Below are 121,896 nucleotides of genomic sequence, written 5' to 3'. Positions count from 1 at the left end.
GTTTGTCATAATCATTCATGTTACATCGTCATCCTATAATAAGTTTATACACCAAAAATATTAGTTCAAGATTAATAAATAAGTGAAAATGTCAGTGTTTCTTCTTCATGTTACAATTTACTGCATTATTAAATAATCCAACAATTTATGTATTGTCCTAATATACTTAAAATTTAATTGAATTATGTTAATTTATCAAAATACATTAAAATATTCATTCTAAGATGTAAGCTATGAAGCTGAGAATGTACACCTCCCACTTTGTGTATTAATGACCACACAGGATGTTATATAGAATAAAATCCCGTCATTGCCATCCCCTAAACTACAAATCCCAGAAATCCTTGCCGGGGACTAATCCTGTCATATGACCAGGCAGCAGGGGCAGGTGGTCTGGTCACATGATGTTGTTAGCCGAGGCTGAGGAGCAGCAACATCTGAGCTGAATCAAAGCCCACATCACTCCCTACATTGAAAAGGTAAAAGCTGGAGAAATCCCTCCTTTTCTCCCTGTGTTTTTCTGCCTTAGGTGACAGACGCTGCATCTCACAGAGGGATGTGAGGAAGAAGAGGAGGAGGGGAGGGGATGAGTTGGGAGGCAGGCAGGACGGGGGATGGGAGGCCATCAGGGGTGCCTCTCCGTGGCCTTCTAAGATGATTGTAATGTGTACATGTATGCTCTGTAAACACGTTGTGCATGAGGACTGTTTGTCCTTGAAAGGATCCCACGTTGTTGGAGATTTGCAGAAATAGGACAAAGAGAAGGAATGGCAATGTGAGGGTGTTCCAGTCTGTTCCTCTTTTAACATAAGAGCTGTGTTCTCCTTCTGGCAGCAAGCCACATGTGGACGATTATTCTATTGTTTTCATTTACACTCCAGTCTTATTACTATATTATTTTTTATTTTTAACTGTTTTTGCAAAGTAAGTTCAGTGCCCTTTTGTGATTTCCTACGTTTAACACTCATGTCGGCTGACTAATTGGTTCAAGAATGGCAGTTAAGTGAAGGCAGGGAGGATTTTTATTTCCATTTAGTTTGTGATTGATGTAATTTAATAACATTTTATACAGAAAGTGGACTCTTTCTCTTTCTCTGAGTTACTCATTCAGCAAATAACCATTTCTATATCCATTTACAATTAAGTGACACAAGTGTGACACGGCCCTGAAATGGAGCTGCTAGTAGGAGCTAAGCAGCCATTAGTAGCAACTATCACACACACTGTGCTGTGAGGTCACCGTCACAAGAAGCACATCCAAGGCCCTTTGAGAGAGTAGCTGTTTGCAGACACAACACTGGTACTCAAACTCTACTAAAAGCCGGTTTGTTTGCTTTTGGCTGAGGTGATCAGACCTCCACTGCTGGGCTTTGCACTGGCAGAAATAAGAGGCCCGGGCTCGTTGCTTAGCAGGTATTTGAGACTTTAAAATGAGTCAGCTTTGCTTCCTAGAATCCCGGGAAATGAAATAGTTAAATGACCAAAATACAGCAAACTACTGCAAGACAAAAAAATAAGCATAAAAAACAGATGATAGTTTTCTGAATGTGAAATAGGGCCCTGTGGTGTGTGTAGGTGCATCATGGAGATATGATTCACTGTATCACCATTTACATATTATATAACTTGAAAGTTAGAAAAGCAGATTGAATGTTTTTTCAAGTTTATTAATATAATCTGAGCTTTTATTATTCTATGGCATGTCTGAGATGAATTCTTCCTCTGTGGTGTATCAGCCAGAGGATATGTAACAGGATGCTGACTGGTGGGTGTTCTCTGCATGATTCATCGCTCATCTAGTGGATCTAAATAGTTCACTTTTCTTTCTTCTGCCTATTTGTTATTGTTTGTTATCTGCAATTTGTCATGATTATTCAGCAATGATTCAGTATATTGCAGAATGAGTTAATACATTTATATATGAGACCAACCCGGTTCTGGAGGGTAGGGACCTGTTATGGGGTCCCACTGTAGAGGCTTTTGCTACTGTTGTATATTGTTAAAAGGATCCCCATTCGCTGTGACCAAAGTGGGAGGAGCTAATCTTCCTGCAGTCCAACAAAAAGAAAAATCACTTAACGACAATAAACTAAAAGCAGTAAAACATTGTATCATTATAAACATCATCAGAACTATTTCAGAATAAGTTATTATAGTATTACATTATACAGTAAATATGTCCATTCCCTACTCACAATTTTAAGTGCATTCTCAGACAGTACTTGATAGAGACTTTATTATTCATTTTACGTATATTCAGAGGGCATTTATTCCGACGAATGACAGCACGATAAATAACTTCTCTTTAGAGCATTAGATTTTGGGTGTGGTAACATCATCTGGCCATCGTCAGCTGATCGAGTCAAATGAACCTGATCACACCGAACAATTTAGTTTGCAAAGAAAAGACAGTGTTTCTGTTTAATTTTGCCTTCTTTCCAGACAGTGGGAAAAACACCTTTCATTAAACATGAATTGAATATTTGACATAACAGACCGCAAACATAGTCAGCTGCCAGGCCAATTACTTTACTGTCCAGCATGTCAGTACCCACTGATCTGTATTCAGGCCGGGACCTCGACAACGTCCTTACTTCCCGCTCCTCCACACTATTAAACTGGAAAGTGCACCTCTTATCTAACATCACATTTTTTTATGAGCTTTAAATAATTAGAATCAGTATTGTCCATATTCTGCCGTAAGCCTAGTTTATGCTTCTGCGTTTTCAGAGCGACGCAAGGAAAAGGTGCGAAAAGACACGCAAGAGACAAGAGGAGGTCCCTTGCGTGTCCCTTGCATGTCCTTTGCGTGTCTTTTCACACCTCCTTACGTCGACCCATTTTTGTAGACTAGCGTCAAAAGCGACGCAGCCTCCTGCAGCACCCGGCTGTGATTGGTCTGCTGACTACGTCCTTTACGGAGTCTCACATCTCCGTTTTCACAGCCCGATAGCGCCATTATTAAAAGGAAGAATGTTTACGAGAGAACTGATCAGATTGAAGAGCTTTTGTGGGAAGAAATGCGTAAATATGAGCGCTTGTACAAGCCGTCATTGGCGGACTATGAGGACGCCGGATGGCCTCTGATTCATGGAGGGAGATCTCCACAAACGATCTCAATGCCACCATTTATTCTTTGCAAGTAATATTCTTTTTTCATCAATCTATTTAGTTTTGTAACATGATTTCTCAGTTGTACTTACATCTGTCCTCCACTAATCCAGACTTTACTAATGTAGATTTAGCTTCATCTCTTTCCTTCCTTCAGCCATGGAACTGGTCTCTCTTTCCATAAAAATATTGAAGGAGGCCTCAGGCTCCTCAGCAGCATACACATCTGTCCAGTCAATATCACTAACCTCTACCAAAAAACCTGTCTCACACTGATAAGTTGCCAGTCTCTTGGCTGTAGAGACACAACAAGTTGGTTTGGAGGCCACCAGGGGTCCGTTTCAAGAAGCGGGTTTAGTGAAAACTCAGTTAGTTAACCCTGAGGTAACTCTGGCTTGTCTGTTTCACAAAGGGAGGTAACTAAAGCTCAGGCTCAGTCACCATGGTAACTAAAGCTCAGGCTCAGTCACCATGGTAACTAAAGCTCAGGGTCAGTCACCATGGTAACTGAAGCTCAGGGTCAGTCACCATGGTAACTGAGCCTGTGAACATCACCTGGTCGGGAGCAGGTTTTCTTTCTCCTTTCACAGGCTCCTCCCTCTGGCTGGGCTGCTGTCAATCACACATCACAATCATTTCCTCATTTATTCATTCACTCTATCAGGCGGATTTTAGCGCAGTTTACACATACAGTGTGAACTAAATAAGATGTTACGTTCAAGACTGAAGAGTTTTTTCGAACATGACACGTCCTTTTCTGGACGATCTTGTTGATGAAGAAGCGTTTTTACTTCGCAGGGTGTTAAACACGTCGGGGAAGAATATTGAGGCCCAATTAGATATATTGTCATTTCCAGATGACTACTTGTTTAAACGGTATCGTTTTTCTTCACAGTCCATCAAATGTGTACATAACCTCACCCGTCCTCATAAGTAACGTCTCTCATCTTGGACATGCTCTCACATACGAGCACATTCTTTGTGTAGTGTATTCCTTTTTTGCAAACTGCATTTTCCTTTACAACATTATAATATTAATAAAGCCGTGAGTCGTGAGAAACGTCTTTTAAACCTTTTTGTTCCCTGGACACAAACCAGTGAAGCCATTAAAGAGGAGATCCACAGGATCCACCTGAATAAAATACATTATAGGTTCAATACGAGGGGTCGACATGGCGCAGGGGTAGAGAGGGTGCCCCGGGAACCACAAAGTTGGCGGTTTGAGCCCCGGTTGCTCCATGTCCCATATTGAAGTGTCCCTGAGCAAGACATCTAATCCCTAATTGCTCCCTGGGCAAAAATGTAAAGCAAGTCGCTTTGGATAAAAGTGTCAGCTAAATGACCCGTAATGTAGTGTAATGCCATTGTACCAGTTTTTACCAGCAATATTATTCTAAATAGGTTTCTTTCCTTTTTTCCCTCTTGAAAGGGTTTTCATTTTTTGGGAAGTTTTTCCTGTGCTGATGTGTGGGTTTCTGGACAGAGGATGTCGTATGTGTACAGACTGTAATGCCCACGGAAGCAAATTTGTAATTTGCGATTTTGGGCTATACAAAATAAAATGAATTGAATTGAATTAAATATGGGCATGGGTTGTAGTGCATTCTAACAGAATGTAAAACATGTTATTTTCCCACTGGGAATTAGTAAAACGTATGGATTCTGATTAGTGTGTACATTAAATGTTAACTGACAACACTATATTGGAACTTACAGCAATTTCCTCCCTCTCTGTCTTTTGCTGCAGTAGCGGTGTTGCTTTTCTCTCTAATTACAGGTTCATACTCGCCGTACGCTTGCATTAATATTTCCAGCTCAATAGGGGTGAATATATTGTTTGTGGTTGTTGCCATGGTAACTCGTATCATGGCTCCATTCATGCTGCCTTCTTACTGTGGTGGTGCACGCGCTCAACTCGGTTGATTGAACCAACTCTAAACCCAAAACTAAGAGTTTCCCACATCAGAGTAAATCAACTTAGCAAAATCTTCCACAACATACTGCAGACATTCAAATGGGCCATAAAAGACCCTTTGAAACAGAGACGCTTATCATCAAAGGGCCTGCTAGCCATAAAATAATTTAGGTCAGATCAGTCTATATGAGCTCAAGTTACTAGGATCCCTACCAACGAAGGCATTAGGAAACCTGCACTAGTAGCCAAGACCCCGGACGGTGTGGTGGTACTTGATGCAACTATAGTGGCCGACACCGGCATTGGAACAATGGAGGCAGCCGTCAACCAAAAAGTAAGCTATTATGACAAACATGACATTAGGAGATGGATTGGAGGACTCTGGAATGTGGAGCCAGAATGCATCAAATTTGGGGGTATGGTGCTAACTTGGAGAGGTGCACTACACCGAAAATCAAACCGCCTCCTTATGGCTCCATCAGGACCGCCAAAGCATTCTCTAGAATAACTGGATGCCGGAGGGATGCCGGATGAAGAGGAGACCAGGGCACCATCTTGGAAGGAAGCTCAGGGTACGAGCCCATCACTGGATTAATTAAGGGGGAGATAGTGTCAAAACCAGATGAACCGCAAGTCACATTCAGGGTCAACCTCCGCACCAAAACCTTTAAAGGAAAACTCTCACGACCGGACAATGGCCCTGAACCCAAATGCACAACTCCGGAGACCATGTTCAAAATCAAGGTTTATTAACAAAAAGGCGGCAAATGAAAATCACTCTTGGTAGAGGAAAAAACCCTAAGCTAAATCTAAGAACAAAAGGATTGAGAACTGTGAACAAACATCAGCCTCCGAAATTGCATCTTTGCTTTTCAATCATAATTTTTCACTTAATTTCGTATTTTTCCTGTAAAAATGATTTCCCCTGTGCAAAGAATGGTTTTACTTGTGTTTTTACAGATGATATTACTTTGTTTGTAGTTTTCTGTTCCAGTGGATTCATGTAGTGGTTTTTCAATTGGAGATCATATATAGAGGTCTAGTTACATTTTCTTAAAAAAGCCCCAAAATGTTGTATTTGCATGTATTGAACATAATATAAAAGGGAAATATATAGTTTGGTGAATGAGAAAATTCAAACGGTGCCAAATTCTTCCCCACGTTTTGACTTCGATGAGGTTTTAGCCTGGTCTCTCCATGTTTGTGTTGGATAAAACCGGCCTCGGCGGACTACATTAAACACTATGTCTTCATTCACCTATTCACACCAATGTATTCACTGATGACTGTAGCAGGCCCTGCCCATCAGTTACTAATATTACCTCCCACTTGTCCATCAGTTACTAACATTCACACACCGTGGTCAGAGCTATGGGAGCTATTTGGGTCATTTAAACTAGCCGAGGCGGTGATTGAACCAGCGATCCTTTGATTGAAGGACCTCCACTGATCCACAGTTCCTTTAATAAAGGGAACATCATTCATTGAATGACGTATGTATGAACTGAGGTCACCTAAGCACGGATCTATTTTTTGGACAATGATATTTCTAATAAGTGCAACAGATCTACATTGGACACAAAATATCTAGAAATATAGCCATTGAAATCCTAAAGCAAGTTCATGTTAGCTTTCAGACACTTCTCCCATGGCCTTGCCTCTAGCAGTAGCATGCTGTTTGTTATCTACTACACTAATGTCACAGGGTTTAATAAACATTGTAGCCTCTAGCGGGGCTTTACATCTTTATTCTTGCTTTTACAAAAAAAAGGGTTTTGTATTTGTTTTGGTCCTGCCTATCAGAAAATGAGCCTTGTAGCTCACCTAATAGCTTAAGTAGGTGACTTGAATGCTGGATGACAACTGGGACCCTTAAGCTAGGACATTTTTCCGGATTTAATTTGCGGATTCGAGGAGACAAGCGGCTTTGCAGTTTGTGATTACAAGGCCAGGCTCTGTGATGTGTGAATAATGGCTGGACAGAGGTTTAGACATCATTAGAATAATCAGTCCTGATGTGGCCAGACATGCACGGCGGTACATGGGAGGCCTGCCGATGGTTATACAATAATTAAGATCCTACTGGTGCAACGCAGACATGCTCTGATCCAGCCTCTGCTTGGGCCTTTTGTTTCAATACGGGTCTGCGTCTCGTTTCCTTCTAATATGCCAATTAGTCTTCATTTATATTTAGTTTTTTATTCATTAGACCTCCACGTTTTCTTGCATAAATTGTGATCTGTTCTGTCAGACATTTCTGCTTGAGAAACTTCATTTTAAAAAGACAGATTTTTCAGCTGATGTATAACAGTTTGCATCTCATTGTTGCTGGAGAGGTTTTATCGTATTCCGCTACTCATTTTGCTGTCCCCCGATTTGGAAACCCCATTGATCATATCAGATTGGTTAAGTAATTGATTGTTACTGGTTATTAACCTCCCAGAACTCTGGACCTGTTTGCCAGCCACTGAGAACAGCCTGTAATCAGTCACAAATGGCAGCCGCTAATGAAATTAGTTCCTGGTTCTGCCTCACAACTTTGTTTGTTCCACTAAGTATTGGCAAGGGCATAGGGATGCCATGGTTTACTCTCCCCAGAGAATGGAGTGATAGAGCATCATAATGCCAATAATGAGTAGCGTGGCTGGTATTGTCTCTTTGTAATTACTCATGTGTCTGACCAAAATATAAAAATAAGACGTGAATTCTTGCATATCATATTTACCTAAATGTGTTTACATCTTCTGTCCATCACAGCAATGGATCCTATTTGACTATATATATATATATATATATATATATATATATATATATATGACATTGTTTGAGTGTTACTTTAACATATTCACACCCCACGCAATGCACCTCTCAGGTATCTTTTTTTGGGGGGAGAACACCACATAAAAGGAACACTGATTAGTTAAACAAATGAGTCAATGCAACAATAGCAAACACTTTGGTCCAACAGTAATCACTGTTTGGAAGCCAGAGGATGACTCATCTTTAGTTCTGCCACCAAAATGCATCTGGTACGGTGGGGTTTTGGCATAACAGCAAATTATATTACTAATCTTAAACAATTCTTGTTATGTTGGAGTTCACAGAATGAAAACTGAGCTTACACATTTTTAACACTTAAAATATCTAAATAACCTGTGGTGCCATTAAATACATTTCCTTAATGATTATAAAATAATGTCCTCCTGGTAATAGGGTTGTCAGATCAGAAAACACACTTTCTCTGAATTGTTCCATTCAAACGTCTCTACCAAGCCCCTCTTTAGCCTCACAGACCTTTGGGACCTTAGAGTGGGTCCCCCCACACACCCAAAGGTCCTAACGAGGTGCTCACAGATACTGCTCATTAGCATGAAGCCCAATCTAACCGGTGGCCAAAGCTGCCTTTGTCATTGTATTCTTCATTCCTGCAAAGCTCTTTTACGTGTGTTTTACACCGTTTTGTCCACCTGCCCGTGTAACCAGGACGTGCACAGACATTTGGGGAGCAGGTGCTCAAACCAAAACAAATGGGAATCCATCGCCAAAATAGTTCAGGAAATTAAAAATATTAATAATAAAATCAATAAATAAAAAGGCACAGTAGGATATATTTCCCGTCCTTCTGCTTTTGGAGTCTCTCTTTATTGGCAATATGCTGCAAATTTAGTAAATGACATAAGTCAAAGTTGTGCATAATAATCAAGAATGACATAATCTCTCTAAAGCTGACGACACAGACATTCTTTTTACGGTTTTCTGACAGAGTTAAAGCATAAGCACTATTACACTGATAATATACCACAATATACCTCACTAGACTGTCATATAGCTCAACTTAACTTTCATTTCAATAATTTATTTAAACAAAACTACTGAACTTGTCGAATTTGTCTGCCTGTCTGTATAGGGTTAGGGTTAGGGCTAAAACATGACAAACGTCAGCAAACAGCTGGACAAGGCTTTGAAATATGGATTTCGTGAATTTGTCGGACCAGTTGCGATGTAATGTTTTCAGCGGCGCTAATGTTGTGGTTCATTTATCACCAAACAACTTTGGGGGTTTGCACAAACACCGCCATCACCTGTGTGTCTGATGCTGCAGACGTTTGGCGCTCAGCGCTGCACGAGCACCTGGAAGAGGAGAGAGGCGGGGCTTGTGAGCGCCATGGAGCATGTTGGTGCAAAAGTCTCACAAGAACTCAAACAAATGCTTCTGTTTGGGGGGAATTGATGACAGAGAGAGTCAGTCAGTCAGATAGTACAGAGGGTACAGAATTACCAGTGTGAGTTGGGCTAAGAGAATGATATCAAAAAGTGGCTTGAGAGGGCCTCACATGTGGTCATTTAGGCCTTCACGCTGGCGCAAAACATGTGTGTGGGCATGCGTGTGCGCATGCACAGAAGTCTGGCTACACAACTGGGATTGTGAAGCCATGGTGACAGTTGAGGGACTGTGAGAAAGCAATCTCCAGGAAGTCATAGCCGCGGGATGAAGCATATGTGGCACAAGGATGGCACCAGCAGGCTGCGTTGTGGATGTCCATTTGGCCATCTGTTGTGGTCCTGCAGGGCCAGGAAGCAGCCCCCCCCACACTCCCTAGGAACCACACAGAAAGGATGGCATTTTCAAATGCCAGGCCCCGGGAGGTTCCTCGGCACATCCCAGACCCGGAGCTTCAGACGCTCTCGGTGGAACTTCTAAAAAGCATCGCTGACTGGAGTGATGACTCTGTGTGGTGCATTGGTTTGTGTGCAGTGTGGGACAGCTGGAGTGGAAGCGGCCTCAGCATGCCTCCCTCATTGACCAAAGATCCTTACTCAGGCCAAGTACTCGACTGCTCCGTACAGAGAGCCCATTACTGTAGCAGCCTGCTCACTGGAGGCCCGAGGAGACCATTCCACTGCTGTTTAGGGCAACATCTGTACTGCCGTGGGCCATACTTCACCATAAATCATATGCAATGCTCAGATTTCTTGACATATCTATGTTTCGTGACATTTCAACATTTGAGCTTGGAGGGCCCAAACCCACAGTTCTCTATCTTACTGGGGATTATGATACAATGTTCAGAGTGAATATCGAAAAACCTTCTTGAGTAACTTTGGGACAATAGTTCTGTGTGGTTGAACACATGTTTTCACATGACAGTAGAGCCTCTGAGGCTACAATATGCAATGATTGTGCATGACTGAATTTAAATATTCTTTAACAAGGTATTAAGATATGATATTTTTTCAATTAAATGTTTTCATCTTATTATTTTGTGTAGTTTTTTCATGTGATAAATTGGTGCAAATAGTCAAATCAAACACTTTGCATTCATTTTCATGGGGCTCCACATAAAATTTGCACCATGGAAGGAAGCTGTAAAACCGTAGCATATTATGTCCACACGCGTGCCGCTGTGACATGACTCCGTGTCGCCTGCTTCTGTGAGTGAACGCTGTGAGTGAACACGTTTGCACAAATCTTTAACCCTCCTGCCGCATTCGTTTCTCCCCCCATTTACTTTAGTGCCCAGTTAAATCTGAAAAAAACATTCATTATCACAAAACTTACTTTCACACCTTTTTAAGCTGTAAACAATGTGGGACACTAGTAGTTTAATGAATAAGTGCTGTGGATGAAATGTATAGTTAAACACACCCTGTCCTGCATAACACCCTCATTGGACGCTGGTAAAAAGGGTTGGAAGCTGGACTCGATGTCATCCTATGGAGATGTGGCATATTGTGTTGGCCTTGGTGTCGCCCTCATCGTGTTTACAACTCTCGCTCTGCCTTCTCTGTCTCCGGAGGACGGACGTAAGAGCAAGTTTCACCCCCCGGGGTTTTGTTCCTCTGCTGCCACTTTCTCACCCTGTGTGGACTCGTCTGTCTCACTATAGTCAGGATCAAAGTTATCTTTCCATTCTGACACACCTTCCTCTACCTTCGGTTCCATATACAGAGCAGAATGACCGCAAGGCACAGATGAAGGTTCATCGAGGGGAAGAGTGAGAAGATATGAACGAGTGTTTGGTCTGGAAGGTGTGTTTCATATATGGGAATGGGCATACAAGCACTTTAAAAAAAATGTTTACAACTTTGTGTATGGTGACGTGAGTGTCACACAGGTGTGTGTGTGTGTGTGTGTGTGTGTGTAGGCGTGTTTGTGTTTCTGGATGTGTGTATGGGAATTCTTTCCATCTAAAGAAAGGACAAATAAAGCTTTTCCCATTTATTTCTTGTGGTGGTCACTGACCGGGACACCAGGGTTGTTACAAAGTTGACCAAACCACTCAACATTCAATGGAAGTGTGATCAGCAGTTTCATGTTCAAATGCGTAATGTGGAGGATATCACACGGCCTTGAGGCAGTCAGATGAAGAAAACAACTATTTTCTGAGCAGGGAATGAACCATAGCTGCCTGTTGTCAGAGCTTACATTATGCACATGAACGGGACGGCTGCTCTGTGCCCTTTAGAGCATGTTCGGACAACCTTTGTGCACTGCCGTCACACGTCGGTCACAGTTGATAACGCTGTCCTAACCCATCTATCCTCGTGGTTGAACGGCGCCCACACACCAATTTACCCTCCGGTGAACATCGTTCACTTTTTCAGCACTTTTGGCATCGTCTGCGGTGTTAGAACCGCTAGCTGATATTAAGAGCTGTGTGAAGGAAAAAGATATGCTCTGAACTCTTTAAAAGAAGGACTTTTCTTCATTTCAAGACTCTGATAAGATGCCCGTTGAGGAGCGAGAAGGCTTCACAGGCAGCAGCTGAATCAAGGGAATATTCATTTGTTAGGATTTAGAGATGACGTGCTTAACACAATCTGAGTGGATGTGATACGGAGGAAGGCCTCTGATGATGGAAGGAACCCTGGACACTGGATGTGGCCAGAAAGACATTTTGATTACAATGATTTGATGGATTATGGAATATTGTGGCAGTCAGAAGAGACACCTAGAGATGGAATCTGAGGCATCAAGTCTTTCTGAATGAATTGTAAATCAAGCTTTGTTGAAATATACCTTCACATTGTGTGTCTGACGTCTTTATGCTTACTTACTCAGCCTTAGACTCAATCCAACATGGGCCTTCTGGATATGTTGTTATTTGCGTTCTTTTCCTTTTCCATGAGTCTTACAATCAGCTGAGGTAGCTGTTGACTCAAAGACTTGAGAAATGACTGTAGGTGTGTGAGTGCTCGTCGTACAACCCTGAAGAAACAAAATGGCTCCTTTTGCTTTCAAATGTCACGTGAAGAAGGCCAGCTATGTATCCGGAACATGCTCTTTAGATGCAGAGGGAAGCGAATGCCAGACAGTTGTTACGCACAGATTAGGGGCAGCAGTTTGTAGAATAATGAACGGCGGCAGAAAGCAGATCCTGCTATTGACAATCTAATTGAACTGTAAGTGCAGAGAGGCGTCCTTTTAAAGAGATGAAGCGACGTAGGTGAAGCTTTAGCTCCTGGACTCAAGGTCACCTTTGTCTGTAGTGTTGCGGTAACGTTGGGTGTCACTGTGGCTGGTGTCTGTATCAGCAGTGTTCATAAGGGTCACGCTGAGCACACATGTCTCACTAATCTAGATACGCTCAGTTCTTTTCAGACACAACAGCTTATGGATCTTTCTTACGCATAAGTGTGTTGTCACCACTGGGAACATGACAGCGTTACTAAAAACAAGTTGGGCAGTGTGAAGGTGCCACAACATCAGTACAGGTTTGCAAGCGTGAAACATTTAATCAAAACTCAATAAAAAAAACAGATTTAAAGCAGTGGAGGCCAGTTCCACAAAATCTCTTCTTATTAATTGCGTCAGAGCAAGAAATGGAAAGTAGTGACCGTGTTCCTCTGTCATGTTCAGCTGAATGCGTCCGTGGTGATTTACATAAATGTTTGGTGTGGATCAATTCCATTGAAGGCTTTTGCACGTGTTCTGTTGGTGTTTCTACAGCTGCCACCACTACATGTTTCTAAGTCACCAGCTAACACTCAAAAAGGACCAGCTCAAACCTCGGGGTCCATGTGTGTGTTGCATGTTCTGTACATGACCACAGATGAGATGAGTAAAGCATATTGTGACTTGTAAGCTAAGGTTTTGAATCATGTCAATTTGTTTAAGTTACATTAGTGATCTTTGGTAGTTAAAACCCTTACGTACTGTAGCTCAACAGGCTACTGAGCTGTTATACAGACACCTGTATTACACTGAAGGAGAGGTACACAGTAGTATAGTTCAGTTCAGCTTTCACTGGTTTTAGTGTTTACGTGATGTTATTGCACGGTGCAATAAGAGAACAGAACAGTGTCTTCATTTAGTTAAGTTCACTCTGCACCAATTTGTTTTGTTTTATTAGCTGTGAATGTTTCAGAACTATTCTATATACACAATGAGTGACAGATTTTTGATGATACATTTTGACTAAATGCTTTAATTGTATATTTATTCATTCATTCCGCAACCATTTCTGTGCCTTTGATTTTTTAGTGTTTCCGTTGTTGGACTGCGGCACCAAAACCGGCACATTTTAGTTTTTTATTGTGCTGCAGCCGGTTTCTTGGAATCTTCCATCATATGGCACCGAGCAGGCTGAGAGGTGATGCACCTCTAAGGACGTGGCGTTGATCTTTTTTTTTTTTGATGACTAAAAGCAGAGGAGGGTGAAGGCAAAGAACATTGCTGTGTCATTTATAATTCCAAACAAAGGCTGTGGAAACAAAAATGTGAAGGTAGTTCAGACGTGGAGTCACTAGTCATTTACTACAGCCATACAATTCCAATGTGGTCAAAGAGGAAGGACTTGAGAGGAGGGATTAGACCCCCGACTCAATCTGCTGTCATTCAAAGCATTTCACATTCTCAGACTGTCACTACATGGGGGAAAAGCCTTGCTTTTTAATATGCCAGCATGAGATAGCGTTATCAAAAAAGAACAGCCCACTATGCCAGACAAGCGTGGATGGAAACCGTACAATGTCCGCAAGATGTGAGTGTATTAGTGTTTACAAGAGACAATGTTGTCTCGTTTACGAAGCTTTGCAGTGCTCATTCTGGTCACTTTCATGTTGTTGTTTTTTATTTAAAGAGGCACTTTGTTTCTAATACTTATCCACAAAGTTTGTGGCCAAGAAGTGATAGTAACAATTGCAGAATTTAGACTTAAGTTGACCAACATCCCTTATAACTGCATGGAAATGGCTACTGAATTATTAATAATCTGTCTCGCCACACTACAAGTGGTTGGCTGTATCTGTTTTAAACTCCCCTCTTGCTGTCATTTTTTAAAACGTCTGTTTTAGCACCACGTCACTTAAATCTGCCTCAGCTCTTCCTTGCTGGAGGTCGTCTCCGTCACCTCAAAGCAGAAGCCACTCAGCCTCATCTCCTCCGTTGAAGGTGTCTCTTAAGCTTATCAGTTCAGAGACGAAGCGGGCGTCTCCATGGTTTCCCAACCCAGTTAAAGAGGCTGTTCGACTGTGGTGGGGGATCGCATGAAGACCCTAACCCTCAACCGGTCGGGTGTCTACGCCCTTCCTGTCCCTAAGCTGTCAGAGCGCTGCACTTTTGTCTCTTAACTCATCATAGTCCTGAGCAGAGACCGCTGGATTAGCTCCACATTGCTGAATTCTGCTCACATTGAAGCTACAGGCTGCATCAAGTGATGTGACAAATAGTCGTATTGTTCTTTTATCGTGGCAGTAATGGAATCATAATGTACATAGATTCATTCACTAACACCCGGACTCAAAAATCCATATGCAATCACACCACAAATCCACGCAAAACCTCGCATTGGCATGTGTGAGGTAATAAAAGCCGAGCCCTGCGTTCCGTGTCCCTCCTCACACAGCTGTCAGTGTTTGCCTTCCTGAAGCCGAAGCTGTGACTGAGGACAAACACAGATAACACATTCTGTGTGTCCATCAAAAAAACAACTAATATAACGGTTGACTTTATTGCTGCCAATTCACACACACGCTATTGAAAAAGAGTCCATGGCACCCTCTTGTTTGTGCGATGACACAAAGTGCTTTGCAGGGTGAGGAGGATAAAGATAGTTTCAGGCTGCTACCTGCTGCACATTATTACTGTGTGTAACCATTAGCTAGCTTGGAGCGGCGCGGCCATATTTGTAATCACTAGGACTACATATTGGTGAGCTTTGGCATCTCAGCGGCAATACACAACATTACATACACCACAGCACGGAAACATTGGCTGCACATTCGTTCATGGAAGAAATAAATAATAGCAGCGGTCAGATGTCTGACTTGGCTCTTAGGAGGAGCCAAACAATGTAACGTCATTAGCTGGACACTTTACCATGGCAACCCATCTCCTAAACCCCCTAAAAACGTCCCTGCTGTCCTACATCCCGAGAACCCACGCTAATGGCTGGCTTTTGCTTTTGGAGCCGGTCGCAGCGTACCGGCAGCCTGTCAACTTCAACATCTTCGAGCAGACTGGGTGAACAAGTTTGTAGGTTGTGATGAAATTGTGACCTACTTGGATTTTAGCAGAATTTGGCTATACAATGGTTTACAATTAGATGCCATATAATTTTATATTTTCAGCAATATTTCAATGACCCCTTCAAACTTCCCTTGAGTCAGACAAAACAACCGATGAGCCTTGTTGAGCAGGGTTGCAGAGCAACGAGGCACTCAAATGGAAATAACGGAGAAGGAACCCTGAGGCTGTTTTTTGGCCTCTGCTCCGAAAATGTTCATCCATGATAAAAAGAGTAATGACTCTAACTACTTTGTCTGGACTTTTTTTCTGTGGGAATAAAGGGGAACCCCTGTGCGTGTTCTGATGTGTAAAAGTAAGTTTATATGTTACCAGGAAATAAATCAATCAATATAACACCAAAAAAAAAAGAATGGACAGTAAGAATGGAAAGAAAGTTTCATGTTAATAGGGTACAGAAAACTACTCTAGACGAGGCCTTTATGCAATGTCCGATTCTGGACTTAGCTTTTTTTTTCCCCTTTCAACTACTTTTTTTTAATCTGTTGTTGGAGTTTCTCAGAGTACAGTCGTTTAGCATCTCTCACCGCCTTGCTTAACTATTGACTCTGTGTACAAGTCTTTGTCCCCACTCCTAAATGCCTGATCCTTCTGCAGGCGTAGTGTTCTGAGTTATGCTGTGAACCAGGGTTTGTCGTTGTTGTAACTCCCCCTGGTGCATGATGGTACACAGCTGTCCTCACAGAAGCCGATGTAGGAAGTTACAGCCTCTGTGAACTCATCCAGACTGTCAGTAGCTGAAAACATCCCAGTCTGTGCAGTCAAAGCACGCCCGAAGATCCTCCAGCGCCTCACTGGTCCACTTCTTGAATTCCCTCACCACAGGTTTGCAGAGCTTTAGTTTCTGCCTGTATGCAGGAATCAGATGGACCATGACGTGGTCAGAGTGTCCCAGTGCAGCACGGGGGACGGCGTGATAAGCCCTGCTGACTGTGGTGTAACAGTGGTCAAGCGTGTTCTCCTCTCTGGTGGGGCATTTCATAAACTGTCTGTATTTAGGGAGTTCATGGGTGAGATTAGTTATTGTCTTCGGGGACTTTAACTGTGTTAAAGAGTCCGGGTTGGTCCGCTCCACACGCCGTATCTGGTCGGCGAGTGTCCGCTGTGCCTCGTGCACGTTTCCCACGGGCGGCATGTAAACACGACCAGGATGAATGAAGCAAACTCACGGGGGGAATAAAATGGTTTAAGTTGATGATGATGAAGATGAAGTTTCCAGATCAGCAGTACAGTGTTCTAGGATCACGGTTACAAAAACGAAGCACACCGAAGCACCGTGGCAGCCATCTTCGGCGCCATCTTGGACGAAGATGCTTGAGAGTAAGGATTGGCTGAAAAAACAAATCCCAACCCTTAAAACCTGCGCGGAAACCTCTGAAACTGCTTGTGGTGTGTATACAATGGCAGCTAACCCAAACCCACGGCAGCTGCATGGGGAAAAAAAGCCGGAATAATTTCATTATATTGTTCAAAGCGTAGGTAAGAGGCATTTATGATTCATATGCTTGGTGGTTATTTATGCTGTGGTTTTGACAAAGTTTGTCTCAATGAAATGATGATATCAGCGTCTTTCGTGTCACCTCGGCTAGCGCTTCAGTGTCTCTTTTTTTTGTAATCTATATAAGCACATTTTCTGGACTAATTTGCACATCATATTTTATAACCTGTTGGGTTGGTTGTGTTTGGAGTATTTTCGGACAATTGGATATTGTAGCCAAGACTCCAAAGTTTTGAACGATTTGAACCTTTTTTGTGACGCGTACAGGATATTACTTTTGGCTTGTTTTTTCGCTCGGTTTCCACGATTAACGAGGGATATTGGGTTCAACAGGTTTTAACTTTGCCATTGATACGGTATTTATAATATTGACCTTTTTCAGTAATTTCGTGAGATTAAGATTATTTTATTAGTCTACAATAGTTTCAATTTCATTCATTTGACAATTAAGCAGGTTTTTCTCCACTTAAACTTCCTTTTGTTTGTATAACATGGAGGGTTAGTGTTTGGCAGAGTAAACCGAGAACAGCATTTTGGGGTCTGACGAGGGGTGGTACACATATCGACCCCAGCAAGTTTGGCGCATCCTCGTGGCGTAACTTCTGTAACTTAAGGGCTTCCTTCCCTACGGCAGAAGACCGAACCTCTGCGAACCAAAGGGGGAAAGGGCCAGCACCCCTCTTCCCCTAATTCTAACTCACTTCAAGACAAAATAAAGTAAAGAAAACGACACTGGCTGCCACTGCGGCTAGTGGAGTTAGTATAGACAGCCGAAATGACAGTCCGCATCAGTGTGGGTTCTGCGAAATGAGCTTCCGAACTAAACGAGGACTCGGAGTCCACAGAAGTGCCAAGCACCCTGACTACTACCATAAGATGGAGGTGGCCCGAAGGGAGGGCCAAACGAAGAACATCCGTTGGTCCGAAGAGGAAGTCGAGCTTGTCGCAAGAGCCGAAATAGTCGAGGAAGGGGCCCGGTTTATAAACCAAGCGGTTCTGGCAAGGTTCCCGGGGCGAAGCATCGACCAAATCCGATATATTAGGAACACTGACCGCTACAAGAAGGCCCTAAAGAAAATAAAGGATGGTATCCTCAATCTCTCTGTTCTATCCCTGGGAGGAGGGTAGCAACACCCCGGGAGACCACGAGTCCGCAAACAACTGCAGGGAACTAATACGTCAATGGCCTCCAACCCGGTCCCCAAATATGCCGAGCTCCTAAAGCTTCTAACCGTCGGCAATAGCGACCAAATTGCATCTGAACTGCATCGCATCCTCTCATGCCCCCAGGGAACCGATCATACGCTGGCAGCCACGCATCAAAGCGCCCGAGCACAACGTCAACATCGGCAGAGGCAAACCAAGGGCAACCACTGGCCATAAAACCAAACGCCAGCTCAGGCGTATTTTTTACGCCAAAATGCAAGCCCTTTACAGGCGGAAGCAATCGGAAGCGGCTAACATGGCAATCAAGGGCAATTAGGATAAGAGCAACTTACCAAAGTTTGGCAAGGAGGAGATGATCTCCTACTGGACGGCAATACTCGAAGGCCCAAAAATCGAGGAGACGCCCGAACAGGCATCATCCAATCCTCCAGGAGGCAGTAGCGCCAGTGACAGTACTGGAGGCTACCACCCTACTAAAGGAGCTGCCTATGTCAGCTCCGGGGCCCGACAGACTACTCAACTCTGACCTAAAGTACAAAGATCCGCGGGACATTGCGACCTTCCTCAACGCCGTGCTCTACACAGGAGTGCCCTCATACACATTCCTGGAGAGCCGGACCATCCGGACATCGAAGAACGATAACTCAGCGAGCCCTGGGCGACCATTTTCGATAAACAACGCCTATTGCCGCCTATACCACCGGCTCTTGGCTAAAAGATTGGCGCAGTGCTTACCCATACATCACTCACAGAAAGCATTTAGGAAGGTGGACGGATCAGCAGCCAACCTAGCGATCCTACAGACTGTCATCCGTGTAGCGAAAAGGCAGGTCAAAGGCCTGTTCATTGCTTTCATACATATGAGGAAAGCCTTCGATAGTGTCGCCCATCAAACAATAAGGGTGGCACAGGAGGCCGGGATACCGCAGCACATATACGGTTACCTCGAAGCATACTACGCCCTCGGATCCAAACACTGGCCTTCGCGGACGACCTGGTCCTTTTTGCCTCAAGTAGGCAGGGCTTGCAAACAACATCTGACGAGACCATGCCTCGCTATAAGTGGCGTAGAAGTCCCGGGCATGCAGCCGACTCAATTGTACTAATACTTGGGAATCAAGGTCAGCGCAGCAGGAAAGGTGCGGACTCCGGAAGCTCGTATACAAGACATGTCTAACCTCCGGAGGGCCCCGCTCAAACCACAGCAACGCATGTTCATCATCAAACATCACCTGGTCCCGAAGATAGGCCATCAGCTGGTACTGTAGAGGGTCAGAGGGAAACTTCTCCTAGGAATCATCGCATCGTGCGCGGGGAACTGAGGGGAGCGCTGAGGCTCCCCAAGGATACGCCGCTGGGTTACATCTACGCCGATCCCGCGTCTCAGAGCGATGTGGATGGGCCGAGGCAAACAACGATGACATTCAAGCACTGATCCAGTTCTTGACCAGGAATGACCTGCTGTGCTTCCAGCACGAGCACATTAGGTACCAAAGCCAAGGAAAGGCCGTTCTGGAAGAAGAAACTGTTTGCCAGTAAGAACGGCGCGGGCCTAAGCAACATCGAGCGTGCCGAGAGCCAGCCAATGGGTCATGGAGGGATCCAGTTTGCTATCGGGAGCCAATTACATCAAGGCCGTGAAGATCTGGGGCAATCCATGGCATACCTGGGCAAGGGGATCCTGCGGACGACCCATGGAAACACCGATGTGCAACGCGGGATGCAATGCTAGGGAAACACTGGGCCACCAGATCCAAAGTTGCGCATGATGAGCGAGCTCACAACACTGTGAACGACTGGGTCTACCGTTGCCTCGTAAAGAGGAGAGCGAATACCAACAGGCGAAGGCTTCAGGAAGCCCGACCTATTAGCGAGCACTGCGAAAGGAGTGGTAGTTTGAGACTACCATTATCGCGGACTCCTGCATCACCACAATGGCGGCCACGTTCAGACAGAAGGTGGACTACTATGACAAGAAGGACATTAGGACCTAGATTGGTGGCCAGTGGAATGCGGACCTCAAAGCAATAAGATTAGGAGCGGTGGTCCTGACGTGGAGAGGCGCATTACACGGCCAAACAGATCGGTTGCTGGAGGAACTTTGCGTGTCCAAGGCGGACAGAAAGCTACTCGCAATTAAAACGCTTGAGGGCTCAATTCGATGTGCGGAAGCATTTGCAAGGCAAACAACCTGCAAGAAGGGCCCTACCCAGAGAAGGACCCCAAAGAACAACTAGGGAAGGAAAAACAGGACGCGAACCCCCACTTGAAGAATGAAGGGTGCGATAGTATCAAACCCCGATCGGAAAAAGACTGCCATCTCGTTTGTCAAAACCAAGGTCAACCTCCCTTTAAAAGAGGAAAGACTGGATCGCAATGATGTCTGAGTGATAACAAAAAAAATTGGCTGGTGTTGTGACACCTGCAGCATGTGTCAGTATTTTAGCTCTACCTGTCGTATACCTGTTGGATGAAAATCCCCCCGGGTGCCAGAGATACCAGAGGCAGTACAAAACCCTCCTGGCAGACATAGCTTTAGTCCACAGAGCACGTGAGATAGCTCAGAACTGGACGGCAGGTGCCACGGTATGGCAGAGTTTAGTTATGGAATAGAATGGGGTGATTTATCTCAATAATGACTCCTTTTTAGTGTGACAAGGCAATTTCACTGCCCATGGGGTCTTTTTTTTTCTTTCTCTCTCTCTGCGGGCTGAAGGTTGTTTTCAAAGGGAAGCAGTGCTGATGGAATGGCCTGCGATCCCAACGAAGGATGGGGGAGGGAGCTTTCGTAAACACACACATGAGCAATCCAAAGTCTGGCTGTGTCAGCTGAAGAGGTGCAATAAAGAGAGAGGATGAAGCAGAGCCGCTGGAGAGACAGACACTGGTTTTGAGTTGGTCTTTCTTTGCTTTCCTGAAGAGGTTGCTGTCGAGGGTTGAGCCTCAAACACGCTGCCTTTTGATTCTTTCTTTCCTTTGATCCTTTCACAAAACCAAATGTGGCTGTGTAGCTGTGTACCTCAGAAATATGCACATCAAAAAGCTTTCAATCAAGCCAGCAGTAACTATCTACACAACATCATCTCACTTTAATATGAAATTACAAGCCGGCATACGGCTTATATTGTTTTATAATAAATGTCACTTAGAGCGGCACTCAGAATCTGCCACTTCTCTCGGATCCCGCTGTTATTTATATGGCGAATGGTAATTTTGGAGTACACTGAAGAATATTTTTGATTATGGAGGGAAAAATGAGAAATCACAAAGACAGGGTAATTTTAGGAAAATTGGGACAAAGATTGCCATTGGTCTGTTGAATAACAGCAGTAGACGTGCCCAAACATGGGTGTGAGGCTGAATGGATTAAATAAAAGAATTGTCAAATTACGAACAGGTACTTTAAACTAGTTGTTTGATAAGAGTGGAAATAAACTGAAAAACCCAAAGAAATCTCAAACTTTTTATGTTTGTCTTTCCTGAAGAGGTGAAAACATCAGATATATGTTATATTTTCTGTCCAACCCTTTTTCTAACTGTGTTTCGTTACAGGTCATTTCTCAATGCAAATGCGTTCGTCCTACCAGACAGTTTTTTTTAGGTCAAACGTGTCAGTTCACCGTGTTTATTCAGCTTGTTTAAAGAGTTGTGGCAGCGAAAATTTCTACTGATACATACAGATTTGCATTAAAGTTAAATGAGAACCAATGCAGTACACTGTGGAAGATTGAATAATTCCAACAGACATTTTTGTGGCTCGGTAAAGGACTCATAGCTAACACGTTAACATGTCCATTAGCCTGATCAAATCACTCAATTGAATTGTGTGTGTGAGATAATTAAGCAGGGAGCTTCCATCAGTCTTTGATATCAGAATGAGGAGGCTGCTCAAAAGGAGCGTAGCTGATTAGTGTCAGCCCTGTCTTAAGGAACCAATGTTGCAGCATAAATGGTCACGCCTCACTGACTTTAGGTCAGTCTTTGGTTCTAAAATTGATATTCTTTGAGAAGTCGGTGCAGTATCCAGACATTCATTGATACACAGGTATGAGTCTGCCATGCCTTTTATTACAGTAAATGTTGCATATCTACCATCAGTGACCAATCTCTCTTTCATTTAAAGACAGCAAAGTATCTCAGAGTTCCTCCTGTTACGGCAACATGTATGGTGTTTCACTCTGTTATCTTCAAAGAAGCTATTAATTTAGTCTATTAGTAAGCTCACACTTTTACATTACATGTCATTTAGCTTACATGTCAAAAGCGACATACAATAAGTGCATTTCAACCATAAGGACACAAACTTACCACGTAAACTTTCTTTGGTTGGAAAAGTCCCGGTTTTGACTAATTTTGACTTAACTAATTTAAAACTAGTTGGACATTAACGGGTCTCTATTTCCTTCATAACTTTACTGCATGTCCGGATCTATATTCTACGACGGGGCTGCATACGATACCCGTTTTATAGAAGTCTTTGAGAACGTGACCCTATGGTCATTATTATTGGTTTCAAGCGATTGTTATGATCGGTCCCTTTGCAACAAGTAAAAGAGAAAAGTTGATCTCAAAGGAAGACAATTTAATAAAATATATTTGCACTCGAAGAGGCAACCCGTTATGTATTTTGTGTTATGAAGCAGTTTTGGTGGTGAAAGAGATTTATGTCGGCATTTTGTCACCAAACACTAGCTAAATATGCAAAATATAATTAAAAGGCAGATTACAATTGAAGCAGGAAATGTTTACAAAAGCTAAAGCAGCAGTAAAATCTGGCTTTATTATGTCTGAAGAAATCGCCCACAAAGTGCTTTCAGACGGTGCCTTTTTGAAGCAGTGCATGCTAAAAGTGAATAGGGTGTCACTTTATCCGGAAACACCATCGCAAACCAAATTTGGGTCAAACTTCATGAAGGAGAAAACGTTCAGTCAGAAAACAGTTAGCACCATACACATCTGATTACCTATCATTACCCATCAAGACGCTCTGTGTGGAAAGACACTGGAAAGGGATGAAATGACGGTCCACTTCATACGCGCCCGAGGCCTGACAACGTTTCCAGCCGTTCTACAGAGATGGATACAGAGCACAGTCCTTAAACTATTTTTTGAGATTAACAAAATTGTTAATTTCATGCAAAGTAAAGGAAACCTTTGCCTGTTGGTCCAACCTGGCTTTGAGATTTTGCTATGTTTGACATAAGCGAGCGTCTTGGCCAAATGAATCAGAGGCTGCAGGAATGCAAACATGTTCACATCATTCAAGCATAAACTTCCCTTATGGAAATCTCAACTGAATCAGGACAATCTCGCCCACTTTGTTTGTCAGAGCATCTCAGCCTCTGTGCTCGGTGGGCTACCAAAGTGAGCCACTTATTTTTTTGTTTTATTGGCGCTTCTCTGACTTCAGAACACAACACTCCAGCTTTGTCACCTTTGCCATCCCTCGACAGCAGAAATCAACTGTGTGCCGCGCCACCTTCAGATGGAGTTAATAGAGCTTCAATCAGATAGTGGCCTGAGAGCAAAGTTCCAGGATTGAGGACTTATGCCGTTTAATGCAGGGGTCTCAAACTCAAATCAGGTGCGGGCCAGATGCAGCCCACCTCGACCGAACGCGGGCCAGACCATTACGGTCGACAGGGGGGCTGGCGGCGCTGCCGGTCTGACTGGCAAATGGTACTATGTAGTTTTGATCAATTCAAAAACAGCAATGTATTGAAAATAAATAAGTGGCCGAAAAATATTTTGGGGTTCAATATTAGGTTTGACTCAGTTTTATTACTTTTTAAAAAATCAAAAATTTTATTTTCATTGTTCACTATTTTGCTATTCACTGTATCGTAGGAGCGTGATTAGCTACGTAGGACTTCCACAACAGGTACATAGTCCTTAAGTCTTCCATGGTTGATACTAAACCAGAGCACTCAGATATATACTAGCATATTTATCTAAGGAAATAGAATTAAACACCGTTCCTTCACCGCTTCAGAATATTGAAAATACCTTGTAATAGATTCATTACAGTGTAACTTGTAATTTTCAGTCACTGTAAAGTGACAGAAAATCAGCAATAGTAACCAATAGTTGTTTCAACCAGAAAATGGTTTCAGTCTGAACAATGAGAAAAATAATAATAATAATAAATAAAAGTTTTAAGTGGAAATGTCCTTCAACAGTCTTACGACTTGGTCCCGAGCAAAAGGAGAAACGGCAAAGTATCAAATCAAAGTCCAGGCAGAGTTCTCAGTCTCCGATTAACACGGTGATTCCTCTCCACTATCGCTCGCTGATCAATGACAGTCGGCTTACTTCACCTCAAGTCTTTCCTTTAGTTTGCACTCGGGCGCTCTGAAGCATCTCTGGGTGGCAGCGAACTGCCGACCTCGGCGGCACGGATCAAAGGACAGCGAGCACAAACCCACGTGGTTCCAACTCTTCCTCTGCGCCTCGCCAACGTCTTAACGGCTACACGCTCCAAAGGCAAGAAAAAGCCATCACTTGGTGTGGCTAGCTAGTATTAACTTCATTGTTCACGCTCCAATTCTACTGCCCTCACGTTCTTTACGTCCGTTTTTTTTTTTCCTTCATCTGTATTCCAACCTGCTGATTGGCTGCTGACACGTAAAGATAAAGAGGAAAACCATATATGTGTATTGCTACACAGTGAATATGTAGTCATCCTCTTTAGGATGTTAACCCACTTACACAGAATACCCATCTGAATACAGCTGGAAAGGTCAAATCATCATGTGAACATGTGTTTCACCCGCGGCAACAGACACACAGATGAAGCTCTAATCAACAAACTCCTCTCGGCTCTTGAGCATCTTTATCAAAGGTCAGAATACGATACTGGTCAAGCGGCCAACACTCTTCCCCCACCGTGAAAGACAAGCATTCAGACAAGCAGGGGAATGCGATTACACTCAGGAGTCTTTGTGCAGCCAATTGTTGTGGTGGAGCCAGTGAAGACTGGGATTATGGGCACGAAGGGGGGCAGAGGAGCGGCTGCCCAATACAGGGAGACGGACCCACTGGGCCACGAGAATGTTTAATCCGATTAATTTTTCGGGAGAAGGGAGATTTATTTCTTTTGGCAGGCCATAAACAATCTTCTCTCTGCTTAAATTCAAGCCCAGTGACGGCGCCTCATGTCCCCTCTGAAGTGCGGAAATGCCTCGCTTCTATCTGCTTACAAGATGCCCAATCACACGCACACACACACACACACACACACACACACACACACACACACACACACACACACACACACACACACACACACACACACACACACACAGCTTTGCCTTTCACTTCTTTGTAGATTATAAGTCCCTGTGGTTGTGAAAGTGATAGTCGGGGTCATTAGGGGGCGATTTAAAAAAATAGATACGCTGCTGTCCCATTACTCATGCACTCAATGGCATCATCCCTGGTGACGTCAGTGGAACTCTGTCCTGCGAGTCCCGACCCCGTCTCTGAAGCATCAGCCCCATATTTGTAGTGATTGCTTGTCCAGATGTGTTAGAGGAGGAACAGATACATCGTGGTAGATTTATTGTTCATAGTGCTTGAATTCGTGTTACTGATTATCAACCCTCAAGTTAGTGAGACTGAATACACAGTAGCACCGTTATCCACGGCTCATTCACTTCACAGCTCAGAAGGGAAATGAACCATGTTTTAAATGACAGCTTCAGCTTGGTTACTCCCTTTAGCTGCACTGTTTCCCCTACCATTATACCGAGGGGTCGCCCCTTAAACCTTCAATTCATTTGTACATGAGAAACTGGTCTCAATGTGTTTTCTATAGTATTCATTACATGTTGCGTCATAGAACCCTCAGCTTTTTAGCCATTATCCTTGTTTTTCCAAAAGTCCATCATGCGGCATAGACATTGGATAACTTTCCAAATGACAATCAAAATATTCCAAACATTCTTATTTTAAATTGCTTAAATAACACGTTATGTTATACCATAACACTAATATATGATTTGAATTGTGATCTTATGAATATAAACCCGTGTGTCTCATTAGTAACTCCTCTCCTAATAAACAAGTCTGTTAAAGCAGTTTTACAGCACACAAAAAAAAAAACATCAAAAATGATTTGGGAGATTTTTCCAGCACATGAAATGCAACTGTTGGCTGGAGACAGTCCGGGCTTGTGCGGAGCAAAAAGGCGCTTAGCCTGGCACATAGAATACTAAAATAAAAGAGTGGCCTGCACCCCTGTGTGACACAGCAGGACACAAAATGATAGAGAATGCAGGCCTGGCAGGGCGGATTGACTGGCTCCTCAGCAACTCTCTACCTCATTGGTTTCATTCAGTCGCCCACTCTTTTCACAGCTGCCCTTATCGGCAACACAAGGCTTAGCTTAGCCAGAGCTGGCAACCGAGCAGAAAAAAGCTTACACCCTGCACACAAATGTGGCGTTTATCACAAAAAGGCAAGAGCCGACCTGTGGCAGGGCTGTGTGTGTTGGGTTGGACTCATATGTATTTTTTCAAAGGTTGAGTTCAACTAGACAGAAAGGACCATTTCAGGTCATTACTTTAATATTCAACCATGTTGGGACTTCACCTCACCTGACCCCAATCAGACGTCGAAAAATCTCCCCTATATGTGAGAATTGTTTGAAACCACACCGGTGGAGTCTTATTGGATAAGGGACATTAGAGTTCAATAGGCTGTATACAGTGAATGCATTTTAGCAGCATTCTAGAGGCTGCTGAAAGAAACCCTTTGAATGCTGATGAGCCAAGATCCATATGGAAGTGTACAGCAATGACTATTTGATCAAACGATTATTTAAATCTTGAAAAATATTCCAAATGTAACCTACTGTAAAACACAATCCGATTCTGTGTCAGATTTGTTTTGCATGGTGTACATTATTCGCTTGGTGCAAGCCCTACTAAAACCTTGATTACCAGTCCTTCTCCTGTAATGCCATCTTTTAGGAATTGTTTCCAGAAAGACAGTGAAAAAAGTAGAAATAAAATGTATTTTGTTGTTTATTGAACTTATGTTTCCCTCCCATGGTGGCTGCAGCACACTTGTTACCAACCATCAGGCAGAATGTCGTATGGGTCCATTGATGGAGGCTCCTTTGGCAGTCGCAACCCTTTTGGAGGTCCGACGAGGCAGGGCTACCAGCCAGTAGGTAAGGAAACATTTCCACAATGACCTCCATGTAACACTTCACAACAATACAAAATTTTCGCTATACATTTGTGAGGTTGCATTTTCAAAAACCTATTTTTCCCATCACCTACAGTGCATTCTTTAGAGTGAAAGGTTTACGTTCACTGGTAAAAGACAAAGATTACTGTTGCTTTTGTTAACTGCCAGTATAGATTGTGCAAGTAGTATAGTTTAGTTTAACTTCATGCAGTACATTGAAACGTCTCAGTGCAGATTTAAAAAGCAGGTGTCTAATAATAGGTAATTGGTTTTCACTGATTTTTCGGGAAAAGCCTGGTCTCATACAAACATGGGATGTTCCCTGCTCCGTATGTATCAGACATAAGACAAAGAGGTGAGGGTGCTGGTGTTTGGTTGGTAAAGGTTTTAAGCCTGGATAGCTATTAGTGCTGTTCAGGAAAAGACACTTTACTAAGCTGGACACTATAAAACAGGAGGGAGGGAGAATGTAGGTTAGAATATTTTCGAAAATCAGTTCAGGTCTCTGTATGATTTTCAGTTCATCCAGGTCAGTGAAGTCAAGTATTTTTAATATTTGTTCACAAAGTTAATATTTGTCAACAAAGTGGCTTTATAAAAGCTTGTATGTTTTACACAAGTCACACTTACTTAAGCAAGTAATCAGGCAGGTGTTCCAGTCATTACAACACATATGTGATTCATAAAGAAATAAACATGTCAAGCAATCAGGACAGTGCATGAGAATAAAAACACATCATGGACTGTGGGGAAAGCAAAGTAAAAATCAGCTGAGCCAGTTATGAATTATCTTGCTCTTGCTATTTTATATACTTTTATGTGCATGTGTTTTCTCTTGTGTAAAGGTCACCGGTTTTAATGAGGGTTAAGCAGGGTTTCGTTAGCCTAGTATTGGTATGAGCAAGATACAGCCCCGGAGGAATAACCTGCAGTTTGTTGATGACATGGGTAGAATAGCCGTGCACGTGAAGTTCGAGATGAATAGATGCTAAGGACAATGAACAAATAATCCAAGTTATCGGTTTGGACAAAGAGCTTTGTACAACACAGAAATATCCATCTGCATTGATTAGAAACCGAAGAATTCTGCTGCATCCTTGCGCTCAAAAAGATGTGACGTCAGTACCTTGTGAGACACCTGCGGACGACCTCACCATAAAACAGTATGTCGACTAAATAATAGACTAGTCCAGCCTAGTTTAGAGCCAATCCTTTAAAGCAACATTAATTTAATTAAAACTACTCTCCCGTCCCCACACAGATACAACATGCCTTCTTTAAATGAAGCGTCGTTGCCTTTTGTTGCCACGTCCACATTCTTGTGGGATGGAGCCTTTACAGTCAAATCTCTTCGACTAGAATGAGGGCACAACCGTACAGGATGAATGGAAGAAACTTTACAGGTGTGTGGTTTGAGAACCAACTGAAGGCCGGGTTTTGGTCCGAGTAAGGCATTGAGAATAGGGGAGCAGGAAATTCACCATTCAGTTCATAACGGTGATGAAGATGAAGTATATTTTGCGATGGTGCTCTGTGTAAAAGGAAACGTTAAAAAGGCAGGACCAATCCCTTCACAATCTGTTATATTCCAGAGTCCCAGTAATCCAACTTTGTGCAAAGAGAATCCTGCAAAACCGATATTCACATCAGCCTCTGCTGCATGTTGTGTTAATGTTGGCATTCCATCATGCAAAATAAAGATGGCCAACATGGTAAATATTACAGCTGCTTAACGTCATTATTTTTTCCATTGTGAGTTTGTGTGCTAATGTTTGGCTCACAGTCTAAGACCCACAGAGCTGCTTGCTTAGCTTTAATCTGTTGAATATTTTTGAATGGAAGGTTGTGAAGGATTTTTAACATTGCTGACTTTGGTAACATCCATGATTTACCAAAGTTGCAAAATGTTCCCAACTAGCTACTCACACATATTTAGTGTTAACTAACACGTAAACTGGAATTGTTTTTCATCAAAGTAATTGCGCAGAGAATTCATGCAGCAATGTGTTTACGGCAATCACAACCTCAGCCAATTCATGAAGAAGCTCAAATTATAGAGCACAGCATGTTGTGCAATCTTCCGTTGCTGCAAGTGATGAGTTTTAGGAATAAGGCCTACGGTGCTTTATTTTACTTTTGTTTTTTTTCTGTCCAATGTTCCCTATTTGGGGAGTCAGCGGCCAAATGAATAGGCTCTTATCTGTCTGCTTTGTAGTGTGCAGTAATGTTTACATTCGTACCAACTATGTGCCGTCTAGATAGGCTCACTTTCTCTCTCCCAGGCTTCTCTTTAGATGGGAGCCCTCAGTCCCCACAATAGGGGGTCTTTGATCACAGTGACGCCTGGCTACATTATGAGGGATATGGATGTTGCTGGTGGTGGTGGTGTAGAGCAGCAGCCTGTCAGATTTGCCGTCTGTTGCTCAGGCTGATCTGAAGGGGAGCTCAGGGAATGATCAAAGCCCAGGTTAAGTCTCTAATAGAGCTGTCTTAGGCTAATCTCTCTCCTCCCTCTGCTGGCAAAGAGACTCTGAACCCTCCACTCGGAGAGGCAGTGTGTCACTTCCAGCACAGCCAGAGTGCCTCATTCAGGAAGACATGACAAAGCTGCTTTTACCGCCAAACAAATTGATGCTGCCTAATAGTAATAATAATAACTGTATAAAAATTAAAAGGCACAAAAAATCACTGTTTTATGCAAGACAGTTGACATGCAGTTGTCAGCTATTTTAGTTTTTGTACACAGTATATTGTAATGGATATAAGTTATAAGGATACTTTTGTTTTTAACACCCATTTTTAAAAAAAATGTCCCTCCAAGCATGTAAAACAGGCTTTATTGATATACCCAAATGCACAAATCCCACATTTGACTGTATGGAGATATACTGTATATTGATGACCTGAAAAGAAACTCAAATCTCAAATGAAGTTTCATTATTGAAAGTTGTGAGAATGTATGCATTTCTCATACTTTAACATTGTTAATGTCTAAGTGTCTAAGTGTCTCTGAGCAAGACACCTAACTTCTCCCTGGGCAAAAATGTAAAAACCCTGGGTTAAAAATGCAAAGTCGCTTTGGATAAAAGCGTCAGCTAAATGACCTGTAAGGTAATATAATGTAATTTGTTCATTCCAAAAATGGATAACATGTGGGATCCTTTGTCAACTGGGGGGGTTGTAGGTTGTTCAATTAGATGAATTTAAATTCTGTGATGACAGAATAGAAGCTAATCAGTAAGCACAGGTGTGTCTTGCTATTTGACATATAAAAGGATGCTCTATCTCTCGAGTCAAACAAACCGTTGCTATATAGATCTTCTTAAAGCAGCCAGTGCCAGGGACGACCAGGGACTACTGATGACACGGCCACCCTTTGGGAAGTCCAAACATACAGGCCCGTAGTGATTAAGCTTCATCGTTCACTGAAAGTCATGGTGGTGGTGGTGGTGTAGTTCATGTGGAGTGAGCACTGTCACTCGGTTTCAGAAATATCAATTTAAATGTATTATTTTTCAACAAACGGATTCTTGTTACTTGAGAGGGAGGGACGGGCCTGGACATGCGCTGACTGGAGCAGGAGGACCTCGAGTGCACTGCAGGATTTTAATCCATGACGGCGTAGTGTGTTACTAATGGTTCTCTTTGAGACGATGGTCCCAGCTCTCTTCAGGTCATTGACCAGGACCTGCCGTGTAGTTCTGGGCTGATCCCTCACCTTCCTCATGATCATTGATGCCCCACGAGGTGAGATCTTGCACGAAGCCCCAGACTGAGGGATATTGACAGTCATCTTGAACTTCTTCCATTTCCCAATGACTGCACCAACAGTTGTTGCCTTCTCACCAAGCTGCTTGCCTGTTGTTCTGTAGCCCATCCCAGCCTTGTGAAGGTCTACAAATTTATTCCTGATGTCCTTACACAGCTTTCTGGTCTGTTTCAGCGAGGACGGGGTGTCTTTCATACAGGTGCAGTTAATACAGGTAATTAGTGGAGAACAGGACGGCTTCCTAAGGACAAACTAACTGGTCTATGAGAGCCGGTATTCTTACTGGTTGGTAGGTGATCAAATACTTATTACTTGAAATACATCTTTTTTTAATGTCAAAAAATGATGCGATAAAATATTTTTACCACCACTGTTTTTTAGGGACACAGTGGTTTGAAAATGTTTTGTCTAAATGTTGGGAGATTATTGGCAAACACAGCCGTAAATGATGGAGAGTGGCGAGCAAAGCAAACTGCACGACCTATATACATACATACTGTAAAGAGGTAGCCAGGGTGGGCCAGTGCCATCTTACTAAAAACTAGGCGATGTTAGAAGGGTTAAAAGAAGTTGGAGTGTTATTCTTATAAAAACAGAAAACTAATTTTTTTAAACAACAAAAATCTCCATCACCAACATAAAGTGTCCCCTAGGAAAAAAAAAAGTTCCCTTAAACAAAAATCTGAATTCTTTAGCCAACTCAATCCAGGTTACAAGCTTTTCCAATTCTTTGCGTTATCCTTCTTCCTTCGCAGAGAGGCCCGTTCCCAGTCTGCTCTTCCAGCAATCCGTCCTTCGAGCTGCCCAGCCCTGCATCAATTAGGTGCCTTAAACGCCTGCAGCTGGGTGCGTGCTGAAACCTTCTGGGAATTGTGTCGTGGGCAATGGCGGCCATTCTGGGATTTGGCCACCAATCCTGTGCAGGAATATAGCAGCCATTTACTAACTGGCCCCTTTTGATACCACAATATATACATATATTAGGGCGTTAATCTATGCGATTAATCTGTCTGAGATTAATGCAATAAAATATTTTAACACAGTCAACAGACAGAATTGAACGCTCTTGGAGTTAGCAGGAGCACAGCTCAAACAAGAAACGAGAAACAGGTCCCGTTAAAGTTGTTCGGACACAGCTGAATAAATAAAAGGTGTTTGTTTCATAAAGATTTATGGCTCCTCCCTCAACTCACAGTTCAAGGAGCCCCACCTTGTTCACTCAAGCAGAAAGCAGAGCACCAAAACCTGACCCAAGGATGTGGCCATATTGTTAGCTCCCCATGTTGTGCTCTCCGGAGACAGTCCTGCTTAATAAGCTTGAAAGGAGTGGGAATGACAGGGATGATGAGCACTTGCTCCTCCCGCTCCATGCACAGCCGATGGCCAGTAAGTGGCCAAAGTGGGTCATGGCTGAGACAGCCACACATGGATTAATGGTGTGACTGAAACGCCATTGATCTCAAATCCATCCTCCGGTGACCCTGCATCCTTTTATGAGCACTTTTGTTGGCTTCACTTTGCCCTGGCAGATGGCAAAATACTACTTTTTTTAAAAGCAGAAACTAAACCGGTTGCTTCTCAGCAACCAGCACAAGGCCAGGGGAAAAACTCTTCACCCTAATGAGGGTCACAGGGAAAACAATCACTACAGAAACTGCCACAGAACAGACAAGGTAACGCAGACAAAACCACGACTTACCAACAGCGAAACTAGAGACAAGGGACACAAATGATTTAAATACTCTGGGAAGGTGCAGGTGATTGGACACAATCAGGGGCACGAGAAGCAGGAAACTAAAAAAATTTAACGTGAAATGATCTCACACCATGGTATTACAGGCTTTGATCAATAATATAATATATATATTAATATATAAATATAATATATATATTAATATATATATTAATATATATATATAATATATATATTATTATTATATAATACATATATATATATTATATAATATATATATATATTATATATAACATATAATATATAATATATGTATTATATAATATATATTATATAATACATATATTATATTATATAATATATATTATATATAATATATATAATATATATTATATATTATATAATACATATATTATATATTATATAATACATATATTATATATAATATATATTATATAATACATATATAATTAATAAATTGTTCTTTAGATCCTGCACATGGCAAGTAACGTTTAGGTTACCAACTGTGAAAAGAAATTGCAAGTAAAATTTTGTGTTTTGATGCCACTTTTCTCCTTAACACTTTCAATGGAGCAGAATTATTTTGTAATCTTGCCAAGTATAAGAAGACAACCAAGTTACGCAACAAAATTGTCTCTCAGTCTCATTTTAGTAAATGCCTAAGCTAAATCTAGTTGATGACTTAACTTTGTTTCCTCTTGTTTTCCAATTGTCTGTCTCCCAATGAGCAGAGCCAGGTAGAAATTAAGAGCAAGCTTTCATCAAAGAACAAAAACATTTGGTCAAATCATCGCTTATGAGAATTGTCTTTGTTCAGCGCAAAACCAAGCTCTTCGTGGTTGTTTTCCTGCATTGTCGGCGTTGGACGCCCAACAGAGCAGAACACCGTAAACAGCTGCATGTGGGGGTGATGCTGTGCACAACATGCAAGTTTGGTGGATGGGGGGGGGGTTTGGATGCCCCAAGGTGAATCTTTCATGAAATCGTGTGGTTCCTGATTTCTCCCAGCTTGATTCCCTTCTTGCCTAAAATAGCTGTTTTTTTCATGACTGTGTTTCTCCAATGTGCCATCACTGATGTATAGTTTAGAAACTTGATATACACTATAGTATATCAACAATGTGACAGTGTTTCAATAAATTGTATAAGCAGTGCTGTTCAGGACTGGATGCGTCACTTGAAGTCGCGTGTGTGATGTCTGACCAATCAAATGGAGGTTACAACATTACAAATGGATTTCTTTGACAAAATGCACTGTCGCAAACATATATGCTGATACACTGTGATTGGATTAACTCCGACAAGTAGAAACCAGTTTGTTTTTAATGTTAGGGTCCAGCTCAAACCAACCCTAACGCAGACCCAAGTTTCTTTAATAACGAAGATAGTTTACGGGAGAGGGGAAGGTCCGGTGGAGGTGACGAGGGAGTGCAGGAAGGTGACGTGAGCTGAGTCCTAAGCAGAGGAGGGAGAGGTTAGAGGGTACCAAAAACGCGTAGAGCGACCGAGATTCACTACCACTGGTCGAGGAATAATCTGACGATGAGTGGAGAGGAACCCAGGGCTCTTAAGCAGTGGTGATTGTCAGCAGGTGTGGAGGTGCGCCAGGTGTGGTGATGAAGGCTGCCGCCCAGTTACACACACACACCCAAGGGAGGAGACATTGGCGTATCTGGAGTCACGGTCACCGTGACCGTTAACATCCGATTTATAGAGTTTATTGATAGGTAATAATTAGTGTTGTAGTGACCTTTTCACCTCTTCCATGTTGGTGGCTGATTGAGAGTACTTTTTTTACCGACTGGCTTATAGCGGCTGGAAAATCAGGAAATGAGGAATGTCCAAAAATGAAGTTAAAGTTGAATTTAAATTGAGTTTATTCCAGCTCGTATGATTAAAGATTGCAAAAGAATGAAATCAAAAACAGAAGGCAGCAGCAACAAAGACCAGACGTTTAAGGCTGTGTGCCTCCAATCAGTGGCACCTGTCCTCCTCCTGGCCTGGCCTTTTATACCTCATCAGCACACTCCAAACCTGTAGAGGGCGGCAAAGCACACTGGCAAACACATGAGAATGGGCTTCTACAAGTGTCTTGCCTTTCATCTATTCAATTTGCTCATAATAAGTTTGTTTTTTTTTGTTTTTGAGAAAATTACTAATTGCAAATTGTACATGAACATTGCTTAGGACATAATAATTGAATTGACACAGTAATTCAAAACGAATTTCAGTCGTTTTTAAAACGAATTCAGACAGAAAAAAAAGATAAGATCATATAAGATGTAAAATACACATGGCTAATCTCAAACTGGCATGTAAAGGCCAGATGTCTAAGAGTGTAGAGCTTGATACACCTCTTGACACATTCGTCTCAATATCTTCCACCTTGTAGAAGTCCCCACTAACAGTTAAATAAGGTTCCAGAGTGCTGCCTCCATAACTCAGCAATATTGTCTGCTCCTGAAATTCCGTCAACAGTGCATGCCAAAGATGTTTTACACATGTTAAGAACTCTCACTTCCTTCCAGAAATCAACCACATTATTATTTTTAAACTCCTTGGCCATTTTACGAATAAATCAAATGGCATACTTCCATTAGTGAGTTTCTTGTACTCTAGTACAGACCCTTGTCTAAGTCTCCCTGCGATAGTCCATAATTTGAAAGCTTCACAGGCTTCAGCGCGGTACTCAGCTACATACTCGTTCCAACCACGTTTGATGTTATGGGTCTTATTGTTATGCTTGTCCTTCTTTGTGAGAGTTGACCAGTTTAGTTTTTCTGCGTTTACACTTATTCCATTGCTAGTTTGTTCTGAGAGATCTTCAACATTTATCGAAATAGAAAAAGGTATATGATCAGGTGTTGCTGACCCATAAAGAATGCCCATACATCCTAATGAGGCATGTGCATCAGCTGCACTTATACAACGGTCCAGCCATGATGTAGCCTGCTCTTCGCTTGTCAGTATCAAATGATTACCTTTACAGAACTGAGCAATGTGATTGGCAAATAATGAGCAGTTGTCTGAGATATCTGCATTCATATCCCCAATGACACATATACAAGAGGAAGTATTATCTTGAATATAGGAATCGATAAAGGCAAGTCTTTAGATATTCATCCTCATTGTGATGACATTTAGAATGATGAATTCCTTATCGTGAGTAAACTGTATTTCAATGCACCAGTCAACACCAAGCCTGACCGTCATTTATCGATGAGTCAAGCTTCTTATTCCATAAATAGCCACACCCCCTGGTATCCTACCTTAGCCTATTCCCGTGCCACGGTCAGTTGTAGACTCCCCAGCCCCGTGAAAGGTATCATTGAGAGTTTTTCCAAATCTTGCTTTGCTAAGAATGTCCCTTGTATACATAGTATCTCACAATTCTCTAAAAGGTTGTCAACCACCATGCGGCGAGCTTCATCCCCTGCATTCCGGCCCACACGCAGGCCACGGCAGTTGTCTGAAAACACGGCAAGTTAGTGCCCATAGCACCAGCAGGCACATTTATCCCCCCACAGCGAGGCCAGTGTTCGGCCCGATGGAAAGATTGTAGCCGACCCCTCTCACCCCGGACACCCCGGGCTCTTTGAGCCCCTTCCATCTGGCAGGAGGCTGAGGTCCATCAGGACCAAGACCTCCCGCCACACCTTCCCGTCAGCAGTCAACAGCGGCCCGGTCCCCCACTGACTGACTCTGACATCCCACCGGTCACTTTCTACACACTGCACACGCACATACACTTGTCACTTTCTGTTCGTTGGTGCACTTTATTTTTAACTTATCAAACTTGTATTCCTTTATTTTTAAACTAACCCATAGCCTTATATTACTCGCCCATAGGACTATATTTTATTTCTCTTGCACTATGTTGTCTTGTCGTCCATTGACGGGCAGCATTAAACCGACCAAAGACCAAGTTGGTGAGTGTCTTTGCTACCAGGTTCTCACTAGATCGAGATACTGAAATGTTTTCTGTGTACCTCAAGGAAAAACTAAAGGTCAATTGTCAAAAGATTGAGATTGTCCACAGCAGATTCAGCTCATTTAAAGTATCTGCTGAATGCAATGAGGTTGATGACACGTACACCGCAGAGCTGTGGCCAGACGGGACATTTGTCCACTTGCCATTATGAGCCACGCAGGGACGGAGTCATCAGGATCAGGATCAGGAAACATTTATTACCATATAATGTCAGACATACAAGGAATTTGTGCACAACAGCAGATAAGCAGAGGTCGCACAAACTTTGCAATTGTCCCTTTATACTGATGTTGCTATCAATGTGATTGCTTAATCCCCGGTGTCTAATTTCACATCTGTAAAGCACTTTAACGATGTGAATGTAATGTGTAAATAACTGTATCAAGCATCGCGAAAAAGCACCAACCCACAGGTTTGGAAGTGTTCCACCATACGCCCACCCAAAAACCAGTTGTCTTGGTTCCCCCTGAACCAAAACGTTTTCTAGCCACTGGCGATGTACAATTTAATGATAAGTATAGAAAACAGTTTGAGTGGCCGATGGCGCATCGCGGCCATCGTAGAACATGTTGTTATTTTGCTCGACAGGGTTTGAATCCATGGTGTGGCGATCTTTTAGTAAATGTATTTTCTTAAATTACGTTCTCCATACATGGCAGTGATGTAGTGCTCACTAATACAATCGTAATCGCTGCAATGGAATTTGTGATGCATTTGAACATTTTCAGCAATATGTTTGCCAATGTGTGACCGAGGCAAACGACATCTGCCAGTAGTCACGTAACACCGGGCCTCTCTTTCCGTCCAGGGGCAACAGTACGCGATTGCGACTGAGCAGCAGGGTTCTCCAGACAGGGCGTCAGCCGGCGGCTCTTGTTCACAACGTTACTTCATTCTGGGGAGCTTGACAAAGATGTTGTCACAGCGCTCTCCACTCCCAGAGCGCAGGAATAAGGGACGCTACAGCCACAGTTTATGTTGTTGATGTCTTTCTTTGGGCCTTTATGGAAAACGCACCGCTGTGTAGTCTGGAAAAGTTTAAACAAAAGTCTTTGAGGACTCAATCCACTCGGAGTCCAACGCGCTCACAGCCAGCAGGACGATCTGCAACAGATTCCTTTTTGAAAAGATATTTTCTGTCCTTCAGCTACAGTGTCAAAAGCGAGGTGAGGTTATCCTCACTCTGCTGTCAGTTGGAAAATTGGATACAAACCAGAAAATAATTAAAAAGTCCAAAATACCCACAAAACGTATGAAACATTGTTAGTATTATCTGATCTTCTACAAAGGACTTGGACATAGAATGCAGCTGTTTCAATTGTCTTATGTATTGGTAAAATACCGCTGAGAATGACAATCTAACCTCATTATCTCCATCCGTAATTGCCAGTTGTTGGTTTTCATTCCCTAACTCACTTGCCAAGTGACTAAACTGCAACTTTTTGGAAAGAGTCAAATCTGTCCGTGCTCACTGATGAGAGACGGCCGCTGACCTTAGGCATACTGAGATGGGAGCTCTTGATTAAGTCCCTCCTCAGATTTGAGAGTATAATTGAACGTGTTTCAGATAGGACATTTGTGTTACTGACAAGCCACTCCATGAGGGCATGATGGTAATTCCTCCCTGGCATTCATTACAGTTGGAAAAATCAGGGCTCTTGGTATTGATTATTCAATGCTGGGAGGAAGAAGAAAATCAACCACACGACTAAAGAGAAAATCATCTATAATCAAGCTCGCTGGGGTTGATCATGACAAACTGGAAATATGCTAAGTTAATTCCTGCCATACAGCTTTCTATCTCCTTTCTTCCAGAAACTTGGTTTTATTTTGACATATATGTTAAAAGTAGAAACGTGCTGAAAACTTCATCCCTACCATCCAGGTTATATTAAGCCAATAAAATATCCAGTGTATTCCAATGTTGAAAGTAAACTTCTACCTCTTTACGTCACTGCTCAGAGAAAAAAAAAATACAAGGCAATTATTTTCTTTTAATTCAAATCATCTCTTCCTGACCGAAACATCAAAAGAAAATCTCGCACTTAATTACTTTTGGCAAATTAGGAAGGCCCATGACCGGCCCATTGCAATCATAGTGTCGGTAGATCGCTTGCCATTGGAAAAACGATGGGACGGAAAACAATCCTTGCTTGCTTACTAATAAACACATTTCATTTCGTTTAAAAACAAACTTCAATCAGTGCAAGTCATCGCCATGACTCGGTCGATTGAAAAGTAGCTTGCAAGCCGAAAAGGTGTGGGCACACCTGCTCTAGGCTAACGAGTGCCGCTGCCACATGTAATATGCCAAGAAATATGAACCCTGAACAAATTTTGGTGTCTTCAACCTGCTTTTATGGACATAGTATTTGTGAGCACCTTTAAGACCTTGTTAGGGAGCTAGGTCACCTCCTGTCACTAAGTTAAACCAAGCAACTCTTGTGGTCGGCTTAAGCGAGGTAAGGTGCTAGACATTGAGTCGAAGAGACAGTGCAGGGTTTTTTGAAGCCTCAAGTGATGGCAGGTCTCCCCCTGATTGCAATAGTCCGATGACCCTTGAAAGGCATTTTGATAGGGTTCCTTAAGGTTTTTCTTGAGAGGATACAATCCTCATACTGGTGTTACTGACTGGGGGTCGTCGTGGCGCAGGGTTTAGAGAAGGTGTGCTGGGAAGCACAAGGTTGGTGGTTCGAGTCCAGGCTTTCCCATGTTCCATGTCGAAGTGTCCCTGAGCAAGACACCTAACCCCTAATTGCTCCCCAGGCAAAAATGTGAAAAAGCCATGTGTTTAAAGTGTAATGTAAGTCGCTTTGGATAAAAGCCTCTGCTAAATGACATGTAATGTAATGAAACAAACAGTAATACCTGCTCAACATCTGCATTTTAACACTGTCATTGTATTCCAGTATTGAGCTAAAAGTCCTGCAATGCCAATTATTGGTACAGAGAGACGCAGGAGTCTTATTCTTTTATGGTATCGTTTGTATTTCGTACACCGTTCAGAAGCATTTCCAAAATGTCTCAGCGGGGATATAATGTCGCTCAGAATCTGTGATGACTGTATCAAACACCCTGCTCAAACCACAGTGAGAAGTCCTTTGTCCTAGAGTGATTTTGTGAAGGGAGTGCCTATCAGTATAGCTTTGAAGTTGCATGCTGATATTCGCATGTTACAGAGTCAACATGGTAATGTGAGGGAAAGTGTGAAAAGATAAAAAGCTGCTAAAATGATTCAAATCATTTACCAAAAATTGGGCTGGTTGTGAAATAACCCTCTGTAGATTGCTCAATTGAACAACAGGCCAATGGAGTTTTGCGAAATGATCAAGTGCAGAATAAATGTTTTAAGCCATAATGTGACTATTATTTGTTACTCCCTCAGAAAAAAGGACTGGGCACACAGTTTTCACTCATTTGTCATACATTTAAAATGTATCCATAAGAGTATATATGGTTAAAATAAGATTTAAAGTGAGTAGATTTTAAGGAACACCTTTTGTGTTAAACCGTACTGTATTTCCAGTTAAGTCTCCATATATATATATATATACACAGTTAACCCATATATATACACATACGTATACATGCACACACACACACACACACACACACACACATATATACATACATATATACACACACACACACACACATACATACACACACACATACATACATACATACACACACACACACAAACATACATCAACAACACTCAACATTCTACACACAACAACCCATGAAAGAATGTGAAATCTTTTTCATTACATTAACAGCATCAAGGCTTCAGACAACATCACAAGGAAAAAACTGTCTTGGTGGTGCTAGTGTCGCACAGTCTTATAATGCTGGTCGACTGTCGTTTCCTAGACGATTTGTTGTATAGCTAGGTGAGTAGTTAAGTTGAGATGTACAGTTTTGATCTCACAGATCTTTCTCCAGGCCACACTTTGACTGTTGGTTTCTCTGCACGGTCCCGCTTTGTTTTGGCTTTCACAGTTTTTTTTTTGTGCCAATGTTTGATCCCTCTGTCCACTTTGGTGCATTTTCCAGCTCTGAATTTTGTATATACCCCTGCACTTTTGAACCGTGTCAGAAAAAATGCAGTAATTACGGTAATTTCAGGGTGCAGTGTTTGACAAAAGGGGGGGTGAGATGGCTTGTTCGTGCAGCTTGTGCGGGTTATAATGTTGATCTCAGCCAGCTGTAATGATTCCAGGCCATTACCCTGCCTGTCATTTGTAATGACATGGGACAATATGCTTATAAAAAAAGAAAAAACGCATTGCCCACATAACTTACACGATTAACTCCCATCCTGATGCCAGCTTTTGGTTTAGTGACATGACAATTTCCCCATCCACTCCATCATCCTCACTGCAGTTAAGTTCTGCATTTGAGGCTCCCGCAGCATTTGATGTCCATTAAATCTCCACATATATTCATCATGATAACAGTACACAGTAGTTTAATACAATCACTAGGCCTAAATCTATTTCTTTCTCCCATCACTTAATAAATATAACTTTGAGGTGTGATATATTTAAAATCTTTATCAACTTGACCAATTATTCACATTTTAAATAATTCAAAAGAAAGTAAAAGCAAGAAGTCACCATCACATAGATGTCAAGCCCAGACTTTTTCCACAATTTCCAAAAAATGATGCTGTGGCATTTGTTGAACTAAACATTCCCCCTAAATAATAAGAACCATTACCATCAGAAAACGAGGCCTATGTGAAAGCTGGAACTCCGAGACTACTTGAAAAGGAGAGTCTGTGTCCACGTCTAAGACTTTGATTCTGGTTGTTGGTTCTGAACAAGCTAAGCGATTAAATACTATGACAGTATATTTATGATTTCACCATCAAGTCTAAAGCTAAACTTTTCTATAGACTGTGGTTAGTTAAAACTTGCAGTCTCTCTACTGAACGTAAGGGGGCAGCTCCTCCATTTGCAAAAATAAGTGTGATTTTATGGAAGTCTATGGAAAAATAAGTATACTTATCATTTGATATATTACCTCAGCAAACATTATTACCATGAGTCCCTGGTCCTAATCTCTAATTTTAAGTCTTCTTAACAGCATTAAATGGTTGTATATCTGGTGCTGCAACGCCTCTCTACATTTTTTGCCTTTAACAACAACTTATATTTATATGGACAGAAAATAGAAAAAGGGTGTGCTCATGGATACAAAATGCGCAAATAACAGCCAGTATTTAAATTCATGCAGCTGTGCTACTATATATTTTACGTAACACTTTCCAGCTAAATATTTCAGAATAATAGCCACCTACTATGGATATGAGTAGAACTTAGTTTAGTTTTCTCTAAGCACTATTTAGTAAGAATACAGCAATACTCACAGCTCTTTCTGGCTGTGCTTGAGCTAACATGCTAAGATGCTTAGATTGACATGATTAAAATGTTAATGTTTAGTAAATCAAGTGCTACTAAAAGGGCGACTGTGGGGAGCACGGAGGGTTGATTGTTCGATCCCAGACTCTGCTAACCCGCATACTGATGTGTCCTTGGGCAAGACACTTAACCCAGCATGGCTCCTGTAGCTGTGACCAAAGGGTGTGAATGTTACTGATGTGTGTGAATGTTACTGATGTGTGTGGTAGCTCTTGTCATCAGTGTATGGATGGGTGTTAAAGTGCTTTGAGTGGTCGGAAGACTAGAAAAGCATTATACGGTGCATTTACCATTTTTTAAATTGGGAATGTTGTTATATGACAGGTGTCATATGCACAAGGCTACGCCACATTTGAAGTGGATGGGCAATCCCCTCAGTTTTTAAGGTAAACTATTGCCAATTCATCTAATAGTTGGAATATTTCAGACGGGAATAAAGTATTGGATGGTATCATGTATGAATGGTTTGACCTTAATGTCTGTTGACCACAGATCCAAAGCCCCATGGTAACTGTTCCGAATGTGTCTGTTTGAGGCAGTGAGCGATAGTCCCAGACTGGAGAAGATCATAGGCATTGTGTCGGTGACATTTGCTTGGGTGTGGTGTTATTGTTTAGCGGAGTCACCGTCAGTTTTCCATGGCAGACAAGAAGTTTGGACAAAAAGAGGGTAGCTAGGTTGGATCTGCGGAGGGATGCAGCACCCAGTGTATCGGTATATCTGCGCTTTCCTTTCCAAAGTTGAGCCATTCTTTCCATGCAACGTTTACCTGAAAGTTGTAAATGTACAATTTTTCTTGCCAAATTCTGGTTGTGACAGGTAAAGCCATTGAGTCAGACCTGTTTAGGTTCTGGTTTCAAACACCCCCTGTCTGCCTGTATTCTGAACCTTTTCTTGCTGACTAACATTTACTGCCATCCAGCTGTGCTTTTAGAAATAGTAGCGGTGGAAACAGATTTTTTACTGTGTATCGATAAATGCTGCAGGAGATATTTTTTGTGTAAGATAAAACCTGCACAGAAAAGACTGAAATTGAGTGTGGTGTGCACACAATCGTCCGCAGCACGTATCTCGCTAAACAAATAAGGATTCATTTCATCATTTTGTTCAAAACGTCAAACGGGGCATTCGTGATTCATGATTTAAGGTTATTTTCACTGTAGTTTTTGCAAGGTTTGTCAGAGAGAAATGATACTTCTTCACAAAATAACAAAAGCACGATTAGCGTCGTCTCGGCTACCGCTTCAGTGTTTTGTTTTCTTCGCTGAGGAAATGTATATAAGCACCACTGTGTGCACACTTTCTGCACTAATTTGCATATCATATTTTATAACCTGTTGAAGTTGTGTTTGGAGTATCTTCAAACGGATAAGTGGACATGTGAAAACATTCTCATGTTTGTTCGTGATGAGTAGAGGACATTCTTTTTCTAACTTGGTTCTGCTCAGAAGAGAATTTGAGAGATCAGGTTGCACTCATACCATAGGTAGGAATGGTTTTAAACTACAGTTATGATGAAAAAGTACAAAGTAGGTGGTGGCCACATGCTGGCTTTCTGTGATCAGCTCCTTGTGTGCTGTGGTATTATGCTCCACTGGCCTGAGAAATGTTGGCTGATATCATGTTTTCTCCAAAGCCACACAGGTCAGCCCCTCAGAACTGCAAGATGTGTTTCAGGAAACCTCCTCCAATATCTTCCAGATCAACGCCAACGGTAAAAAGAGAATTCATCACTAAACCTGTGTGTGTGGCTTGCATTCGTTCTTGCGCTCGAGTTTATACATAATTACTTTGAGACCTGTTGACCAAAGATAGTTGGCTTTGGGCTTCCATCCTTCAAATGGATAAATACATCAATGTGAAAAAGTATTTGCCCCCTTCCTGGTTTTTTATTTCTGTGCATATCACACTTATATGTTTCAGATTATCAAACAAAATACACCCCAGTAAATATAAAATGCACTTTTTAAACAATGATTTCATTTCTTAAGGGAAAAAAGCTATCCAAACCTACATGGCCCATGTGAAAAAAGTAATTGCCCCGTAACAGGTTTTGGACCCCTTGGCGGCAACATAAGTGTTTGTGATAACTGGTAATGAGTCTCTCACATCGCCGTGGAGAAGGTTTGGCCCACTCTTCTTTGCAGAATTTTTTCAATTGAATGATCGTTTAAAAAAAATGCATTTTGTATTTACTTGAGTTATCTTTTGAAAGTGTGAGAAAAATGCAAAAAAAACCCCGGAAGGGAGCAATACTTTTTCACAGCACAGGTTTTTGGGAAGTTTGAGGTAGCTGAGGTAGTTTTAGGATTAGCATTTTGTCTTGGTTTTATTACTATATAAAGTAGAAGAGGTTTAGGCGATTGGATGGGTTCATGGTTCATTAGTGATTTAAATGTATGTTTTGGTTTTTGTGAGTATTAAAACAAGGTTTACATTTGGGATACATTTAGTCCAGAATGATGGCTGTGATTAAGTGTTAGTAATATAAGTTGTGTTTTATTTTAATGGTGAATAATCAGGAGTTATCCAGTGAGTCTTTGTTTTAAATGTTTGAAAGTAGCAATAACGCTAAAATTAGCTCTGTATTTGTACTAAATGTATTTTTAATAAAGATTTCAAATGAATTGAATAACTTTCATGGTACGGTTACAGAATGAATGGAGGGTTTCCTTTAAGATTTCATTTTGTTTCTATTGTTCTCTCAGTTGTTGCACTAGAAAAGAATCTACAGTCCCTGGGAACATCTAGAGATAGAGAGGAGCTACGACAGAATCTGTGAGTAACACACAGACACACACACACACGCTGGCGTTGGGCTCCAATCATAGCATAAAAACCAAGGCTGATTTTTGGAATGCATTGCTGCTGCAAGACAAATCTCACAAGGAATTGGTCCACGCACCTAGGTGTGATTTCTCTCTTGGTGATCTCCCTTAGATCTGATTGGTCAAGTCACAGACACCAGAGGGGATCTTCCCCTGTAAAACCTTCTTTCCAAATTAAGATCTATCAGATCTCTATCAGAAAGAAATCTTACTCTACCATCTTGCGTGTTGGAGAGCACAAACAACTGTTGCGTTACCAAGAAACCCAACAGTCCTCATATCCCCCAATCGATCCACACAACAAAGGACTGAGCGGACACGTTAAAGACTCTGGGAAACACAGCAAACCCTATCAACGCACAGTGAGGCTGTCTGGGCAGAAGTTAGCATGTTAGCATATATTGTTGTTCTCGTTTTGATGTTAACCGCATTGTGTCACTGTTCGGAATATTGGTTTTACTTTTAGTCTTTCTTTCTTTCTTTCTTTCTTTTTATTTATCATTTACTAACCAACAGACCTGTCCCTTCACACAGATAGTTTAACCTGTCTGTAGGTAAATGTCTGTGTGGTGTACAAACACAGCCTCCTAGCAACAGCTCGTAGACACATGTGGCCTGCCATGTGTGCTAGCTTAGCTTCCAGCTCTCTCCTCTGCTCAAAGCCAGAGGGCCGTCTATGGTGGCAAATTACTGTCAAAATTCGAGAGCGCAAATCAGGATGATGCGCGCACGTAAAGGAAACATACGCGAGCAAATCGCCGTCTCGCGCGAGCAAAAGTTTGTCTCACGCAAGATATTTGCTCGCTCGCGGAACGTGAACTTCCTCGCTCGCGCGGCGAATCTCTGCTCGCGCTCGAAGGTGTTTTCTACACGCTCGCTGTTTTTCTTTTTGACAGTAAGGGGGCGGAGCCAGTCACCATGGTATCTACATCTAATTGGTTACAAACCCCGTCTTTGGATTGGCTGGAGTGATGCATCCACACAACTATAGAAGTCCATTTCCGCACTATAGAAAGGATAGAAAGTCGAAATTATGCGATAAAACGTTGTCATCAAAACTGTTGATGAAAGCAAAAATTCAAAGGAGAAAGAAAAGAAGTGGAGGTCCAGTGGAGAATGGCTGGTTTAGAAACAGCGTGTAGTGACATTCGGAAGTTTAAAAAGTTTCAAGCAATTTCCATTTTGTAAAGCATTTTTGAAGTAAATGTACTTTAAATATTGAAATTGAAGTGGTGCAAGGTGGGTACAGTGCAATTATATATTATATTTTCACATTTAACAGGAAGTTTTACAAACCATTTTGTCTTTGTCGCACAGTGTCTTTTTTGCTGTCTTTCTGATGCGGCGTATCTCACTCTTTGGGTGGCATAGGTCGAACACACCATGCTTCAAGTGCTCATGTTGGTTTCGCTTTCATTTTTTTTCTTCTTAGGGTTGTTGATGAAGCCACGAACCTGCTGACGGCCCACCGTCACCCCACTGGGGGTCATGACCCCCATTGTCAAGTGTCTCACTTTTGTGAGGGTCAAACTGCAGCTCCCCACTTGAAAGGGCAGCTTGCTAAGAAGTGTAGACTGGATTCCACTCAATGACCAAGATTTGGACTTCTTTGCTTTCTTGCTTTTTCTTTTTAAAATTGTCCAAGTCAAACCAGGTGAAAAACCTTGAAATACAAACATGAATGTAAGGTCAAAGAAATATAACCCAAGAAACCGTAATCAATTCACATACCCAACATCACATACTTAATTTATAATCTACTGGAAATTAACCGCAAAATAAGTAGAAAGACAACCCAAATTTAAAGTATCCCAATACTAAATTAAATACATTTTAAAACACTATTTAATGATGATTTTAACCTTTAAACTTCACCAGATTTTAACTCCGCTGAATACACACAATTCAAGTTTTATCCAATTACTTTTAGCTTGAATACTTTTTAAAACACATTAAATATATGGACATTTGATTTTGCATTTCATGCCATAAGTAGTCAGCCACTCAAAAGCTCACCGGCTCCTTCTTCAGTCTTTGCAAGCTTTATTCCTGCAGTCTCCTCTTCCCAAGCTCTTCCATCTCGCTTTCTCACACTGCTCGCTCTTCACTGTCCTGTGAGTGAGTGCCTCCAACCCCCCTGATCTCCAGATCATCTCCACCTGGTGCATTAAAATCTCGGCCTCCAGCCTGAGAGACTCACCTAAACCTACCTCCCAGCCAGAGAGGGGCTCGGTCTGCAACTCAACTCAACACCCATTTTGGGAACCATTACTAAGACATCGTAGACATACTAGGATCTGCTAGCTAGCTTTCTGATGGACAGAAGTCACGCTGACCCACTGACCAATCACAGCGCACGTTACGTTAATGCAGGCGTACTTTAGAGGCGACCTCGGACCAACATGTCAAACTAAAGACCTGATTGGCTGAGGACTATGACAATCAACACTGTCGTTCCTGTATACTTTAATGTGTTTTGGGATGTAAATGTCTTTTAGAAACGGAGAATGTCCCCAGTGGAAATCACACACTGAACAAAACTTTTGACCTGGATTTGGCTCCATAGTGATGCAGCCACCTTTAACACACTTGATTCATGAGTGCGTGGAATGCACCTCTCCACCTTGTCCTCCTCCACTCTTACACAACACGCAGGCCGGCATCACTCTGCCTTCTCCAACCCACCTGAAAGCACCGATTTTCATACAGGCAGTAGGTGTATATTCCATTGAGATGCACATTTAAATGTCAGATGGATTTTAACTACTGCTGTGTAGTTTTTGATCAGCCGCCGCTTGCATGTGTAGTCATAAACAAAATACATTTTTGGACATTTAATGCCTTTTATTTGTCACATGTTCTGACACTTTACGATCAGCATTTAGGTTGGGATCAGACTCAACAATGTTGCTATCGTTTGCTATGTTGCTAATGTTGCTATTTAAGATGATAGGAGTGCTTTCTGTGTAGCCTAGGCTTGTATTATTTTCAATACAGCTGCCTACACAAGCATCAGGTTTGATGCTTGAATCTCGTACCCCCACCCACATCTGTGCTTATGCATTGGCCAAGTTACTGGAAAAATGTAAGCAACCACATGGTTTACAAAGATATTTAAGTACTCATTGTATTACTTTTGTTATTGAACACTACTCCCTTGAATGAAACTTAAAGCGGTTGGATCTGCTTGACGGGTTGGTTGAATTTCCTCGGAAACCCACCACCATCAGACACGTGATTGGTGGAGCTGTGGCCATCTTAAAAACCGCCTTTCAAACATTCTTCAACTTACCATCCAGAATCTATTGTAACTTTGATTGGCCAGCTCTATTGAAGCGAGGAGACAGTTTTTCAGGCTCTTTTCTTTTGTCCTCATCTCCCTCCTCTTGATGACATGTGTCCACTTTACTCCGTAGCCACTCAGCTCAAAACAGCTATAAGCACCTTTACCTCCTGACAAGGTTGGACAACACATCAAGTTAGCAACTTCCTGGAAACGTCCAGGCCTGTCCAGCCTCACACCTCCAGACCTGGCAAACCGCCAACTCATGCCAGACCCGTCCTCTGAACGCATAGAGATAAAGACTGAATTGCCTTTCTGTGCCGCTGGACAAAGAAATTCCAAAAACATTAAGCCTTTGTCTCCAGTGGCAAAGGTTACACCCACGCTCATTTTCAAAAGAAATAACTGCAGTACACACAGGTATTTATGGCCTCTAGCCGAAACATGACGCCTAAGTACCAATATATGCCTCTATTCTGGCAGGTTGCTATGAGACAAAGTTAATTCAATAAATACAATCAACAGGAGTTGAAGACATGGTATCAGTGTACATCATAAATAATTAATACACTTTCCTTAGGCCACCAGACTCCAGTTAGTCATTTTAACTTGTTCGTCATCAAAAGACACTTATCTCAACTTCGATAGAAATGTAATAAAACAGAACTCATTTAAAGGGCTGATCCATTCTGTAAAGCCCTCAAACTGTTGAAGCACCCCCACAGACCCCATCCTTATTCACAGCTGCCCCCGGCTGCTACCAGTCTCCTCAGCTCCATCATGACCAGCCATACCTCAAAGGAATATCAGACCCTGAGCAGGCAGGAGAAACACAAAGCAGAGGTGATTGATTGAAATTCACAGAGTGAGCAATTCCAATCTTTTGCATACTGTTTCTAGCGCCACACTTTCAAGCTTGTTGTGAAGGAAGACTGTGACGAGTAGATGTATCACCGTGCAGCTATAGTGCAAAGGTCTTCTCGGGGCTCCTCAGTGGTGGGCGAGCTCTGATTGTTTAGTATCACCGTATCAGTGGCTGGCAGGACTTTCACTGACAAACGGATGATCTACTAGGGTTCGTCAACACTGAAGTGCAGTTCACGTTGTCAGTGTGCAGATTATGACCTCATCCTTAGCTGACAGCTGCAACTTTTTAACAGAGTTTCCATTTTTAAAAGGCAAAGCAGCGATGGTGGTCAATTGGTCAGTCTGTCTGCATGATAAATGAAAACCTACTTGTCCATAAGTGGGAATCCTTTAACCTTTGAAGTCCTCTCATTTGACCATATTTTAAAGTTGAAATAAAATCAAAGATTACTTTTGAATTCCTGGTCACATTTAGCCACTTTTCTTCTTTTTAAAACCAAAAAATTAAGTTTGCTTAAGTTAGATGGTAAGTGATTTTACCCAATAATATCATAACATCCATCAGGAATCAGGAAACATTTATTACCAAAATATGCCAAACACACAAGGAATTTGTCTTGGCGGTTGGTGCGCGACAGTAGACAGTGTGACAATAGACAAGACAGCAGTGCACAAGTAATAAAATAAAGTAAAATGAAATGCTAATGCAGCTGGACATCCATCAATCTGTAACAATGGTTGCAAGGGTGAGAGCCTCAGTGCTCTATTGCCCAAACCTGCGCTATTACCGGCTTTTAGCTGTCCAATCAAATTTGTTACTCTGCACCGCTCATATTGTCTATTTGTGGAATAGTTAAAGAGAAACTAAAGTTCTCTAATTACCATTTCATTGGAAGTTTTATGCTATAGAAATTTGTCTGTCACCTTTTAGCTGCCAAGCTTGTAAATCTTTCTGTTGCGTGTGTGTGTGGTGGTGTGTAACCCTTTTTTAGGCTGAGATTGATGTGTCTGTATAAATAATTCCTAATCATAAAGCATATGTACCAAATGGCTCATCATGCAGGCAAATCAATAGAACAGCATGTAGAGTGCTTAGCACGAAAAATGTAAGTATAATGAAACGTTTTCATTTCATCGATTTATTCTGACAATACTCCATTCTTTGGGATATACCAATTTATTTTCCAATATATAATGGCATTCTGGTGGCAAGTCTTAAACCCTGATGAGATTAGTGACTTGCCCTCATAGAAGACACCCTGTGTGTCTGTTATGACTTTGGCCACGGAGAGACACTGGCTGCAGTCCAATTTAATTATTTCCTCACAGTACATTTTTATTTTTAGCAGCAACATAGAGCCTCTAGCCTGTTTACTTCATTGACTCGTCAACTCTTTAGCCCTGCTCTGCAAAGACATGATGGAGATTCATCAGTTTTTTTGCCCTTAATCACACTTTGGCTTTTTTGACAACATACACTGAATGATAGTTTCTAGCCCCAGAGCATTGTGGTCCGCCTGCTCTTCCTGCCACCAGCTGCAGGTAGATCAATATTTGAGTAGGCGACAGAGCAGCAGAGCGGTGTTTGTGTAGCTGCCTATCTCTGTGGGGCAGCCCGTTATGGTGTCAAGTCTGGAGGATTGGAGTTGGCCTCTGGTGGCGAGCAAGGCTGCAGAGTGAAAAGGAGGGTTGTAGCAGGGTGGCCTGCCAGGATAGACTTTTAATAACGGTCTTAACCCGGACTTCCAGTGGACAGTTGTGAATATGGCTGACCTATAACCTCTCACCCCAGAGAAGCTTATCAGTAAAAACACAGAGCTACGGAAAGGATTTGGCTGTGTTACACCGTTCAACTCCATCAGACAGCTATTAATGCTGTCAGGGATTGTGGGCGGTAGGACTCAGACGCAGAGTTAAAAATCAAAAGGCATTTAATTGTCAAAAAAGGTAAAGCAAAAGGCCAAGGGGCAAAAACACACAGGAACCAGGGGAAAAACGGGAGACAAGGACATGCGTGGCGAAAGACAATGACGCGACAAGTGACAACAGACACACATGGCTTAAATACACTAGGGAGGTGCTGGTGATTGGACACAGGTGGAAACTATTAGACAATCACAGGGGATGACATGACAAGGCAGGAAGTGAAGTTACCCGGGGACACGAGTGGCAGAAAACTACAAAATATAACATGAAGTGAACCACACCGTGACAAATGCTCCGTCCACCATCTGGTAAATGTGATCTCAACCCCATATACCTGAGAGCAGGCTGGCTCACTGACTCACGCTACACTCTAAAAAAAATGGTTGAGAATACTCAAAATAGCTTTGCAGCTGGTTGCTTAACTATTTTAAGTTTTCTCAACTTCTCAAATTTCACTGCCAAGTATACTCAAAATCCTTTGCCACACTGTACACCGCTTTGGCTGGAAAATTCAAAGAACAGCATTTAATAACAAGTATGTAACAAGTTGTATAAGCCGCAGGGTTCACAGTAGCTAATTGGGTAACCTCTGCGGTAACTTAAGTAAGTTTTCTCCACTTGAAAGGTTTCAGTGGATTGCACTACTTATTAGTAAAGTTGACATTTTGAGTTAGGTCAACTATTTTGTTGAAGGTATTTGTTGACTTAACTTTAAAAAAATGTACAAATTTGAAGTTGAAGTGTATGGGATGATCCTTTGTGTATTTTGGGGTATGTTATTTGGCTTTTCTGGTAGAGCAGCATTTCCAGTGCTTTCCCAAGGTTCACGAAGACTTGCAGAAGGACGCTTGTCGATTCCACTAAGTGGTGTACACCCATTATGAATAAAAGTTGCTAAATATTGAGCATCCAAAGTTATGTTCTGTTTGATTGGGAAGTTTGCTGATAAATGGTGTTTTACAGTGCAGGTGTTGTAGGCAAGTGGATTTACTGCTCCATACAAATAAAACAGCGTGGGGAAAATGACAAAGCAAAAGGAAACAATAACTTGTTTCAAATTTCTGCACCTTTGCTCACAAAGTGATATAAAAAATATACTTTTGAGGGGTAATGCATGAGGAAATGGCCCGTGTCTTGTTTATGTGTATTTGTGATGACGATTAAGAACATTTTAGATTTCTGATTCTAATTATGCACATCCTTAAGAACATAATCGTTTTACTTTTCTTTATTTTGTCCACCCCTCATAATTGCCTGTACATGTTTACTGTTCATTTTATACTATTTCATATTTATTATAATTACAAATAATCATTAATTCAATAAATGCTGTTTCCCCCTCTCTTGGTTTTTCTCCTCAGACACTCCATGCAGCAGCAAACCAACAAAGTCATCACCAGCACAAGCCAACTCATCAAACAGCTCTCTGATATAATCAGTGGCTCTTCACGGGTACCTCATGCTCCCCTTCCTCCCTCATTCATGGTCATTTCTGAAAAATAAACAGTGGATTAAACAGCATTAGAACGAATTAGTACTAATCTGGTTTTGTTACACAGCAAGATCGTCTGCACCTGACTAGACTAAAGACCGAACTCTCAGAGTCTGTGCAGCGCTATGGGGATCTGCAGAAGGTACACATGTATTTACTTTCAGTCAATATCTTCTTATTATCACGTGGTAAACAGACCACCGCATCTGACTGAGTTTTATATATATCTTAAGTGATTCTTGTTCCTCTTACAGGCAGAAGAAAAAACGTCTGATCTCTTTATTTAGGAAAAACATTTCTTAACTCTCTCATTTGATCCTCTCTCAGAAAATTGCTGAGCGTTCAAGGGCCTTACTCTCTCCGGCAAAGACCGACACGAAGAAGGTGAGCTGATGAGAACGTGCCCTTTGTTTCACTGTCATTCATAAAAGAGAAGCATGATGAGATGATATTTCTCTGCCCAATTGCATTCTCAAAAGGGCTCCTTTGAAGCTCTGTCTGGTCACTTCCACTCTGTTCTGCTACAGCGTCTCCATTCATCACATCCTATTTCACCATCAGAATATAAATGAATCCAAATGTTACTGGCAAGTATTTGTTTTCACTGTGTAGCTCCCTGAAAGCGTATAGATACACGCTGTGTCTGTCAATGTTTGAGTACAAATAAATTACCCAAAAGAAAAAAAAACTGCAGCAGAAGAAATCAACAAACTAGATGAGTGTATACAATGTTATTCTAAACTAATCACCAGAATAAAATGTTTCCATTGTTCATTACAGGAAAAGTGGTTTCTAAGAATAACGGTCAATGAGCCCACTTCCATTCAATCACTTCATTTATTGGAAGAATACTTTTGTTGGGAATGGCAGGGACGTATATTCAATAGAAGTGTGAAACAAAGTTATCGACACTAAGAGAATTATTAATAATCGCAAAGATAATTCACAAAATATATAAATAACAGGGTACCACCCTGAGCTATGAATCTAGTCTCATAATTGATATTCACTTCTCAAGAGTGACAATTTTGAAGGTTTTAAGATCAAGCACTGGCTATAATTACCAATGCACAGAGACAGCCACGACCTTAGCAGGAACACAAATCAAACCTACATTGATGCACAATGATAGTGGACTTGCTGATCCAGACCACATTATGACTACAAACAGTTTATATTAACACACGACTTTAATCTTCCCAGAAAAGCAGTCTCTTACGTTTCCCTGGGCTTAGTCGGCGCTGCAAACGTTTGTTTTTGCAGGTATTTCAGTAATTTCTAGCTGATTTGTGATGATTTGAGCTCCTTAGCGGTCTTTGTTCATGGTAAGGGGCCTCACTGACGTGTGGATGAGGGCCCAACACTTTCGATGCAATCTCTTAATCAATAATCCCAGTCATATTCCAGTTCAGTGGCTTTATGTTATATTATTATAATATTTTGTCTTGACCTTGATCCCTTCGGCCACTGCGCAGCACAAGATAAATTGACATGTTTTGTCAGATGAAGATTCATCCACTTGTCTGTCTTAATAGAAACTTATTATAGATGAGGAGTAACCGCGGTTATTAAAGTTCAACACAATAGGTTAAAATAAATGAAGAAAACATTTTCCAGAGCTCAACAGCAAAATAAATTGGAAAAAACATGTGTCTGGTCTTGTCTGAAACACAAACAGGACAAAGCCATTTGTTTTTACTGATGAAGCAACAAAAGTTGCAACGTGTTTATTAGGGATGGATCGATGCCTCGTCTATTGGGTCTATTCCGACTCAAATATGAATGACTATCAGTCTTTTCTCTCCTATTCAATTCTAGGTTTTATACCATATACAGTAGGTTATCTAATGGGACAGATGTGTATCTGGTGTAATGTGTAAACAGGCAACCAACCACCACAACCACGGCACAACAAAAAAATGGCATATCTGTCCCAGGGCTTTACAAGCACTATGGTGGGCCGAGAAGAGAGATTCGTGTATGAGTGTCTTAAAATACTGGCAGCAGACACTATGAAGCCCACTAAACTGACAAGTTTAGCACCCTGATCATGTTAACATAATCAGACAAAAATAATTCAATGTTGCTAATTAATGTTGGGAAATATTATGTTTACTTAATGTATATGTTTATGAGTTTATTATAACGCAAATAATACAAAACAACTACGAACCATTTGGGGTGGTGGCCTCAATTTTCTTTCATTAAAATTCTGTTCTTTTTCATCATGTATCTATTTTCTTTTTTAGGAAGGCTTTGTTATACAAAGTCAGACGTGATATTGTTTTACGCATAAAATAATTACCCCAATGCCCTTTAGAATGGTAAAGGTATTTAGTGCCATAAACTAACTACTGGGGTCGGTTCAGTACTCTGCATTGGGACTGAAGAAGTCAAATTAGTGCTTCCTATGAGAGGTGTCGGTATGCAGCATTAGACACACCCAGTCCAGCTTGTTCCCCCTCAGCAGAGGTTGTTCTTCCTGAGGCAGCTGAAGAAATTCAACCTGCCAAAGACGATGATGGTCCACTTCTACACGGCCATCATCGAGTCCATCATCTGCTCCTCCATCACCGTCTGGTACGCAGCAGCCACAGCCAAGGACAAGGGCAGGCTGCAGCGTGTCATCCGCTCTGCAGAGAGGGTGATTGGCTGCAATCTGCCGTCCCTCCAGGACTTGTTTGCTTCCAGGACCCTGAAGCGAGCTAAAAAGATCGTGGCCGACCCCTCCCACCCCGGACAAAAACTGTTTGTGCCCCTTCCATCTGGCAGGAGGCTGAGGTCCATCAGGACTAAGACCTCCCGCCACACGAACAGTTTCTTCCCGTCGGCAGTCGGGCTCATCAACAGAGCCCGGTCCCCCACTGACTGACTCTGACGTTACACCGGTCACTCTCTTCCATACTGCACATGTCACTTTACTGTCACTTTTCACTCATCACTTTGTCACTTGTTCGCCAGTGCACTTTATTTTAAAATATTTTTTAACTTTTTAAATATTTTTAATTTTTAACTTAACTCTACCCTCTTATTTTATACTAACCCATAGCCTTATTCTAACCCATTGCATTAGCATTTTATTTTATTACTTGTGCACTGCTGTCTTGTTGTTGTCTATTCTTACACTGTTTCCTGTCACGCACCAACCGCCAATTCCTTGTATGTTTGACATATTTTGGTAATAAATGTTTCCTGATTTCTAATTCCTGTTTAAGATCTCCATGCTAAGCTAAGTTAGCCAAATTCTATTTCTGGCTCCATATTTAGCATACCGACATGAGGTTGATATGAACTTTACAAATCTAACAAGTGAATTTAACGAATATGTCAGCCTTTTCTTTTGGATATAGTTCCACGTGAAGTATTACCACCTGTATAGCTCAGGATAAAGATCTGAGCTCAGTTCAGCACCTCTGTGTCTCATCCGAGAGTACAGCAGCTGGGTGGAGGTGTGAACTCTTTTTGATTGAAGGACCCATCTTGAACACCACTTTGCAGCTGAGCTGAATGGAGAAACTATTTACAGCGTCACCACTTTTTTGTTTTTACAGAGCAGATATGTGTCATCAGAAGGACATTGCGTGGTTGCTGTTTGTTTTGATGATTTTAGCACGGTTTGTTTAGTTTGTCATGTTAACCCGCATTGCAGTCAATCACGTGCACCTGGAGGGACTCATTGATCACAGGGAGCCCTGGCCAACAGCGTTGCAGAATGACAAGACCTTCCATCCCCAATCATCACAGCTGGTATTAAAGAGCATGAAGCACGACACGAGCAGAGAGGAAAAACGTGGACAAGCAGGGCAGGGCAAAGAGAGGAACAGGACAGGACAGGACGGGACGGAGGAACTGGACACCACACACAGAAAGGAAACAGAATGGAAAGGAGCAGGACGGAGCGCTGGTGGCTGGCTTTTTACCTGGAGTTGAACCATTTTTAACTTTTGAGTCCTTTTTTCCAGCTGGACTTTTAATATAATTGTAGTTATTTTATAGTTTTTTATGGGTTTTTTTAGTTAATAAAAGCATATTTTAACCTTACCTTTATGTCGTGTGATCCATGCTGTTTTCCTGGTATAATTTTTTTTATGGAGACCTAGACACCTCAACTAGGTGGTGTTGCTGGTTTTAATTGCTATTTAACTGCTAAAATATAACGTGCTAGGTGACTATTTGGCTATTTATTTATTGTGTTGGGAGCATTAGCAGGTGAGAGTAAATGCCAGGTCAGCGTCCTTGAAGACAGTGAGTGAGATCAGGGTAGATGTTTCTCTAACTAGACTCCCTCTATGGCGATAGAAACCCCAAGAACCGTTTTCAGTTGTAAACCGAAATCAGGAGAGGCTGTTCCCTCGTTTATGTTACGGTTGAGAGAGCTGTATTGCAGGTTGGCAATGCCCTCTCCAACACTATGCTACGGCACGAGTGGCTGCTCGGGCTAAACAAAGGCCTAATGACTCAGGCGTTGAAGGTGTATGCACGCCGTAACCCAGACGAAGACTTTGCTGCACTACGACAAGAGGCACTACTGCTGTACTCAGAACATGGATACACAGGAAACATGCTTTTCTGCGAAAAACGTGCATGCCTCCCCTGCTTAAGACGCTCAAGCGAAATATCATGGAGGATATGAAATCCCAGATGCAAGGACTCTCACAAGAACCTATGAAGGAAATCAAACCACTCCTTGCTCCCGTTTTTCAGTTAATGGCAGCCGGCCTGGAGATTCCTGGGATACGTGCGGCCAGCTACTCTGCAAAATATCCAAGCCCCCCCCCTCCCCTCAAAAGAGTTAGTTAGTGGTGTGGCCACTGTGGCCGTGCTTGGATGGGCTTAGGAAGTACAAACTACTGTGCCCTGATGGAAGCACTACCTGAAACCAACAATGTTGGAGTAGCTAGGACGCTAGCAGTGGTAAGAAATGGGAGAATCCCTGTTTGTGTCTGTAACCCATATCCCCACACCTTGTGAATAGGGCAGTACCAAAAATTTGGTAAGCTGTACCACGTGGATGAAGCTGATAGGCTATGGTCACATGGCCTATGCACATCTCTAGAAGACAATTGTTGATTGAAGTGGCTTTTGTAGATGGTCTGGCAGACCTGGTACAACACCGTATCCATACGGGTGACGCCGCACCTCTCCCCCTTTTCCTCTCCCCTACAGCATTTGGATGAGGTGATCCAAAGACTATTGCGGCACGGCTTGAAACTGCGATTGGACACATGTAAACTTGTTTTTTTGGGCCATGTGGTTGACCGTGCTGGGGTAAGACCTGACCCCGATAAAATCTCGTCTGTATCGAACTGGCCTGTCCCTTCCATGATAAGGCAAGAGCCTTTCTAGGATTGGCTGGATACTACAGACGCTTTGCTAAAATCAAAACAATCATTTGCAACCACCCAATGTCCTCCTGGTGACATCTGTAGTACGATTTTATGTCCCTCTGAAAGCATGAAAGGGTTGCGGGGTGGCCAGCTGTATGGTGTACTTAATAAATCTGACTAACCATAATGCACAGGAGCCAATTCCCTACTCCTTGAATACTAACTACTGATAACCCCATTGTGAGTAGTGGCAGTAGGAGTAGTGTCTGTCTTTCTTCTGCTGTGGAAATAAAGTAAATTAATTTTCTGTTCAGGGACAGCAAATGGTGGGAAGCATCAACAGCAAATGCAAATGCACACATACTTTGAACAAGCTTTCCACCCACATCTTTCAATCCACGTCATCGGGGGCGAGTCAACTGCAGGAAACTAAAGTTATTGTGCACTCTTCATGTGATCTTGTGCAATAAGGTGTCCGAGGGATTGTCTCGAGAGTCCATCTGTGTGGTGCACTAACACATTCCTAGAGCCTCTGCTGTGCCGTATGCATGTGGAGGAGTGAGCACGACGTTGCAGAGTTTGTTGAGTGGTGAGTCAGAGCCTGGCCTGTAGTCAGGGCGACGTGACTCAGCCCGCATTGGTCTTGTGCGATGACCCACACCAACCCCCTCTACCATGAATTAAGGTCTGCAGTCAGCCGTACAAAGGTGGAACATATTACTAATACAAAAATCAACCTGGCCTTTAGTTTGGAAATGTAACAAGTGCACACATTTTCATGGCTTACTATCCATACTATATATAACCTATATTCCTTTGCACTAAGAAAAATCTATTGAAATTGGCTAAACTAAATGGATATTAAATGTTAAATGTTCCGAGGGCATTGAAATACAATGGAGAATGTGGAACGTCTGTCACTTATTGTACTTATGCCCTCATTGGAAAGAAACAGTAACCTCTGAATTTGTGGAACAGTCGCCGCTATTGCATCACTGTGTTATTTTAGCATGGGACTCATTTTCAACTAAAAGATGAATTCATCACATTGCTGTCTACTTTCCCACAGCGGTTGAAGGACCTGGAGACTGAGGGTTGCTAGGAGGTGTTTGCCCGTTTGAAATAGAAATAAAACTGCTTTAAATAAATGTTTGCTGGTTTAGTTTTGCTTGAGAATGTAACCAGAGGCAGGAAATATGAATTTATTTTTCTTAATCGCAGGACCACACACCTGTCTCTCTTATTTTAAAATGCTTCAGCTTAGTCCTAGTCTCATCTATGAGAATACATCATCAATAATTGGCCTTTAAAGTCTTAAGCTACCAAGTGACCAAAGCTGTCCACTACACCAGTGTTTTTCAACCTTTTTTGCGTTGAGGCACGCTTAAGACACAAAACAAGTCTCACGGCACACCAACAACCGGAATGATATGAAAATCAATCCCAAACATAGTTTCAGCATGAGCATAATAAACTCTAAGAAATCAGGGAAACGCGTGTTCTGTTTGTTGTGTTTTATTAAACTTAACATCATCCTAATGCCAAGATGGCGCAGGCTTTATGCCCAGTATCTCTTAAGCCTGACTTATGCTTCTGCGTTTTCACAGCGACGCAGACCCAAGACCCCCTCGCGTGTCCCTTGCGTCGCTTTTCACACCTCCTCGCGTCCTTGCGCGTGTCGAGACATTTTTCTCCCGCAGCGCAGCAGGCTGCGATTGGTCCGCTAACTACGTCCTTTACGGAGTCTCACATTTCCGCTTTCACAGCCCGATAGCGCCATTATTAACACGAAGAATGTTTACGAGAGAACGGAGCAGATTTAAGAACTTCTGTCGGAAGAAATGCGTAAATATGACGCTTATACAAGCTGCCATTGGCGGGTTTAGAAGCGGGTTGGATTCACGGAGGGAGATCGCCGCAAACGCCGGTTTGCTGGTCGAGAGGAACAAAGTCGTGGAGGAAAATACGGGACAAATGTGTCCGCGATGAAAAGCAGCAGTGTGGATGCACGGGGCAATAAAGTCTATGATAAATAAACAAACAAATAAATAAATAGGCGTGACTCTCTGGGTCGTCTTCAACAAAACACGTCAGTCCGCCTGTTGTTCTGGAGGTGAATCGCTCTGCAACACGCGCAGAACCATGAAGTGAAACGAGTGCGTCGACGCAACGACGCAGAAACACGCGCAGACCTTAAATCGCACTTTTTTAAATTGTCGCCTCAGCAAATCTGCCTATTAATTACGCTGCGTAGCGCCACCCACAGGCAGAGGGGAGTATTGAGCCTTCATACCACCAACAGCGCGACACACACACACACACACGAGTTGGCTCTTTTTCTTCCACCAATGAAGTGACAGTATGTAAAACATGATTTGTTTTCACGGCACACCTGACAGCCTCTCGCGGCACACTGGTTGAAAAACACTGGACTACACAATACTTCTCAAATAGCATGAAAAAATGTGAATACTCAAGCCAACAAGCTCCTGTTAGCATAGTACAATATTACAGTAATAATGTAGTAAATGTACTTCCAACACTGATTCGAGTTTGACTGATCAGAAATAATTGTTCAACATGCTTATATTCTGAGCATATAGGTGGTCCAATTTATTTTGAAAGTAAAAAGAAAACTGACTCTAGTCTTTTGGAACTTAGTTTACATACCTATATTACAAACATTTTATTCATTTTGACAAAATGCAACCAGTATGGTCCTGTTCTATTGCTATCGGTCTCAGGTATATGAGACAATGACCCCCTCTAAGGCCGTTGCACAAAACCTTTTATAGTAAGTATAATCCACACACTTGATGAACCACAATATTCTTACATGCTCTTCAAACCAGCAACAATGCAAACTTTCCATAGTACATGATCTAATTTTAATATTATTTTTGTGTGTGTCCCAGAGTCCTCAGACCCCGTTTGCTGAGCAGATGGAGGAGGGTCCGCTGTTCGGAGAAGTAGTAGGCTCAGAGAATGTGGCTCAGGCTTTCCTGTCTGAGATCAGCGAGGAGGATGTGGAGGTGCTTCACCACAGAGAGGAGGCTCTACTGCAGATTGAAGTAAGAACACTGACATGCGGATCAGCTGTATATTCACATATTTTTAATCCTGAATTCATCGTACAGAAATCACACTGTGGTCAAGTAGAACGACTGTGGTGTCCTGTATTGAGAGTCTTCCCAGGAGCAGCTGGTGATAAAAAGCCTTCCTTCAGGCCATGTTGTCTATGACTCCTCCAAACTCCTAAAAAAATAAAGCAGTAAAGCAGAGGTCTTCAACTGGGGGTTCGCGGAGGTCCTGCAGGGGGGGGTCACGAAATTTTTGGTTGATTTATTTATTTATTTATTTTCCACAAATTTAGTGTCTTTAACTGCACATGAATCCAACATATTGAAGCGAACGGATAAATGGATGAAGACGTTATCTTTCAGTCCCACAGCAGCTCTCTCAAGCTGGACACCGGTTCACTCACAGCTCCTTTCATGCTGATACGACATCACAGGCACCAGCCAATCAGATCCTGCAATCAGATTCATGCTCACGTCTAAAGAGCGCAAAGCTGAAAAATAAAAGATGTCGGACCAAACTCCGTAGAATCGGGGGTCCCTGCTCCATCTCGCCATCAGATTGGGGGGCCTTGGCCTGAAAAACGTTTATGACCCCTGCTGTAACGGACCAGAAAAAAAAGTCAATGTCTATTGGTTATCTGTAACAAAGCACTCTTTAAAAAACAAAAGTTTGATAGATAATTTGACCTGGGATTTTATTGCACAAAACGGTTTATATAATACTGAAGTTTGTTAATTTTCTATATTTATTTGTTGTTGTCAATGAAACCCAGTGAAAACTCACAGAAGTTTACATCCTAAACCTATTAACACATCAATGAGTCATATTGTGTTCTTTCTTCAACGTTTACAATGACTTAATCCCATATATACTGTCTTGCTACCTGAAATACTCACTAGAGCAAATCAAATATGTTCAGTTTGCAGCATAGTATGCCTATGTTTGAAACCAATATTGTGGAGGAGATGGTTGCCTTTTGGAGAGACATTTTTTGAATGTCCGAAGATCGAGGACCAGCACCCAGTCCCGCAGGAGGTGATGGAGCCGGTGTCAGTTGTCATCAACCCTCCTGCTGGAGCTACCTTCATCAGCTCCAGGACGAAACAGGATTCTCAACTTGGATTTAAGGCGCAGCGATCCACGGGACCTAGCAACGTTCCTGAATGTTTTGCTCTACCTAACAACTAACGTGATAACAACGACCCAGCCAGTCCAGGCGAATACCGCCGCATCTCAAAAAAAAACACGTACTGCCGACTACATCAACACCTCCTGGCCAAACAACTAGAAAAAAATCAGGGGCAACTTACAGGCATACCAGGGCGCGCGAGGGAGAACGTGAAAAGCGCTAAAGTGTGACACTGGATGCAATGCGCGGGAAAGTCTGGGCCACCAAGTCTAGAGCGGCTCTAGGACGCATGACGAGCGGGTGAAGAGGCATAACAGAGTAAATGACCAGATACGGTGAAATCCACGTGCTGTGTGCGGCAACAGATGATGTCATGAACCCAAACACGACACTGTTTGTGTGCAGAAATGTATTTATTTCCATGGTGGATAGCAGAAATGTTCTTTATGGAGACAAGTCACAGAGATAAGCAATGCCCCCTTTCAGGAGCCACCAGCTGGTTTTGCAGATTCGTAAGCGCTGGAAAGGGGGCGTGCTTTATTTCTGTAGCTTGTCTTCGTAAAGACATTTATCATTTTCGCCATCCAACATGGAAATAAAAACTATTTCTTGTTGCGGAAATGACACAAACATCAGACACCAACTAACTTACAGGCGTTCAATCTCAGCTGCAGAGCGCCTGTCTGTGTGTCGCGCTTTGGCAGCAGGACGGCGATGATGACGAGCGGAGCATCAACGCTGATTGGCTTTCGCAAGACAGCGTTTTTGAAATATTTCAACTATTTTCAACAGAAATGTGATTTATTCGCTTCTCTCACCGCCCGTTGAAAGTTTGCTTCCTCTGCAACCATTCGTGTCTGTGCATTGACTTTGCATGGAATTTAGTTGCGCGAATAATTTTCTTCACTTTTGGTGTGAACGTATTATAACATATTGGTGGGATTTGGGTTTGTTATCAACTGTTCTCTACTTATTCACTTTTTCTTAGCCAACATTGTTTTTATTCGGTTCTTTATAGTATTCAGGAGTGGCACTAAACATATAATGTTGAACATCTGCGGATATATATTTCACACATGCCCCAAAAGTTAACATAGTGTGGTTCACTTTCACACTCATGTATTCCCAACCAGTCAACAAAATCCAAACCAACAACCTTGTGATTATAAGCCGGTGTACCGATGGCCCCCGGGGCCCCTAAAGCTGATTGCACCTTGTGTCAAATGGGAAATGAGAACTTGCATGGCCTACGGTTTTACACACTACAAATAAGAGGCCCCAGCTATTTACCTTTAACAGGTCTGATATCCCAGATTGAATATGCCTGAAAAAACTAAAAGGAAAAGACAAACAAGGTATTTGTTTTCTTCCAATATTGCTCAGTCTTCTTCTCCCACCTCCAAAGGCTTATTAGTATTTTGTCACAGTACCAATGCTGCTGCAAGATATTGAATGCTACCCAATTACAAAGGTGCTTACATAACTTGTTTGTTCCTTTACCTGGGTAGAGTGTGTATGGAATCTTACATTTTTCCACACTTAACTTTCAAAGCCAGCATTAGAGACCACAATATTCTGTTCATTCAAGTGTCTATATACACACACACACACACACACACACACACGCTCTGGTGTGTGAACGTCTGTCACTGGCACCCTGTGCTTTTCACAGATGAGAGCAGGTCCACCCTGAGCATCTGTGATAGACGTGAAAGGGTCTGGGGAAGGAGAATGCTATCCTGCCTGCAACATCGTTCAGTATGAGCAGTTTGGTGGTTGGTCAGTGACGGTCTGAAGAATATCCATGGAGGGACGTGGAGAACGGCAGTCTGGCTGCCTTTAGGTATTGGGATGGCATCCTTGAACCCATGGTCAGACCCTACGCTGGTGCAGGGGTATTCAACTAAAATGTAAAGCGGTCCAGTTAGATGAAATGTATAGAAGCAAAGGTCCGGAGGATCATAATGTAACTACTTAGCGTGATTAAATTACATTACATGTCATTTAGCTGACGCTTTAATCCAAAGAGACTTACAATAAGTGCATTCAACCATAAGGATACAAACATATAAATATATAAATAATAATACACAATTGACGAGTTTAATAGAATATACATCCACTAAATTCTTTTGGTAAGTTGGAGAATTAAGCTCTAATCTAGGATTTTCATATCAGGGCCGTTCTCCTCCTCACCTGGAGGAGCTCATTGCTCATTGCTGATATCGGTAGATATGAGTGAATTCTAGTACTTAAATTTAAAAGTGGACTCCCGCTTCCTCCGCTGTTGGCTTACCTGTCTCCATCCTGTATAAATAAAATCTTCGCTGGGCCGCAAAGGATATATCAAATGTGTCCTCCAAATCTCTGCCCGGAGGCCTGCGTTCGTCAACCGCATTGAGAAGAGTTGACTGAATGGGACAGCAGAGTCACGGGCAGAGTGATGCATGGGGTTGACGAATGATGAGCATCCTCTGAAGAAAGCAGCTGACGGAATGAGACACAGCTATTGTCATTTAAATAAAACATATCCATTCCATTGTTGGTATATCATTTTTGCCACATGACCTTATTGATAATGCTCTTAGAGTCCATCCACCCAAACCATCGTAAAAGGTAAATAGGACAATAATATTATATTCAGACTTTATGAAAGATGTGTCAAATTCCTTGTATGTCGAACATATTTTGATAATATATGTTCATGTATAAAGCGATTTCAGGTGTATTTTTTTTCCAATGGCAGACATCCTTGTTATGGCTGTACATATGAGCCAGCACACAGAGATACCACACAGGACACCGATAATCCCTTCAAGTAATTTAATAAGAGCAAATACTGAGAGGGAGATGAACAATTGAGGCTGAGTTTGGAGTTTCTGGGAAGGGGCTGAAGCCCGAGGGAATCAGGCAGTGGAAGATCCCACAGTAGAATCCAGGTGAAGCAGGTGGGGATGTGTGAGTGACGTGAGGCAGGTAAGCAGCAGGTAACGTCTACCGACCCTGCCTTGACGATCAACTTTGGACCTCATCTACCGCATAACCTAATCATATCAAAGAAGGACATTATTTTAAAAAGGGCATGAATTTAATGACTTGACATTTTTTCCAGAGATTCTGGTGAAACACGTTTTGCATCACACATAATAATGACAATAATGTCATCAAGTTTGGCTTACAGGGAACGTGAAACGTTGCCTCTCTGCTTGAGGATGCATACTGTCATGGTTGTGCGGGTTGCAGCCAACAGCTATAACAATGGCGCAGGAGAAGTTCAGTACTCCTTATTTTAACAGTCGGATGTGGGAAAGGTAAGGGATCTGGGATGGGCATCCTTATGCAGACTTGTCGTCAATCAAGTTGGCAAGGTTGAGACGAGGAGGGCGCGCAGTCTGACGCTGGGAAAGCACAGGCTAATCGGTAACTGCTGGGGATCAAACTCTTCCGTCGCAGTAGTTTCATGTGTGTGAACTGGCGATCTGGCCACGACTGAAGGGAGAACTGGGGTAAATGAACTTCATAAGTTAATGGGTTGCATGTGTGCAGGTAATTGATTTTAACAAATTATACTCTGTACTGTACTCTGTACTGTTGATACCTGTCTTTTGTAACTTTATTGTGTAGCCATCATAATGTGGTTGTCCTTTAACAATAAAGTGTGTCTTTATTGTATTGTGGGGGATCCACTTCGTTTCTTGAGTGGTTGTAGATTTGAAAGCACTTGTCCACAATCTGGTGATGAAACGTGAAACTTTGTGGTCCAACACCATCTCAAAAGGGATAGAATCCAGACACATGCCGCTGCAGTCTGTTTTTAGAATGACAAGCCAGCACGTGCTAGTGTCCCCTCATCCAGGGTGTTGAGGACTAATGATAATCTTTTAGGAGCACTTCACAGCATAATGAAGATATATCCCCGAGCCCACTCCTTGCAATCTGAACTTTATCAACTTTCACATCGGTTAATCTCCACAGGAGGAGAATAGGAGCAGAAGGAAAAAAAGAAGGAAACCATCAATCTTTCCTAACAGAGTGACACGCGGTAAAAGAGCAGCAGCAGAAATGACAGCTTCATTTCAGCCCGTCAGCCAAGATAGCCCATTCAGATGTTTGGTGCCCAGATGGGGTCGTCTAGCCTGCGCTTTAGTCTTAGCAGCAAGGATGAAAGTCAACGTCAGCACTCGGGCAGGTGCTGTGGGGGCTTGACGTGGTCCCTTTGGTCATAGAGATGGTATCCAACTGTGTGTTTTAAACCTTCATACCGGTCTCCTTGCCTCCACCTGTCATCCCAACATACCGGCTACCCTCCGTCTCTTTGTAACACTCCATCAGTAGTGTAACTCGTGACACACCTCACTCCTCTTCTTTGGTCCCCTCCAAAAGGACCAAGAGAGACAAAGTCTGTCATTGTTATCAGCGCGGGCCTCTGAGGAAAAAAAGGTGTGATGTGTTCACAGGTTAATTTTGAGAGACCAGGATGTGTGGTAACGCCTGGCAGTAGCCAGGGTACTGTCACTGAGGCTCTCTCTAGGCCATAATTATTCAATTCAATTCAATTCAATGAATTTTATTTTATGTAGTCTAAAATCACAAATGACCAATTTGCTTCAGAGGCCCTTACAGTCTGCAACATCCCCTGTCTCAAAACTCTCTCATCGGCACAGGAAGAAATACCCTTCGATGGGGAGAAACTTTAGGAAGAAGGAGAGGAGGATCTCTCCCGTAATGGACCGACTGCAATGGATGTCATGTGTACAGAATGAACAACGTAAAAGATTTACAATATGTTAAATTCCTACAACGGAAATGATTCAAATATATATATATCATGTTCTTGAACTACTCTTATACGTTCATGATCATCTCCTACTTGTCATCGGAGAAAAAATAAGCACTTCCTTTGAGTTTATTTTCCGTGGTACTGTTAGAAAATCATGGTTTTAAGTGACACTTCCCCCTTTTTGAAGTAGGACGGCCACGCACAATCATCCTAATTACAGAAGTCTGGTTCGAATTCACAATGTTGTCACAATGTTGAGTGCGGATCAGCGTTTGAGAAACTGAGATGACTTCATCAGGTTAATTCAAAACGTGGCTAACAGGACATTTGACAGACTTAGCCAAGGAACAGGGCCCAGGTTCTTAGTATTACTTAGTTAGGCGTTGATGAGGCTCAAAATGAGTATTTACTTAACTGCTCATACATAGTATGTTTACAATATATAAAATACAAATAGTAATCGCTATCCCCTGGGTGAAAATCTTGTGTTTCTTTGCCCACTCAACCTTGCTGCCCTCCTACTTTCTCACAGAGAAAACAACAGACTTACAGGATCCATGAAACAGCGGCCTTTAAAATATCGAGCATATAATAAAACATATTAAGCTAAAAGTAAATGAGTGTTATCTGACCAATGAACATGAAAATATCCTATTTAATTATGACCTTCGTACAAAGACACCAAAATTGTAAAATAGCTTTGAATTCAATCCTCAAAAATAACTAAATACCCTAATAAAAGTGTGCTGTCCATCGCAACGGGCTGATTCCACTGAATCAATTACACAATCAGAATTTAGCTAAGGATGTTTTGTTGATCAAGTCCAAAATAAAGTGCTGATTCTGTGTGAGTGGTTGTGATGTGGTTCTTTCACGCTGTTCAGTTTTTCTTTTTTAATTTAATTTTGGATTCATTGTCCTACTATAAAATATCCCATATACTGAAAAAATGTATTCTAAATATTTAGAATATTAGTATCCAGCTTCTGCTGCACTTTTGCCCGTCGCAATCACCCCTTAGATATATGCTTTTGCACAGGGAATAATTTCATCAAAATTTGAATTTATAATAAAAAATGCATAAGAGTTTCAAGGGGAATCTTAATACAACACCTAGCCGACTGAAAGGAAGAAAATAAGGCCCACAGCAAAGTGCTCAGGACAATTCATCCACAGATACCCAACGGGTGGGAAACGCCCCATATTAATCATCCAAGTAGACGGACACTACAACTTTTACACCCTCAGCAGAAAGGAAAAGAAAAGCAAATGCATATTAACCCTAGCAATCAAAAACCTATGTCTTTTTAATCCCTTTACACATGGAAGCGAACAGTATAATGGACGATCACGTACTGCTTGCTGGCTTCCTCCAGATAATGAGAATTTCAGCCTACTGTGAAATCCAACTGCTGATAATCGAACTTGATTATCTACTTCGGTATAATAAAACAGACTACGGGTTTCATTGATGAGTGAAGTTTCAGTTTATCAATACTGAATAAGCAAACATGGAAAATAGAAATACTGCAGTAATATTGAAGTATTCCCAACATAATAACATTCCTAATATATTAGTTTTAAATTATTATAAATAAACAAGCAATGAAGTGTTGCTGAAATTGGAGGTACAAGTGTGTTTAGTGAAATATAATTCGGTTTGAGGTTTAGAGTATGGAAAAGTATTATCCTATATGTCGTGTTTTAAAAAAACGAGGTTTTAATATATATATTTATTTTTCAAATAATAGAAAGTGAAAAAACCTAATCAAATAAATGTACTTTTCTTTTTTTGGTGCCTTTTGAAGGGCTCCGCGCCTGAAAGGTTTGTCTGATAGTGTTAAAGTGGCTACGGCAGCAGAGAGAAAAGGCACTTTTGTCAGGGTTTGCCTAGTAGCCCAAGTACCTTTTTATTGTTGACCTCAGGTTGCACTCAGCATGTCTCCCTCTTGTTTCTGGTGTCTTGTCTTCCCAGTATGCTGATTGCAGCTCCCCGTCCTGATTGTGTCTTAGTTGACTCACTTCACCTTGTGTACTTAAGTGGCGTGCTCTGTGATGTTTGTTGCAGGTTTGTCTTGTACCGTTTGTCAAACGACCCAGCCAGTTGGGCTTGTTACCAGCCCAGTTAGGTAGTGAACGTACAAACCTGTTTCGCTATTCAGATTTAGTCTCTGCGAACCCCTTTTATACTTTTCCCTAAATATACACTTTAAAAGTTATATTTTCACTGCTTTATCTCACAATGTGGCAGCTCTTTGTGATGGAGTATGCTTTGACTGATTGATTTGTATGTGTTTAGTGCGTAACTTTCAAATTCAATGTACCACGGCGGTAAATAGCCGAGCTTCCGTTCTGGTACATGCAAGCATCTCCATTCCGGGAGCTTTCCACCAGGCTTCTAGGTAAATGCAACAATTATGGAAGAGAATATTTGTTAATATAGCCAACAATATCATCAGGTCACATGGGGAAATGTTTTGGAAAATAGCATTTTGACCAAAATACATACTGATGAAAATGTTAATATTTGGATTTTACTACAAAAGGAACATCACTAGGAGGCTACATACAGAATGCTTCTTTAGACCCAAATGATGATTCTCTCTTCAGTGTGTGTGGCTTATTGTTTATAGCTTGTCGTATTGTGAAACAGGTTTTTGACAGCGGTTTGTAACGGTTCTACGAAGCACACACAAATGATGTCGTCTTGCTAGCATGGACAAACTATGTAGTAGTTTATTTGGGGAACTTGTCGACAGATGGACAGATTCAAAGACCCTCAGGCCCACTACGCGTGTAGTAGAAGTGCACAAAGCTATTTGCTAATAGATACACAAGTAAATGTCATTTGTCGCCTCGATCCTTGTCATTTCTAAACCACAGAGGACGAAGCAGGTTGGGCCCCAGCACACTCTTCCTAATATTTGCAGCTCGGTGCCATCGCTGCCCTTCAAGCCCTGTTGCTGGCGTCACGTTATCCTTATTCAGAGGCGTTAGGTCCTTGGGCTACAGATGGTGAGGAAACATCATTTTACATATATAGTAATATATAATAACTATTGGGAGAAGGTAAAAGAGATGTGTTTCTCAGTGGTGGAAACATGGCATTGCCCCCCCCCCCCCCTTTTCTCAACAGTAAGTGTGCACTTCTGCATGCAAGTGTTGCAAGATACCTTTGGGCTCGGGTGGGAGATGTGGGGAGGATGTTATATCAGCATTAAGCACACTTGGCATAAGAGAGAAAAGCAGATAAATGTATTTTTCGAAGCCAATCATCCATATCTTCATATAACTGTTTCTTTTAATCTGTACCAAGGTTACAATGTGTTGTGTGTGTGATCATTTCTATACGTCGACGTGAACATAAACCCTGAGCTGTCATTGCGGTTTCTCAAAGTTACAATTTGCTTAATCCCTTGTGATTTTGAACAGAATGAAAGGGTAAAGAAGGCATTGACAGGATCTAGCGCATATCTTAAGTAATAAATAAGTAACACTTATTCTTGAACATCTAGCAACAAACAAACAGATATCATGAAACACTCTCCACAGTTTGCAGATTGGTTTGGCCTCCAGCTGTTTGGCTAAATTGGTTCTCAGTGGACTCCCGACTTAACTGTCATAAGAATGGAATATAGCACAAGTGTGCAAACAGTAACACACACACATAACAAATGACGCTGGCCAAAATTAATTCAAAAAACCTGTCTGTATATGTTGGGTGCACATCGTTTTAATTTGGCAGGGTCTAACACCTAAGAGGCCTCTCGAGTCTCTGAGTTAACTTCACTTCCCCCCTGATGTTTTCTCCTGTGGGTGATTGTCCCTTGTTTCCTCCTGTGTCCAATCACCTGCACCTTGCCAGTGTATTTAAGCCCTGTGTGTCCCTTGTATCTTGTCGGTTCAATGAACGGGTTTCCTGAGTACTCTTGTCGATGTCTGGTGCGTTTTTGTATGTTTGTTTGTTTGCTTGCTTGAGGCTCTGGTAAGCATTTTGGCCCTAGACACGTTTTTTTGGTCGTGAAGTCTGTGTTTGAGTCCACCTGTCTCCGGTTCTGAACTTTGCCAATGACAGCAGCCACATTGTGGCATTAAAACCGATAAGACGCCTTGATTTTTACATACATTCCTGCTTTGTTCAATTTCAGTTTGTGGAAGGCTGCAGACTGATCTGTATTCAGCACTGATTGGGAGCACAGAGCTGCACTAAGCCACTTGGCACATACTAAAAAAAACATTTTCCCCTCGTGGGCTATGGATTTGCCCGTACATGGGACAGAAGGGAAGTGACTTGAATATAAGCCTTGACAGCAATTGATGACCGACGTGCCTCGGGAGGGCGAATATAGAGCACGGCCAAATAACAATCAACACGACAGAGTCAATTTATGTGTTTCCTAAACCATTCTACACCTGAGATACATACCAACCATCTCCTTTCATGTTCGATCTGACTCCCAAAGCTTAAATTACCAACAGTTGTGTTCCCCAGAGTCTTGATATAACCCTTGCTGCGAGATTTGCGCACTGCATGTTGCACTTTCTCGAATCCCTGCTGCTCTCTGCTAAAAATCATCTTCCTTGTGCTGATACCTTGTACGGTATCAAACTGTGTTCAGCAAATTTGTCATTAAATAAAGAAAATATGGATTTTGAGACACAAGAATCACACAGCAGATATTCATGGAGGGACTGAGTGGATGAGTATAATAATCTTATGTAACATGGAAATAAAAGGAAACAGGAGTCCCTTTTTTTCCTCATTCTTTATCAGAGGATCTGTAAGTTGCAACGCTTTGGATCGACCAGACAGATCCTTACAACAGCAGAAATACGAGGCGCCGGTGACCAAAGCAGCAATCAGTAGCTGCCGGCAGGCTAGTTTTTCTTATTTCTTTCGGGTTTTTTGGTTATCTTAGCCTCAACTTTAATTGTTTTTGCTGTCTCTGGAGCGGCCATGGTGTGAGATGTAACAGATATCTGAATCACAGTCTGACATTTCAGTGTTGTTTTTTCTGCATGTTATTTTCATCAGTCGCACACAATAACAACAGTGGCAGGATTGACAGGAGACTGGCTGAGATAAGCGCCAGCACAATTTGACTCGCTGCAATTTTGGTGAATGCAATATTGTCACCCCACCTCTCACAGTGAGGTGAGGTCAGGGTTCGCTGTACAAATGATGTCCTGCCCTGCAGAAACCGGTGATTCATTTCATGATTTTGTTTAAAACGTCAAAGGTGAGGGGCATCTACGATTCATATGCTGGATGTTTATTGTTCTCTGTGTCTTTGGCAGGGTTTGTCTGAGAGAACTTATACTTGATATAAATGTACATAAGCATGGCCGTGTGCCAATTTTTGGACTAATTTGCATATCTTATTTTATAACTTGTTGGAATTGTGTTTGGAATAATTTCAAGCGTGTTGGTACATATTGTAGCCAAGACTCTAATGTTTTAAAACGGTGTGAAGCATTCAGATATTTATTTGTCATGAGTACACAATAATCCTTTTCTAGCTCGTTTTGTACCAAATTAAGTGAGTCGGTGCAACAGGATATTATTAATTCCCAGCCTAACCTGCTGTGTCCTGTGCGTCAGGAAGTTAGTGATGAACTGACAGGTGAAGGCTGGCACAGTGAGCTGAATGAGGTTCAAGTAACCCTGGGAGGATGGGGTCAAATCAAAGTTCCCCCTGGACTTCCATTCCTGCAGCCGATCAGGTTCACACAGCGACTAAAGCAGAAGATTGCTGAGATACTTTAGTAAAGCTGAAGTTGGGAATATTACAGAAAAATATCTGGTCTTGGTTCCAATCCCAATGCTGTTATCCAGTAGCTGCTTGATTATCAGCATTTAAAGCCACGAAATAAAGGGCGCAAGAGAGTTCCCTCAGGCGGGGGTCCCAACCCATCACATCCCTTCCTTCTTCCTGTGTGCCCATTCACTTTCAAACACTATTTCCTAAATTGGATACATACTGTTCATGTCATGATGAAACAAGCCCCAGTGTTTTCCCCACCACCATATAAGGGGGTCGCCCTGCCTTTTTTTCCCCATTTTACCCAGTGCTTTAAAATAAATGTGTAATTCTATGACAGCATAATGGACAGGGTTGCCCAAAGATGTTTTGCATTGAAAGGTTTGCCAGGGGCCATTTTGGCCGGACTTGAATGTTTTTTCCTCACGTAGCAGCATGGCTGCCAGGTTCGACAACAGTCTCTGCCACCTGTGATGGATGGCCCAGTGGGTTAGGCAAACGCAGCTGTGATTGCATGGAGACATAATGGTGGAGAGTGGGGGGACCTGTGAGCAGGAGATGGACAGACAGGTTTTAAAAGCTTTAATTTTGCTTTGAGCTGAAACAGTCGGAGTAAATTTAAAGCCTAGCTGCGGTCATCCATAGCTTCACTTGTTTGCTCTGTGCACTGACATTTAATTAAACAGGAAATCATGCCAAGCGCACAATATTTGGGATGTAACACAAGTCCAAATTTGTCAATTAGACAGGGACAGAGGGAATTTTATTTAAAATTCCCCTTACAAATCTTTGAATGTATAGTTGCACATCTGAAGTCTTGCACCAAGCTTCTTAAGTTGCTCAAGACATCAAATATCAATCAAGAACCCTGTTTAGTCCCTGATGTTACTTGGGGAAATCTATTAGTAAAATTAAAGCAGTAATATTGAGCGAACCACCAGCTGAATATACATTCATATGCTGTAATCGTTGCACATTCCAACATTACAAAGAAGCTATTAAGTCATGCAGTGCCTTTCCTATTTGTTTTCTGGTAGCAAGAATCCATATGCCAGATATTATAGATCCCATGTTCTTATGTACAGGATAGGCTTCTGTTCATCGTTGGAGAAGGAGACACAGTTGGTTGAGGAATTGCTCAATTGTTCAAGTCTCTTCACAGAGGTAAACGTTGTGCTCAGTGTGTTTACAGCACCTTTCAGGCTTGGTTATGATGTTGCAAGGAAAACGAAGAATAGGAAAAATATCTGAGGAAACGGCACACTACATTTAGTCGTTACTTTGCGTGACTTTGGTTTCATTTCCATGGCTGGATCATTTATTGGGAACCTTTTAGAGAAAGCACTTATATAACATCACCTTCAGTTGGTCAAGTATACATCAAAGCCCGTCGTTGGTCTGACAAGTAATGGATACATTTGGGCTGTATGAGACCTGTGAACTGAATGAGTGCTCTAACAGTCCTCAACATTGAAGGATATCTAGTTCTTAAGGTTATGTTGCTCTAGTTTCTGTCCTTCTAGTTTGGCTGTAAGTCTCACCCTATTCCGGCTCAAATTGGTATACCTTCAACTCTCTCTCACTCTCTAATATATATATATAAATATATATATTAGAGAGTGCCAGGAAGCACACCAGGGCCTTATCTCCTCATCAAGGGGTGGGTGAAAAAGGAGAAGCAGAGAGGACGTTGGAGAAGATGCATGTAGGGAGAAGAACAGTGTGGGTGCTCCCTTAGATCTCCAGGGTGGAGAAGTAAATCCTGATAAGTCGGCCAACACGCTCTGGAGATAAATTTGGTTATCTGTATTTGTTTTTTCATGTTGTTTTATTAAAAACTAGATACCATTCACCTTCTTGAGTGCTGCGCTGCCATTTTCTGTGTAGGTCTCTGCGTGTTGAATGTGGTTTGCATAGTTGTCTACATATATATGTATGTATGTATGTAAGGGCTGTATTCCATATTTGGCCAAATGACATAAAGCGTTGCAAGTACTTAAAAACCTAGAATATAATTGACAACAGTTGATGATATAACAATACAGTCAATTATCAAGTCAGGATTTGTGTTTCTCTGTACCTTGAAGGTGTTCTTAGCCAATCAGACAATCGGACGCAGTCAGACAAACAATAAGTGGAAGAGTGGTACTGAATTATTAAAATTGGCTGTGTTTTTCTCCATAGAGAGACATGCTGGACGTCAGTCAAATCATGAAGGATCTGGCCAGTATGGTCCATGAACAAGGCGACGCCATAGGTAAGATGTTCTGTGCGTGTCTCTGTGTGTTGAATGTGGTTTGTATCCATTTGCAAAGATAACCTGTTTTGTGTGTTTGTTTTGACTTGATGTGCTTGAATAATACTATAAGCTTGAAAATGCTGGTGGGCAAAACAAACTTTGTATATTCTACCTCAATGTCGAACTGTTCAGATTCTTTGAGAAGGGAAATACTTAAGAGAAAATCCGTATAGCCACTCTGACATCTGTAAATGGCTCCCAACACCCTGCAGTGATAGAGACTCGGCCCAAAAACAACGTTTGCTAATTGCTGCCTTATTTGTTACAGTATCATTTTGAATGTGGCCTACAATCATACGCATAATGAAGAATAATTATTTTCTTCCAAAGGGCTTTCTTTAACTTTCACTGGTCCATATGAAACCCTGACTCACAACTAAATATTTATCAAAGATCATTAAGGTCAACCTGCTTAATACCTTTTGTGCTTTCTAGTAAGAGTCTTCAGGTCAATGCTCTAACAACGATGGATGAGTGCTACCATGTCATGTTTTCGTCTGTAATGAAATAAAGTAGGAGTCAGTCACATGCTGGTGTACTGCTTTCCAGTTGGTAATGATTCAAGCTGTGCGCCAATCAATGATGTCACACTGCAGCAAGTGTTTTTTTATCAGCCTCTCAGATTACAATCGGCTGTGAGTTCTCTGATAACTGAGAATTGCAACCTGTATCCCGCAGAGAACACAAGCACTGCTATCTTTGAGACTTACTTTGAATTCAGCATAGTCTGCATCCATTTTGTGTCTTTACTCATGCTACATGCTCAGTAGTAGAGCAGGGTCATCCTTCAATCAGAGGATAGGTGGTTCGATCCCCGGCTTCGCTAGTCCATGTTGACATGTCCTTGGGAAAGACACTACTATCACTTTGCATGGTATGAGTGGTTGTGAATGTCTTAAACGTAGTCTCATATCACTCTGAGTGGTCAGAAGACTAGAAAATTTGATTCACCATTTACATTGAGTTGTTTTACCACATGTTATTTAAAAGATGCCCCCCATTGTGCAATGTGAAATATATTGACCGAGGACAAAGTTAAAAATAGTATATCCCTCTAATCACAATAGTTTGGTTATTTGCACAGGTTTTCTTAGGTCGCATTGAAGTGTCAGAACCACTGAAACAAGCTGAGCCTTTTCAAAGATACCTTAACATGTAATGTGAAGATTTAAAAATAACGAAGAAGAGATTCACAAACAAAGAATATTCACAAACTAGTACTTCTTGCTGGATGAATTTGTATTAACTAATGACATAAAAGGAGACCTGCTGTAATTTGTGAATTCTTCATTTCCTGCTTGTTCAGCAAAGTTTGCATAGTTTTGTCAGAAAATGTGTCATTTGCATGCGAAAGACTACTAATATGGTATTTCTGACATGGAAGGTGGAAGAACAGAGCATGTTCCCACATGGATGGGGGTGCAGAGAGTTAGTAGGAGACTGTGGAAGACTGCAAGGTCGTTCTGATCATCAAAGAGCCATGCAATAATGGCCATCTCCCCATTAATAACGATGCACTTTTTTGAAAGCTTTCTTTGGCATATAGGAATAGTATGTGATTGTGCTGCGGGGGTGTTTGTAGTAAAAACAGCAGGTAATACAAAGAAACAAAAAATCTGGCCTATGAGATGAGATATGCAACCAACAAGGTTGGTTCAGCAGTCGACACAAACTTGGCATACTAAACACATATTCATTTGTACAGTCATTTGCCATCACTACAAATACAACGGATTATTAGAGACAGGCGGCGGTAACATGAGCGCCCCCTAGTGGGCTCCGGCAGACATGAGTGTGGTACCCCGTATCATAATGTTAGTCCGTCCCACGCTGTCTAAAGGCTGCCGCATGCTTCTACGTCTGCGTCTTTACGCCATTGTGTCGACGCACTGGTTTCACTTCCTGGTTGTCTTGCGTGTGTTGCAGAGCAATTCACCTCCAGAACAACAGGTGGAGTAACGTGTTTTGTTGAAGACGACCTAGAGAGTCACGTCTTTGTGTGTGGAAGTCGTTGGTTGCTTTATTTATTGATCATAGACTTTATTGCCCCGTCTATCCACACTGCTGCTTTTCATCAAGGACACATTTGTCCCGTATTTTCCTCCACGACTTTGTTCCCCTCGTTTGTGGAGATCTCCCTCCATGAATCAGAGGCCATCGGGCGTCCTCATAGTCCGCCAATGACGGCTTGTACAAGTGCTCATATTACGCATTTCTTCCCACAAAAGCTCTTCAGTCTGATCCGTTCTCTCGTAAACATTCTTCCTTTTAATAATGGCCGTATTGTGCTATGAAAACAGAAATGTGAGACTCCGTAAAGGACGTAGTCAGCAGACCAATCACAGCCTTAGCGCTGCGGGAGGCTTGCGTCGCTAGTCTAGAATAGTTGGTCGACGCACGCAAGGAGTGAAAAGGCACGAAAGGGACTCTCTTGCGTCTGTGTGTCCTTGTGTTTCTCTGAAAACGCAGAAGCATAAACTAGGCTTAAGTGGTAAATTGATCTGAAGCTCCGTTGTAACATGCTAACCAATAGTTAGCTTACATTCTTTATTTTGCTTGGCAGCTATAAGAGTGTTCTGCCACAAGGTGTGCTATGAGGATCCTAACTCGGGTATCCTTACCAGATTACACCTATGCTGTATTCTGCAATAAACGGCAGTCCGAGGAAGTCCACTTGTGAGCTGGCATAGGGACGTTACCACAATCAGGAATCAGGAAACATTTATTGCCAAAATAATTGTAATACGTACAAGGAATGTGACTTGGCAGTCGGTGCGTGACAGTAGACAGTGTAACAATAGACAACAAGACAGCAGTGCACAAGTAATAAAAATAAAATGAAATGCTAATGCTATGGGTTAGTAGAATAAGGCTATGGGTTAGTATAAAATAAGAGAATAACGTTAAAGTTAAAAATTAAAAATATTTCAAAAGTTAAAAATGTACTAAACAATAAAGTGCACTAGCAAACAAGTGACAAAGTGACGAGCGAGAAATGACAGTCAAAGTGACATGTGCAGATGATGGCCTTGTAGAAGTGGACCATCATCGTCTTTGGCAGGTTGAATTTCTTCAGCTGCCTCAGGAAGAACAACCTCTGCTGAGCCTTCTTGGTGATGGAGCTGATGTTCAGCTCCCACTTGAGGTCCTGGGTGATGATGGAGCCCAGGAAACGTAAGGAATCCACAATAGTGACGGGGGAGTCACACAGGGTGATGGGGGAGGGTGGGGCTCTGTTCCGCCGGAAATCCACAACCATCTCCACTGTCTTTAGAGCGTTGAGCTCCAGGTTGTTCTGGCTGCACCACGACACCAGATGGTCAGACTCCCACCTGTAGGCGGACTCGTCCCCACCAGAGATCAGTCCAATGAGGGTGGTGTCATCCGCAAACTTCAGGAGCTTGACGGACTGGTGACTGGAGGTGCAGCTGTTGGTGTACAGGGAGAAGAGCAGAGGGGAAAGAACGCAGCCTCGGGGGGAACCGGTGCTGATGGTCCGAGAGGCTGAGACATGTTTCCCCAGCTTCACGTGCTGTTTCCTGTCAGACAGGAAGTCTGTGATCCACTTGCAGGTGGAGTCGGGCACGTGTAGCTGAGTTTGTCCTGCAGCAGAGACGGGATGATGGTGTTGAAGGCAGAGCTGAAGTCCACAAACAGGATCCTGGCGTAGGTTTCTGGGGAGTCCAGATGCTGGAGGATGTATTGGATGTATTGGAGGGCCATGTTGACAGCATCAGACCTTTTGGCTCTGTAGGCGAACTGCAGGGGGTCCAGGAGGGGGTCGGTGAGGGACTTAGGTGGGTCAGGACTTGCCGTTCAAAAGACTTCATGACTACAGAGGTCAGGGCGACGGGCCTGTAGTCATTGAGTCCTGTGATCCTGGGCTTCTTGGGAACAGGGATGATGGTGGAGGCCTTGAAGCAGGCTGGTACGTGGCATGTCTCCAGGGAGGTGTTGAAGATGTCGAATGGTTCATTTCAGGGTTAGACTTTGTTCTAATCTTTAGTGGGTGAGCATAAACATCTGTTTCTCACCCTTCTTCAACGCAGTTGTTGCATTCAGTCAATGAGCTCCATTCACTCACTTACCCTCGTGTTCTTGCTTGGTTTTCTGGACTAGCTAAATTGGTACAGTAATTATCAGAGGCCATCTTAACATTAAACATACATATCTGAAGTGGCTGAAGCCTTTTTACTCTCAACACCAAAACAATCAATGGCACTGTCACTGTTACTGGCTGGTTGCAAATGTATTACGCTAATTATGTGGTGATAACAAATATTTTTGGCCGTCCAATTCATTAAACATGTTCTGTCTCATCCCATTAACTTCTATGTAATGGCATTCTTTGAATGAAGCTCTGCTGTCTACAGTGTAAACCATTAGCAGTCAATGATAACACCAGGGGCTGTTATGTAACTTTCTGTAAAGATTGCACATAACAATTGAACACAAGTCCGTGCCTTTGTTGAGCTGAGGAATGCCCCAGTTGGCACACAAATATTAAAGAGTGAATTTGCTGTTTTGGCTGATAGTAGTTTTCAGTTCATTTCCAGATGTAAACATCAAGAGCTTTTTAGATGGTAATAGTCCGTTGATGGACAACATGATGACTAATGATCCTTAAAATATGATTTAAAAAAAAACAGCATTTTGACTGAGGCAGTCTTCAACCGTTTATCCTGTACTATGATGGGGTTGCCCCAATGCAGATGGTATTACCCCCTTTCCGGCCAAACAAGGCTCGGCTGCGTTATCGAATCTCCATTTTAACCGCAAGATTGAAGCCTAATAATTATATTGAAAATAGACTGATACTACACTTAAATCATAGATAGTTAAGATGACAACCTGGTTTCCAATTGCTTAAATCTATTTGGGATACCCTTCTATCCAGGCATGGGATGAGAAGATGCTTAACTTTTAGTGAATGTGAGGCTCTTTGTTATTTCCGCAGTGGAGCTAATGGCCGTAGCTCACATGGCACTAATTGATTATGACTTTGTCTCAAGTCACAGTGTCACTGAAGTGTAGTGGCCACCTCCGGGTCCCAAACCTTTTTTGCCTCACGGTCCGGTTTCATGGGAACCATGGGCCGGTCTGTCAGGAAATGGGGGAGCCTACACATCTGGAACAGAACACCTAAATTCCAGCTCCTAGTACTAAAATATATTTGGGGTAATTTGGCACAAGGTGTTTGGCAAAAGATTATTGAATTATTTTTGTATTCCTTAGGAAAAGTAAACACCATATTGACTATATCCTTAGCTACAAACATTTCCAAAAATGTAACCTAATAAACTGAACCAAAAGATTTTTCTCAATAAATCAATTTGAAAAAGTAAATTTGCCCTTTTACACATTTACGGGTGAAATCGAATCAATTTCCATTGCATGCTGAGTGCTACCCGACCACCATTTTCGAAATTGTTGGAATAGATTTGACCTATTAACAACCCATCTTCTCCTTGTTTCTTTAGACAGCATTGAAGATTACATCCAGACCACATCATCCAATGTGGAATCAGCCAATCAAGAGCTTGCAAAGGCCAACCAGTACCAGGTATAACAAAACGCCACAACTGCAATATGCTCCATGTTTATTATTCACTTTCATTTGTGTACTTGACTAAATTTAGCTTGATCAGCCATGCAAAGAGGGACTTTGCTAACTAGATTACACAGCTTTATCACATCCCCCACTACTATAATAACAGTGATGTAGTTTTTTGTCATACCTTACTAGCTTTTGTCTGAGTTAAGTTAATTTGTAAAGAAACTGAAAAACAGTTGACTGGAGTCTTCTAAAAACATAATACCACATACGTAATTCCAATTCCATGAACAAGTCTCACTTCTAATGAGATACAGGTTATACATTTGAAAATTCTTCCGAAGAGAGGAAAATGCCTTAATGGGCAGATAACTGCAGCAAGACATTTAATAGCAAATTGATTTTTTTTTCTACTTGTATTTTGTCGATGACTGGCAATTTCCACTTCACAGCACACATTAGAGAAACACTTTGAGATGCTCAAGGGTCTGCTTCTGCTCTTTATTTTCAAGGAAAGATATGTGTCTTCTGCCATCCTCTCAGTAGGCAAGAGCTCACAGTCGCAGTGTACTTTGTAGGCCCCTGGCTACGTTAAATAATGTATTGACTCAAGTGTCACTGGGTTAATAAAAGATCTACCTTTTTATAACATGGTAGCATACCTTCAGATCTGCATCTTAAGTCTACACCCTAACCATGAAATAGGCAGTATATATTGTTTTGATTTGTGAGTAGTTTTTATACGCATGGTTTATTAACACGATATCAGCAGATATTAAAATAAAACAATTTTCTGGGCTGTTTCTGGAGTTGGTTGCAATCGTTTGTCTGTCTCCCAATGCTACTGCCCTGCTAGAGAATGAACAAATGAGCAAATGGCAACAGCTTTCCCATTAATTGTTATTTTATTAGCTCAAGGAGAACTGAGCTGTGACCAAGCTCACACTGAGCAATTTACCTCTCTGCCAATCCAGACTGCTGCTGTCTTTGCAGGCGGACTGAGAGACAGTATGACGAACCACTTGCAGATATCGTTCAACGCTGACATTAAAAAGGAACCCTCTTTGAGTGGTCAGTGCCCTGCTACTTTGTGCACCTGGCTTGCACCTAACTCCAATGTGAACACCCCTGCATCCTTACTAGGCACTCCGAACAACTGATGAAGTGCAAGTTTGAGACAGGAGGTAATGTGGGCTGGTCAAACAAACACTACCAATATGGCAGCGGTTCCGGGTACCCAACCCTACTCGTGACTCTGTTGATAGAAGTCATCCAGTGTTAAGCACTGCCTCTGGCAGTCAGTAAGGATGGAATAGAACAAACGTTACGTATATAACTATGGTTCTATGAATCCTAGAAGACTGCCAGAGTTCAGGTCACTCAGAATAACGTGAACCTGTGAGAAGAGATCTTAAGATGACACCGGAACTGGGGGTTATTCGAGGTCACAGGTGACTTGACCTGCACAAACTCATGATACTAGTCAATATGCTGTGCATACTTTTGGGGGGTCTTAATCTCAATATATTTCATTTTTATTTTTATTTTTAATGAAGCTTAACACAGAAAAACAAACAAAACCTCAAACAACATAATTGCACAATCAATTAAAACTTTGACCACCCAATTTGTGAAGTATGGATCAAGCAATGTTTTCCTGTGTGATTTGATAAAAGTGAGAACAAATAGCAACTTTACCACTGTAAGAGCCATTTTTGTTCTTGTTTTGATTGTTAGCTCCACCCCCTTAGGTGTTGATGTCTGTGAGAAGCGAAATAGTTTTTTGACCGTGAACGTGAGCGTGAAGCGTGAGCGTGGACCGTGTGTGGACGTGGAACGAGAGCGTGAATGTGAAGTGTGGACGTGAACGTGACAGGGTGGAAGAGCCATGTACAAAGATAATTGGATGTCTCAAGGAGTTTTTAAACGCGTCAAAACGAACTGAAAACAGCAACCAAGAGGACCTAACTTAAGATAGGGTCTCTACAAACACATTACATACCCTCGCAATACATCTATTCATTTTCATTCTCTGAAATATTAACAAAGCTTATACTTTTATTTTGCTTAACGTTAAGTCTTTTATTACTTTTCAACTGTCTTCAATGCCTCTACATCAATTGACACCAAACTATCTAAACTGGTTTGTTTAGTGATCACTCCACATACATTGGGTTGTAAAATTATAGTTCGAGTTTCTGCGGCTGGTGATGCTTCCCGAACAAAATGACAATTCGCTGCTTAAATAGCACACACTTCCATTGAAATTCCGTTTTCCTTTCAATGCTTACACTTGAACAGACACTTTAGACCTTTGCTTCAGTGATAAGTCATACACAATTCCATGAGCAACACATTTTGTAGTTTTTTCACTGAAACTCACCGCAAAATATTTGGTAATGTCACACAATTTTTGTATATCTTGTGGGTTGTAAAATCCTTGTCAACACAGCCAACAAAGCTCTGATTGGTGTTCATTTTTTTTATTCAATCATTTTGTGAGTTTGTGTCTGTGATGCACATCAGTGTTGTCTCTTCATTGGGGAGATCACTGTCGAAGACGCTGTGAAGCTATTAAGACCAGAAAGAATGATTAACTAGGTCCCATGTTGCTTTTAACCACATCTACAAACAGACGTTCAAAAAACGTTTACTTCTAAACCAATTTTCAGTGTCGGCCATAGACGTCTTTTCAGCGGAAAAATGCCCACTGGATATATCAAGGCCAATCTAAAAATAAAGTTTCCCAACAGATGAACCCAAATCTGGCTCAGGTTCACTCGAGTGTCATTGTTTGAGAGTTGCATTTGCTCTCCGACCTCTCAATAAAATAAAAAGATTGAATATTTTACATCAAGTGCACTGATGAAGCCTTCATCACTTCTTGAAGCTGGTCTACATGCACCACAGCACATCTTTACCGATGGCCAATTAAGACCGGGTGTCTTTTTTTTTCTCGTGCACCGCATTGTCTACTGAGTTTACACTGAAAATGAATTAAATTTTTAATCCATTATTTGAGGTTTCTCAAGTTGCAATGATATTTTATCATCTTGTCTGTGTTCAGTGGACCACAATCTCCCATTGTTAATTTATGCACAAGAAGGTTTTTACTTACCAATAAAACATAGATGTTTTACCAAATCAGTGAACAAAAGCTGTAGTAATTTCAAGCATAGCAAAAAGAGTATAAAATAACTGAAATCATTTTTTATTTAGATTGGAAGGACGGGGGGGAGGCAGGACGCGCAGTTTAGAGTCCATTATTCTGCCTAGGAAGCAACTACATTCTTGTGAGTATGAAGAATCTAAATCAATGCTACACCATTTCCCCCCAGCATAATAGAATGTACTATAGAGTGACTGCTATTGTCTTCACGAAAGGAACAGAAAAGGTGGATGGCCTGTAAATTAATGGGTAGACAAATGATGAACCCATCTACTCGTACACACATACAAATCGTTGCCCTTTTAAAAGAATTCAATCAGGAGAGACTTCTGAACTTTTAACAATGATTTATTTACACAAGTATAAGTGTTAAAAGTTTGTCGGGGCTTGGACTCCAGCCGTAGGTTAGACTAGGGGCCGGGATGCCGAGATCAGATGAGGCATATCCCCCAAAACCAGGTTTATTTCATGCATGCAAAAGTAAATACTTACGGCCCCTGAAGGGTTCGAGCCGGCGTGTCATCCTGAGCTGTTAAAGGGTCGTTAGGGGAGCATATAGTGGGTGAAGTGAAGTCACAAACAGTATATGACAAGTTTACCAAGAAAAGGATAGAGGAAGGTTTCAATGGACCACAGACAAGGAAACAGGGGCCAGGGAGACCCAGGAGGCTCTAGCTGGACCACAGTAAGGCATTAAGGGATTTCAACAGACCCCGAAGTGGAAGAAAGGGTCTCAATAGACCGCAGGACGGGATAGGTTGGGGTCGAGGTAGGCCGCACACAAGGGTAGGCTGTGGTTATTTTAAGCCCGTAGACAAAATAGGTTGTGGTCATGCTAGGCCGCAGAAAAGGACAGTTAGGGTCAAGAGAGACCGCAGTATATATAGTTGCGGATGGTCTTATTCTTTCTTTTGATGCCCTCGCCAGAACAACCAGAGGAGGTTCGCTCAGACCGGGATACGGATGGTCACTATGGTGCCGTTTGACAGGTCACGTTAGACTGCGCACCTACAGAGTGTAGCTTGACTGGTTACATTAGACCGCTGAACATAGAGGGTGCCGCTTGACCAGTCACGTTGGACCGGGCTCCTACAAGATGAAGCTGGACTGGTCACATTAGACCATTGAACATAGAGGGTGCCGCTTGACAGGTCATGTTAGACCGGGCACATACATGGTGTTGCTTGACTGGTCACGTTAGATTGCTGGTGTTGCTTGACAAGTCACGTTAGACCACTGACCCTTCAAGTTGTCTGTGGCCGGGTCCACCTCGGACCGGGATCGATATTCTGGAGTGACTGGTCGCCATACACAGTGACACCTGCCCATCAGTAACTAACATCCACACACTGTAGTCGCAGTTACAGGAGCCATGTTGGGTTAAGTGTCTTGCCCAAGGACACATCGACATGCGGGTTAGCCAGGCCTGGGATCGAACCGACAACCCTCAGATTGGGGGACGACCGTGCTCCCCACTAACCCACAGTCGCCGCTTCACCCACAGTCGCCGGTACAGCCAGTTTATTAAATAGCCAACCAGAGAGGAGAACATGTGGATCACTGTTACACCACAGTAAGCAGGGCTTATCACGCCGTCCCTCATGTTGCGCTGGGACACTCTGACCACGTCATGGTCCATCTGATTCCTGCGTACAGGCAGAAACTAAAGCTCTGCAAACCTGTGGTGAGGAAAGTGGACCAGTGAGGTGCTACATTGGCTTCTGTGAGGACAGCTGTGTACCATCATGCACCAGGGTGAGTTATAACAACGACAGACCCTTGTCCACAGCGGAACTCAGAAAACTACGACTGCAGAAAGATCAGGCATTTATGAGTGGGGAAAAATACAGGTTTAGCAAGGCGGTGAGATGCTAAACGACTGTACTCTGAGAAACGCCAACAAGAGTTCTCAACAAGCCCAAAACCCCGCACTCCATGAATGACCTCCGACTGGCAGATGAGCTGAACGAGTTCTACTGCAGATTTGATTGACAATGTCCTGACTCCATCCCCGACAGCTCCACCAACCTGCCCCAGACCCCCACCAACCAGAGCCAACAGGTCTGTAGATGATGCTGTCAACATGGCCCTCCACTACATCCTCCAGTATCTGGACTCCCCAGGAACCTACGCTAGGATACTGTTTGTGGACTTCAGCTCTGCCTTCAACACCATCACCCCGTCTCTGCTGCAGGACAAACTCTACCAGCTGCACGTGCCCGACTCCACCTGCAAGTGGATCACAGACTTCCTGTCTGACAGGAAGCAGCATGTGAAGCTTCAGCATCGGTTCCCCCCAAGGCTGCGTTCTTTCCCCTCTGCTCTTCTCCCTGTACACCAACAGCTGCACCTCCAGTCACCAGTCCGTCAAGCTCCTGATGTTTGAGAATGACACCACCCTCATTGGACTGATCTCTGGTGGGGATGAGTCCACCTACAGGTGGGAGTCTGACCATCTGGTGTCGTGGTGCAGCCAGAACATCCTGGAGCTCAACGCTCTAAAGACGAGACAAAAGTGGAGATGGTTGTGTATTTCAGGAAAGGTTAGCAAACCACTGGCCTTGGTAGAACCCCCCAAAACCCACGGATGGAGTGGCAGCTGTGAATAGTTGCTGTGAATATAAGGAATTCACAATGTCGTCGTAACAGAACAATACTCAGTTCCAGGGCTCGAGCAGGAGAGCCCGGAACGGAAACCATCATCTGTTTCTTTTTTTCTCTTGTTGGCTGCATATTTAGCCAGAGAGTAAACTCCACATATGAAAATGCATACTTAGCTTAACCAGGCCCAGCCTCTAATAACGCGTTGCTGTCGTACGGATTCTGTCTGGTGCTTGCTGAAATGACAACTGACAGCAACAGAGATGAGAACAACTTTTAACATTGACGGCCCTGACGCGGTTGGGGGTGGAGGCACCGTTTCTGTAAACCAATCAGCTAATGGCATTCCCACATAGACAGCAGGGCCCCTAAGGCAGGCATTAGCGTCTCCAGTCTTCCTGACTGAATTTACACCTAAGCTTCATTTAAATGAATAATCTGATCAGAGTGTGAAAGCCCTGGCTTATCACTGGACTTGGACAGTGGTGGTCTAATGCTGACAGGAGGCTGCGTTAATGCGTTAATTAAGCAGCAGCAACAATTATTACTACTATTTTGATACGTCTCTTTTTAAATGGTGCCCCATTTGTAAGGCACATGCGTTTTTGTGGGTTGCCCCCACCATCTTCTCGAAATGCCAAGCAACCTATTCTGCTATTGACTCTTTTGGTGTTGTTCGGTGGATTGGATGATTGAATTATTGGTGACAAGGAAGAAACAGGTAATTATTGGCAATTTTGCAATTTATTATTTTAACAAACAGGACCAGTCACCAATTGACCACGGCACCAGGGCCCACGCCCACAGTTGTTGACAGTCAGGCACCTAATTCTAAGCATAAAACTGTATTGTAGATGAATATAAAGTACAACATTTTCCTTTTAGTGTGAGGTTGTATTTTCCTCATTCCATTTCTGTCTCTTTTGCAACACTATAAGAAGGTACTCCTGGGTTCAGCATTTATTTCATTTGATATTGAGGTGATAAAAAAACAACAACAAGCAATGACATTATGCTTCTGTTATTGTGATTGAAGACATTACAATACCCCCCTCACCTCCCAACCCAAAATGTGGGGTCAAATCAAGCCGCCACAGTGTGAAGCAAGGTTGCACATACACACCAAAACACAGGCACACACAATGGGAAAGGGACTATGAAGCAAAGCTTACCCTGTTGAATCCAGTGTGATAGTAAATGCCAGAGAGATTAGTTCAACTCCCTTGCCCAAGGTTAACCCTGAATAGAAGCAATTATGATCCTCAGTCAAAAAGCTTTAATCAGTGTTCGTTGTAGTATTTAAGAGCTTGAATGAATAAATCACATTGCAATCAATGGCTTTGATGTCCCTTTAAAAATGAGATTTGAGTTGGTCAGTGTTGTTGCTAATTATATACTAATAATTGACCAATCATTTATTAATGAAGAATGGCAAGGGTAGGAAAAATTGCTGCAGCTGTACAATAGTGTTGTAAGTCATTACAGAAATAAGTCCTGAATTGGCAACATTTATTTTTTGTTGGGTTATTCATAAAAATTGACCTACTACCAACAGGTTCCCACTGCCACTGCAGCTTCTGTGTTAACTGAAAATTAAGTTACGTTATGGATATGTCACTTGCTATGAATTGGCATGAGTAAAACAATATGATAGCAATGACTTGATACCAGGCTCAGTGGCTTCGGTGAAGCAAGATGGCAAATTGCTGTGGTTTAAGGGCTACAGCAGTCTGAACTTTCGTCACTTGTGTGACCACCGGTTTCCACTACAGTGTTCAAAAGGTTCCCACCCCATAGTGCACCTAAGACCATGAGGCCACCGCTGCGGCCTCAGCAATTGAAGTTCAGAACATAGACCACTTTGGTTCAATGTCCCCTACCTTCACAGGAAGAGAAGCGTCGCCGAAGGTGTGAGGTAAAACTCTTTTGGCTTCCTCCAGATGTTCCCAGTTCACCCACATTTGCACCAGGAGGAATGTACGAGTCCTGTGCTCTTCTCAGGGGTCTGCCAGTTAAACAGACATAAGCCACGAGTAGGCTTAGTAGTGAATTAGCCTTAGGTCCAAGCTAAGATAAGTTCAATTAATTTTATTTTGTAGAGCCCAAAATCGCAAGTTACAAATTGCCTCAGAGGGCTTTACAGTCTGAACACATGCAACATCCTCTGTCCAGAAACCCACACAAAACTCCTTCCATGGCGAAAAAAGGGAAGAAACCGTATTGAGAACATCAGAGGAGGATCCGTCTCCTGATGGACAGACTAGAATGATGTCATGTGTACAGAATGAACAATGTAAAAGATGTATAATACATTCAGTTCCTATAACAGAAATGATTCAAGTAATTGTGAGTAGTAAGCAGGTGTACGGCAGGACCACTGCAGGGACAACCACCATCAGATAGAACCACCATCAGATAGAACCACCATCAGATAGAACGACTATCACATAGAACCACCATCAGATAGAACCACCATCAGATAGAACGACTATCACATAGAACCACCATCCACAGAAGCCTCTGGGGAGGGAAAGCACAAAGACTATAGGAAAGGGTACTCTTGGTTTATGATGACAGTAATATGATTACTATTTATAATAATGATGAGGATGATAGCAGCAGTAGGTGTCAGCGGGGCCACGGTAGGACGCAGGAACAGGGTCCAGATAGAACCATGATCCATGGAAACCTGTGTGGCGAGAAAGCACAAACACTCCACGGAAGAAACAAAGTTAGTGATGCACATTAATGTTTACACCAACAGAAATGGGAATATCAATGGTCTAGTGCAGGGGTCTCAAACTACGGCCCTCCGGGGGGGTACGGCCGGCTTTGGCGTGCCGTTTGCCGGTCGGACCGTCCGCGCCGCCACCCATCCCTGTCGACCATCAGCGGCTGCGGCTGGCACGCACCTGAAATGAGTTTGAGACCCCTGGTCTAGTGGGAGAAGTCTACAGTGGACCTCCGTAGCCGGCTAACGTCAACAATACAAGCAATGGCATCCCATCCCTGACAATCCCTGTAGGTCTGCAAATACGCTAGCTAGGCGCATATCTGGTGTGCAGTTAGGCTTTGTAGTTGTAGTTATTTTTAGTATATGTTTAATTTTGGTTGTAGTAGGCTAGTTCACTTGGTAATTCTAAGGAACTTGAATTGCTTCCATTCATCATCAACACTTATTGGACATTAACACAAAAGTGGCACAATTGTCTTTCCAGGATTCTCCTTCTTGCCATGCACATCAGTTTGCTTTTGCTCTTTATCTTTTAAAATATTTTTTAAAAGTTCAGAAATCAATAAAAATCAGATTCTTTCCCAGCTTAAACAAACAACTATTGGCCTGGTAATTTACATAGAGAACGAATAAAAAGGTACTTCTCCTTAAAAAGCATCTATAGACCCCACAATGCTGGTGTTAAGAACACCGTTCCCTAGCAGATTAGGTCCCTGCTGATAAGAGCATCCTCCTCCGTCTATCCTTGTCCTGCTTCTCAGTCTGCCCTGCAGTCTGGAAAATTCTGGCTTGAAAAATACTGCATCACTTTCTTTGTTACACTAAGCCCGTTTTTGTCCCCTCCTGTACTTTTTTATTTTATTTAAACAGCAGTTACGGGATGAGTGAGCGGGAGGAATAGAAAAAGGAAGGGAAAGTGCCTTCGCAAAACAGAGAGAGAGAGAGGGAGGGAGGGAATACAATATGTAGAGAGAGGGAGCAACTCAGCACTGTCAGCGTGAGCAGAGAAAAGGAGAGTATGGAAGGGAAAGTTTATAAGGCGTAGTTTAGGAGGAAACGCGTGAGAGAAGCTCTGGAATCTGCGGTGGCCAGCTGCAAAAGGGGAGATAGCGGAGAAAGGCTTTTAATTCTCAATCCCCACAGAGCCTTTGAAAATTACCAATCTTCTTATCACAGACGCAGGGCTGCTTATGCAAATTGTTGTGGAGTGGAACGTTTAAACGGAAAATTACTCGACAGCATTTTTTCCCCTCTCTCCCTCTCTTCCACACAGAAAGCCTGTTTTGAGTCTCAGATAAGAAGATGAATTGCTCTCTCCGTGCTTTGAAGCGCGTCAGGATTTAAAGACTTCAGCCTCGGCTCTGGTCCGACGCCGCTGCTCTCTTTGCCTTTGTAGCAGAAAACAGGCCTGGGAAAAAAGGAGGAAAAAAGGCATTTCGAAACAACATTGATTCTGTGCTCAAACACAGCTTCACTGCCTGAGGAGAATTGAGGAAATATAAATATTCCCAAACCTTACCCTTCACTCCATTTACTTTCATATTTTTGCTTTCCTCAGTTAAATCCTTTTGCTCTTTTTTCCGATATAGCAAGTAATTGACATGGATGAAAATATAGGGCCGTGGTGAGAGGCCTGGTACAAGTGGCCTGTCTCCACGGCCCGGTACCCAGTGGCCCGCTGGTTGGGGACCACTGGCCTAGTAGGGTTCTGTCCTTTCGGTAAGCTTAATTTGCAGCTTGTATAATGAGCTCAATGTATCCAGTGATACCGTACCGTCTTCATATAATTTCACTCTGCGCTATAATAACAATCAAAAACTGAATCTGTTAAATACGTCTTAAAATGAAGCTATTTGAACTGTAAATCCACTAGCTGGGTGAATATCATTTGGATTTAAAATTTATATCATCGGCCGGTTTCTTATATCAATACATAAATAAATTCAGTACATTTTGAAATTAATGTATTCATCGGTTCTTTGCAGCTGTACATTTTCTTGCGGTTCCAAAGCCCTTATGTACACTCAACGTCTTGCTGGACACAAATCTTCCTCGTCCCCTCTGTGCTGCTGCGATTTAACGATACAGCAAGGCAGGAGGGGTAGCCAACCCATCCAGAGAATGGGCTTTAAACAATTTGACTTATTTTATCATACATTACAAAGTGCGTGTAAGGAATTCTGGTCCGGTCTGCCTTGTGAGGCCGGCTCTTCTCTGGAGGTCCGTCCTCAAAATAAATCATTTTTAATGGTTCAATTCAAATCAACTCAATATGTATTCTATAAGAATAGAACCTTCACAGAATACAAGAAATGGCAGAGAATGACATTCAACAAAAAATACCTCGCATTTGTAGCTGAATCAAGTAAATCCCACTATTCTACTTTGTGTTTACTTTGTTAATGTTATGTCATCTGAACATGTCCAGATTAAGTCCAGGGGTCCGTTTCAAGTAGGAGGTTTAACAAAGCTAAACTCTGAGTTGATTTACCCTGAGGTGGGAAACTCTGAGTTTTGGGTTTTAGAACAGCTGTTTAGAGTTGGTTCCATCAACTCGGAGTAGGTTGACTCAGAGTTGAGCGCGTGCACTACCACAGTATGAAGGCAGCATGAATGGAACCATGATACTACGAGTTACCATGACAACCACCACAAACAATATATTCACCCCTATTGAGCTGCAAATATTAATGCAAGCGTACGACAAGTATGAACCCGTAATTAGAGAGAAAAGCAACACCGCTACTGCAGCAAAAGAAATGGCGTGGGAGAAAATTGCTGCTCGGGTCAACGCGTAAGTTCCAATATAGTGTTGTCAATTAATATTAAATGTACACACTAATCATAATCCATACGTTTTACTAATTCTCCGTGGGAAAATTACATCTCTGTTAGAATGCACTACACACAGGCTTAAAATACACACCCATGCTCATATTTAATCACAAGAATAATCACTGGTAAAAACAGGTACAATGGTATTGAACCTATATTGTATTTTATTCAGGGGCATCCTGTGGAACTCCTCCTTAATGCCTCACTGGTGTCCAGGGAACCAAAAGGTTTAAAAGAAGTTTCAGAGCGATGCACACGTTTCTCACGGCTCTGCATACAGCAGCTTTACTAATATTATAATGTTGTAAAGGAAACCGCCGTTTGCAGAAAAACGTATTACTACACAAAGAACCTGCTTGTATGTGGGAGCATGTTCACTTTGGGGGACGTTACTTATATGAGGACGGTGAGGTTATGTACATATTTGATGGACTGTGAAGAAAAACAATACCGTTCAAACAAGTAGTTATCTGGAAATGACAATATATCTAATAGGGGCCTCAATATGCGGGGGTCGTCGTGGCGCAGGAGTTAGAGAAGGTGTGCTGGGAAGCACAAGGTTGGTGGTTCGATTTCAGGCTGCCCCATGTTCCATGTCGAAGTGTCCCTGAGCAAGACACCTAACCCCTAATTGCTCCCCGGGCAAAAATGTGAAAAGGCCATGGGTTTAAAGTGTAATGTAAGTCGCTTTGGATAAAAGACCTGTAATGTAATGTAAAAACAGCCTGTAACTGAAACATGGCAGGGCTGCAGAATGTGCAATGTGGGTTTAGAGCTGTATATTGGGTGGGTTTAGACCTGTAACTGATGAATCGGTTAAAAATTAGGACTGTCAACATAAACAACGTTAATCTATGCGATTAATGTGGCCGAGGTTAATGCAACAAATATTTGAACGTAGTTAACGTACGTTTGTTTAGTTCCGGTTCCGGGACCGGGAGGTAACCGCAGAAATGAAACGGCCGCTAGCTGCAGTCAGTTAACATCAAGATGGAGAGAGCTTTTTGCATTAAAAGTAAAACAGTTGCAATATACATCAGAAAACTGCATAAGAATTCCTCCATGTTTCAAACAGAAGGGGGGTGAGTGGCAAACGGACCACTTAAAGCACCGCTATGCTAAGCCCGCTGCTGGGCTACTTCCATCTCAACATCTAACGTTACCCTGCGCCGCATACAGTCTGCTGTGGACCACCACTGTGTCCCTAAAAGACGGTGGTTTAAAAACGTACTGGCTAAATGTGGGGAGATTGTTGGGACTTCAAACACATTCGTTAAATTATGGAGAGTACAGCCGTTAAATTATGGAGAGCAAAGTGCACGAGGACAGCAGGAAGAGTCGCTAGTTCAACTTGTTCCACCTGGTAGAATTATGCCTCCAGGATAATCAAATGTGTGCAGTTTTAAAATCACATTAACAATTAAACAACAGTATCAATACACACTTTCTAAAGTGATTATTCATTACTTGTAAGATAGTCTTACAACAAACATTCATTAAAAGCATTGTAACAACAACATTTATTAATCGTCATTTATCAAGGTTAATGAATTTCAAAATGTGCGATTAATTAGTTATTTCTTTTTGATCTATTGACAGCCCCATTAATCATTGGCTAACCGTACATTACAGACTGAGTCAAAACTGTTTTATACCTTAATGCCATCCACCTCACCAAATCCTTTCTCCCCACAGAGGCAGCTGAGGAAGAGGAAGTGCTACCTCCTGCTTGTCGGAGCCATCGTCCTCACCCTCCTCATCATTATAATTGCCGTTTCAGCAAGAAAATGAGATTGACCACTGAGGTAAGGACTGCAACCCCTTGAAGCTCTGTATTAGTAATAAGTTAGTTCTAGGATGCTAAACTATACCATGGGTGGTAGTTTATGGCTATTACATTACAGGTCATTTAGCGGACGCTTTTATCCAGAGCGACTTAGATTAAACTTTAAACCCATGGCTTTTTCAAATTTTGGGGAGCAATTAGGGGTTAGGTGTCTTGCTCACGGACACTTCGACATGGAACATGGGGCAGCCTGGACTCGAACCACCAACCCCTGCGCCACGACGACCCCCATTAGCCTGGCAACCTAGAATTACAGTGAAGGATGACTTCTTGTTCCCTGTGGTGCGTATAGATACGGTACAGGTCCCTGTTTTCTCTACAGTACAGTTCACGGCGAAGTCAAAAGTGAGGGGGACCTCGTCCAGGTTGGTGCAGTAGGTGCGGAAGATGGCCAGCGTTTCTTCGTAATCCTTTGGCAGTTGCTGCAAGATGGTAGTTTTTTTGCAGATGGAGAAGGACCTTCTCGAAAGTCGTCGATCTTCATGTCACGTGTTATCGCTGTTGCCTTGAGTCGAATGGAGAATGTAGAGACGCTTCTACCTGCTGTTCTCTGTTCAATAACCCACTGTTCAATTTTGTCCTCTAACTGTGGCCATCTCACTTTGTTCCTTCTTCACTTCCGTACCATTGCTTGATTAATGTTAAATTCTTTGGCTGCTGCTCTATTCCCATGTTCTACTGCATGACTGATAGCCTTGAGTTTAAAATCTGCTTCGTAAGCATGCCTCTTAACAGGTGCCATTTTTGGGGTTCGTAGACACAAAAATGTACCATAATATTATGTTGACGCACAGCACGTACTATCACAAAAAGTAGCCGGGGTAAACGTACTATTCTCTGGTTGGTTTATCGTTGTCAGCGTAATGCTCCGTCAAGCGGAGCGGCTTCGTCGCTCACCAAAGTCGTACTAAAACATTTTGACCGATTTTTGAGCAGTGTACCACATAAAATTGGTTCGAGGTCAACAAGAATTCATATATAAAGGCGCACTGGATTATAGGGCGCATTGCCGATTTGAGAAAATTCAAGAATTTTAAGTGCGCTATATGGTCCTGAAAACACGGTAATCAAAGCCAAACTTTTCAGTTTAAATCTTGAAATGCATCATTCCAAAGGAGTAAACAATCCATTTGTTTTTGACAAGTCGGGAACTTTAAAAAAAATCCTCTCCACGTCCATCTCATCACACATCTGATCCCAATGCGCCTGAGGAAGTGGGTGGAGCCTTCTGGCTTGAAGGCATATTCCTTTGACTATACATTAGGGATGAGTACCACCCACAGTGGACCCCCTACAGTTCGCCTACCGCAAGAATAGAAGTACGGAGGATGCCACCCCACAGCACTCCACCCTTTCCTTTCTGGACAATAACAACGCATATGTGAGAATGCTGTTCATAACATTGTCAAGTTTGCAGACGACATAACGGTGATTGGCCTCATCAGCAACAATGAGTCGCCGTAATGGAAAGCAGTCCAGCATCTGGCCCAATGGTGCATCAACAACAACCTGGCACTCAACACCAATAAGACCAATGAACTCATTGTGGACTTCAGTAAATTAGGAATAAGGACAGTTATTGCCAAAATATGTTGGACATACATGAAATTTGATATGGCAGTTGTTGCATAACATTGGACAGTAAGACAATGGACAACAAGACAAATAAAGTGGCAGGAAGGTAAATTTTCAAGATTACAAAAGCAAAAGGTGGCACACACACCCCTATCTCCATCAACGGGACGGAGGTTGAGCTGTCGCAAGCTTTAAGTTCCTGGGTGTCCACATCTCCGAGGACCTTTTCTTGGACCCTCGTGACCTCAACCCTACATGGTGATGGACAACTCCCACCCCAGCCATAGACTGTTTGGCCTTGTCCCCTCTGGGAGGCGTTACAGGCCCTCCGTTCCCGGACCAGCAGGTTCAGGAACTGCTTCTTCATTGCCGCTGTCACCCTGCTGAACACTGCACCACGGTTATAGGCCCCAGACCCTCCGCACCTCTCCAATGACCTTACTCCCTTCCTCCACGCTGGATGGCCACGCAAGTCCTTCTAGCCACTGAACATTTTGCACTTCAACTATCCCATATTTGCACTACCATGCCATTTGTATTGACAACCTTGCTGCTTCATGTAAATACTGCGCCACGTATATTTCATACTGTACATATTCTCATTTATATGCCACACATATATATGTATATATTTACTCGGCACTTTATCTGCTTTATTGCACTTCTGGGTAGATTCTAAACTGTATTTGTCTCACTACCGGTACTGCGATGAATATAAAGTTTAATCTAATCTAACGAGTACATTAATGCTTCAATATTACCACAGTTATAACTAGGCGGTATTCAAGTTCAATCGGTATACCAGTTTCAAGTATCCGTATTTTTTACACACCAACATACGGTGCATAGCTGTGGTGACTTGTGGCTTATCTGCAGGCAGAGCCTCAATGATGAGGACGCAGCGCAGCTAGTTGTCTTGAGATGGAGTCATGGTTATAACAATTAATAACCCACAACTAACGCTCTTTGAGTGTAAAACACGACAACACAAGTTTTTGACACAAACAATTTTAACACCAATAATTTATAATAATTACCCCGCCAAACTGCATGTGGGTACACCTCGCCCACTATCACAACAAGAAGAAACTCCATCGCTACATAAAAACACGAAAAATGAGCCAACACAAAATGTGTGAGAGGAGCTGTGTGATGTTTGGAGGGTGTAAGGTATCTTTGAGGGAGGGTTTGAAAAATCTGACGCAAGTTAGATCAGAAAACGACATATTGCAAAGTTTGCCACATCAGTTTGCCACATCAGCTAACAAGCTAACAAATTAGCAAGTTAACCCGCCAACAAGGTAACTCGACCGGCCAACTCGCTGGCCATAACAACAAGCGGTGGACAGCTGTTCTTTTCAGATTCAATGAATGAATGTGTTTACTTCGTGATAATCATTCAAAATACCGCAATATGAATTTTTAGCCATACCACCCAGCCGTAGAATAACTATTAATGTATAGTAGTATAATTATATATGTCTTAGGAATAAAGTTGGATTTGGGCTGCATTTCCTAATTTCTCTTCGGTTAGTGTTTGGCCTAACATCTGCGTTTTATCTCTAAAGCTATGTCTTATGGACATATTAATCTTTTTTGAACATTCAAAGTCAAATCTATTTTTTTTTTGTCATTTTTGGCAGTCTCTGACCTTGCCAGTTATAAATGACTAACAACATTTCTGATAGATCCAATCAGCTGTATATTATATGCGAACACTTTTTGGCAGTTGTCCTGTTAAAGTGTTGTTATGCCAGAGATGATTTGTGATAGCAGAGAAACATCACTCCGTCACAACTATACAATCATTAGCATACTGGGTGTATCTGTAATTCTGATAATAGTGTCTTGTAAATTACATTCAAATTTTGAATCCCCTTTTTAAACGTACTAATATTTCAGATTTCAGCAAGCATCTGAAGGAAAACATTGATTTATTATGTTTGTCTATGAATGCATTTCTAATGTGTGGCAATATAATTTGAGCACTTTTCCTTTCCATTATTGTACAAAACTACTTCTAATCACATTTAAGAAAATTAGGCATGAATTCATTGTGCTTCCCAGTTAAAACTGTTTTATACAACAGTTACCACTTAGGAAGTGGTAGGAATTTGTGTGACGTCATATATTCAACAAGATGTATTTAAGGCAACAGTAGGTAATATATTTTAAAACCCTTTTGTTTTTTCAAACTACTTTTTACATCATGATAGTAATCAATCATATTCTACCATACAGCTTAACATTACTTTAATGACTTGTTGACCACCTGCAATCTGATCAAACCTGAATAGAGATCCCTTTCCCGCGCCATGCATCTTGGTCCCTTAATATAACATTAGTCTGTGGTGATATGATTTGTGTTCTTGCACCTATCATAGCTTAAATTGCTATAAATACAAGTCAAGTCAAGTCAGTACTCAAAATGAACTAACGTGGGTTTCTTTGTGTCCATTTTTATGCGCTTTAGTGGGAGAGGTTTGCACGTTTAACAAAACTAATGCAGAGGCGTAAAGTTCCCCATACAGTAATGGGAGTATTGATACAACAGCAAACCACAGTTTCCTATATTAATGTGTCTACCTTCACAGAGAATGAAGTCACTTTACTTCTGCGTCAAATGTAATCCTATCTTCTCTGTGCTGTAGTTGAATCGCTTGGCCTGTTTGCTCTGTCAGCACTGTTTCTGCACAGTTAGAGCTGTAATCCTTGTTAGCTGCCGGCTCAGCTGTCTCCATATTGAGAGCTGTGTTTGGAGGCAATACATATGCTTTTGAATTACTTTTATTTGGTTTAACATTACTTTGAGTAAATCTGTCTATTGACCATTTCCTCTAATCAATATGACTTTACTTCTAACAAAAAGTAATTCCTTACATTTAATTTTAATGAGTGAGTTTGCCCGCCTGTGTATTCCTACAACTTCAGCTTTGTCACTGATGGCTGGAAAAGCTCTGCCGACTAAACTGTTTTTTTGTACTATTTTGACGGTCAATACAAGATTTCTATGGTAGCATGAGGTATTGATTGTCACTTATTTTGTTCTAGGGGGATTGAAGTGGAAATGCTGCGAGACAAAGCATTCTTTTTCAGAGAAAAGGCTGAATCGATGCTCCCGTGGGAGCAGCCCGTGTTGAGGCCTTACATTTACTGGTCCACGCTCAAGTGGCTAGACACTACCGGTTATCACAGCCAGGCAGTCTTAATGCTAAAAAAAGACCCGGGCCATTGTGAAGTCCACTTCTTGCTGTTGTCTTGTATGCTCAAAGGGAGCTTTATCGATGTTCAAATTAATGCAAACTAATGATACCTTTATTCAAACTTGATGTTCTTTTACCTTCTATCTTAACTTTTTTAAGCACCAGGGTTTTTCCAGGCCTCTGCTCGAAATTGCATTTACACACTAAAACTGTCATATTTGTTAAACCAAAAGGTTTAACTGGTGAACGGGTGTCACAATAAAAGGGAACTCTTGTGAGCTTGCAAACTTATATATATACACACAGTTCTATTTTTACCCAGGTTATCCAGTTTTAACAGTCACATTCAAATGCCCTGTGGGTGTCTTCCCTTGAGCAAAGTCGGCATCTAATGCTGAGTAACGGAAAGGCTTCATAAAGGGCTTAACAATTTGACAATGGGACAGAACTTAACCCTTAGTTAGCAGGAGCACGATTCAAGTCTGAGTTTGCAATTGTAGAGATTGGGATTGGGCCTGAGAGATATTCAGTTGAAGGCATTGTAATATGTCCTTTTCCTCTCATAACCACATTTTACTCCACCTTCCACCTACACAGAATTTCCTGCTATTTAACAACCTGTTTGTAACCTATTAATAATCTGATTGTGTGTCTAACATTCGTATTCTGTCACCACTTATCCTGTCGTGAGTGTGAGTTTTAGTTATAGTAAATATAGAGGTTTAAAAGGTCCACCTTGCTTAACTGTACTGCGTTACCCAACATACACTTACATTCCGTGAAGTAGGCAGAAAAGTTTCTTGTAGTGGCTGTTTGTGAACTCAGAGGACTCCATCTTTAATATTACTGGCCATCTGTCGACAGGTGCAGACAGATGCGGTGCAGTTAAAATCCATGAAACATGTTCACCTAATGTTCATTGTCTTAGGAAAGTGAATGTCAAGCTGTCGATCCTGCCATCTGTCTGTGGTTCTTTGGATGCTGCCTCTTTGTAGCTCTGAACATTGTTCTTTATAATAACAATGTATGGGGTGGTAATTATGAAACAATGTAACAAGCCCTGAGCTTAAATATGGAGGTACAACTGGTAAAGTAAAAGATACCAATGTAAAATACCTTCATCTGGTGACATCCTGGCCTTGTTTGCAGGGTGTCAAACATCTGTATCTTTGTTTATTACCTGGTCCGATACCAACGCTTCAGCATGTGTATCAGATGCAACAGCTTTGCAAATTACCACAACGTCAACCCGTCCACTGCATAGGTAGCCTCTCAGAGAAACGGACATGTGTTTAGGGTACAAGTACTAAAAGTTCACCCAGTACGTAACTTACTACTGGGGGGATTGGAGATCCCGACATTACCTACAGTGTAGACTTTGTTAGGTGGAGTTACATTATAAACAGTTATTTGAACCCAAAACCCATTTTAAACCAGTCCTGCTGTTGCTTGATCTTTAAAAAAGAAAACTATTGGTTATCAAGTTCTTCAAATGTTAAAAACTGGTCAGCAAGTGACATATGCTTCCTTTTGCACATATGTCTCTTTAAATGAGATAAGAGAAGAAACTTTGACAGTTTACAATGTCGAGCTGGTTTGTGTGTGTGCATGAGAGAGAGAGATTTACCTTTCACTGCTCATCTTTTCCTGCAAAGACAATTAATGGAGGTTAGTGGCGGTCAAATGTTTGATAAGAACAGTTGTCTCCAGGCAACTTGTGTTTTGTAGAAATCTTAATGCATGGAACAATCAGACGGGAAGTATAACTACACAATGCCTGAGTAGCACCTTGTTATACACTGCACCTGCTAAACAGCGTGTTAATATTTTCACTTATAATATGTTAGAAATATATTTAAAATAACTGCAGAGAGCCTTGCAATTGCACTACGTAAGCTGTTCAATAGTGTAAGTAACTACTGAATACCACTTGTTTCAAACAGCTAAGTGTTGGATAACCAACACACACAATTCACAAAGGGGCCAGTGGCAATAAGTTTGTTCCTCACATTTTATTTTCCTGGACAGATAAAGTGAGAGAAAGCACGATGGGAACAGAAGCAAGAGTCATAGATCAGTTAAATGAGGGGGACGATGACAGAAATAACTGCTGAGGCGCTTCTGCTATCAAATCCATAGCCTGGCTCTTTATGACACTCTAAATAATGCAATAACTGCTTCCTGACACTTAATCCTTCCTTTATAGGAATTATGTTACTGGCACGGCATTTACTTCTTGTTTACAAAGTCATTTGGGGAGTAGGATCTCTCCATGTGCATGTCAGCGCCATGTACTGAATTTACACTGTGCATTGTGTTGGGACAACTGGGTAACCTGTTCACCATCTGCTGTAAACCATCTACAATAAGTACATTTGTGCACAATTGTGCTACTTTCATTCACTTATTAATAGTTAGGAATGCCCTATGTGTCATTGCATATGTCTGACTGGCAGAGTGGGTTATGAAACTCCATTGCAACACAACATACACCATAGACTGCAACAAGTGGTGAAGTGGTGATACTTCCACAATCCATCCTGCTTTTTGAGCATTGAAAGGTACCCAATACTAGTCAAAGTGGAAAATACTTTGACATTAGAAGGTCTTCCAGTTTCACTGATGTCACCCTTGTCATTTATGTGACTAACCTATTCGTACTGGGCGAAAACATCTTATCTAAAAACCCAAAGCCCAATTCTCACCTAATTTATTACCTCAGTAAACACACGTTGATGGTCTCATCTCTAGTTAAAGATTAATTGAAATGTTCTTCAATTAAGCATGATGTTCATTGAGTAAATTATGGTCCATTCTCAGTCAATTAGACCATAAAGCAGGGTATGATTAGCTTCAGTTGGCAGGAGGTGCAGATGGGGTGTTGAATATGAGGAGGCGGAGGGTCGCGTGAGACGGCAGCAGGAAGCTGGAGGCGGGGATACAGCACATTTAAAGGAGACGGCAACAGCTGATAGACAGTAGAGGGTTTGACACTGCGCTTATTGGCTTGGAGCCGCTGTCTCCTCTGGCAGTGGAAGCCAGTGTAGAATATGTGCTGCTGGTGAGGGAGAGCAGTTTGAGTGAGAGGCCTGTGAGACTAGTGGGAGGTGATGGTCTTCATAGCTGAACTTACACTATAGCTTTATTTCTTTAATGGATTCAATCAGGAGAGACTTGAATATAACAATGATTTTTTAAAACAGGTATGAATATGAAATAGTGCTTTGGCGCTTAGACTCCATCCTGCCATAGGACAAACCAAGTCAATATCCCCCCCTTGCGAGTCCAGACACTGGTGGTTGTGGTGGAGAAAAGGTTTGCTGCAATCCTATAATATACTAGGATTTGCTGCTGATTGAAAGGCGTTCGGGGTGGTGCACCAGAAATGACAAAAGAGAGGTGAATAGTTTGACAGTACCAATGGGATTGGTTTACGGAAATGGTGCCCATGTCTGGGGCTGATAAATAAATCAAATGAACTGGAATGCATCTGGCAGAATGTCGGCACGATTATTGTTGGTAACATTATGACAATAAGGCGGTTTATTCAAGCAATAAGGTACGAGAGGCTGTACTTTATCGTCCAATAATAGAAGAGTTTGGGGGTGTAGTTAGGCCCGACGGAGGGCCGGCAACCCTCTAACTGTTACATTATTGAAGATAAAGTACTACCTTAAGTACTACCTGAAGTACCTTATTGCTTTAGCTGCCTTTCAGCACAAAAGAGTTGTAGCCACCTAACGTTGTGTATCGCATTTCAGTAGTCCCCGTACGTGCATGTAAACATGCACCTCCTCGCAAGATCTCGCACAATCTCATTCATTCACATCGCTCATGACGTCCACCTGAATTGTCCGGTTGTGAAAGCTCGCATTTGCCAAAACCGATCATTTTTGGTGTTTTTGAGCTGAAATGTCAACTAACGGTCGCGCAAAATCTAACCTGTTACTTTGAGTGCGCAGTGATGTGGAACGCTCGGGTCAATGTGAACAGGTATCGCTGAATCATTTCCAACCAATCAGAACGCTGGATTCATCTACCAGTATTATAAACTTGGTAGTTTGTATTAACATACTAAATAAAACTAATGGTTTACTTTGAAGCCTTCTACGTGCTGCTGTAATGATATGGTATTAAAGACACAAACAGCCCCAGCAAGTAATCTCCAAAAAAAACAAGGTTGACATTTTTCTGTTTGGTATAAAATGTATTGAGCAATACTGTAAATTATTGCCATGACAGTTGGTGAAGACATTCATGCTTTTCGCCACATTAATTGATAGTCTTACTTTCCATCATGTACCATAATTAGACAAAAATCATCAGGATTTAATTACATGCCTCCCTCAAATGTTGTGTTTCAATATTAGTAGCATTCCAGAAAATAGAGAAAATGGTCAATTTTGTCTGTCAAACATTCTTGTGAATGTTTGTCATCGTGAACATATTAGCTGAGAGTCCTAAGTGTCTATTATTCTCTTCCGTGTACAAAAATGTGGATGGATCATAAATCAGGAGTCACTAACAGAGCAGGCTGTGTCCTGACCCAAACAGGGTTTGATATGCCTACGTTAGGAACACAAGCGCAAAAGTGGTTTTAAGACCTATCGTTGTTACTGACTTTGTCCAATAGAAAACCTTTTCAACATGCAATAAAGGCAAGCATTATTAAAGCTGCATATTTGACAACAGTTTCAATTTGAAGAAAAAAACCCAAAATACTATAGCAACGTCAATAATGTTTCCACTGGTTTGCATCCCAATTAATTTGATTACACATTTTTCAACAATATTAAACTCTGAAGCTCTGTTAATTGCCACAAGAGGTTATAACAATGATACTGCAATGTATAATACAGAATTATGGAATGGAAACAAACGGGCGTTATTCACAGAACGTTACTGTAAATACTATGTGAGGTTGGTCTAAAATGAGTTTACCTAATTTCATAGACATCCACACTTTTGTTTACAACAAAGTATAAATGTGGCATCATTAATATCAATATCAAACTTTTTTAGAAATCTAGTATTGGCAATTTTGTTGCCGCAGCTTGTGTCCCGAACATCTTCAATGCTTCTTGACTTAGGTTCTCTTAGTCTGTGTAACTCCCCTGGGATGAAGACTTTTCCTCATTTGTTGTTTATACTACTTCTGTTACGACATTTCATCTCATTCCAACCATGTGACATACTCATAGACTAATGTCACCTGTGACATTACACAACATGGTTATCAACACGTTTCAGAATGTCTTAGTTGTTTCCAAGTATACATTACAAGTTATTTAGCTGACGCTTTTATCCAAAGCGTCTCACATTGCAATTTTAACCCATGGCTTTTTTTCCCGGGGAGCAATTAGGGGTTAGGTGTCTTGCTCAGGGACACTTTGACATGGGACATGGAGCAGCCGGGGCTCGAACCACCAACCTCGCGGTTCCCGGCGCCCCCTCTCTACCCCTGCGCCACATTGACCCATATGTGTATACTAATCAATTCTGTAACTGTTTGGTATTACGGCTTTTCATTGTGCAGATGTTTTCTAACCCGAACCGAATCAGATTTTGTTTTTGCCACACTTCACCGCCAGGCACTGTGAATTCCTGCAAGTGGGATGCAAAGCTGTTATGAAATGTGTATATATAAAAAGCGTTTGGATCAAATGGGTTGCTTTTCAGCTAAGACTAAAACAATCTTTATTTGTAATTAGCTCCAGTCCCCCTGTCATCCTCAGCGGGGATCACCAGTGGATGGATAGATTTATCTTTGTCAATTGCTCAGTTGGAGAGCTGGATTACACTTTTGACAATGATGTAATAAATTCCTGACACACCAAGGGAATAAACTCATCACTTCTGATGTTGCATCACAACAGCCTGTTGTCACAGTTGTTCTATCAGTATACAAGCGAGAGTCAGTCCTCAGGTTGCTATTGTAATTCAACTGTGGATCAGAAAAACAATGTGGACAGTTGTACACTAAATAGTATTTTGCCCTCAAGGATATTAAAGTATTTTGCAGTCCTGAAGTTGCGTGTGCATGTGTATGTGTTGATCAAACAGCAGTCGAACTTGAGCATAACTGTATGTTTTTGTTTTGTAGCTGAATTTAAAATATGGTTATAAGCCACTTTTTAAACACCTTTTTCCTGCTGATGAATATTGAAGAATTAATGCAGTGGGTGTTATATTTAGACTCCAAAGCTGCTTTACTTCCTTACTATGAAACAACACATACCCATGCACTGAAAGAGGCTTATTCAAATGATGTAAAATGCTAAGATGACAACACAGAGCAGGAATTTAGGAGAACTGCGGCGCTGCAATGATATGAAAAGAATAAATATTGAAAAAGAGACTGATATTTTGGGAAATGTGTCTGGGAATCTTTTTTTTTCTTTTTTCAATTATCGTGTTTGAGTTACTCTTTGACTGTATAGATTAAACAAGCGCGATTGGCTTTTGACGGACACTTAACAATCTTGCACTTGACAAACGTTTGTGTAAATTAAACAAATAGGAAACATTTATCCGCCAGTGCTGAAGATTGTCTGAATCCCCGTCCCTCTGAAACTGGAATCAGAGCAAGTGGAAGGGAACCTGGGAGTTGCTGCCTCAGTCAGTGGAGTTCTTTGGGCCTGGTATCGTTAATCCATGTCTATGAACAATTGTGACAATAAGCTCTCTGTCTGAACAGCAATCCTCTTTGGTGAAGCTTTGTGGCTAAACTCGCCTCATGCAAATTCTAAACCCCATTAGCTTTGAGTGACTAGTCAGCTGCATTGAGATTAATGGCCAAGTGACTACTTGATTTAATACTGTTATTCCACATCTTCTGGGGGAAAAACAAACAACAAAGTTAATGCAAGACATTTGTCACTGACGTCCTCAATCTCTGTTCTCTAAGTGGGAGAAGTTTATTGGGCGTGCAGATGTTATACTACCTTAGCCTGGCGCTGGAAAGTTTAGTACATGTTAAACGACTCTTAGTTTAAAACTTAGAGGCTAACTAAACTAAACTTTTAGCCTGTCCAAAATTCAACGTGGAATTTCTTTGTATATTGTGATAAATGAAACTGCATTGGAGATATCTGTAGCAAGGAGAGAAAGTGCTCGGCAATTTTTCATTACATGGTGAGAAATTAAAATCCTTATTTATCTTTTTCTGTGCCGTCAGCTTACTCCAAACTTTACTGGAGGGGATTACTGGGTGGGTAAGGCTCTGTCACCGTAAAGTGGGAGACAACAAACTGTGACAGCGGTGATCTGAGCGCTCTGCCGACTCCTCCGGCACACAGCTGTGGAGGAGTGATTAGCGCCAATGTTGAGCAGGAGCGTTTAAATACTTCTTCGTGACCTTTAATCCCCAATCAAATGAAAATGCCAGCCTTCCTTCTATTGCACAACACAAGCAAACATTCCACTGACTGTGTCTGCTCAGCTCCCAGCATGCACTGCTCAAAGCTTTGCGGAAGATCTGAGGTTACCTAAGACTGTGACTGATTACCTTGACAGGTGAAATGAGTGTGGCTTAATGCTGCATCACATCATATGAGAAGTGCCATTGGACTGATAGTAGAGCTAATAGCCCAGAAATTGTCCCCAGACCCGACATGAACTGAGCCTGCGTGATCCAACGCTAGAGTTCGCCTGCCTGCCGGAGCAGAGAGAGATGGCGCAGGGGTAGAGAGCGTGTGCTGGGAACCGTAAGGTTAGTGGTTTGAGTCCTGGCCACCCCATGTTCCAAGAGTCCGAAGTGTCCCTGAGCAAGACACCTAACCCCTAATTGCTCCCAGGTCAAAAGTGTAAAAAGCCATGGGTTAAAAATGTAATGTAAGTGGCTTTGGATAAAAGCGTCAACTAAATGACCTGTAAATGTGATGGCTGCTGCGTCTCTGATGCAGACGTCATCCATACAGAAGGCGTTGCTACGGGTGCTGTTCTGCCAGCTCCTTTCTATGTGGTTTGCTTTTAAAAAGGGTCGGAACATTTTCCTCTATTATGCATGTAATTAACAGAAAGATTAGGAGTACGTGGTCATCCACAGGCCATGTGTGTCTATATATTCTTCCCTGACATAAATCTGTTCCATCCAGCTTTCCTCCTAAACTGGCATCCCTACAGTTGGTCAGGATTGGAACATTGTGCAGATGGGCACAAAATCAGCAATGTGACGGACGCCTCGGGTCTTTTCATGGTCGAGCTCTGCAATGTAGTCCTGTCCATTCACCTGTCAAACTTCATAGTCCTCTCATCACTCCATTGCCCTGTGCTCGTGCCTGCCGTTCTTGTGTCACTCTCACTGATCCCTTCTCAATCTGATGGTGAGTTTTTTCAATTTAAGAAATTACCCCTAATCTCTGTCAATGAAAGCTGACGATGAGCTGAATAAAAGGCCCTTGTCGGACATTAGAGGTGGATAGAAATCACAACCAGAAATCCTCTTTTTTCAGTTGCATCGTCTTCTTTGATATTCAACTTATTGTCTCTGCCCCGTCTGCGACAAATGCAATCTTGTCTTTATCACACATGGTTTTGAAGCCCTTTGAGTCCATCGGAGAACTTGTGGGAGACACACATTTATTTTCTTTCGTCACTTAGTTGTATTCAGTTTAATCTTCTTTACTTGTATTGCCATTGAGTTTTCTATCTAAAATCGAATAAAAATGGAAATAAAAGACGCTAAATAAAAAGGAACATAATAAACAGAAGTAAATGAAATCCAACTTGCGTCTGAGCTTCTGTTTTTGCTGCAGCGCTCCTGCTCTCTCTCTCTCTCTCTCTCTCTCTCTCTCTCTCTCTCTCTCTCTCTCTCTCTCTCTCTCTCTCTCTCTCTCTCTCTCTCTCTCTCTCTCTCTCTCTCTCTCTCTCTCTCTCTCTCTCTCTCTCTCTCTCTCTCTCTCTCTCTCTCTCTCTCTCTCTCTCTCTCTCTCTCTCTCTCTCTCTCTCTCTCTCGACCTCTAATTGAATTGTGTGTGTCTGTGTGTGGTCAGTAAGTGGCAGCCATTATAAGTGGATCTAAAATATGAGGTTTTGGCTCATTTAATAATTATTTGAAAGGGACTGATCGGAGGTCAGCAGGGCTGTAGTGGAGGATAAACGCACGTAAACGCCGTTTACGCACCTCTAGAATTTTGGAAATAGCGTTTACGCACCTCAAAGTTCCCTGCGCCTTGTATTCTTCCGTTGCAATAATCCGAAATAAAATTGGTGTAATTTTAAAACAGCTAAGACTACGTTTCTTACTGTTGAACATATAAACGCCGTAGTCTGAATCATGTTCATCTGCGCTGTATTACGGTCTGTGAGCATCCAATTAGTGCCTTACGGCTGCAGCAACGACACCAATCAGGATCCAGGAGGCACATACACGCTGTGGATCAGCCCAGCGAGAAGGTCCGACGGGGGGGGGTAGTAGTCGTTGCGGGCGGAACGACCGACGGGGGGGGGTAGTAGTCGTTGCGGGCGGAACGACCGACTGCGGGGGGTAGTAGTCGTTGTGGGCGGAACGGCCGACGGGGGGGGGGGTAGTAGTCGATGCGGGCAGAACGACCGACGGGGGGGGGGTAGTAGTCGTTGCGGGCGGAACGACCGACCGGAGGGGGGGGGGGGGTAGTAGTCGATGCGGACGGAACGACTGACGGGGAGGGGGGTAGTAGTCGCGCGCTCTGTGTTCGCTGGTCGTGCACGGTAAAAGGACAAGAAAAACGCCTGGTGACGCGTAGATTAGAAAACAAGTCAGTTCTCAATGTGAAAAAAACCTGCTGTATGGGCTATTTCTGATGACATAGGTAGTACATGAGTGTTCCTTTAACTTATGTTGTCAGTGTAATTGACAGGCTGTTTAACTGGTTAACTCTTAATTCAACATATTTTTCAGGCAGTGAGAGGACAGGCAATGATGCAGAGAGCACAGGGAGAGGAGAAACACCAGGTCCAATAGAGAGAGAAGCACAGAGGAGCCATGAACCCCAGGAGCCATGAACCCCAGAACACGTGTTCTGGGGTTCATGGCTCCTCTGTGCAAGGCAGGACCTGACGTGGAGGACAAGGAGGCCCTCTGGGCACTACTGTAAAAAGGAGACTCCGTATGTAGATAGTTCTTAATCTGCAATTGTGTTGGTGTGTTGTGTTGACATACTTTTCTTTACTGTTTTCTTAAATTTAACATTTAACATAATGCAATATAGCCAGGACAGCCTTACAGAGTCGCGACGCTTCACATTGCGTTGCTTCGCATCGCGTCGAGGTCTGTATTATCACAAAATTTACCCAGAGTTTGCCCACCTCTAATTTTACCACTACAGCACTGGAGGTCATGGGTTGGAGACATGTTTCAAAATTATCACATGTTGGCTGGTATGAGGATACAGAAGACTGCCTGTGTTTAGTGATGGCTTTTCTTAAAGGTAATCATCAACAGCAATCTGACAGCAAGCAGATGCGCCTGGCAGACGTGCTGTCTTTTGGGAAGTTTAGTTTGCGGGCTCAGCAGGATTTTGTTATTAGCAAAAACTACGTTGGTATGACATGAAACTAGTAGACCCTAAGGACTCGGCCATGTAAGGCTAGCCTGCTGGGAATTGGGGAAGAATAACGCTGTTAATTTAGGATTCTGGATCTGTATGGTCCATGTATAACTAAGTCGGTCAAATGTCCTATATTAATAATAGAATAATAAGATTGAAATCTCGGTTTCTCAAAGGCTGATCTACACACAAACAATCTTGTTGATTTGAACCAGATTCCGCGTGGCCGTTGGAATTCAAACGCCAAAATCATGATTTTCTAACAGTACAACGGCAAATAAACTCAAAGGAAGATCCTCTTTTTTCTTCGTTGACAAGCAGGAGATGTTCATGAACGCATGAAGAATTCAAAACCATGATATGTGTTTTGGAATAATTTCTGTCGTATCAATTGGAACATATCGCAGACCTTTTACGTTGACATTCTGTACACATTACATGCATCACAGTCTGTCCATCCCCGGAGAGGGATCCTCCTCTGGTGCAAAATGTCTTCCCTTTTTTTCTCCCCATCGAAGGGTTTTTCTTTTGGGGACTTTTTCCTGTGCTGATTTTCCCATTGAACTTGCATGTATTAAAGTCAATCTCCTATTTTCCCTTAAGGGTTGCATTGGAGTCTCTTTTCTCTTCCAGAAAACTTTTCTTAACAATCTGTGCCATGATGACTCCTCTAGTTCACGGATATCTGTCTGGGCTCAGCGGTTCCTTTCTTCATCCTTTGTGTGTGCAGACGTACCTCTTAGTCACCTACGCGAGCGTTCTCAGCCTCTAGTATGCCATTGCACACCGGTACTCCAGCAGTGCTGAGCTACAAGCACTGCACATGATGCAGACTTCAGTGTGGCAAATGCTCAGTCGTTAATTGGAGGTATTGTGGTAAAAAGATTTCAGAATCAGGTTGATCGATACATTCGTCCGATAACAAAAATGATCCTTTTAATAGATAACGTAGGGGAAAGGGACTAGTGTTGAACCAAAACCAAAAGATTCTTCCTGGTTGGGGTCTTAGGTCCTCGGCGACTTGTCCTGTGGAAAAGCAGAGGAGAGGCGTGAAGGGACAGTAATAGTTCCCGGTTGTCGGACTTGCTAACGGTGTTCCCCCTCATCTGCTGTTCAGTCACCCTCTATGTCCATGTCACTTCTTGATTGGGTTGATGCACTGGGTAATACACCTCCTCTCCCAACCCCCCCAACCTGATCCACCGTCTTGGCTTGGCCCCTCCCTCCTGGTTTGCCACAGTATGCATTTGAGAGATATTGGGGTCCCGCCTGGGCTAATGTATCAAACTACTGTGCCACCAACCAGCTACATCAGCAGACTGCGCCCACCAGGTACTTACTGTTGTACATCTATTTGTTGATGACATAAGATGTAATACAAATATTGCGAAAGCCTTGAATGGATTTAAAAGTATATATTTTTGATATGATTGTTTGTCAAAGATTCAAGACATTCCTCTTCCCTAGCAGGGCTCACTTCACTTGCGTGTTTCCTGTTGGCCGACAATTAACTGTAATTCAGATCAAAGTGATGCGCTTTGGCCTTTTATGTATCCACCTAGTCTGCTAGTCGGTGATTAATGAACCACTTCCATCTGTAGCAGTGTGAACTCTGGCCTGGACTTAATTAAAAATCTGCAGTTGACCACCAATCATAAATTACTTTCCGCAACCCGTGACACCTTTGGAATAAAAAGAACAAATTGGTTTCTTACAGATTAATAATTCACAAATGAAAGGGCATAACAAGCACGGGGCAGCTGCTCTTCTAAGAGCTCAGCATCCTCCATGTGCTTTGCGATGGCTGAGCATGCTGAGGGTTACTAAGCATGGAGGCGCTGGTGTCTGCTGGGTGATTGATGCCTGTTGTCTATTCTGCTTGTGTTTTACAGGTAGCTGCTGTCATTACCTTGTTGCCATTGCGCTCCAGCAAAGTCTGATCCCTGACCTGAGCAGCTGGTTTCCAGTAGAAGGGAGCTTACCTGCAACAACGTCTCTACTCCATCATCCCTGCCTCATGTGCATCAGGCCTCATGAGCTTCTTTTTATTTCTTAATTTTTTGGTCTGTGGCTTAAAGATTTTCATAAAGTCAAACATGTGATCTTAGATACATCAGAGGCACGAGCTGCATTGTCTTGGTCGGTCCTGCAGAGGGTGTATATTAGTGACCTTCAGCTTCTACCTAAAAAATGACCTCTACCTCCTAACAATATGTGGTTTGTGTCCACAACAACTTCTCTTAATTGACCTTGACCATGTCCACATATTTCTATCTAATTTGTGGCACCAAATCACGCTCATGTTTTTCTGTGAGATCAGAACGGATAAGGCCCATTGATCTTCACAGTCCTCTCTCATTATTAAATGCATTTTTACTGATGCGGACTTGTTGTTTGTTAGTGTAATTTAATCAGATATTGTAGCTGAAAATTGGTAAATGTTGTTTGATCAAATACATCTTCCCAAATAAAGTTTGACATCAACAGAAAGTTGTGCTTGTGTTTTCTGTTTTGCCAAGCTATAAAATAGTAGAAAAACTAAATAATAAATCCCGTTGCTCTGTGTCTTGGCATCTGATTAGCTTGGTTTTCAAGAATTCCTCCCGTCCAAAATTTTAGGGGATTTAATGCAGCTCCACGCTCCATGTCAAATGAGCCCAAGATCAGCTCAACTACTACTACACTATAACACCAGTGAGTCATCTTGTATACAGCTTATCCTTAGAGCAGTGGTTCCCAAACCCACCCACCTTAAAAAAAAGTCGAACCACCCCCTGTTGCCAAACTCAGGTTACAAGTGGACAAGTGCAGCAAAAAGGCAAAGAGAGATAAATAGTGATACATGCAGCATCACAAAGACAGCCGGAAAAAAACACACGGTGCAACACAGAAAAAATGTTTCTGTTAAATATGAGTAAGGTCTTAGCCAGAACTAGACTTCTTAGGAGCCGTAAAGAGGATACAACGTTGAGCTCACCTGGTTATCAAAACTGTGATGTGTTATAATCTATATCTAAATTTGTTTGAAAAAGTCTACTCAACCAGGTGTGAAATCATTAATCAGAAGTTTTGATATTGGAAGAAAGAGGAGAGTTGTATCACATACAGTTTTGTGGCAAACTTCTGCTTAGGTGTGTCACCTTAAAACTTCTTAAGAAGGTGATTTAATGGTTTGAACCTAGTTTGAAGCTATTCTTATTTATCTTCTATTAAAAAGGGGTTAGATCTTCAACCTTTGTGGGCACTGCCAAATCAAAGGAGGGGTTGTCCCTCTTCTAGAGGATGCTTCTATTAGTACATTCTTTGTTTCTTTCCTCCCCTTCTCTCCCCACAATAGCAACACATCTCAGATGCTAGTAAAGGAGGCAAGGATAAGAGGAGTGGACAAATAAAACATTGTGGCCTCTGAGCTCTATTGTGTTACTGCTGTATTTTATCAGATCTGTCAGAAGAGCAGAACAGTGTTCAAGACAACTGAAGGGTTCATAACATGAAAATTTCAATTTGATACTGCTTATTCGCGGTAATGTGGCTGTGTGGCACGTCTACCAACCCACAAACTTTTTTTTAAGATTCCTGTAATTAATTAATACTAATTGTTCTAAATGTTCCGGGGTTTTGTCAATGACATCAAACCAAGTGGGAGTCTCCTTTACATTGCCTTGAACCTCTCCCCACTACATCCCCCCAACCCGCAGAAGCACTCAACTTTGTTCTTGAAAACCTGGGATAAACTTCCTAGCAGCATGAAGCAGAATCAACTCTCAATCAATGTGCTGTAGTCGGCTGTTGTTTTGCACAATTCTCTACATTGCATCCCAGAATGTACAAATAAATACAGGAAATGAATTCATTCTTAAATAAATGTATGAAAACAGCTAATCAGCACAATGCTACAAAATGGAGGGAGCAGCACAGTCTGGGCCGGCTGCTTTCCGGGGTTCTGTGATTTAAATATCCTATTGACTTCCCTCTCCGGAATGGAGAGAGGCGTCAATGTGATGGAGGATGTGGGGGGTTGTTGGGGAGCATGGGCCCCTATTGTGCTGGGAGAGGAGGCCTGGGGGTGTGAAGTCTGTGGAAGTAAAACAAACAGAGGAACTGTGCAGAGGAATAATGTGTCAAACTGAACGGGGAGGAGTGGTAAACAGACCACATTACGCGATCTAGGCTAAGCTAGCAGCTAGGCTATGTTGTATTCAAAAATGAAGAAACTCAGGACGGACAGAAGACACCTGCTGTCACGGTAAGCGTGTTGCGTCACTTCCTGTTGCCAGCGTGTCTGATGCCATCAGCATGTCGTCATTGCGCCGCTGGTTGTCGAGGTGGTTCCCAGTATATAATGTGGGCTTCGGACATTTTGGGGAGAGCTGGTCTGATTGGGAGGGACGGCATCCATCCCACTTTGGAAGGAGCTGAACTCATTTCTATCTGACCAGTTTCTTAGTGGACTTAATCCATGTCCCAGAGCTCCGACCAGGAAGCAGAGTCGCAGTCTTACACGCGCTTCCATCTGAGCAGTCACTCACCCAAACCATAATTAACCCTATACGGACCCTGTCTGCCTCACGGACTGGCTATTAGATCCCTGTCATCTAAAGCTGTTTTAGTAAATTAACTAATATCACGGACAGGCCGAGGGGATGGAGTGGCAGCTATTTATGACTCTTGCCTTTTAATAGACCTTAAACATTAAGCTGGATGATATGTCAGACAAGCCTGGTTTTCAGTCTTTCGCAACCAACCTGGAAAATAATCCAGCCGGTTCTCTTTGTAATAGTGTACAGTACGGTGGCCCTGCAGTGCACAACACAACGCAAATAGGAAAGCACAACGGCAAAAGGAAAACACAACAAAATTAATTCCTTTACGGAAAGGGTAGGGCCTTATAGCAGAGGACGGACCCTTCTGATTGGAAAGACGGACTGTCTGTCTTTTAACAGGAAATGATACAGGGCTCTCAGGGTGTCTCCAGTGTCACGCATTGAGCGTGACAGTCATGCATTTCAGTCTCTTGTCACACACTCCCGCCACACATCCAATTCCTCACGCCATGGAATGAGACTTTGGTCCCCGAGCCATGTCGGGCCATAGCGTCCGCGGTAACCCCCCCCCGTAGCGTCCCTGTTAACCCCCCCCCTCACTTATATTTACTTTTATTTAACACCGAAATGTAATTGAACAACAAAACACCGGCGAAACAATGGTGAAACACTAGTAGGACACTTTTAAGACTCGTAAAACGTCGCCATCTCTCGTGACTTTCTGCTGCGGCTCTCCGGCTGTGTCACTTCCCCCCCTCATCACAGGCTCTTCGTCCCGCCACTGATTTATTGATTGCCATAATATCTAGAAAGCGGCATTTCTCAGCTTTCAGAATCCGATTGTGCAAATAGTTAAGGAGTTAATTTGAATCCTCCATGTCACTTTCCGTCGCCGGCGAAAGGCTTGGGATTAAGAGGGTTAAAAGACAGACAGTCCGTCTGTCCAATCAGAAGGGTCCGTCCTCTGCTATAAGGCCCTACCCTTTCCGTAAGAAGTTAATTTTGTTGTGTTTTCCTATTTGCCGTTGTGTGTTCCTATTTGCCGTTGTGTTTTGCACTTCAGGGCCACCGTAGTAAAGGGCTCCAGGTCCTGATTCATAATTTCTTTACTGAAGGAAGGAAGGTTGCTGTTTGGAATAACCCTCAAACCCAGAACTTAAAGAAACTGCGGAAACTTTAGAGGTTCTGGCGTTCCACCAAATCAAACGGATCTAGGATAGTTTGGCAAGGTCTTAAAACATATAAGAAAGCTTTCTGTGCGTTCTTGCCTAGCAGGTCTCAGTAGATAGATAGTTCCTTCTGGACCCTGGTCCTGACACCTGCCGTGGTCCTGCCTGATGGTGGAAATGAAAAAACACCATTTCTGCTCTTTCACCCAAAGTTTAAATATATTTGGGCTGCGCGACAAATATTTATTCAAAGTTTTTTGCAGCCTTCTAGGTGGCGCTCGCGGCCCAATCGGGGGCCGCGGGCCTATGGTTAAGATTCACTTTGATTTCACAATCCACACCAATTTGGGTGAAAAAATAATCAGGGAGGAGAGCAACAGGTGCGACAAATCTGTCGGAGAAGAACTAGACTGAAAAAACTCCAGGGTGGAACATTTCATCATGGATGTCATGTGTACAGTATGAATTCCTGATGCAGGGATGCAATAGCTTCGACCTAGGAATAGAATGCTGGCCATAATAGAGACTGCTGTTCACAGAACATCACAGAAATAAACAATTGTTTGTGTTTACTAAACCATGGGTCCAATAAACCTGAGAAGGCGTTGTCACTGTTCTCTGCTAGTTCTTCAGAGAGCTTTCAGCAGTGATTCACCTCCATGTGCAAGTGACGGTAGTTTCTCGACCATTCTCAGAGTGTCTCTTATGTTAAATGGTTTGTTGGCTGTTTTTCCTGTCCATGGGGTAGTGTCAGGGTTTTAGGACTGCAGTACCCTGAAGGACCATGTAGGGTCCTCAGTGTTCCAGTTTCCTTGTGTTTGCCGAGTCTTGGAAGTTGACACCTTGAGCTTAGCCACGTGAGTTTCTAAGAGGACCTCTGCCTAGATTCTTTACCTCTGTTAATCCTTTTTTGGTTCTTGAGATCTTTTGTTGTTTTTTTGGACACCCTTAGTTACTTTGTTAATTTCCCAGACTGTGGTTTTAGTTGTCTGGAAGCATTTTGAGTTGCTGTAAAACCTCATGGAATCCTCTGCTCTATTCAAGTAAAGAAACCTTTTTTGATTCCCTACCAACAACTCGTCTCTCTCTGTCTCTGCATCTGAGTCATCATCACTCGTAGCACAGTGATAGGCAATCTGCCTGCTACACAGAGACCCAGGTTCGGATCCCGACGGTCAGGAATCAGGAATCAGGAAACATTTATTGCCAAAATATGTCAGACATACAAGGAATTTGTCTTGGCGGTTGGTGCGTGACAGTAGACAGTGTAACAATAGACAACAAGACAGCAGTGCACAAGTAATAAAATAAAGTAAAATGAAATGCTAATGCAATGAGTTAGTAGAATAAGGCTATGGGTTAGTATAAAACAAGAGAATAAAGTTAAAATTTTTAAATATTAAAAAAGTTAAAAAATATTAAGCATGAAGTGCACCAGCGAACAAGCAACAGAGTGACGACAAAGTGACGACAAAGTGAAAAATAACAGTTAAAGTGACATGTGCAGTGTGAAGGGGAGTGACCGGTGGAATGTTATAGTCAGTCAGTGGGGGACCGGCTCTGTTGATGAGCCCGACTGCCGACGGGAAGAATCTGTTCGTGTGGCGGGAGGTCGTAGTCCTGATGGACCTCAGCCTCCTGCCAGATGGAAGGGGCACAAACAGGTTTTGACCGGGGTGAGAGGGGTCGGCCACGATCTTTTTAGCTCGCTTCAGGGTCCTGGAAGCAAACAAGTCCTGCAGGGACGGCAGATTGCAGCCGATCACCCTCTCTGCAGAGCGGAGGACACGCTGCAGCCTGCCCTTGTCCTTGGCTGTGGCTGCAGCGTACCAGACAGTGATGGAGGAGCTGAGGATGGACTTGATGATGGCTGTGTAGAAGTGGACCATCATCCTCCTGATAGGGTAGTATCCGTAGAGGGGCTTGGACACTTGGAGATGCCTGCACTGGAAACTGATGTGACCTGTGGGTCTGAGGTTATGCTTGTGCTGGGCTGGCGCCCCATTAGTGTAAGGTGTTCTGGGAATTGGACTGTCCATCGAAAAAGGGAGACTGAAGGGTTGCTTGGGGCTTTCTGGATCGGTCCTGGTCTTGCTTCTGGTCCTGCTCTGAGTCTGGGCTAGGGAAGTCCTTCCTCTCGACGGGATGACTGGTGTCCAGCCTGCTCACGTTATTTCCTTTGACGCGGCTCAGGTTAGGGTTGTTGACAGGAGGGCTCTCCTCTTCTGTGCCATGTGGGTCATACCATTCTGGGCCAGCAGGGGTAGAGATGCATCGTCCAGGTCCTGTGGCTTGAAACTCATTAAACACCCCCTTGGTATTTCCATAGCTTCCATCTTACATATTGATGTGGCTTTTAGCTTAATTGTTGTTTATCAAATATTGGTGATGTATTCCTCTCTGTAGTGAACTGTGTCTATAGTTTTGTTTTTGTTTAACCGAGACAATACCGTTATTATCTAAATAAGCTCCATTCAATGGAACAGTGATTTTCTCCTTCACTGTCAATTCAGTTCAATGTGAATATACCTATCTGCTGTATAAATCTACATCAGTAGAAAGTCTGGACATTATGACCGAATTAGTGGCTCTGGACTAAATCAAGAACCTTTTATGTGTTGTTCTCACAATAAGCTCAATCTTTGACATTTTTTATATCCATCTCAATCCTATTTACATGAGCCGTTTTTGTCCCTTTTTCTAATCTGAAGATGGTGTGTGGTAATAACTTAACTAACACAGTGGAAAGCTGGTACTGGGACTATCGCTTAGCGGATTGTTCTCGCTCAAGCTAACTCGCAGAGATGCTATGTGGACTAAAATCGACATTGACGTGGTGTCCACTGCCTTTTTACACAGTGCAGCTTTCGGTTGGCAATGTATCCGCGCTCCAGGTGAGACACAGTGTCCCCTCTCACTGTACAGACAGGATATTTTCTGCCTGCTTCCACAGTAGCAGAAGTGATCTCACTCAAGCTAACTGGTGGGACATTAATATCTAAAGTAACTATTCCAGTGAATGCAGTGTCTTCACTCCCTCTTCACTGCCAGGAATGTCTTTTGTCCTGCTTTCTGCAGGCCCAGAGTGCCCTCGCTCAAGAAAGCTGCATTAACTAGTGGTCACTTTTAACTCTCCAGGCTATGGGACCTGTATTGCTCCTCTTCAGCCTGAAGGCTGATGACACAGCAGGGTGGTGAGCCTCATCTCCCCTTTCCACCTCACGCTTGCCCTCTCAACTTTGCTGCAGCAGGCTACCTTTTGGCGCTTTCGCCAGTGGCCTCAGTGATATTTCACAACAGGTGTTTTCCTGCTGTTAAACCAGGTGCCTCAGCAGAGTATTGTAGATTGCCTGGGCAGACAGCAGTTCTGTTTCTTCACGGGAACATGCCAGCATATCTATGGGGTTCCACTTTGGCCCTCCTCAGCCCCCGGCTAACCCCAGTAACTGACACAGGCCACCTAGATGCCGGCTTGTACCCATGCAACCCTACCATACGTTTCCCCCAGGCAACCGCCGAACCTGGGGCCCAATCGTTGTAAAAACCTCCAAGCAGGGTGGCCAAGAAATGAGGTCTCAGGGCCAGCCTTTGGTTACTGGGCAGTTCATCAGACCCCAGGGTGTTTTTTTACCCTATCCCAAGGGTATAAGCCTTAATTCCAATACCGGCCTGCAGCCGAGTCGCAATAGCCAATATCACCGTACTGGCAAAATCCTTAGCCCTTAGCCCTGAGCCAGGAGTTAGGTCCTAGCTGGGGGAACTATTAAGGCTGGACCCCCTGTCACACCCCATGGGGGTAATACTTCAGAGGCTTCGGACTATGTACAGTCATCGGCCTGAAGTCTAAGTCCTGCAGTGTTGCAATTGCACATGTAGAGCACAGCAGACGCCTTGCGTTCTGTCTCCAAGGAAGAGTGGTTCACGTCTGTCAACTTATTACTGCCGCCCTTTCCTCTCGTAACTGCAGGCCGAAAGATCAGAAACATTTATTGCCATAATATGTCAGACATACAAGGAATTTGACTTGGCGGTTGGTGCATAACAGCAGACGTACAGACAGTACGACAATGGACGACAACAGTGCAAGAGAAATAAAATATAATGCTATGGGTTGGTTTAAAAATAAAGGAAAAGTAAAAAATATTTATAAATTAAAAATGAAGTGCACCAGCGAACAAAGTGTATTTAAGCTGTGTGTGTCTCTTGTCGCGTCATTGTCTATATATATATATATATATATATATATATATATATATATATATATATATTTTTTTTTTAGATATATATTATATATATATTTATATATTCATATATATATAATTTTTATACAAATCCAAAAATGAGGTCAAACCCACTGAAGGTGTGCGTCAAAATGTTGCAGGGGACACGTGAAATTCTCTTGTAACTCACAATACATCAGCAAATTCAATTTTCACATGACATTCACAAATAGTTTCTTAATACAAGGCCATTTTTCATACAGAAAAATCCTTAATGAATGTAAGAACCCACATGCATAGCGGAGCCATATAAAAGAGGACACAGGGCCTACTGTCATGGCGCTTACGGTTGTAAATATTAATTTGGCTCAACAGCTTATTGTCAGTTACGGTTGTTGATTCCATAAATCAGTGTTTGGATATGTGACATTTTCATGCTCTTTAGAAGGCCGTTGGTAGGCTAAAGGAGCGTGGGAATGCAGTGTGAGAGGAGTTGAGGAGCTCTGAGAGGTATTTATCCAGATGTCAACTAAAACAGGCTTTGTGTCAGTAACTTGGATGCAGGCGCGCTCACACGCATCCCCGTAAACAGCATGGAGACACTTTAAATGGACTATCAATATCGTCAGCCACTCGGGGTCGTCAATAAGAGGCAGCCTCCTGTCGGTTTAGGGATAAGATTGTCAGGTGTAGATAGTTAACTAACCCTAACCCATAGAGGAGAAGACATGAACAAGCTGTTAAATATAACGGATGAAGAATGTATAGTAGCAGTATAGTACCCTGGGTGTAACTGTAATTTGGTTGCATAGCTTCTCCTACCACAGCTGTGCCGATGACACCAAATACACTAATTCTCTTCTTCCCTCACTCGGACACCCAGGTGGCGGCGCGGATCTCTGCCTGTGACTGACATCTCTCCGTGGATGTCCGCTCACCATCTGAAATTAAATTAACCCCGACATGAATGAACTACTTCTCTTTCCGGGAGAAGTTAGGTTCTCCCACCCAGGACTGTTAACTTTGGCAACTCCGTGCTAATGCCCACTTTGACTGCTAGGAACCGCGGCGTCACACTCGACAGCCGACTCTCCCTGACTACCAGGATCACTGCAACAACACGATCCTGTAGATACACGCTCTACAACATCAGGAGATTACGTCCCCTTCTCACTCAGAAGGCAGCGCAGGTACTGATTCAGGCTCTTGTCATCTCCCGCCTGGACTACTGCAACTCCCTCCTGGCAGGTCTCCCTGCTACCACCATTCCACCTCTGCAGCTCATCCAGAATGCAGCAGCTAGACTGGTCTCTAACCTTCCACACAGTTCACATTGGTGCTCACGTACCATGCTGTGAATGGATGGGGTCCAGCTTACATCCAGGACCTGGTCCAACCCGACATCCCGACCCTCACTCTCCGCTCTGCATGTGATAAACTGCTTGTTCCTCCTCACTGAGAGCAAAACCCTCGACTAGATCACCACTCTTTGCTGTCCTGCTCCTAAATGGTGGAAGGAGGTCTCTGAAGACATCAGGACCGCGGAGAGCCTTCACATCTTCAGACTAAAGATACACCTCTTCAGAATAAAAAAGCCATTATAAGTACATTTTATAGCAAGTTGTAAAATGTATTATTTGATGGAGATGCAGTTTCTTGTTTATTTTGAGGTTGTATCCTTATGGTTGAAATGCACTTATTGTAAGTTGCTTTGGATAAAAGCGTCGGCTAGATGACAAAAGATCTTCCTTTGAGTTTATTTGCCGTCGTACTGTTAGAAGGCGGACGAGTTGATCACCGAAACCAGGATTTTCTAACTTAGAACACGCAAGCGCAATTATCCCGCTGACTAATAGGACATTTGAGCGACTTAGTCGAACCACGCATGAGGAATAGGGCCCAGAAGGGATATGAGAGGAAACCTGCATTCTTGATTACAGAATTTTCAGAGCAAAACGGAGGCGCTCTCCCATGGGCGGTTTCTTTACATCCCGCGGAATACATAAGTAGGCGCACATTGCACATCCCCTCCTATCTGGTGAAACTCCCACTTTCCCCCTGACACTCCCGTGAATACATATGCATGACGTGGAAAGCGCAATTTGACTTTTGAAGTACGCGCACAGTGCAAAATAAAAGCGCCTGAAGTGGGTGCTAAACATGAGGCCCTCAGTGAAGAGAAATCAGCCTGGTCCTGGCTTCCTCCAGTACAGTTAGCATCTGTCCTCTGAGAGCAATACTGTTGCGGCAAACAGGTAGGGTCAAAGGCCTTTAACAGCCACTGTGTTTCTGTGACTGTTCCCCAAAGCTTTAACTCATGTCTTTGATCATTTTTCAAAGCAATATGCTGCACAAAGGGCTGCAAGCTAGTGAGGGCCATGAAGTAGTCAGGGAACCAAACAACAATTTGTATGAATCAAACATCCAATTATTTTGGAGTTAGAAAAGTTGTCCTCATGTGCTTCAAAGGAAGAAATAATGAAGCCAGAAGTCACTGCTTTGTGAGTGTGACATGTGTGTTAGGTCAATGGCCCAATGCCCACAGAATGGTGATGAGGAAGGAGTTTGCATATGAAATAAGTTGCATGGTATGGCTTTCAGTGGGATTGTGTACTCGCATGCAGTAGACCAGTATACTGTCTTGGAAATGTCCTGGAATAACATAGTCTTAGTTATTGCTAGTTCAGTGCCCAAGCCAACAAAGTGCTGCTAACAGTTTGGCTGAGTGTAAAGTCGACTGAATGTATTAGACAAACTGCGTATCTCAGAAAACCATTTACACAGACATTCTTTTTAAAGTTAGATGATAGAAGAATGCAAATGAATCCT

At 42.4% G+C, this 121,896-nt stretch overlaps 1 protein-coding gene across 6 annotated transcripts; it reads left to right on the top strand.

Annotated features, from left to right (window-relative positions):
* Positions 1–347: 347 nt before the first annotated feature.
* On the top strand, positions 348–111,624 carry tsnare1 (T-SNARE Domain Containing 1). Of its 6 annotated transcripts, XR_013453534.1 has the most exons (14): positions 348–479; positions 27,283–27,394; positions 43,951–44,028; positions 45,023–45,092; positions 52,580–52,670; positions 52,778–52,852; positions 53,038–53,094; positions 60,953–61,108; positions 74,974–75,046; positions 80,569–80,651; positions 83,862–83,935; positions 93,677–93,786; positions 106,702–106,929; positions 111,027–111,624. XR_013453534.1 is itself a non-coding variant. In XM_040165446.2 (12 exons), the coding sequence occupies exons 2-11, from the start codon at positions 27,310–27,312 to the stop codon at positions 93,770–93,772; spliced, it is 864 nt and encodes a 287-aa protein (XP_040021380.2). In that variant the 5' UTR covers positions 348–479; positions 27,283–27,309; the 3' UTR covers positions 93,773–93,786; positions 111,027–111,624. The 6 variants fall into 6 exon arrangements, 3 of the variants coding, with proteins under 3 accessions (XP_040021380.2, XP_040021385.2, XP_077950238.1); XR_005710251.2 differs by lacking the exon at positions 83,862–83,935; XR_013453533.1 differs by lacking the exon at positions 106,702–106,929.
* The last annotated feature ends 10,272 nt before the right edge of the window (positions 111,625–121,896 follow it).

This window comes from Gasterosteus aculeatus, chromosome 20 (genome assembly GCF_964276395.1).
Source record: "Gasterosteus aculeatus chromosome 20, fGasAcu3.hap1.1, whole genome shotgun sequence".
Taxonomy (NCBI): Eukaryota; Metazoa; Chordata; class Actinopteri; order Perciformes; family Gasterosteidae; genus Gasterosteus; species Gasterosteus aculeatus.
This window is presented reverse-complemented; position numbering and strand designations above follow the sequence as displayed.

Coding starts and splice junctions, on each gene's coding strand:
- tsnare1 (XM_040165446.2), top strand. CDS start 27,310: ATGTCGTATGGGTCCATTGATGGAGGCTCCTTTGGCAGTCGCAACCCT. Junction 53,095..60,952: donor CAAAGACCGACACGAAGAAG/GTGAGCTGATGA, acceptor TGTGTGTCCCAG/AGTCCTCAGACCCCGTTTGC. Junction 75,047..80,568: donor TGAACAAGGCGACGCCATAG/GTAAGATGTTCT, acceptor TTGTTTCTTTAG/ACAGCATTGAAGATTACATC.